General features: G+C 45.9%; 2 protein-coding genes and 1 long non-coding RNA gene across 11 annotated transcripts in view; 1 reads left to right on the forward strand and 2 right to left on the reverse strand.

The window, feature by feature from the left end:
* The first annotated feature begins 36,201 nt into the window (after positions 1-36,201).
* LOC134348185 (uncharacterized) lies at positions 36,202-49,185 on the forward strand. The gene is made up of 3 exons (XR_010018371.1): positions 36,202-37,123; positions 42,549-42,586; positions 47,742-49,185. It is a non-coding gene; the product is annotated as an uncharacterized LOC134348185 (long non-coding RNA).
* A 557-nt stretch (positions 49,186-49,742) lies between these two features.
* Positions 49,743-74,938, reverse strand: lacc1 (laccase (multicopper oxidoreductase) domain containing 1). Of its 5 annotated transcripts, none has more exons than XR_010018370.1 (8): positions 74,804-74,938; positions 70,466-71,085; positions 63,961-64,139; positions 62,622-62,787; positions 57,998-58,223; positions 56,698-56,887; positions 50,739-50,828; positions 49,743-50,037 (listed from the first exon to the last, which is right to left on the reverse strand). XR_010018370.1 is itself a non-coding variant. In XM_063051171.1 (7 exons), the coding sequence occupies exons 2-6, from the start codon at positions 71,028-71,030 to the stop codon at positions 56,707-56,709; spliced, it is 1,317 nt and encodes a 438-aa protein (XP_062907241.1). In that variant the 5' UTR covers positions 71,031-71,085; positions 74,804-74,938; the 3' UTR covers positions 49,743-50,828; positions 56,698-56,706. The 5 variants fall into 5 exon arrangements, 3 of the variants coding, with proteins under 3 accessions (XP_062907241.1, XP_062907243.1, XP_062907242.1); XR_010018369.1 differs by having other exon boundaries at positions 50,614-50,828; XM_063051171.1 differs by having other exon boundaries at positions 49,743-50,828.
* A 25,421-nt stretch (positions 74,939-100,359) lies between these two features.
* Positions 100,360-144,179, reverse strand: part of enox1 (ecto-NOX disulfide-thiol exchanger 1) — a 364,527-nt gene continuing 320,707 nt past the window's right edge. For all 5 annotated transcript variants that reach the window (XM_063051175.1, XM_063051176.1, XM_063051178.1 and 2 more), the window contains 3 exons: positions 121,060-121,150; positions 102,636-102,721; positions 100,360-100,750 (listed from right to left, as the gene is read on the reverse strand). In XM_063051175.1, coding sequence (XP_062907245.1) covers positions 100,613-100,750; positions 102,636-102,721; positions 121,060-121,150 — 315 coding nt within the window. In that variant the 3' untranslated portion in view covers positions 100,360-100,612. The remainder of the gene's footprint in view (positions 100,751-102,635; positions 102,722-121,059; positions 121,151-144,179) is intronic.

Here is a 144,179-nt window from a genome sequence, read left to right on the forward strand (position 1 = left end):
CTGGCCCCAACCAGCCTTGGCGCCTCTTATTTATTTGTTTGTCTGTTTGTTTATTTATTTATTTTTGTTCGTTTATTTATTTCGTGATACGGCATGGAGTAGGTCTTTGCAGTTCTTCAAGCAATGCCACCCAGCAACCCCATGACCTCAATTAACCCTAACCTATTTAACCCTAGCCTAGTGACGGGACAATTTACAATGACTAATTAACCTATGCGGTAGGTCCTTGGACTCCTTGGGACTGTGGGAGGAGCCGGAAAAAACCCATGTATTCCATAGGGTGGACTGCTTACAGAGGACAACTCAGAACTCCGACCCACATAGAGTGGATGCGAAGAGGACGTTTGTTATGGGGGGGGGGATTTTAGGAGCAGAGGGCACAGCCTCCAAATAGAGGGACATCCATTTAGAATAGAGACGAGGAGGAATTTATTTAGCCAGAGGGTGGTGAATTCGTTGCCACAGAGAACTGTGGAGGTCATTTCATTGGGTATATTTAAAATGGAGGTTGAAATGTTCTTGATTGCAATGGCACTAAAGGTTACAGGGAGAAATCAGGGGAATGGTGTCGAGAGGGATAATGAATCTGCGATGATGGAATGGTGGAGCAGACTTGATGCAGCATTTGGCTTAATTCTGCTTCTATGTCTTTTGGTCTAAGCTTGGGCTATTTCATAAGTATGTTGCTTCTTTACAGAATTTAAACCTCTCTGCAGTTTTTCAATATTGCCTTTCACAATGTTTGTGACTGGACTAGCGGATGAACTAAATCAGCCAAAGCTGTTGAGCATGCAAGATCTGCCATCCAAACGTGTGCATGAGACCACTGTGTCAATGGAAACGGCAGCCAAGAAAGCTGGAGAATACTGTCTGCCACAACAGAGGGGAATGGCTGCGATCCACAGTGACGCAAGTATAGCAAAATGCAACGCCACTGGAGCAAGTCTGAAGTGGTCTGGCTGAGACCAGTTCAGTTGGCTCTTATGAAGTTCCAAAGACTTTCAACTACCACAGCCTTATGAGTTTAAAACAGCTGAGTGGTTGTTGTGAAAAATATTGTCTCACCTTGACAGCTTACAGATCCAAGGCTTGCAATAAATTTCAGATTAAAGGCCAAAACAAATAACACAAGGAATTACAGGAGGCATTTCGAAACAACAGGCCTGCAGAGTGTGGTGGTGCATTTGGGAACTGGGTGGACACAACAAAGACAGATGTTCAAGTACAGCTGCACAGAGTTGGGGCGAACTATGAAAAGAGGCCTGGTGGGCTGGCCAGGACAGCTCTGTCTGAACTGGAAGCATGCCCTGAGTGCTGATTTTTTTCAAAGTTGGATAAATCTGACATATGCCAACCGCAAAGCCCGAGAGATTCTGCAGGTACTGGAAATCCAATGAGAACAGATGAAAGCCAGTTTGTTACAAGCTTAGAGCCATCACCTCTGCCCTGAAGGCTGAGTGGAGAAGTTTGAAGAGAAGGAGGTGCTTAAGACTCTGAATTAGAGTAAGAGGGCCACAACAATGAAACAATAGATGCTGGGAACCTGGCATAAAGGCAGACAGCACTAGGAACACTGAAGAGCTCAGGTAAGATATGAAAGTGAGCAGATGAGAGCTATACAAAATCAGAGTATAGGCGTTAGGTATTATCTGCGTTTGGCGTGTGGCCAAGTGGTTAAGGCGTTGGTCTGGTGATCTGAAGGTCGCTAGTTCAAGCCTCAGCTGAGGCAGCGTGTTGTGTCCCTGAGCAAGGCACTTAACCACACGTTGCTTTGCGACGACACCAGTGCCAAGCTGTATGGGTCCTAGTGCCCTTCCCTTGGACAACATCGCTGTCGTGAAGAGGGGAACTGCCGGTCTCCTATACAACCTTGCCCAGGCCTGCACCCTGGAAACCTTCCGAGACGCAAATCCATGGTCTCACAAGACTAACAGATGCCTAGATTATCTGCACAAGGCTTGCACGTGAAGATCAAGTGTACTTACAAAAATAAATCTTGCCCATGCATAATTGAATGTGGACAAACAAAGCCACCAGTACCCTACCATTCATGTACACACAAAGATCTCTGCTCTACACAAATATGCACAGTGGAGGAAGTCCTCAGCACAACCATGGATAAGTGCTAATGAAAGATTTACTGAGGTATAACCAAAATATTTGCTAAGAGCAGAGCAGAGCGGAATTAAAAGGTTCTGATTTCAGAAGAAGTGTTCGGGCAATGAGTTAAATAGAATGCAAACTGACTGTGCATTCTTGTCCAAGACGAAACACTGGACTTTGGCTTGAAGGTTTAATGCCAGTGGCTTGCAGTAGGTGAAGGGACAAAGCAGAGCCTGAAAATGTAGCTGAGCCAAGGTCAGTGGGGCAGTGTCCTCAGGAATCCTTCCCAATCCTGCCATGGTGCTTGTTGTAGTTCTCACAAAGGATGTGATGTGGATCCTGAGTGAGGAGCAACAACTAAATGGGATGAATCCAAGAAACCTTGAGGTTCTCCTGGTTCATGATGATACCGTGGATGAACGTACATTGACACCTGATGCCTTGGATACTTGTGCATGTCTTGTGAGAGCTGACAGTCAAAAGAGACCCATTGTGTACACGTCTCACCAGGGCAATGATGCACAAGTGGATAAAGTCTGGAATCAAGAAATAACATCAATATCTATCACCTTGGTAATAGGTTTAAACTCAGATCAAAAATTCAGATGGATCAGAGAAGTAAATACCATGGCTATGAGAAGAGGTCAGAGTTCATGTATCCTGTGGGGAATCACCCTCATCCTGACAGCCCAACACCACCCCACCAAGTCTCAGATGCATGAGTGAGGCATCACCAAAAAGACTTGCTGATTACAGCTGCCAAATGTGCTACCTCTACTACCGAGAGAAACTAAGAGCTTAGTAACATCACCCACTGCAGACTCTCCTTCAAGTCACGCATCACGCTGACTTGATGCTCCTTTATCAGATGTCTGGGGTCTAAGTCCCGGAGCTGCACTGCGGAAGTACCGCCACTAAGACAGCTGGCTTGCATCACCTTCTCAAGGGCAACTAGGGATGGGCAGCGATGCCTGAAATGAATCAATTAAAAAAAGCCAAGTGATATCGGGTCTGGATCTAGTGGCAGCATCAAAGATGGAGAGATGGGTATCCCACCATACATCTTGACCAGCACCGAGCAGAAGAACATGTGATTTCTGCCTCGTGTCTGTCATAGAGAGCCCCTTATCTGGAAGTGGAAGTAGGGACTTTTTCGCAAGTGTTGGAGATCCTGAAGCAGAACCTTGCATAGGGCATTTTGAAGGGGATTGATGAACAGAAACTGAAAGGGTATACAGATGAGAGTATAGCAGCGGAACAGAACCCTCCCACATGGGAGCACGTGAGCAACATTGCAGCAATTGAGGTCAAAAAGTCAAAATGCCTCCTGCCGCAAGGGGGAAGATGGTTTGCACTGGAGACCGAGGATTCAGTCTGAAAGCTGTCTCCAGCTTTGCCTTTTGCCTTGAATCATTGGAGCACAAGGGCAGTATTTATGGTACTTTTAGGAACAAGACGCTGGAAACTGGTCTGTTGTCACTGTCAGGGATTTGTTCACAGAGGGCATCTTGCCAAGGAGTTTATCCAGCCTCTTTTATTAGGCATTGAATTGTGAATGGAATGTCAATCCAATGCTAATTTACAAGCTCACAAAAAGTTGTGATATTCAATAGCGTTACTAATGAAACCGGACTCCTTTGAAAGGCCACTCTTTCAGAGGGAGTGGGGGGGACGGGGTGATGACTGAAAAGTCAAATTAGGTTTCTCACCTTTAGCCTGTCTGCTGAGGCCTGCACACACTCAGGTGCATCCACACACACATAGACATGCTTATATGCACACAGACAGATGTACACAAAGATACGGACACACACATACAAGCATACTGACACATGTTTACAGCAAGATGGTGGCAGTGGCTTCTATGGGGTCAAGAAAAGGTGCTACTATTCTACTTAAATATGCGGATAACAATCGCAAGATCCTGCTATATGTCAAACACTCAAAGGACTGTAGGTCCACACCATCAGTGAGTTGCTTGCTGATGGAGATAACAAAGGAGCTGTGCGACGTACTGCTGCCTGAGTCGATGGAGGCTCACAGTCTAATAGCGAATGGTCATCATGGTTGCTTTTCCTGTGGTCACAAGACCACTTGGAACATTGTTCATTCAGTATGCCGCAAGTTCAATTCACTGACTTAACGGATGATAGCAGGGACAGGCCGCAGGGGAGCTCCGTCTCCTCAGTCGCAGCGGGGACTAGGCCTCAGGGGAGCTCCCTCTCCTCAGTCGCAGCGGGGACTAGGCCTCAGGGGAGCTCCCTCTCCTCAGTCGCAGCGGGGACTAGGCCTCAGGGGAGCTCCCTGTCCTCAGTCGTAGCGGGGACTAGGCTGCAGGGGAGCTCCCTCTCCTCAGTCGCAGCGGGGACTAGGCCTCAGGGGAGCTCCCTGTCCTCAGTCATAGCGGGGTCTAGGCCTGAAGCCATTTTGCCTGCTTGCAGCTGCTGGAGGAAGGAGAGCGGTGGGGCGGTCCCCTCCCGGGTTTTGCTTGACAGAAGACAAGCTCCGTTGTGGTTGACTGTAGATGTTTTGGCAGCACTCAATGGACTCTGGGCTCAAGCTGCAGGGTCACTCCACTGGGAGAGCCATCATGCTCTACCAGCGGTAGCGCAATGCTGTTGTGGTTGACTGAAGGGTTCAATTGGACTGAAGGGCCTGGATTATTTTTATACATATGTATTCATCTGGTTGTGTTTTTGCTAATTATTCTATATGTGCCTGTGTATGTAAGGACTGGACCTCAATGCCATGGTGTTGCTTAGTGACGCCGGGGCGGGTTGACAGATGATCGCAGTGGGCTGGAGGTGTCTGGATTATACACATGCGCATTCTGTGTTGTCGTACTTTACTGACATTCTATATGGGTCTGTTGACTTGTGTGAGGACTGGATATCAACACGCGGTGTCGTGGGGGGTGGGGGGGTGTTGGGACTCATTTATCCTGTGAATGGGTTCTTGTATGTGACTGTTGGTACTGTGTTTTGCACCTGGACTCCACAATACAGGTGTCCCCTGCTTTTCCAACGTTCGCTTTATGAAACCTCGCTGTTACAAAAGACCTACATTAGTTACCTGTTTTCGCTAACAGAAGGTGTTTCCACTGTTACCAAAAAGGCAGAGCATGATAAAAGGCAGCGCATGAAAAAACCCAGCACGTGCCCAGAGCAGCCAGGCTCCTTCCCTGGAACTGCATTCTAGCCAGCATTGCTTAAGCACGTACCTGTGAACATCTGTGCTTTATGTCGATTTATTTTAAGCATCCATTAGCAAGATGAGTTCTAAGGTATCGGAAAAGCCTAAAAGAACTCGTAAGGGTGTTATACTTAGGGTAAAACTATACATAATTAAGCGTTTTGACCGTGGTGAACGAAGTAAGGAAAAAGTGAGTTTGGCTTGTGGAAGTTGACGAAGATGATGTTGAAGAGGTTTTGGCATCCCATGACCAAGAACTGATAGATGAAGAGCTGATGCAATTGGAAGAGGAAAGGATAACAATCGAAACTGAACTCAGTAGCGTATGGACTGAAAGTGAAGTTGTCCAGGAACTGAACGTGAAGCAACTGCATGAGATTTTCGCTGCAATTATTTCAGAAAAGTACCACTTTAATTTTGAAAGGGTACGCCGGTTTAAGGCATATTTGCAAGATGGTTTGAATGTTTACAAAGAACTGTATGATAGAAAAATGAGCGAGGCTAAGCAGTCAAGCATACTGTCGTTTTTCAAACATTCCACATCAGCCACAGCAGACGACGAAACTTGACCTTCGACATCAAGGCAGGCAGATATAGAAGAAGATGACCTGCCTGCCCTAATGGAAACAAACGATGAGATGACACCCCAGTGGTCCCCAACCTCCGATACTTTGCCGTGAAGAATGCAGAGGTGCAGTGGTGCAGCGGTAGCCGGGAGGCACCCAGCACATCTTTAAGAGAAAAGCCGAAATAAACAAACTAATTAATTAGGTGCCACCCGGCACGTAAATGTCGGCCCAGATCAGAGGCGATGCAATCGGCAATCGTGTCTGATCTGGGCCGACATTTACGTGCTGGGTGGCACGTAATTAATTAGCTTGTTTATTTCGGCTTTTTTCTTAAAGATGTGTTGGGTGTGTCCTGGCTACCGCTGTACCCCTGCATTCTTCGCAGATCGGTATCGGTCACTGCCCGGAGGGTGGGGCCACTGCACCACCCCAACCTCCAACGACTCAGCCTAACACACCATCATCAGTGTGCTCGGCGCTGTCTTCCCAATTCCGGTAAGTGATACTACACTGTACATACATTATTTCCACTTTATATCGGCTGTGTATTTTTACGTGTTATTTGGTATGATTTGGCAGCTTCATAGCTTAAAGGTTACTGGAGAGAGTGCTTCTGCTGAGAGCGCATGCGTGAGATTTTTGCCGTGGTGGACAGTGCGGCAATTATTGTAGAAAAGTATTTCTACTTTATATCGGCTGTGTATTTATCATATCATTCCTGCTTTTACTATATGTTACTGCTATTTTAGGTTTTATGTGTTATTTGGCATGATTTGGTAGGTTATTTTCTGGGTCTGCGAATGCTCACAAATTTTTCCCATATAAATAAATGGTAATTGCTTCTTCACTTTATGACATTCCGGCTTACGAACCGTTTCATAGGAACGCTCTACCTTCGGATGGCGGGGGAAACCTATAATGTTGTCTTGTCTGGCTGTATTCATGGGTATCCGTGTCTGGTCGAATCACAATTAAACTTGAATTGAATTCACACTAGCACACGTATACATACACACACACACACACACACACACACACACATACGCATGCACACACACACACGCATGCACACACACACACACCCACATACACACACACACCCACATACACACGCAAACACACACACATACACGTGTGCACACACACCACACATGCATACACACACATATGCACACGCACACACAATAACGCACACACACACACACACACAGAAATGTGTGCATACACACAGTTACCCAACAGCTGCTATTGGAATCAGAACAGAAACAAATTAACTACCACTGACAGATGACATGAATTTTATTATTTGCAGTAGCAGTACAGGGCGAAGCCTATAACTCACAAACGTAAGTAACTATTGCAAAGACAAGGAGCAGTAGGGCAGTGTTGATGGGAAGCCTGGTGGTGAAGGGCAGAATCTGTCTGGAATCAGTGACTACAGCTCTCCGGGCTGATGAGCCCCCTGCCTGGTGGTGGTAATGAAAAGAGGGCATGACTCAGACGGTGAGAGTCCTTAGTGATGGGTGCCACCTATTGGAGACGGCTCGGGGTTGGGGAAGGTTGTGTCCATGGTGGAACTGCTGAAGTCTGTAACCTTTGTGATCCTGTGTACTGGAGGTTTCCCACCAGTCAGAGTGCCCCTTGGAAGAAATTTGTGTGTATTTGGTGACACATCGAGTCTCCTCAAACCCCAACAAAATGGAGCCTCTGGAAGCACTTGATTACAGCAGATGTGAGTGGCACTGGGTAACAGTCATTGAGGCAGCTCGTCCTGCTTGTCTTGGGCACCAGGATGATCCCAAAGCTCAGAATGCTGCAGCGAGAGGTTGAAGATGTCCATGAATACTCCAGTCAGTTGGCTGGCACAGGGTTTCAATACACACCACTGGGGCCTGACACCTTGCAAAGGTTCACCCTCTTGAAAGTTGTTCTGACATTGGCCTCCGAGACAGAGATCACAGGGTTACGGAAGTCCTGATGATTTGCACTAGTGTGGTTTAATTCTCCCTTTCAAAGCATGCATGAAACGCACTGAACACACACACTCACATGCACACTCACACACACACACTTACTCACATACACAGAAACACTCATGTACACAGACACACACACCCACACACTCACACACACAATCACACACACTCACACTCACTCACACAAACATGCACACACTCTCACACACAGACTCACATGCACACTCACACACACACTCACACACATTCACACACACTCGCGCGCGCACACACACACACACACACGTACACACACTCACACAATCATACACACACTCACATACGCGCACACTCACACACAGACACGCACACTCACACACAGACACACACACTCACACACAGACACACATGCATACAGACACACACACTCACATACACACACATGTACACACTGTCAAGTACCCCGTGATGGGAATAAAGAACCAGCAGAGATGGAAAACACTTTGGAGTCCAGTATTGCTATAAACTAATAATATTTATTAGTAACTACACAATACAGTAGTATAAATGTAGATAAATCAAACTGATTAGCAATGATTATATATATATATATATGAGTATATCAGTAAGTGTGGAAATATATGTATGAAAAACCAAGCTTCTTTAAGTCTAGGGGTGAAAAGATACAGTTTTACGATGATGAGTAAAGTTCAGTTCAGTTCAGTTCATGGTATTGAGTAGTGATGGAGAGAGAGAGGGAGTAGTGATGGAGAGAGAGAGAGGGAGAGATTTGAGTCTTCAGGTGAGCTGATGCCGTTGATCTTCTCGTTGTCCTCCGAAATCCTTTAAAAGTCACCGACTGTGACTTTAACAAAGGGGACCGGTTTTCTGTGGTGGAGCTATCACCCAGGCGAGGGTGGACATGTGGACAACTCCCCACCAGTCAACCCCTTTCCTTTTCACTGCAAGAGCGACTGATCAATCCGCCTGATCGATCCTCCAAAACACTCTTTTCCTGCAGGCACAACAATGCTCATTCAGTGTCCAAAACATGTCTCTAAGGTCTATATCATCTCTCCTCCTATTTATCTCACTGTACTGGATACCAGCTGTCATTCAAATAACTCCTCCTTCCTCTCTCTGTGTAAGAAGATCACAAGCAGGTGAATGTCCTAGGGAAGTATCAACACGCTGCCAGAAAAATCATAACATCAATTGTCCATTAAATAACGCCGCCTTCTGTCACCATAGCAACTTACGAGCTGGTCGGTGCTATCTCTCTCTCCAACTCAGCAGAAATCCAAAAGTTACTTCCAGTGCCTTAAGGTGACAGTCCAAAAGTTAGTCTTCGTCTCTCGCTATCTTTTAAAAACAAGTTGTTGGTGTTAAATAACTCTCTCTCTCTCTTTTCAAAAGCACAGTTAATAGGGGTAAACGAGTACAGTTCATAGGGATAATTCAGGACACACACACACTCACACACACACTCTCTCACACACACTGTCTTGTACACTTACACACACACTCACACACACATGCTCACACACACACAATCATACACACTCACATACGCACAGACTCACACTCACACACACACTCTCAAATACACACTCACACACACAAACACTCACACACACACTCACACACACTCATACACACATTAACACACACACACAAACACACACGCACATGCTCATACACACTCACATACATACGGACTCAAGCTCACACACACTCTCACATACAGACACACACACACAAACATACAGGCACACACTCTCTCTCACACACACACACACACACACACACACACACACACTCATGCACACTCACATTCACACATGGTGAAGGCAGAAGGGAACCAAGATGAACGCCATGACAACGTAACAGTTAGCATGACACTAGCACTGCTTGGAGAGTTCTGGAGTGCCGAATTCAATTCCGATACTGTTTGTTTTTAGTTTGTAGTAGATTTCCTCTGGGTGGTCTGGTTTCCTCTCACAGGCCGAAGACATACCAGTTGGTAGGTAAAGTGTCCCATGATTAAGACTCGGTTAATTCGGGGGTTGGGGGGTGTTGTACAGGACTATGTGATTTGTCGGTCTGGGTTAACTTAGGGGAGGGGATGGTGTGATTTGTCGGTCTGGGTTAACTCAGGGGAGGGGATGGTGTGATTTGACGGTTTGGGTTAACTCGGGGTTGTACAGGATGGTGTGACTTGTTGATCTGGGTTAACTTGGTGGGGTGTACAGAACGGTGTGACTAGTCAGCCCAGGAGGCCTTAGTGTTGTATCTGTAAGTACGAGAAATGGGTTGGAACTGGTGATATCCAAGTTGTTCATGTAGATCAAGTGGCCAGCACTGGAGACGTACCAAGCCTGGGTGTTGGTCCAATCAATCTTGAGATGCATCTCTTTATTTACAGATTTTTACAAACTCCACAAAGGGAGTTTGTTGAACACTCACTATCTGTAGTGCAGTTCGGATTGTGGGGAACGGGCAGGAATGAGGAACCAGACCTGTTGTGATGAAGACCACCTGCTGCATTCATTCTTTGGGAGAAGGCACAGAGAGAGGTAAAATATTATCAGGATTTCTGCAGATGAATGAGTGTGGCTGCTGGTTGGGGGAAGACATGCAGCGGGAACAGGTCTGCATGTCAGCATTATTAAGACCTGGAACAACAGGGAAAAAATTGCAGAGAAGCACAGGCGCAGTTGGAATCCATGCTGTTCCCGTAGCAACCTGTTCTATCTGGAGGAAATGAGTGAAGTTTAAAGAGAACATGGTCGGGGTGAGAATGAGTTCAGCCAAGTGGAGGAAGGGAACGGTAAGAGGCAAGTGGAGCCGATGCTGCTCGGGGCCAGGTGTGTGGGAAAAGATGCAACACAACGAGTCTCAGTCAGAGGTCACAGGAGTCAGACACCAACATTACGGGCCATCAATTCTTCTCCACATCTATTTGCTTTTAGGGATTTCATTAAAGTTTTACTCAGTTTTGGAGATTTCATTAAAGTTTTACGGGGAGTACAAACAAATCCTATCAATACTCAAGTAGCTTTCTCAACTCTTCATACCGGTGGCCGGATGATGTCCTGTAAGATGCAGGAAGAGTGCGTTTACCCAGTTACAACCAGCACCATTCCCTTCATAACTGTATGAGAAATAGACTCAGGAGTCAGCTGCTTGGAGCCCTCCTTCTTGCTTCTCCATTTATTAAGTATGACTGACCTTTCACCTCCATATCAGTCTCCCGCACTAACTCTTCATTCCTTGATTCCCTCAGTATCGAATAAGCTCGCAGCACGCTCGGGTAAAGAATTCAAAAGGATCAATGCCTTCCAGAGAATAATCATTCTGTTTATTCCTCCCGCATATAGCTATCATCATTGATACGGTCCTGACCAGCAGTTCCTAATGGCAGTGAGTTCTCGTCTAACCACCTTCTGAGAATAGAAGTGGTGCCTGAGAGATTCCTTCTCAGCTCTGTCCTGAATGGCCAACCACTTACTTTGAGGGTTCTGGATACATCACACAAGGGAATCATCAACTGCATATCCAGCTCCAAAGAATTATGTATATTCCAAGAAGATCACCTTCCATCCTTCTAAACTCCAGAGAAATAGGACCAGCTGAGAATCTCTCCTCATATGGTGAACTCTTCAATCAATCCATTGCTGCATGCCCTCGATCAAGGATAGTCTTGCTAAGTGAAAGAAACCATCCCTGGACACAATATTTTCAGTGTGGTTTCACCAGGGTCCCATATGATTTGAACAAAACACCTCTGCTCTTGTACTCAAAGCCCTCTTGCAATGAAGATTTCCTCTTCCAAATGTTTGTGTGTACTTTATTTGTATTCTGGCGCTAGAATGGAAGGCGTAAAGCACCTGGCATGCAGCTACCTGTCCTCAGGTTTCCCTCGGGAATTGTTTGTGAACTTTCCCAACAACTGAAAGAAAAACATGGAAACAGTAATCCGAGCACGAGGAGCAGGTAGCAAGGCTTATACTGCGGGAAGGTGAAGTGAGAGAGCTATGATGCTGCTGGCTTATTACCGACAGTAAAGGACAAGTTATTGCCACTTCTCCTCTTCACAAGTTTCACATTTGCAGACCGCATGAGCAGACTAGTGCATGCTGCTGGGTTTGACATTTCCTCTGATACACACTAGACTAACTTGACATCACAAGGAGATATTCCGGAATATTAGTAAAGCTAAAATAGTCCAGATTTTTTAACTCTCTGATTAAGGCGAGCCACCAGCATGGAGGGCTTCTGTGAGCAGAGGGCTGGCTTAAGGGTACCGACCCTATACCTGAGTCTGTCAGCATGGAACTGCCAGGTGCTTCCACCTGAGGCAGCAGCTGGGGCTGTTGCAGGGCTTTCGTTGCTGTTTCCGTCCCTGGTGTGCCTTCCCTACTTCCACCCCGATCCCAAATTTGACAGACAGCACACTTTGTTGTTTGATGGCGTGTGAAGAATTTATTGAGAGCGTTCTCATTATATTGGAGCAGCCCCACCCTGGGATTAAGGCATTAGATGACATCATGTTTCTTTGTGGACTTGTTTTTACTGAAGGAGGGCGTGCCCACAGTTCACTGAGCAATTTCAATACCAGCCAGAAGGAATCAGCCCACTTTGATTCATTTTCGTTCAGGACAAGGCCAGGACAGCATCTATTACCCAGATCTGACTGTCCTTGATAAGAGCCATTTCAGGCTGAAAGACCCTCATTATCAACACCTCCAGGACCCAGTTCCATTCCCAATTCCATTTCAGGCTGAAAGACCCTCATTATCAACACCTCCAGAACCCCAGTTCCATTCGCAGTTCCATTTCAGGCTGCACATCACCATGGTCTCATTCAACCAACCCAGTCCCCGGCCAGTGCAGGAGTCTTCTTTGTCCAAAGGAAAGCTGTGATCTTGGTCCCTGGATTGACGACTGTGGACTCAACCAAATCACCATTAAGAACAATTATCTTTTCCCCTTGATGGACTCCAAGTGGCCCAAAATCTTTACCAAACAGGATCTACGGAGCAAGTACGACCTGATCTGCCTTAGTCAGGGTGGAAGACAGTGTTCGGAACACCTACCAGCCACTATAATACTTGGTGATGCCTTTCGGACTTTCCGCCAGTTCAGCCGTTTTCCAAGCCTTCATCGATGAGATCCGCGGAGACATGTTACACAGGTCTGTGTTTGTCTACCTCAACAACATCCTCATCTTCTCCACGGACCCAGAAGACCACATCTGTCATGTCTGTTTAGCCCTTCAGTGTCTCTTCAAAAACCAACTATACTGCAAGTTAGAAAAATGCCAGTTCCACACCCCAGTCATTTCTATCCTGGGTTACATCCTTTCACCCCAAGGTATAATAACCAGGGACAGAGAGAAAGTGTGCACTGTCATTGAATGGCCCCGAATGCACTCCTCAAACAGCTACAGTGCTTCTTGGGGTTCTCCAGCTTCCACTGCCATCTCATCAGAGACTACAGCCAAATGGCCTCTCCTCTCTCCTACCTCACAGATAATCTGATCTGCTCCCGTGGAGCACGCTTTCAAGGAGCTCAATAGATGTTTCACCACTCTCGCACTCTCTGTCATCCAAACTCCTCTGGATCATTTGTGGTAGATAAGGACGCCTATCATTCCATCCTTGTCCTGATCACCTGGAGACTTGAGAACCAGGTTTGTCAGGCCCTACAGCACAAGCCTGCTCCAGCCAATACACTTGACAATGGCATGTGCCTGCGGTGGCTGTGCACTCTGAGGCACTCCTGTGGGTCCACTCCTCGCCCCTCTCTGACCATCCAGGTGTACGATGGAGTCTGGATCTTCTCCAATGCCAGTTCTAGTCGACCACCACGACCACAGATGCATGTCAATTTGTCACTGCTTTCTGGCGATGGGCCCAATCCAATTCCTCCAACCAGCACCCCTCTGGGCTGCTGTGGCCCCTACTGATCCCTCAAAACCCGTGGTCCCACATCACCATGGATTTCATCGTGGGTTTGCTACCTTCCGATGGGGCTACGGTGATCATGACAGCGGTGGGCCAGTTCATTGGTCTCCCGAAATCAGCCTCTGAGACGGCGGACCTGGTTCTCCAACATGTAGTATGCCCCCACTGTTTCCCTCAGGACACTGTGTCAGATCACGGACCACAATTTGTCTCCTGCTTCTGGTGAGTCCTTGGCTCCTCACCTGCACCTCTAAGTTTGTCCTCTAGCTAACATTGCAGACCAAAAGTCAGCTAGAAAGAATGAATCAGCAAGTGGAGAAGGTTCTGAGATGCTTCGCTGCCTCTAACCATTCCACACAGAAGAAGTATCTTCTCTAAGTCAAACTGTCCCTCAGTCTGTCTACACACCTCTTCTGCCATGGGTATATCACCCTTTGAAGTGCTTCATGGTTACCACCTCCCCTTGTTCCCCACAGAGGAACCAACAGCGGAGGCCCGATCTACCAGAGCCCGAGCTAACTGCTGCCGGAGTGCTTGGAAAGGGGCACAGAGGGCCATCCTAGCTGCCAACTGCTCCTACTGCCATCAGCACCCAGACAGAGTATTGTGGCCTGGGGACCATGTCTGGCTGTCCACCTGAGATCTGCCCCTGGCACCGACTTCCACAAGTTTTTGCCCCTGTTCATCCATCCCTTTAAGATTACCCATCCCATCAACCCAGTCACTTACCATCTGCAGCTGCCACTGTCCCTTAGGATCACACCTTCCTTCCATATGTCCTGCCTCAAGCCAGTTGTCCACGGACCACTCAACCCACCTGAGGCTGAACCTCCAGAACCTGGGATGGTGGAAGGTGATACAGTGTACACTGTTCATCAGTTAATGGATTCTCCTCATCGTGGATGAGGTGTGCAGTACCTAGTTGACTGGGAAGGTTATGGCCTAGAGGAGAAGTCTTTGGTGCCATCCAGTTAAATCTTGGATCCATTGTTCATCGAGGAGTTCCATCCAGATTGTCCTGGGCCATTGGTGGTCGGCCACAGAGGTAGTTGTAAGTGTCCTATCAGGCTAAGATTGCAGTGAAACCCTATGAAGAGCTGGTGGTTTATGGCAGGAAGCCTTCTATTTTTCCATTCTGGATTGGTCTGGGTGTGAAAGGCAGGAGAATGGAGTTGGGAGAGAAATGGATTAGCCATGATGAAATGGTGGAGCAGACTTGACGGACCAAATGACCAAATTCTTCTCCAATGTTTTAGGGTCTTACTCTATCATGGCACTATTAGATAAAGGTAAAACCTAGACTATGAGATAAAGGTAAGGCTTAGACTATTAGATAAAGGTAAGGCCCAGACCATGAGATAAGGGTAAGGCCCAGACCATGAGATAAGGGTAAGGCCCAGACCATGAGATAAGGGTAAGGCCCAGACCATGAGATAAAGGTAAGGCCCAGACTCCTTCTGAGGTGGAGTTGCACACTGCACGGTTGCTGGGAATATTCTCTATGCCATTCAGGAATAATGCCACAGTTCCCCAGGGATTTTAGCTCAGTGTCTGATTCCCATATTTTTTTTCTTCCCATCTGATTTTTCTGGGATCTGTGTGATTTCACTGGTTCTGAAGACAAATTTAAATCTATGAGGATGTTGCCAGGATACGAAGACCTGAGTTGTAGGGAGAGGTTGAGCAGGCTAGAGCTCTATTCCGCAGAGAAAGAGGAGTGACATTATAGAGGGGCATAGATAGGATGAACGCTCACAATCTTTTCCCCAAAGATAGGGAATCAGGAACTAGAGGGCAAAGGGTTAAGGTGAGAGAAAAGGGAGATATTTAATAGGAGCCTCAAGAGCAATCTTTCCACGCAGGGAGTGGCCAGAATTGTCAGGCCTGCACATACAGGCTCCTCACAGTCTCGATCCAGTTAACAGGAGCCACCTGTTACTCATTTCTAACTCCTCACCTGCAGCCTATTTAAACCCAGCTCCCAGCCACAGTCCCCGTTCACCCATCGAACCAGCCAGCCTCAATCAGTCACTCCTAGCCTTCAGTTACATCATTGCCTGTGAGATCAGTATCTGTTCTCTCTTGCTTTGTGGCCTCCCATGGCTTGTTATTTTACAGTTCATCATTAAAGTCATCACTCACTGCTGAATTGTCTTGGCTGCTCTGCTTTGGGGTCTAGCCTCCACTATATTTCCTGACAAGAATGTGGAATGAGCTGTCAGAGGAAGTGGCTGAGATCCATACAATAACAGTAACTTAGTTGGCCACTTGAATAGGAAAGGTTGGAGAGACATGGGACAAATGGGGCTAGGTTAGATGGGCATCTTGTTTGGCATAGACTGGCACGTATTTCCTTTATTACTCTAAGTAAGAGTTGGCCAAATACTCTGGGACCGGAGTACTGTTGGTCTGGTTTTACAACAAGCTCTCTTTTTCATTTATCCAGCTTCTATTTCTTCTCAAGACAGCACAGGGTAACAATCTGATTGGTTGACCAGATACACAAGAGATTCTGCAGAAGCTGGAAATCCAGAGAACACACACAAGATGCTGAGGAACTCAGCAGTTAAGGCAGCATCCATGGAAATGAATAAACAGTCAACGTTTCAGCTGAGACATAGTTGACATTTTAGGCAGATTCCCTTCTTTAGGATTGGAAAGGAAGGGAGGATGCTGCCTGACCTGTTCAGTGCCTCCAGCATCTTGTGTGTGTTGATTAGATGATCAGCCTGCCTACGTCCTGTCACCGCAGGTTCCTTATAATGACACTGTATTGAAAGGCAACACATGCTCTCACTCTAATCACTCAATCCTTCATTGCAGCTTGACCCCACGTGTGGCATCTGATGGAGATGTGCCATCATCTGCACTGAACGGCACACAGTGACCTCTAAAATCAGGTGTGTTTTACTTGCCTCTGCTGATAATGCATATTTAATTGACACTCTGCAATTGATTACTCAATGGGAAAAATTATGTAATCGGAATGATTTAACTATACTTGAATCTGAATTTGAGTAATGACAGGTTAGGAAACTGTCCGTGTCTGCAAACTGCACAAAAATCTCCTTTAAAATATTGTGCACATATCCTTGAAGGATTACAGTATTTACCAAACAGTCCATCACACAGCTGGACAAAGAACTTGATAAATGTGCACAAACAAGGCTGTCTATACACAAGCAAATGTTACATTCTAAAGTAGCTGATGCAGCAAAGCACTGTCACAGCCGCTGTTTTGGAAATTGCAAAGACTCTTTGCTTGCAAGAGACTTCCTGGAACTGCTTACTGGCTGGATCTCATCCAAGTGTCCGACAGGCATGTACAGTGAAATCCAAAGGACTTATCTTGGCAAAACAGTGTGGAGGTTATGAAGCTGGGCTTGTGCTGTAGACGTGGAAAGTGGGGCAGCTGTTGGGTCTTTACAAGTGAACTGACGGGCCCCAGCACAGTAGATAAAGAAGCTGGCTCAGCCTTTGTAACTGGTGTGGGCTGCTGTACGTATCTCTCAGGGGGCAGCTGAACATATTTCCACTAATCCCCTGTCTACTTTCTCAGTGCACCACCCTGCTAACTTTGATGTCGTAAATATTCATTACATTTAAATATACTATGGTATTCGGCATGCATTGGTTCATCGTCATTCACTCTTCTCCCCACTCTCCAAAACACTGCACTTCAGAACCCAATCCTGGCATCATCAGGAAATGTCCATCAAGCCCTGCGCCACTCCTTGGGACCTCCAACCACCCCAGACCCCCATCCCAACCTTTCTCCGAGCCCATGTTCCCAATCCTTTGATTCCTTCACAAAACTATCCTGTGTGTGGCATCAATTTCTGATAAGCTTTAAGTGAAGTATCCTGACAGCTATTGGAAATCATTCAAATGGTTACTTCCAGAACCACTTGCACTGCATTTGGCCAGCATTACGTCGTCTAGAAGTTCACCCCCAACTAAATGTGCTGTTTTTCTGTGCGACTGTGGACCCTGCATTAGCCTGCAAAATTTTGTTCCACTGAGGTCAATGGAATGAATTTTAGAAGCAGAACCCAAGACAGAACATATAGTTATTTGGAGAATTTATTTCTGCTTCATGATGTAAAGGAGTAGAATAAATCTGTAGGGACATACTTTAATAAATCTGGTTTGGTTGTCCCTGATTAACTCATGAATTTTCTAAAGCTCTCTCATTACACTACAGATTCTACTGTTGGTTCACAACTGGAGTTGGATTAACAGATTACGGGTACATGGTTTATCCTTCTCTACATTGATAATGACATTTCTGAGTTCCTCATGTAATTTGATTAAATTAAACTGTATCAGTTTGCTTTCCGACTTCAATTAACTAGAGATCAGGGTCTGGAAACTGAGCAGAAACAGGCCACTCAGCTCCTCGGACTGGCGTCGTTATACAACACAATCAGGGCTGGTTGGCCTCAGTTCCGCATTCCTGCTATTTCCCACAACCCTGGGCTCCCCTATACAATATTTCTTTGCTTTGCTTTGAGTATACTCAATGACTCTAACTCCATAGCTCTCTGGAATAGAGAACTTGGAAAAAGACACATCATCTGAGAAAGGAAATTCCTCCTAATCTCAGTCTGAAATGAAGTCTTCCTTTTCTCGGAATCTATGTCTCCTTGTCCAGAAGAAGCATTTTATCAATATTGACCTTGTCAAATCCCAACCCTTCAGAATCTTACCTGTTTCAATCAGATCAACTTTCACTGTTCTGAGCTCTAATGAACGTGAGCCCAACCTGCTGAACAATCCCTCCTCAGGAACCCCATGAACTCCAAGAACAGCCCTTCCTGAGGGCAGAACTACAGCTAACATGCTAGGTGTAGCCTTATGGATGCCCTGTCTAGCTGCAGCAACACTTCCCTTATCCTTGTTTTTAGTTCCCTCCCCCCTCCCCACCCCCCAGCAGCTTTTCCTTCCAGTCTTCATTGCTGCACCACCATTCTAACTTTGCATTTCAAGTATAGCTGGGCCCCCAGTACTGCAGCTTCCTGCTTTTCCATTCTTCCTGCCAAAGCTCACCAGTCACAGTTCCCCAACATGGCACGTCATCTGATAGAACTTTGCCAACTGGCTCAACCTCTTTGCAGACTCTGAATTCCTCACAACTTCTCCCACCTATCGTTGTACCATCATTACATTTGGCTGCCATATACTCAGTCTCTCCATCCTGCTGAGGAATATTCATTGTTAAAGCTTATTTATCTTAGAGATACAGTGTGGAATAGGTTCTACTGGTCCTTTGAGCCATGCCACCCAGCAACTCCTGATTTACCCCGAGCCTTATCACAGGACAATTTACAATGACCAATTAACCTACCAACCTGTACGTCTTTGGACTGTCTTTGAAGGAAACCTGAGCACCCGGAGGAAACCCATTCATTGCACGGGAAGAAAGTAGAAACTCCTTACAGAGGACACCGGGATAGAACTCTGAACTCTGGTGCCCCGAGCTGTAATAGTGTCACGCTAACTGCTGGGCTATTATGCCACCTAATCAAGCCTCCGCACTGATTACTCAGCAGCCCACTGGTACACATGGCCAATCTCAAAACAGCCTATTTATTTGCTCTCTGTTTTCTGTTTGTTAATCAGTCCCCTATCCTTGTCTGTTCCATTGGCCTTAAATTGTCTAATAACAATTTAAATGATACCTTATCAAGTGCTATTTTGGAAATCCAAATACACAACATCTACCAGTCCCCCTTTGTCCACCCTCAGACAAGTTTATCAAGTATGATCTCCCCTACACAAAATCACATTTGCTTTGCTTAATCATATGAAGATTTTCTGAGCATTTTGCTGCTGCTCCCTTGCTGAAGGATTCCAGCAGCTCCCAATTGCAAAAGAGCCGACTGACTGGACTATAGTTTCTTGGTTTCAGTCTCTCTCTTTTCCTGAACGGGGCACTATGTCTGAAGTGTTCCGTATGGCTGCGGCTTTTCCAGAATCTGAGGAATTTTGGAAAATGACAAATAATGCTAATGTTAATTTGTGCTGTTTCATTTGAACTCTTCTATTAACCCTTCCATGACAACTTGTGACACTTCTTCCAAATTGTGCTTTAATATGCCCTGGACTAGCCACAAGCTGAGGCAAAGGGATTCCCTGTTTCCTATCAGAGTGGCCCCCAGCCTTCTCAATGTGATATTTCTGTTGTTATATTGCCTGTCACTGATTTCTTTACGTTATTATTCACTCCATTCACATTTAACTTTACTCCTCCTTGTTATTGTTTTTTCTAAATTTTGTCTTGCCAACCTATAAATCAGTTGCATGTTAATTTGTTTATAATGGAACTTTATTGCTGCTGGGAAAATTAGGATTACTCCATAGAAGCTCAGATCAAAAACAAAATCTGAAAATGCATCCTCTATCTACAATCTTGTTTTATTTTCAAGTTCAGATCAAATGTACGGATGGGTTTTGGGGTGCAAGTTCAGAGCTCCCAGACAGTGGCAAAGCAAGTAGTCAGGGTAGTAAGGACGGTGTTTGGCATGCTAGTCTTCATTGGTCAGGGCACTGAGATATAACAGTTATGTTGCAGCTATATAAAACATCGGTTAGGCCACTGATGAAGCATTCTGTGCACTTCTGGTTGCCACACTGGATCCGGAAAGGACATGAGGCCTTTGGAGATGGTGCAGAAGAGGACATTAGCAATAAGCAGAGACTGAATAAATTTAGATTATGTTCTCTGGAGCACTGGAGGCTGAGGGACGACTTTGATGGAAATTTATGAAAATATGTGAGGCATAGATAGGGGAGGTGGTCAAAGCCCTTTTTGTCCATGATGGAAATGTCAGATGCCAGAGGGTAGAGGTTAAAGTTGAGAGGATGAAAGTTTAAAGGAGGTCTGCTAGGCAAGTTTTTCTTTACACACAGAGTGTTAGGTGCCTGGAATGAGGGGAGCAGGTGGAAGTAGATATTATGGCAAAGTTTAAGAGAGTTTTAGACAGTTACCTGTACAGTGAGGAAGTAGAGGGAGATGGAAGTAGCAGGTAGATCTGATTTGTTACACAGACATCTTGTGAACACACACAATCTCTGTGAATGAAGGACTGGTTCCCGTGCTGTACTGTGCTATATTCTATGTTCCAACTGATTTAGGTTGTCATTAATCATGGGTGTAGCAGTTAGCGTAACATTATAAATGCGATGTGGGTTCAGTTCCCACTGCTGTCTGTAAGGGGTTTGTATGTTCTCCCTGTGACCGTGCTCACCCATCTCTCCACAGTCACTGGAAGAGATTCAATATGTGATTGCCTGGCAGATGAATCAGTTAGGAACAATATGTCGTGCAAATATATTCCATGAATTGTTGATACATGGGATGTGGCAGAAAAAAAATTTCCAAATAAGGACTAAAAGACAAAAAGCTTCAAACAATTTCCATTTATCTGGTGTTGGAATCTGAACACAATTTTAGCTTTTGCTCCTTTTCAATGTGCTTTGCGAAAAGACAAAAAAAAATTCTCATGCTCATTATGTGCTTCAGAGACAGGAAACTCAGCACAGTATAATCAGATGTAGCAGCAGAGGTCTTAGGAAGCCCTAAAAATAGACTGTGTGTGAGTCAGTGCAACCACTCAATTTCACCTGGCCCCTTGATGAGCCCCCACACAGTCTCCTTACACTGCTGGGCTCTGACCTTCCCCAACCTTGCTGATAAAACAGGACTCACAAACAGGCAATTTTCCTTAATTACTTCTGTACTGTACAGTGGATGTGCACTTGCAATTATGGATTAAAGTAGACCAAACATTAATATAGGTTATCACCACATGCCTGGTTACAATGTGCTGTTTTTAGGAAGCTTTGGGAATAAGAGTTGGCTTCGTGAATTGCAATAAAAGGGTTAGACAAAACACTCCTGAGATCACAAAAGCAGATCATCACCGATAGAGGCCACATTAACACGAAGCTTTCTCACATATATTAAATGATTCATGCGTCTACTCAGATTTAATCTTCCCTATTTGGCCATACTGTCATTATGATGATAGTGCCCTTTATAAAAATCTGCGGACCCAAAACATGCTTGAACTGTGCCGGGAAGTTGCTTTTACTGAACACTTTGATGCCGTGATGAGTTTCTACTCTGACTGCCTCTGCAGTGAACTTCTAGCTTTAGTCTCATCCAGAAACAAACATGAAAAAAGTAAACAGAGAAAAGGCCGATGGTTCACCAGTGGAAAATGGGAACGCTGCCAGGAGTGCTCCTCATGTCTCTACTCCCAGAGGAAACCTACATTTACCATACTTAGCCTGTGTCTGCAGGGGAAACTGACTATAAGCTCCAACTACTTACTAAAGATTGCTCCTTCCTTCGGGTGAAAATTCACAACCTTGAAGCAGCTGGTGGATTTCCTCCAGATTATCACTTTTTCATCATAGAGTCACACAGTATGACAGTATTATGGTCCATCTCATCCAAAATTCCCATCTAAGCAAGTCCCATTTGCCTGTATTTGGCTATATCCTCTAAACCCTGTCCTATCCATGTATCTGCCCAAGTGAAACGGTGTCCTGGGGGACTAGTTTTGTGTCTTTTATCACTCACTGTCCCTCATTAGTTGTCCCCTGAGTTCAGTAGTTTGCTGAGACACTGGCAAAGGGGATTAGCATTGAAAGGCATAGACATGATGAGTTGAATGGGATGCTTTGGTGCTGTGGAGTCATAGAGCAAGACAGGCCCTTTTGCACAACTGACCCGTGCTGGCTGCGTGCAGTTCTATGACTCTATTTTGGAGGGCAGCTGGTGGATTCCAGATCAATTACAGCCACGTTTGGTAAGGATGATAAATTTCCTTTACTACAGTCCTAGTGAAAGAGACAGTGTTTAAATGGCAATGTGGTGGGTTCATGGTCACCATTACTGATAGCAGCTTGTCAATCCCAGATTTATTTATCGAGTTTAATAGCTGTCTTGGTGGGATTTCAACCCACAGATCAATAGTCCTGGCCATTATGTAATACCTGTTGTCACACTCTCGCAAACAAATGCAGTTGCCAACTCCCTGATGTTGTTGGGTCTCTTCCATTATCAATAAGCAATAAACAGCCAGGGGGTAAACTGCAAACTTGTTTTGTAGCTGGTGAAGCAGAATTGAAGCTTTAGTCACCCTGGTAAAGAAGAAAACATGACAGCTAGATTGTACACAGTAAGTTTCCACCACTAGTAGACAGCCTAGTGCAGTTGTTAAACCTGTTCCCACTGCACCATAGATATTCCCTTTGTCCTGTCATTCGCTCCTGCCACCTTCTCTGTCAGTTAAAATCACCTTGTTTATCTCTCTCTTCTAGTCCTGATGGAGGGCTCCGATCTGAAACCTGACCTCTATTTCTCATTTCCCTTAGACGCTGCCTGAGCCGCTGAGTGTTCCCCATGCCCCCTACTTTTATTTCAGATCTTCAGCATCTGCAGAATTTTTTTTAATTTTCAGTACAGTTGGTGATACTGAACTATCAGTCACGGCCTTTGACTAACAAGCTGGAACTGTGAGTACAAAATCCACCAAATCTAAGGACCAAAACAAACTAGCCAAGCTATATGCAATTATCTTCATATCCAACAACCATCACAACCTGTTTGATTCATTCTGTCTGGTACCATCAACTGGCTGAGCACACAGCATATATAAGAGCATCCTCCTGCTCCTCGATTCATTCCTCTGCTTTGCTCAGTACGCAGTATGTGTGTGAGGACATTCACCCCACTGAGGGAATGACTTATCCACAGATTCACAAGGATAGTGAAGGGGGAACAATAATTATTGTGTCTGGGAGCCCTCTGATTAAAAAGAGCCGATAAAGAGTTTGGGTTTTGGGAACATTGAATAAAAGTTGAATATTGACCAGGCTACTCTGACAGAAAGAGTTCTTTTTCCAGAAGTCCCAATAATAAGTCAGAGGCAGGACTGCCCGAAAGACAACAGTGAGCATTTCCTCATTACTGCTGAGATATCACCTGGGATCACACAGGCTAATCTTGGGAGCAGGACTTCGATATTTCAGAGAGTACTACCAAGTTTCACGCAACAGATCCACACAGCTTTGACATTCTCCTCTGCGGCTCTTTCAAATGGAATGAGACACACCTATATTAATCGGACTGTCTATTTCAATCAAATCAAATCAAGTTTAATTATCATTCAACCATACATAAACACAGTGAACGAGACAGTGTTCCTCTGGGGCCAAGATGCAAAACATTCAAAATAGTGAGTAACATTCAAAACAGTGAGTAACATAATTCATAACTCATACTGAGCCAAGAAGCATATTCACTCAAAAAAATCGTATATATAATGCAAGACCCTGAGCCAATAATGTCCGGCAATTGATGTTCAGTCTCCCGGCACTACGCAGACACACACAATCCAGCCTGTCATTCCACTGCTCAAACACAGGAGGGTAGCACTGACGGGAGAGGCCAGGCCCAGCCGAGAGCAGTTGTGATGCTGTAATGTTGGTCTGCAGCAGCAGGCAAGCCCAAGGTTTGAGGCCTAGTCTTGGCTCCAATCGAGGCCACACAGCTTCCATGTCATCTGTCGAACCACCAGACAAGAATAACAAACCTGTGGTACTTACATTACTGCTGTCCAACAGAGTCTTGTGATCGCAAGTGAAATATTTGAGACAATCTCCCACATTTATACTACACTCCAGCCTTGTGTACCAACTTCAATGAAGCAGGCAGCAACATGGTCTGCAGCCAGTTCAGCTCCTCTGAACCTAAATCAGCTGCTCTAACATCTCGTGGGCTCCTCTGACAGCCTGGCCAACTCCTTTCCCAACATCCCAAACAGCTCCTTTCCCACCATCCTGACCTCCCAACCTCCTGACCTGCACCTTTCCCGACATCCCAACCTGTTCCTATCCCAATATCTTAACCAGCTCCTTTCCTAACCTCCCGACCTGCCAACCAGCTCCTTTCCCAACATCCTGACCTCCCTACCTGTTCCTTTCCCAACATCCCAACCTCCCAACCAGACCCTTTCCCAACATCCCAACGTCCCGACATCTCGACCAGCTCCTTTCCCAACATCCCAACCAGCTCCTTCCCCCACATCCCGACATCCCAACCTGCTCCTTTTCCAACATCTCAACATCCCAACCAGCTCCTTTCCCGACATCCCAACATTCTGACATCCCAACCTGCTCCTTTTCCAACATCCCAATATCCCAACCTCCTCCTTTCTCGACCTCCCGACCTGCACCTTTCCTGACATCCTGACATCTTGACCAGCTCCTTTCCCAACATCCCAACCAGCTCCTTTCCCTGCATCCCAACATCCCAACCAGCTCCTTTCCCGACATCCCAACAGCCCGACCTCCCAACCTGCTCCTATTCCCAACATCCCAACATCCCGACCTCCTGACCAGCTCCTTTCCCAACCTCCCAAACTGCTCCTATCCCGACATCCTGACCAGTTCCTTCCCAACATCCCGACATCCCGATTGGCTCCTTCCCCAGTATCCTGGCAGGATCTTTGTCTGACAAAACCTCAGCTGGCTCCACAGCTGGCATCAGTCCAGCTGCTCTGATCCACAAGCAGCTCACTGATGGAGTAGCCCTACTGTACCTGAAGCTCTTGGAGCAGAATTGTACTTGGATCGTAAAACCAAATTTTACAAAGAAAGGTACACCTTTGATTGGCTCCCGAGAAGCCGCTGTGTTCACACGCGCCTCCATCTTACCAGAAGGTATTGCCATCTTACTGAAGAATGATGTGAGTGGTCAGCAGGAACAAAGACATTTCCATTATTACTGACAGCTTGCCAAAGTTTGAAAAAGCCACTGATGAAAGAGAAACAGTTGTGTATGATCAGTGGATGCCTCACAATACACAATATGCAATCTAGTGGAGCCACATCCGCAGAGATTTAGGTTCAATCCTGGCGTTTGGTGCTGTCTCCGTAGAGTTTGTGAGTTCTCTCTGTGACTGTCTGGGTTTCCCTCAGACGCTCTCATGTCCCAAATACACGTGGGTTGTGAGGTTGGTCGGCTGTTGTAAGTTGCTGCTGGAGTTGGTGGATGGTGGAGTCCGTGGGGAAGTTGATGGGAATATAGGAGAGAATAGGTTGCAGGGAAGAAGGGATTGTGAAGACGTATTGACAACTGGCAGAGGTTTTATGCTCCAAACAGACTAACTTATAAGAAATAGGACGACATTAACTTCAGTCTAAAACTTAGTTGTCAATGGGTAACTTCACACTTTGTGGAGATTTTGGACACTTGTGAGGGAGTGCAGTTATTTGAACAGACAGGGTAATCAGCTGAACTCATCAGATGATTATGAGCTGAATTGGAAAGTGAGCAACAAGAGCAATCACAGCAGTGACTTGATTGTTTTCATACGTGCTCAGCAGGTGTGAGTAGGAAACAGCAGATGGAATCTGGAAAAGCAAAGGAAGCAATACACCAGGACAGTGAAGCTCCCTTGCCTTTGTTCTGGAAATGCTTCATTTTAATGGACTTATTCACTTCCCATTTGAAAATCACTACTAAATCTATTTCCACTGTCTCTTCAACCTCATTCTTACCAGGTAGACCATTGGACAACTAAATCTGTACCACGTAGAGAGAAAAGTTCTTCAAAGAGGGCGAAATTAAGAATGACAGAAAGGAGAGAGATTAATTGTCCTAACCTCCTTGTGGTGCTAGTTTTGTTTAGTTTTTATTATTTACAGTACAGTCCATGTCCCACAGTGCTTGACCCTTCCAGCAATAACAAAAATTTCTCCATCTATATCCATCATGATTTTCAATTCCTCTCATATTTCCTCACAGCCCCTCAGTGGCAAAAGGACAACTCCAGCTTCGTCAGTCTAGAACTAAATTCCCTCACACTGAGAATTATTTTGATAACTCTCTTCTGCTGCCCTTTCTGTTAGCACACATTTCCCGAGTTTGAGTGAACATAGATCAGTAAGGCACAGGAACAGGCCCTTTGTCCCTCGATGTTGTACGGAACTACTTGAACCAACGATTAAACTCCTAACTAACCTAATCCCTTCTGCGTCCACAATGTCCACATCCCTCCATTCTCTGCACATTCATCTGCCTATCTAAGAGCCTCTATTTTATCTGCCTCCACCACCTCCCCAGACAGCACCTTCTGGGCATCTTCACTCTTGGTGTAAAAGCCTTATCCCTCTCACTTAAATGCATTTTGACATGGGGAAGGGATCCCAGCTGTCTACTGGAGCTATGAATCTTACAGATTCATACCAGGATTTCCTTCAGCCTCTGCTGCTGTAGAGAAAACATGTCTCATTTTTCCAATCTCTCCTCATTGCACGTCCTCTAATTTAGACAGCTTCCTGGTAAACCTCTTCTGCACCTTCTCCAAATCCTCCACATCCTTCCCATAATGGGGTGACCAGAAATGAATGCATTGCTCCAGATGCAGCCTAGCCAAAGATTTATAAAGTTGTAACTTAACTTCCTGAGTCTAAAGAGGAATTAAGACCAGGTCAGATTAGACCTGAAATGATATCTGTGATTCCAGCTGTTCTTTAGAAATGTTGACATTTCAACCCATGCCCCTTCCTCCAATAACTGGAATCATGTTTTGCTTACTGTATGCGTACAGGTCCGTGACTTACTGCCTGTCACACAGCAATGAAGGTCCTCGATCTCTGGTGTTGTTCAGGGCTTCCTTCACTGTGCTACTAGCTTCTTCTACTGTCAGCCGTGCAAGTCTTGGGTAAAGACGCAGAAATATTGTTGCATTCAGATGCAGAAGGATTCTTCATTGCTGTATAACAGTTCTGTTTGACTCGTCAGGGTTGTTAGCCCTGAGCTGAACCCCTGAACCTGGAGAATCAGTGGACAACTCTTATTATGGCCTCTACCCTTTGACTTGTTTGGCATGGGTGACCCTACCAAGGGCCAAAGCATAAAGCCCTGACTGCAGGCAACATAGTTCTCTGGGTTATTGAGACACGCAAGCCTCCAAACCACGACAAGGTCTGGGTCCTCTTGGAGGACAGGTCCATGAGCTGCCACCTTTTAACCATTAGGTGGCACTGTGGAGCAGTAGGTTGAGTGCCTGAGACATATGTTCGATCCTGACCTCGGGTGCTCTCTGTGCCTAGTTTGCATATTCTCTCTGTAACTTCATAGATTTCCTTCCCACATCCCACATGTGATGATAGGTTAACTGGGCTCTGTAACCGCACCCCCCCCCCCGCCCCTGGTGTAGGTGAGTGGTGCAGGAATTGACAGGAAAGTAGTGAAACCAAAATTGATTAGTGTAAGGTAAGTGTAAATCACAAATGAGAGATGCATGGTTGGTTGGTGGCAGGTACAGACTCAGTGGGCTGAATGGCCTCTATCCATGATGTATGAGTGTGGATATAGGGGTGGGCACATTGCTGTTATCACAGAACCCACAGTCCTCCACCCATCTGCATCATTTTTTTGTTTTGCTGTGCCAGTAGTTCCTGCCTGAAGATCAAGGGTAGACCTGTGGGAAAGATTCCTCCACAAGGCTCAAATTTTCCCTCTGCCTGTCACGGCAAGTTGTTGTTTCAGCCAGGCCCCCAGTGACTCTGCTGTGCAGGTGCTCAAGTTCCAGCCTGGGGAATGTTGCTGATAACAACACACTGAGTTCCTCCCTCACTCTGTGGTGTAAAAGGCACCACTCACTTCCAGACTAGATGGTGGTTTCTGAGTGCCCTGACCTCAGCATAACCTTGTCTGGACAAATAGGCAATAATGGAGAGGAGCTGTACTTGAGTCATCCTGTTATAGAAGTGGCAACTGCTCTGTCCAAGGCTGCAGGAAACCAGAGTTGTGAAATAGCCCAGTCTATTGTGGAATCCAGCCTCCTTTCTATCTCTACGTTGCTGCCTCAGGAAGCAGCCAACATAGTCGAGTCCCCTCCCACCACATTCTGTCTTTTACCCCCTTACATTGAGTAGAAGGTTCAAAAGCTTCTGAACATATACCATGGGGCTCAGGGACAGCTTCTGTCCTGTTGTTAGAAGACTCTCAGATGGATGGTTTGTGCAATAAAGATGCACTTTTGATCCCTCAGTGGCCACTTTATTGGATGCCTCCTGTACCTACAAAGTACCGCTGACTGCACGTTCACGTTCATGGTCTTCTGCAGCATCCACTTCAAGGGCCGCCGTGTTGCTGCTCTTCTGTACACCGCTCTGTAATGCGTGTTTGTTTGAGTTACTGTCACCTTCCAGTCAGCCTGAACCAGTCTGGCCATTCTCCTCTGACCTCTCTCATTAACAGGGCGTTTTCACCCACAGAATTGCCACTCACTCGATGTTTATCATTTCTCCCACCAGTCTGTAAACTCCAGAGGCTGTGCATTGGAAATTCCACATTCAATGGTATGACTGCACCCACGTCTCTACAGCTATGAGGCAGCACCTCTAGCAGTTGTGCTACTGTCCTGTCACCTGCTCTATTTCCACACTGCATGGATTCCACCACATTAACTCCCTCACGCAAATGATGAGTTGATGTGCTCTTGTAAACAGAACGATAAAAATTTGCTGGAACGAAATTTCTGACATGGTTCTGCTGCTGTTGGAGACTGTGATCTACATTTTGTTGGTGTGTTTACAGGCTGGCGTTTTGCTATCTTGGAGCAAAACGTGTGGCCTGAAAGCCAGTTAGTCTGGAGATGAGGCGCGAGCCCATGATCATCTCCATTTCTCACCGATTTCACCAATGAAAGCATCGAGGATGATTGAAGTCATCAAGGCGAGTGGGTGTTCGACCAGCCTCTCGTTCGCTGCTGCCGGGTCTGCGTGGGACAGTCTCTCCCTCTCCCTTGCTGTTGAATCCTGGGTCTTGGGCAAGGTTTAATTAGTGTGGTTTGTGGATGAGACTCTGTAGTTCATGTTATGATGTGTTTCTGGTTTCTGGTTGCGCCTTTTTTGTTGCTATTTTGGGCAATTTTGAACCGGGATGGCCTGCAGATGACAAACACTGAGCTGAACTGGATATGCCTGGATCTCTTTGTGTTTCTTATGCTGTGTTTTTCACTCTTTCGTTGCCATTTGCACAATGCTTTTTTTGCGCATGGGGGGGGTGTCTTGATGCTTTCTTTAATGGGGTCCATGGTTTTCTTTGTTTTGTGGCTGTCTGAGGAGAAGACGAATGTCAGGGTTGTATCCATACTTTGATAATAAATGGACTTTGAATCTTTGAGGTACAGAAGCCCGAAGTCCCACAGCACCAGGTTCAAGAACAGTTATTTCCCTTAAACCATTTGGTACTTGAACCAAGCAGTGCTGCTCTAGGCATTACAATTTAGTAACAGTATGACCACTTTGCTCTAAAATAAACATTTTCTGTTGCAATTGTTTTATTGTAAAAATTGTGCTTTTCTTTATGTCTTCTTGTGAATGCTGCTTATATGATGCTATATGCCGGTGATGGGGCCGCAGCTAAGTTTTTCATTACACTTGTGCTTTTGATAGTAAACTCCACTTGGACTCCATGACACTGGATTGCCAAATGGACACACTGGAGAAGGAAATCTACTGGCCAGCCTTTTCAGGGGTCCAGTCCCACCAAATTCAGGGGCAACCTGGGATGGAGAATAAGTGTCTGAGGCACCCATATCTCAGAACCTGCTGTCTTGCCTACTGAGTTGTAGTGGTAACCTCCCAGACGTCATGATATCCTATGGCTCCTAACTGTGCATTCTTAGAGTAAACCAGTCCATTTACTAGAAATGGGGACTGTCCTACCAGCCTTGAGTCTTCAATAAGCATAAAAGATTGCAGATTGAGATTTGAAGGAATATCAATAACGTCTTACAAACCCCCTAAACATCCGGGAACTGTCCAGTATGACTGCAGGTGAACAAAAAGACTGCAACTTTTTCAAGGTCTCTATAGGCCCACTTAATAAATTATTTAAAATAATAAGATTCTGACTACAAATGGGGATTTCCAGTTGCAGCCCTTTGTCAATCAACTGATTGGGATGGTTCTGCAAGTATTGTTTATCTCAGCACAATGTACCCATTGACCTAGGGTCTGCAGTTATGGTCAGTCTGCAATGCACTGGGGAGTTTTCTCATCTCTGTGAGGCCAGATTGAACCTGTCCTGGGAATCCAGGCACGGTGTGTGACTGAATCAGTGCAGCTGCATCATAAATGGCTGAAGTCCTCCACCTTCAGGCCACAAATAGCTCAGCCAAGACAAAGAATAACACTGCCGAGCAAAGTTATTATGCTCTGCGAGAAACATAACATTATAGCGTCAGCAAAAACATCATAACATCTGCACAAGAACAGATGTGTCTCATGACTTGAGGCTTTTTCTTTGGGAGGGTTTTCAATAGATAGAAACCTGATTGGCTATACAGGAAGAGAAAATATCACAGAGGCCAGCCTTCCCTGTTTTTGAGACAAGTTTTTTTATTGTGGCTTTGACTCTCTCACGCAACACACCATTGTTTCAAACCGCAATGGCTGCTCTATTTCTTGCCTCACTCCTCTTCCCTTCTCCTTCCAGTCTCACAAAGGGCTCACTCTGGTGACCAACCATGGGCAGTACAGGGCTGGCTGTCCAGCACACCTGGGTCAGCTTACTTTGAACCAAACCCCCTAACGTCATAAACTCCTCAGAACCTAGGCTCACACCACTGATAGATACCAAAGGACTGGGCTGGGCATGGCTCCAGCCAATCCATAACAAGGGGCTATCTTGGGGATGGACAGACATACAGATCCCTTGGTGTCCCTGACTGGGCTCTGGGTGGGCAGTTCTCCTCCCGGCAACACAGCCCAGAATCGACACCTATGCCCTTGGATTCAAACATGAATACCAATGCTGCATTTGTGGGTTTATCACACGGAAATGCAGATCTAACCTGCACTTGGGGACAGAATGCATATCCTCTGATCAAGGTGGGCCTGGTGAAATTATGGGGACATCAGAGTTTTCCCCTCCAGTGCTTCCTTTCACAAAGGATACTTTATTCCTAACGGTTGTCCAATACAGAGCTTAGAAAGATAGAGCACAGAACCAGACCCTTCAGCCCATTAAGTCCATGCTGGGCATCAACCACAGTAATCCTGCACTAACCCCACTGTATTCTCAACATATTCCCATTAAACACCCACCTACACACTAGGGGCAATCTGTGCTGTCCAATTAACTCACCCATCATACCTTTGGGGTACAGGTGGAAAACGGGGCACCCAGGGGAGCCCACATAGTCATGGGGAGAACATGTAATCTCCACACAGTCAGAGTGAACAGAATTGGTTTAATATCATCAGTGAAAAGCTTATTCTGCATACTGCTCATACAAGACCACCATTACACAGTGCACTGGGGTAGGCAGCACAAGGTAAACAATGACAAGAGTAACAGCTGCAGAGAAAGTGCTGTGCAGGTAAATTATAAAGTGCAAGGCTGTAACAAGATAGATTGCGAAGCTCAAAGTTCGCTTCATCGTACTAGGGAATCACTCAGTAGTCTTAAAAGAGCAGGGTCGAATCTGTCCTTGAGCCTGGTTTCTGCCTGATGGGAGGGGGTCTTTGATTATGCTGGCTGTTTTACCGAGGCAGTGGGGAGTTAGACAGAGTCCGTGGGGGGCTGGATTAGGATTGACGATTGCGGATAAGGAGTTCAGGAATGAACCTGTTCCATTCGTTCCTTGAGGGTGCCATGCCGGAGTGTCCAGTGGTGGGGAGGGTGAAGGGTGATATTTCCCACAGAGCCCCTGCAGTGATCGCACACGGCTCCAGTGCGTCCACCAGCACGTGGTCCTCACCGTAGAGTTGGCAGCATTGTGACATGGGTGGCTCCATGAACTGAGAGACCAGGTTCCGGGCAGACTGGAGGGCGTCTCTCATTGAACTGACGAACTTCCAGCGGAAATCGGGCCTTGCCTCAGTGCGTGTCGCTAGGACCATCCTATAGAGCAGGGACTCCTGTGTTCCAGGGTGTCTAAGGGCTTAATATAAGAGGAGTGCCTGAAGTCTCTGGACCTGTACTCAGTGAAGGTCAGAAGGTTGAGGGGGTTATCTGATTGCGGCCTGCTGAATACTGGATTGAGTGAATGTGACAAGGAGGGCACAGCTTCAGAATATTTATTGGTTTAGTGACACAGTGCAGAGCAGGTTCATCCAGCCCTTCAAACTACACCGTCCCAGCAACCACCAATGCACACGATTTACCCTAACCTAATTGTGGGACAATTTACAATGACCAATTAACTTACCCAGTGCACCTTTGGACTGTGGGAGGAAATTGGAGCTCCCGGGGAAAACCCACACATTCCATGGGGAAGGACATAAAGGCTCCTCACAGAACAATGCCAGAATTGAACCCTGAACTCTGGAACATCCCAGGTTACAACAGCATCGCGCTAACCGTGGCGCTCTACTACAGGGATGTTCCTTTAGAACAGCGATGAGAAGTTTCCTCAACCAGCGTGTGCTAAATCTGTGGAATTCATTACCACAGGGGTTCTGGAGAGGCCAAATCATTTGATGTGTTTAAGGCAGTAATTGATAGGTGCTTGATTGGTAAGGGACAGGTGAGAGAATGGGATTAAGAAACTATCTTATCTAGGCTTGAATGTTGGAGCATATTTCAAGGTGAGAATGGCCTGATTCTACCTCTATATCTTAATGTCTTGGTTACCCATCAGCTCCAACAAAGATTCTGCATCCTTTCTCGAAAGTTCCCAGCAAACACACAGGCCTCAAGGTGGTGGGCAGCACTTGCCTTTGAAACCACTGACTGATTATACTGGTCAAAGTTGATTGTCTGCAGTGATGTGTCTATGAGGCACAGGCAGAGCAACACAGCCCAGCTAAATGGAATCCTGCAAGGCAACAGGGCCAAACCCATCCTTTACACCAGAGACAGGTAGAGCCTCAGCATTTGGTGTTTGTGTACCTTGGTCTATGAGTTTGAGCCACCGCACGCAAGATTGTCCCCCCTCTCTCTCTCTCACTGGGGATTTGTATATGGCATCACTAGGGTCAGGGCCCATTCTGGACCTCCAGATGAATAGGGAAATGGTATGGGTGAATGCTGTGGTGCACGACCTACGGCAACAATGAGTATGTCTCCTTCCTGATGTCTCAGCTTTCTCCCTGCAAATGAAAGGGCTTGCCACTCCCACATTCCCAGTTTCTGCTCCCTCTCGGCTATTCACAGACATCCCACCCTGCAAAAACTCATTTCAGGGAGGTAGCACCCCCGCCTCTCGCAACTCCATTTCCCCCCACTCCCGGTCGATCTCCAAGGGTGTATGTAATACTTCGTTTAGTGATTTTGTCTAATCTGTAAACCAAGTTGGGTATATGCAGAAAATGTGACATTAAAATATGTGCTTATTCTATTACAACTTTAAGCAAGTCTACAGGGAGTTTGGCGTCATCATGTAGGATATCAATAGAGTGGCTCCTTAGCAGCCAGCCAGCTAGTTTAAATAACGTTAGCTACGCTAATGAACAAATGACACCTGTTAAACTCACCTCAACATGTCTTTTACATTTTCACTCACCGTGGGCAACAGAAAAGTCACTGTTGCAAACAGTGCAGTGAGCAACTATGTCATTATTTTTGAGGTCAACTGTAAAGCCCGCCCACAGAGAAAACTGATAGGTCTACTTAGCATGAAGGGAGATCAATCAGGATGCTCGCTCTTGCTCTCCCTCTCAAAAAAATTGATTTCCGGGATATTGTATATAATTTCCAGGCATTAGGGAGCTGCTATCGATATGCGGGAGACTCCTGGAGCTTCTGGGAGAGGTGGGATGTCCATATTCACTGCAGACTGCCCCAGCTCTTTTTCCCACAGCACCTTCAGGCAAATAGATGTTTACACAGAAGTGAACAGTCAGTTGGACCAACTGCAAAGAACAAGGCCCCTTCTCTGCAACTGACACCAGTCTGAAGCCGACTGTCTATGACTGATGAACCATTAACACTGCTTCTCTCTTTGCTGATGCTGCCTGACCTGCTGAATATTTTCAGTCAGAGTCATAAACCAATACAGCATGGATACAGACTCCTCAGCCAAGCACTCCCTGCGACCATGGTGCCTGTAAGCACATACGGAAAGGCCACACGGATTTGGTGTTCAAAATAATGGGTGATTTATCAAAAAAACTGGTGTGTACCAGGAGACAAGTCAAAGCTGATCTACCTGTGCATGAATTTGGTACAAATTTTACATTCTCAGATGATGAGGGTGTTGGCCTGAAAGAATGACAATCAGTGAACAGGAATGGAGGAGGACATTTTGTGAGACTGTCCTTGCAGCTTCCATCTTGTGAACTGTTTGAACTGATTTCTTGTTCTGGGATAATTTAATCAGAGCCATTGAATGTGGACACAAGGAGTTTTCTGCTAATGACCTGCTAAACCTGAGACCATTCTCAGAGAAATAACAATTTATTATATAAAGTGGCAGGCTTGCAGGAGGAGCAATCTGTGATCTTATTAGGCTCACTGTCTGGGTCACCTAGTTTGATTGATTTGAATCAGTCAGAGTTTAAAAGAACAAAAAGCACGAGGCTGAGTGCAAAGGCCACAACACAATATTGGTTGTAGCCCTGGAGCAGAGCCAATAAGGTGATGGCCCAGGTTGATCTGGTGACCTCAAGTCAATGAGATGGAAATACTACATTTGAACGGATAAGGTGTGCTTAAAAAGTAAGGACCCTCGAATGCAAGGGAGTGACAACTCTCCAGCGACCAACCATCATGGATATGGATGACCCCCATGGCAGACACGTGGAGATTAGACTGGGAGTATAAGAAACAGCTTTCCTGGGTGATACCTTTTCTCTTCATTGACTGTTTATAGAGGGTCCGTGAAACCTCATGGGTGTGCACACAGGTAGCTAGTTTGTGAACCCAGGTGCTTTTTAGTTGAGACAATAAAAGTATTTATCAGTGGATATAGATTCTCTCTGTGCCTGACTGATCGTTATTACTAAAGGGTAATCCTTGTAACAAGATTACCAGTAAAACTACATTTTCATATCAGAATGGTGGCTACAGGAAGACTTAGTTATGTAACAGGCCAGGTCCTGATTTCAGAAAAAAATGATTGTCCACAGTTCTAACAATGAATCCAATTTTCTATCACAACATTGGGTGCATGCAATAATTTACCCAGTGAAATTCCTGAAACTTGGGTGTCGGCACTGTGCCATTCCATGCCTCTACATTGTCAGTGATTACTATTACCATATTAGCATAATCCATATCCATATTGATTAGTTATTAGCCCTGCAACAGTATCCACCCAGCTTGTCACAATGGCGGGGGGGGGGGGGGGGAGGCATTGGGAGCAAGGGTGGACCCAAATGCAAGACACACCTTGTGAGGTTACTTAGATTTAGTTTATTGTTCAATACCAGGAGAGCAAGGCAGGAGCAGGAAATAGTGAACTGGACAAGGACTGAGGACTATGACTAGGCTGGGACCAAGGGTCTGGGCTTGGACTCGGAATCGGCTCCCAGAACTAGAGGAGACATGAAGAGGCTAGGGTATGGACTCCGAGCCTGATATTGGGCAAGGACCCAGTACCTGGGTCTTGCCTTGGGCTCGGACCCCAGAACCAGGCAAGGACATGACATGGGCGAGGGAGAGGAGGAACATGGGAACACAGAGCCTCGGTCTCGGGAGAGCAGGTACACGGAACCATGGACACATACGCAGAACACAGAGTCGGGACCCCTCCTTGGGTACAGGACATAAGGGTGGGACTCACACACAGAACAGAGAGCCGGGACCCCTCCTTGGGTACAGGACATAGGGCCGGGACTCATGACCCCCCCCCCGCGGGGCAACGGCAGGACGGCTTGACTTACCCCGCAGAGGTGAGGACAAGACAAGACAAGACCAACACAAATGAACACCAGACAGTACCTATCTAGCTCCAGTGATGGAACTAGACTGAAGTGCAGGCAGGGGCTGCAGACGAGGGCTAGAGGCGAGAGGGGCAGAGAAGGGATTCAGACAGGGGGGTAAGACAGGAATCACAGACCGCCAGGGCCGGGACTTGACTCGGAACTTGGAACAGTAGACAGCGGTTCTTGATTCCCTCCGGCAGGTTACCTGATGGACCCACCTCGGTGAGGAAACTTTGCAGGCTCTCTTTGGCGGGGTAACTGGACAGGGTTGCTCCGGTGAGGAAAGACGAATTACCGGCACTCGCTTCGGCGGAGACTAGGCTTGCTCTGGCCAGATGACATCGGCACACCGTACCTTTGGTGACTTTGCAGACGCTTTCGCCCTGAACAGCTGAAAGCCGGAGACTATAAACTACAGGTTCAGCCGAGAGTAAGTTGCCTCTAATCGCCAAGGCCGAGGGACACGGGGAAACTGGGAACCAAAGGGAAACAGGGAGTCAATGGTCCGGATCATAACATAAACAAAGTAAATTTAAAGAGACCCTGATCCGGACCATGACACAGCTAGCCCATATCCCCCCATTGTCTATCGAACTGCCTGCTAAATGACACTACTGTACCTGTCTCAGGTACCTCTTCTAGCGGCTCATTCCACATCCTCGTCACCCTTTGCATAAAAAAGTTGCTCCTCAGGTCCTTTTACAATCTTTCCCTTCTTGCCCTAAACCTATGCCCTGGGGATCAGAGTGTTCCTCTCCCTATTGTCTATGTCTCTCCTTATAAAGACTGAGCCGGGGAGTTTCTCCCGATAACTCAGGCCCTCGAGAATGTTCTGTTCTGATTCTCATGCGTGACTGAGACTGTTAAACCCCCTTACAATGATGCAGACAGAGGAAGGTACAGGAGTCTTGGTATCTTCCACTCTCTTTCAGAAAGACGAGCAGTTCCTGCCTCTTCAACCATAACTAACAGCGCCTTTCAAATAGTTACTAATTTCCAACATAAGTGTTAAAATTAAAGTTTCTCCCCCTGAAAAAGACAACGTTTAACCAGCTTAGAGAATGGCAATTAACCTCTCATTAATCAGTGAGGGGCAGAACAGGAGAATTGGTTCAGGTTCAGGGTTGAATTTCTTCTTAGAGAAAAATCAGTCAGTATAGTTAAACATTGTCAGTTCCACGAGAGCAACCCCTTGTGGATTTTTGCAGGAGTTTGCGTTGTCACTGTTTTGTTTCATTCCAAAGGAAACCGTTCGACTCCTCCAGTGCTTGAGACATCTTTTCCTATTTTGAAGACGATTCCACCTGCTCCTTATAAAATGACACAGCACAGAAATTGGACCTTCAGCCCTCTGAGTGTTGACTATCAAACCCCATTTAAATGAATCCCATTTTACTCTCCACACATTCCCATCAGCTCCCCCAGATTCTACCACTCACCTATGGACTGGGGGGTGTTTACAGTGATCAGTTAACCTAGCAACCTGCATGTCTTTGGGATATGGGAGGAAGCTCGGGCCGAGGGCGACTGTACAAGCTCCACACAGAAAGGACCAGAGGCCAGGATTGAAGCTGGGCCCTGGAGCCACGAGACAGTGGGTCAGTCAGATATTTCTTCTTGTGCTTCCCCAGGTGTCAGGAATTATATCATCCTATACGGGTGGCAGGTTGGAGCTAAGTCTCTACCAAAGGAGGTGTAAAGCACTCCTGGGGCAAGGTGTAGCCCCTGCTTAGACCCCCACTCATCAGGGTCACGTGAAACCACAGGAGTTGGTGGTGGATAGTCATACGAGTGGCCGGTGCACGTCACAAGTCCCAGTTATACCACCACAGACACCAGGCACAGAATCTTTGTAGAGTATTGATGGCTGGGGTCACCGGTCTTGTAAAGACACTGCCCAGAAGGTGATAATGACAAATCACTTCTGTGGTTTTGCCAAGAATAATCATGGTTATGGAAAGACCATAGTTGCCTACGTTATACGACAGGGCACATAACAAACGTACTATAAGAGAGCAAGGTCTCTGAATGGAATTTGGGTGTACTGGGTCAGTTCAGGGCCCATCAAGTGGACCAGTTTAGAGGGTGTAAGATAACCGAATTTCAAGCTGTAAACTTCTCCCTCACAGCTCTTAAGACTTTTCCTTTATCACCACTGTTTTTCTCTGCCTGACCCACTGAGTATTTCTATCATCTGGTTTAATTTCATATTTCCATATTTGCAGTTTTTAGATTTTCATTTTCCATTGTATTCTTTTCCACTTGTGTTCTGGGAACTCCAGCCCTGAAGAGCTCTTCTCCGCTCTCTGCTATTTGTGCCATCCTATCATGGAAATCCCCTTTGCCCTGCCCGTACTTCCAGTCAACTTCTCTGCAGCTTTAAATGGCGTTATTTATAAAATTCATTTTTCCCACTTCTGCTTCAGCCCGAAACTCAATGTTTCTCTCTCCCCACAGATGCTGTGTGGCCTGATACATTTTCCAGCATTTTCTGCTTTGCTTCAGATTTCCAGCAGCTGCAACTTTTAGCTTAACCTCACATTTTTCACTGCCTGGAGAGGAGGCAGATGTTGCCCCAGTGTAGGAGGGTACTGCCTCGACTGAAGGACTTTCGGGAAGGGGAGAGAGACTGAATAGCTGGGCCTGGAGAGGAGGATCTGAGGGGAACCTGAATGAGATATATGAGATTATGATAAGTCTAAATCTTTTTTTCCCTCGGTATCAAAAAGAAGAGCTTTAGGGTGAGAGGAAGAAAACTGAAGGGATCTGAGGGAGACATTTTTATATGGATTGGTTCATTTCTGCCAGAGGAGTGGTGGTGGAATCGGATACAATCACTACATTTCGGGGGCATTTAGACAGACATTTAAAAAAAAGGTGGTCCTAATGTGGACAAATGGGAATAGTGTAGATTGACAAAAAGGTTGCCATGGGTGTGGTGGGCAGAATGGCCTTCTCTGGTGCTAAATAACTCTGATAGGTTATCCTCTTCTAAAGTCATCTGGAGTTTTTCCTCAAAGCAACTGTCAGGCTCTTGAACCAGAGGGGTAAATGTCACTCAACTTCACTCACCTCATCACTGAACTGCTCCCACAACCTATGGACTCATTTTCAAGGACTCTCCATCTCATGGTTTTCATATTTATTGATAATTTATTTATCATTATTATTATTCTTTGGTTTTTTTTTTCCTTTTGCATTTGCACCAATGTTTTTTCCCCATTGGTTCTTTGCCCGTCTTGTGTGGAGATTTTCATTGATTCTATTGTGTTTCTTTGTATTTACTGTGAATGCCCACAGGAAAATTAATCTCAGGGTAGTATATGGTGATGTATATGCACTTTGATAAAAAGTTTACTTTGAACTTTGAAAATCTGTAGCTCGTGTAGTTCTGATACAAAACCCCAAAGTGCTAGAGCCACTTCAGAGGGCCAGGAGGTAATATGCAGAAAAGTAAAGGGTTTACTTTTCAAATTATGATGTTCAATTGGAATCCACACAGGATTACACGAGGTCAGTGGAAATGACACCAGGATTCTTACAGAATTTTATGGAATTTGGTTCCTTTGGAGAACTCCTGATTAAGGGCAGAGGTAAATGTAAAATCAAGACAATGGCAGACACTGGCAATTGAGAGGAAACAGAAAATGTTGGAAATATCAGTGGGTCAGGCAGCATCTGTGGTAAGAGAACTAGAATTAATGTTTCATGTTCAGCACACTCCCCCCACCCCCCAAATTACAACTGTGAATCAGATATAAAACTGGTTTAAATTTTTGATAAGGTGGAGGGAGGGATAGACAGACAGGAGAAAGGGAATATTTGTGATAGGGTGGGGCAGGTGGAAATATTATGAGTCGGGTCCTTGTGTTCACACCGCAGGAGGGAGGAGCCACATTTTTACCAAGAAGGGAAGGGGCCCGGCCATGGGCAGCCTGGCTCTGCTGCCATCATCCTGGTCACAATATAGGGCGCAGTGCATCATAAGTTTTCAGCAATCTGCATTGTCAATGACTGGGTGTGGTAAAACTTCACTGGTGGATAGGGAAGCCAGTAACGATGTACCAGAGGAGATGGTCTCAGTGTAAAGGGTCTACCACTGAGGACCAGGAACAGAAGATTCTGGTGAATCTTTGGTTCAGATGCTAAGTATACTAAAGGCAGGTATTTATGGAATTAAGGGATGTGGGTGTCAATGCAAGAAAGTGGTGTTATGGTAGAAAATTAGCCGTGACCTCATTAAATGATGAAGCAGGACCAAGGGGCTAAATGGCCTACTCTCATGCCAGGATGAGGCCACCCTTGGGTGGGGAGGCAACACCTTATATTCTGTCTGGGTCCTCTCCAACCTGATGGCGTGAATATTCATTTCTTCTCCCAGTTAACAGTTTTTCTCCTACCCCCCCTTCTCTATTACCTACTCTGACCTTTCACCTCTCCTGCCTATTACCTCCTCCTATGGCCCCCCTTCCTCTCCCTTCAGATTCTTTTTTTCCCAGCCCTTGACTTTTCCCACCCACCTGGCTTCACCTCTCACCTTCCAGCTAGCCTCCTCCTTCCCCCACCCCACCTTTTTATGCTGGCATGCCCCTTCCTTCTCAGTCCCGAAGAAGGATCTCGGCTGGAAATGTCAACTCTTTACTATTTTCCACAGATGCTGCCCGACTTGAAGACTTCCCCCAGCATTTTGCGTGTTGTTTTCTAATTTGCCATTTTATTTTCATTCCTTTCCTGTACGAATCTCTTTGGAAATTAGGTTGACAAACTAATATATGTACACACACACACACACGCACTCTAAAGGAAAAAGAAAACTCAGAGGCGTGTGATGAACTTTGATGAGTTAACATCATGTATTGAACGGTCATTACCGAGAGAACGGGGCTGCTTATTAGATATGGTACAATACTGACATCTAGAGGCAGGATTAGTATTTGCAGCGGCAGCTTTGTTTATTAGTACTATTCGGGAAAGCGCGATGCAGTGACGCTAAGAACATAGAAATCTACAGCACGTTACAGGCCCTTCAGCCCACAATGTTGTGCTGACCATATAACCTACTCTAGAGACTGCCTAGATCTTTCCTATTTTTCTAAGTTCTATGTACCTATTAAAAGACCCTATTGTATCTGCCTCTACCACCTTCACCGGCAGTGCATTCCATGCACCCACCACTGTGTGTGTGAAAAACTTACCTCTGACATCCCCCTTGTACCTACTTCCAAGCACCTTAAAACTATGCCCCCTCGTGTTAGCCATTTCAGCCCTGAGAAAAAGCCTCTGGTTATACACATGATCAACGCCTCTCATCGTCTTATACACCTCTATCAGGTCACCTCTCATCCTCCATCCCTCCAAGGAAAAAAGGCCAAATTCACTCAACCTATTTTCATAAGGTACTCCTTCCAATCCAGGCAACATCCTTCTAAATCTCCTCTGAACTGTCCCTATAGTTTCCACATCCTTCCTGTACTGAGGTGACCGGAACTGAACATAATACTCTAAGTGGGGTCTGACCAGGGTCCTGTAAGGCTGTAACATTACCTCTCAGCTCTTGAACTCAATCCCATGGTGGTGAAGGCCAACACACCATATGCCTTCTTAACAACGCTGTCAACCTGCACAGCAGCCTTGAGTGGCCTATGGCCACTGACCTGAAGATCTCTCTGAGATTAGTTTTAAGTTAATATTGCATATCACTGTGAATAAATCTCCCAACTTTGTGTTATTTGAAAATATTATTGTAAAAATGCACAAAATCCAAGCTAATGTATGTCATATAAAAACCAGAGAACTCAGAAACAGAAAGGCAACTTGAAGTTTTTTCCAGTTACATCCATTTTATTTCTGTGCAGGACTAGCCGAACTATCATCGAGGTTCAGCGTGGAAAGGGTGAGCAGTTTCAAATTCTTGGGTGTCACCATCTCTGGGAATCAATCCTGGGCCCACCATATTGATGCATTTGCAAAGGCAGCAGTAAGATTTCGTTAGAAGTTTGGGGAGACTTGGTACGTCACCAAAGCGACTCGCTAACTTCTACAGATGAGCTGTGAAGAGCAGTCCAACTGGTTGTTCCATCACTGTCTGGTACAGATCGGAAAAGGCTGCAGGAAGTTGTAAATTCCATCCTGGGCACCAGACCGTGCCCCCCCCCCCCATCAAGGTGGCACAGGAGCATGAGGACACACACTCAATGTTTCAGGAACAACTTCCTCCCCTCTGCCATCAGATTTCCGAATGAACAATGAACCCATGAACAGAAATTGTGTAACCAGGACCATCACTGGAATTTCAAGCAATGTCCTTCTGTCCTTTCACTCCGCTGCTTTGACTGATTCATTCAAACCACTTCACCCTTGCAGAGAAATGCCCAGTTCTCTTTTCACAGCCACAGTATGCCTGGCTGAGTGCATCCAGTATCTCCAGCTTCCATTCTTTGATCTAATGCGTGTTTTGTAGCTCCCATAGAGGTGGCCATCAAAAATGTCAGTACATGAGTTACTGGGAAAGTTTGGGCAGATCATGTCATTGTTCTTTGGAGCACAGGGGACTGAGGGATGACATGGTAAAGGTAGGAGTGGCATAGATAGGGCATGGTCATAGTCTTTCTCCCCCAGGGAAAGGCAATCAAGAACTAGATGGCATGGATTTAATTTGGTTGGGGGGGGGGGAAGAGAATTAATAGGAACCCAAGAGGTAACTTTTTCACACAGAGGGTGGTCCATAGGGAATGAGTTGCCAGAGACAGTGGTTGAGGTAGGTGTAATAACAACATTTAAAAGACATTTGGACAAGTACATGGATAGAAAAGACTCAGAGACATATGGACCAAATACGGACGTGGGACCAGCTTAGACGAGCATCTTGGTTGGTGTGGACAAGTTGGATTGAAAGACCTATTCCCATGCTCCGACCATAAACACCATCTTGTACCAACCAAGTTTATGGGAAAATAGAAACCCCAAAGCTTTGGGTAATAAATTAAAATAGCAGCACGTGACTGCCAAGGAAGTGAGTCATTACCACAGAAGAGCTTTGGTTCTGTCTTCACTAAGGAGGACATAAATAATCTTCCAGAAATAGTAAGGGACAGAGGGTCCAGTGAGATGGAGGAACTGAGTGAAATACATGTTAGTAGGGAAGTGGTGTTAGGTAAATTGAAGGGATTGAAGGCAGATAAATCCCCAGGGCCAGATGGTCTGCATCCTAGAGTGCTTAAGGAAGTAGCCCAAGAAATAGTGGATGCATTAGTGATAATTTTTCAAAACTCGTTAGATTCTGGACTAGTTCCTGAGGATTGGAGGGTGGCTAATGTAACCCCACTTTTTAAAAAAGGAGGGAGAGAGAAACCGGGGAATTATAGGCCGGTTAGCCTAACGTCGGTGGTGGGGAAACTGCTGGAGTCAGTTATCAAGGATGTGATAACAGCACATTTGGAAAGCGGTGAAATGATCGGACAAAGTCAGCATGGATTTGTGAAAGGAAAATCATGTCTGACGAATCTCATAGAATTTTTTGAGGATGTAACTAGTAGAGTGGATAGGGGAGAACCAGTGGATGTGGTATATTTGGATTTTCAAAAGGCTTTTGACAAGGTCCCACACAGGAGATTAGTGTGCAAACTTAAAGCACACGGTATTGGGGGTAAGGTATTGGTGTGGGTGGAGAATTGGTTAGCAGAGTTATAAAGAGTTGTACAAGGCCTTGGTGAGACCACACCTGGAGTATTGTGTGCAGTTTTGGTCCCCTAATCTGAGGAAAGACATCTTTGCCATAGAGGGAGTACAAAGAAGGTTCACCAGATTGATTCCTGGGATGGCAGGTCTTTCATATGAAGAAAGACTGGATGAACTGGGCTTGTACTCGTTGGAATTTAGAAGATTGAGGGGGGATCTGATTGAAACGTATAAGATCCTAAAGGGATTGGACAGGCTAGATGCGGGAAGATTGTTCCCGATGTTGGGGAGGTCCAGAACGAGGGGTCACAGTTTGAGGATAGAGGGGAAGCCTTTTAGGACCGAGATTAGGAAAAACTTCTTCACACAGAGAGTGGTGAATCTGTGGAATTCTCTGCCACAGCAAACTGTTGAGGCCAGTTCATTAGCTATGTTTAAAAGGAAGTTAGATATGGCCCTTGTGGCTACAGGGGTCAGGGGGTATGGAGGGAAGGCTGGGTTCTGAGTTGGATGATCAGCCATGATCATAATAAATGGTGGTGCAGGCTCGAAGGGCCGAATGGCCTACTCCTGCACCTATTTTCTATGTTTCTATGTTTCTATGAAATCGTCATGGGCATAAATATTGTCCGAGAAGTCTCAGTGCTAAACATGTCCCAGGGACAAGTAGTGGCTGCTCATACAATAAGTAGCCATAGAACATGGAATAGAACAGCACAGTACAGGCCCTTTGGCTCACAATGTTGTGCCAACCCTCAAACCCTGCCTCCCGTATAAGCCCCCACCTTAAATTCCTCCATATACTTGTCTAGTAGTCTCTTATCCTTCACGAGTGTATCTGCCTCCACCACTGACTCAGGCAGTGTATTCCACGCACCAACCACTCTGAGTAAAAAACCTTCCTCTAATATCCCCCTTGAACTCCCCACCCCTTACCTTAAAGCCATGTCCTCTTGTATTGAGCAGTGGTGCCCTGGGGAAGAGGCGCTGGCTGTCCACTCCATCTATTCCTCTTAATATCTTGTATACCTCTATTATGTCTCCTCTCATCCTCCTTCTTTCCAAAGAATAAAGCCCCAGCTCCCTTAATCTCTGATCATAATGCATACTCTCTAAACCAGGCAGCATCCTGATAAACCTCCTCTGTACCCTTTCCAATGCTTCCACATCCTTCCTATAGTGAGGCAACCAGAACTGGACACAGTACTCCAAGTGTGGCCTAACCAGAGTTTTATAGAGCTGCATCATTACATCGCGACTCTTAAACTCTATCCCTCGACTTATGAAAATTAACACCCCATAAACTTTCTTAATTATCCTATACACCTGTGAGGCAACTTTCAGGGATCTGTGGACATGTACCCCCAGATCCCTCTGCTCCTCCACACTACCAAGTATCCTGCCATTTACTTTGTACTCTGCCTTGGAGTTTGTCCCTCCAAAGTGTACCACCTCACACTTCTCCGGGTTGAACTCCATCTGCCACTTCTCAGTGCACTCCTGCATCCTATCAATGTCTCTCTTCAATCTTTGACAATCCTCTACACTATCTACAACACCACCAACCTTTGTGTCTTCTGCAAACTTGCCAACCCACCCTTCTACCCCCACATCCAGGTCATTAATAAAAATCACGAAAAGTAAAGGTCCCAGAACAGATCCTTATGGGACACCACTAGTCACAATCCTCCAATCTGAATGTACTCCCTCCACCACGACACTGTGCCTTCTGCAGGCAAGCCAATTCTGAATCCACCTAGATCCCATGCCTTCTGACTTTCTGAATAAGCCTACCGTGTGGAACCTTGTCAAATACCTTACTAAAATCCATATAGATCACATCCACTGCACTACCATCTATATGCCTGGTCACCTCCTCAAAGAACTCTATCAGGCTTGTTAGACACGATCTGCCCTTCACAAGGCCATGCTGACTGTCCCTGATCAGACCATGATTCTCTAAATGCCCAGAAATCCTATCTCTAAGAATCTTTTCCAACAGCTTTTTTCCCACCACAGATGCAAGGCTGACTGGTCTATAATTACCCGGACTATCCCTACTACCTTTTTTGAACAAGGGGACAACATTTGCCTCCCTCCAATCCTCCGGTACCATTCCCGTGGACAACAAGGACATAAAGATTCTAACCAGAGGCTCAGCAATCTCTTCTCTCGCCTTGTGGAGCAGCCTGGGGATATTCCGTCAGGCCCTGGGGACTTAACCGTCCTAATGTATTTTAACAACTCCAACACCTCCTCTCCCTTAATATCAACATGCTCCAGAACATCAACCTCACTCATATTGTCCTCACCATCATCAAGTTCCTACCTTCATTCCTGTCATCCTTTTTTTTCTTCACATAATTGAAGAATGCCTTGGGGTTTTCCTTTGCCCTACTCGCCAAGGCCTTCTCATGCTCCCTTCTTGCTCTTCTCAGTCCCTTCTTAAGCTCCTTTCTTGCTTCCCTATATTCCTCAATAGACCCATCTGATCCTTGCTTCCTAAAACTCATGTATGCTGCCTTCTTCCACCTGACTAGATTTTCCACCTCACTTGTCACCCATGGTTCCTTCATCCTACCATTCGTTATCTTCCTTTATCTTCATGAGCAAGATCAAGTTGCTGAAGGAACTCAGCAGGTCGGGCATCACCTACAGAGGGAACCAGGGAGTTGACGCCCATTTCATCTTGACTGCTCTCTCATTCTCAAGATCCACAAACAGGCCTGCCCTGATAGGGCCACTGTTCCTGCCCCTCATGCCACGACTACCTTGATACCCCCCTCTCCCACCAATCTCTTCCTATCCTTTGAACACTCCTTTCATTGCTTCAAATTCCAACATCTGCAGTCTCCCGTGCTTTCAGTCCCGAGCTTCATCTCAAGTTCACACCAGAATGGCACTTCCTGGAACAATTAGAGAGGGGAACTCAGAACATTGGAGCTCGATGCAGAATTGAATTTGGCTGGTACTCTTCCCGCTTATCGCACCTGTTCCACAAGCAGAGGTGCAAATCCTTTCACACTGCAGTCCTGATTGATAGAAAGGTATTAAAGATGCCGACCGACACTGTGGCAGATCTTCCCATTCTGGAAAGGACTCCTTGGTCAAGCAGTTCAGTCCCTCAGCAAGGAATACTGTTTTACAACTTAATGAGACTGCTTAATTAGTCAAAGCTAGTTAGACTTAATCAGAGAGGAATGATGGCTGGTGTGTTATGTGGACAGAGTCTCAAATTGCCCGGTGTTGTACTCCACATGTCCAATAACTAGTTGGTTGGGCAGTACAGTATTTACTGTGGAGTTAACATTGGCCAGATCATCAGAGTAATTGACTGGCCACCATTTTAATACTGCACCATTCTCTAACAGAGCTGTCAATGTATCATCATTTCCCCACACGACTGCGTCTGACACAGCCTAACTCAGAGTGGAGCGATGAGTCGAGGAAAAGAAAAGCAATTTGGACTGAGCTGGAGAGTTAAGGTCACCAGACCAGTGAGCGTGAAGGAGACTGAAGTGGGTCCTGTCTGAGGAGGTCCAGTTCTGCTCGGAACAGCCTTTTGGTTTATGTCACAAATCATGTCAGCAACATCCAGGATCACAGCAAGAATCTCACCCATGTGTACCATCTCATTATAGTGATGTCCAAAGATAATTCACTCCTGACATTGACACAGAACCAGACACTGTTACAGTCGTTGAACGGTGAAGGGGTGCAAGATCTGGAGCTCCAGGAGTGAGTACAACACTGAGGAGCTCGCTGAGGAAACCAGCCCACAGACCTGGCTGGGCACGGCTATGAAGATGTTCTGCATCTACAAATTTGTCATTGACACCACAGAGTCACAAATAACAAAGGGTACAGGAAGGAGAGTGCTTAGTGACCTGGTGTCATGACAACAACCGTTCCCTCTGTGTCAACAAAAGAGCTGTTCACTGACCTCAGGGTGAGGTGCACGTGCCCCGGTATCAATGGTGCTGAAGTGGAGAGGGCTGACAGCTTCGAGATCCTAGGAGTGAGCATCACCAAGAGCCTGTTCTCATCCAACCACGTTGATGCGATGCCAAGAGAATGCACCAGCAGCTCTACTTCCTCAGGAGGCTAAAGAAATTCCGCTGCCCCCTTTGACCCTCACCAACGTTCATTAATATGTCATAGAAAGAATCCTATCCAGATTGCAATACAGCTTGGTACGGCAACAGTTCTGTCCAAGACCACAAGCTCAGCATGTCTTCAGTGGACTCTGCACACTTCTCGCTGTCTCGGTAAAGCAGCCAAGGTAATCAAAGACTTTGGACATTCTCTCTTTTCCACCCTCCCGCCAGGCAGAAGATACAAAGTCTCAGAACACATACATAACACCAGACTCAAGGACAGCTTCTATCCCGCTACTATGATTACTGGACAGACATTTTGTACAATAAGATGGACACTCGACATCACGATCTAACTCATCAGGGCTCTGCACCTTTTCGTCTACAAGCACTGCACTGTAACTGTAGTTGTTATGCTTTATTGTGCAATGATAGTTTTATCTCAGTGCTCCATGTACAGATTTGATCTGTATACATGACATGATTGACTGAACAGTAAAGACAAGCTGTTCACTGAATCTTGGTACAGTACTTGCAAAAATCTTTGTCACGTATATAGCTAGAGTGCCGAAGACTTTTGCACAGTTCTGTAGTAACCTTATGTACTGCACTAAACTGATGTAGCAAAAAACAAATAAATTTCATGAATATGTGTGTGATAAACCCAATTCTGATATGGGTCTCTTTTGTAGACTGAGAGAGGGAGGGGAGCAGGAAGCACCAGAGAGACATTCTGTAATGATCAATAAACTAATTGATTGGAATCAAATGACTTTGCCTGGTGTCTCAGGGCTGGATCACCTACCCACCCGCACCCCAGGTACTCCTCTGCCACGTGCCCCACACCCCTCCTGTGGCACTCCACCCTTGCCATCCCCAACATCCTTTGCTCCACCAGATTTACAAACTGGCTCTCCCCTCCACATTGACTAATACAGCACTGTGAAAAAGTCTTAGGCACCCTAGCTACACGTACTGTACTGCACAGTACTGTGCATGTGACAATAACAAAACAATTCCAATTCGTTCTTTGCTGTTAGACTAAACTTCCTTGATTGAAGCCTGTAACCATTAGTACATACAATACTCACCTATAATACAATCAAAAATCCACCTTATGGTGTCGCCCATGGCAACGTTATTCTGATCGGCTGAGCCACCACCCAGTGGAATCTCAATAAGCCTGTAGGTAGCGATGGCAGAGTGCATCACCAGGATGTGAGCTCCTATTTTAGCTGGGTCTCGAGCAATCTCTCACGGAAAAGGGTGGAAATGAGACACAAGATGGTACGAGTGAATGCGCTCATTTTAATGGGGAAGGATGATCAGGTATGTGTTACAGCAATGGTCACTAACCAAAAATACTCAAACTGTAAAAAAAAGATCTTCTATAATATTAACACCTGTGCAAACATCCTGAATATGTTTTATAAACACGATTTTTAAAGTCCATTTACAACAGCTGAAGGCAGTTCCTGGGGAAGGACGATGAAAGACTAGGTACGATGTGTTGGCTGAATACATTCGTCTGTAGTAGCGCGACACAGTTGTCAACTTGGCAGATTAGATTCTGAAAAACAAATCTTCACTGTCACTTTTGGCCATGACAATCAACATGAGTGTCAAACCATCCTTGCAATTACCATCAAGGCCCTGGACATCAAATGTCTAGGAACTCAACTGGACCAATTACGTTTAACATAGCAATAAGTGCAGGTCAGAGGTCAAGCATCCTGCAGTGAGTGACTCGCCCCTACCACTCAAAGCCATCTACGTGGACAGAAGTCAGGAGTGTGATGGGACTCTACAAGGACAGAAGTCAGGAGTGTGATGGGACTCTACGTGGACAGGTCAGGAGTGTGATGGGACTCTACGTGGACAGGTCAGGAGTGTGATGGAACTCTACACCAGCCTGAATGGACGCAGTTCCAACAACACTCATACAGGCAAAGCAGCCCACTTAATTGACACCCCATACTCTACCCATTTATTCCCTCCATCTATAGCACACAGGAGTTTCAGAGCAAGCTACCTGCAAAATGCACTACACTTACTCCCCCAGGTTCTGCCAATAGCATCTCCCAAACCCACGACCTTTACCACCAAAGGCAAGGGCAGTAGGTGCAGGGGAACACCATCAACTCACTTGGACAAACAATAAATTGCCGTTTGTTCATTGTCACCGAGCCTAAATCCTGGAACTCCTTCCCAACACCAGGGTGGGAGCACCTTCCAGATGGGAGCTCATCACCACCTTCTCCAGGGCAATACCTTCAGACCTTGCTCGAGACATCATTCAGAACTGAGATCTCCGCACCCTCTTCAGCCACACGGGAAGTCCCGCAGTAGCCAATGTTGTTCCTAGATTTAAGGGAAATAGGAACAAATCAGGAAGTTATATGCCAGTGAGTGGTGGGGAAATTATTGAGAGCTTTAGGTACAGGATCTACTCATATCTAGATCTGTGCTGGGACCTCTGTTTGTTGTGTTACGTACCCCGTAACTGGGTTGCCAAACCAGCAGAAATGGATCACTCAGTTGGAGTCTGGAGTACTAGAACTAAGAAAGTTTTATTAAAGAAACAAGCAACACAGTAATCGAAAGGATAATAAATGCAACAGTTCAGCGATGATAAACACACATGTGCACAGAATTAAGATAACATCATCAATCAAGCTCTATCATTGTCTAGGGGTAAATGACCAAATTTCAAAATGACTCAAAGTTCAGTCCAGTTCAGTTCGCAGTAATCGTTGCCATGGCGATGGACAACGTGGGGGAAGAGAGAGATAGAACAGGAACAACTGATCATTCAGAACACTGTTTCACTCACAGACCGGCGAGATTGCTCACAAGCAACTTTTGGGCGGGTCCTTGGTGATGTCACCTGAGGTCACCGACTGTGACCCCTCCTCCAGATGCGGTCGATCCTCTGCAGTGAACCCGGCACCCAGGCAAGGGCGGACACACACCGGGTTCCCGCTGATCGTACCTTTCCACCCTGGTCATTGTCTGATACTTCTCACCCACTCGTGAGAGGCGCACCGCTTCCAGGGTCTCGTTACCTCGGGTGGCGTGTGTCCCTGTCTTAGCGAACCTGTCCCTTTTTATCCCCCTGCTGGGGTATCGCCTGTCCATCACTTCAAACAGTTCAGGGTTCAAAGGGGGAGCCGCTCCAGACAGCTCTCTCTCTCCCACGTCCCTTCATTACACATCTCCAGACGCTGCTCCATTGTTCCTCATCTCTCCTTCCCCTGAGGGCAGGTGGCAGACCAACTGCTGATGCCACTGATGCTAGCCCAGGCCAGCAAACATCTTAATTTTATGTGTATTCTCGTCACACTTCCCCCCTTTTAAGGATTTTTACAGGGAGGTAAAAATTACAAACATGAATACATTATTTGATACATACACAAATATACATCTTTATCAGCTATTTGGCTAACACAGCGAGTTTGAAGCTGTCAACACCTTGACAGACAGTCATCACATTTTCTGTTCCTTTTACACGTGTTATTAATAATCCCTTAGACCAGGCTCCAACTCAGCAAACTTCATAGTGGCCAAAAACACTGATGAATTGCGACCAATGTAACCTCTCATTTGGTTTTGTCCCGGACCACAATAACAAGGGTCGTCCCATTCCGGCTCAGTTTTCTCTCGCAAGGGCTTAGTAGGAGGGGGACGGGTATTGACCGCAGAGTTATTGCAAAACTTCCTGCAGTACCCCACCATCTCCAAGAGCCTTCTGAGGGCCCTCTTGTCTGTCGGGGTTGGGAGGTCAGCGATAGCCTGCACTGTAGCTTGCATCGCTGCCAGCTGCCCCTGTGTCACCACAATTCCCAGGTAAGTGACATTCGTGTGGCCAAATTCATTTTTTTCAAGGTTCACTATCAAACTGGCTTCAGACAGCCGTATTAAATTGCCAATACACACCTCTGTGTTCATCAGCCCTTTAGTCACTGAATTGCTCAAAAAATATGGGTGTTGTTTACTAGGCCGCCCTATTGTAAACGACATCACCCAACGTCCCAGTTCTTTGCATTTCCTCGGGACAATCACACCCACGGGCGCGAGTCGTTTAATTACTTCTGCTAAAGATTCGCTTTGTTCGGGGATTAAGGGAGAGACCTTATTAGTAGACCTGGCCAAAACAATAGCCTTCTCCCATCTGACCGATCCCATCCTAATCTTTTCAAAATGGTCTTTTTCTCTTATCAGGGGGCCCCTAGCCTCATTGATTTCCACGCTAACACCGACTAGGTTTGTTAGCATATCAAAAGCCGGTGACCGTCTCAGTTCGCGTCGGTCATGATCAATAACATTTTTTTTCCTGGGCAGCCGGTAAATCTCTTTCACGATTCCACCAACTGTTTCCTCCAGCACCGCAAAATGTCCACCGGGGGGTATCTCGTGGGCCATGTCAAAAACCCCATCCCCATAACTCTTTTTCACCACCCCCCATTCCTCATCTGCGGGTACTGTCCTTGATTTCCCTTTCTTCCTTAGCACTTCCTCATCCGCACAATAGCCTACTAGTTCCTTTGTTAAAGCTGTGTCAGAGAGAGCTGTCTCTGCAAAAACCATCAGCCCTTCGTCTCGCTCCTGCGTCTGCACAAATTCTTTCCCGGCTACTGCTACGTCCGTCCCAGCTCCCTCACTACCACTTGTCTCACTACCCTCTTTCTTTCCATTTTCTACCCCCTTCTCGTACAAGGTTGGCAGAAACGTTTCAGCCAAATTCACCATCGCGGGCCCGCGATGAACCCGCGAGTCCATGGGCGGGGCCTCAATGCCGGCAGGCTGACCCGTCAATCTCACGACTGGGAACACGATTCCTCCGGCGATGTCATTACCGAGCAAGACTTCCACGTCTTTCATCGGTAATTCGGACCTCACCCTGATCGTGACTAGTCCAGAGACCAGGTTGCTCTGTAAGTGTATCTGGTGCAAAGGGACTGACTCTGTCCCTTCCCCAACACCTTTGACCTCTACCTCCCCAGTCTGGGTCTCTGAGCTAAACTCTAATACACTCTTCAGTATTAGTGACTGACACGCTCCCGTGTCTCTCCAGATCCGCACTGGAACTGGTTTTAACCTCTCCTTCACTGACACCAGTCCGGCCGAGATAAACCTCTCGCACCCTTCCTGGACTTTTTCAGACCTGTCCTTCCCTAGCGGTTCGCTTAGCAGCTCGATACAGCCATTCAAAATTTCCGCTTTTCCTTTCCCCGTCTCCTTCCTTGGGGCAAAGCACCTGGACGCAAAGTGTCCGACTTTCCCACAATTATAACAGACGACCCCAGGAGACTTCCTACCAGACTGCTCCCGGTCTACCTTATCCTTTTCACTAGTCCCCGGCTTACTTTCTGACTTTTCCGGCGGACTCTCCCCGCCGTCCTGACTACCCTTCTGGTAGCCTTTACTCGGGGCAAACTTCATTTTATGCGTCAACGCACACTCATCCGCTAACTTAGCAGTTGCGGCTAACGTGGCTGCCTCTTTCTCATCGAGGTAGGGTCTCATACCCTCAGGGACACAACCTTTAAACTGCTCAATCAGGATCAGTTGTAGCAGTCTGTCATAATCCCCCTCTACCCCCTTTGAGGCACACCAACGCTCACAATATGTCTGCATCTCACGGGCAAACTCCAAATACGTGCGGTCCCACCGCTTCCTCGCATTCCGGAACCTCTGCCGGTATGCCTCCGGGACCAACTCATAAATCCTGAGGATGGCCTCCTTCACCACCTCATACTTTTGGGCATCTTCCGCGGATAAAGCGGAGTAAGCTTGTTGGGCTTTCCCTTTCAGTACACTCTGAAGTAACACAGCCCACTTATCCCTCGGCCATTCCTGACTTATAGCCACTTTTTCGAAGTGGAGAAAGTACCGATCCACCTCGGTATCGTCAAATGGGGGAACCAGCCTAACCTCCTGGGTCGCCCGGAACCCTCCACCTTGGTTCGGCACGAGCCCCTGCTCGGCCCTTATCTTTAACTTCTCCAGCTCAAATTCCCTTTCCCTCTGTTTCCCTCTCTCTTCTTGCTCCCATTGCCTCTCTTTCTCCTCTCTCTCTAACTGTCTGTCCCTCTCCTTCTCTTCTCTCTCCAACTATCTTTCTCTCTCTTTCTCTTTCTCCCACCTTTCTAACTGCTTCTCTTCGTGTTCTAACTGCCGTACCCGGAACTCGTGCTCGAGTCTCAGTTTTTCAAGCTGTACCTATACTGCGTCTTCAGCAGGTTTTTCAATAGATACCACCCCCAGCTCACTTTGGGGAAACACACCTTTAGATACATAGTGCTCTACAATAGCTCTGTGTATCTCCTCTCTCCTCATTGTCGACTTCACCTTAGCAAGATTCAACCGTTTGGCCACAGCTAACAATTCCGATTTCCTGGCATCCTCTAATGCCTCCAAGGTCGGCTCCTTTATAAATTCCTCAGCCTCCATTTCTGCTGTTTGTCTTTTCTTTCTTTCGGGAATTTTAACCCAATCAATTTACTCCGTCCCAAATTTAGCGTTCAAAATCGCGGACGAGAACCCCACTTATGTTACGTACCCCGTAACTGGGTTGCCAAACCAGCAGAAATGGATCACTCAGTTGGAGTCTGGAGTACTAGAACTAAGAAAGTTTTATTAAAGAAACAAGCAACACAGTAATCGAAAGGATAATAAATGCAACAGTTCAGCGATGATAAACACACATGCGCACAGAATTAAGATAACATCATCAATCAAGCTCTATCGTTGTCTAGGGGTAAATGACCAAATTTCAAAATGACTCAAAGTTCAGTCCAGTTCAGTTCGCAGTAATCGTTGCCATGGCGATGGACAACGTGGGGGAAGAGAGAGATAGAACAGGAACAACTGATCATTCAGAACACTGCTTCACTCACAGACCGGCGATATGGCTCACAAGCAACTTTTTGGGTGGGTCCTTGGTGATGTCACCTGAGGTCACCGACTGTGACCCCTCCTCCAGATGCGGTCGATCCTCTGCAGTGAACCCGGCACCCAGGCAAGGGCGGACACACACCGGGTTCCCGCTGATCGTACCTTTCCACCCTGGTCGTTGTCTGGTACTTCTCACCCACTCGTGAGAGGCGCACCGCTTCCAGGGTCTCGTTACCTCGGGTGGCGTGTATCCCTGTCTTAGCGAACCTGTCCCTTTTTATCCACCTGCTGGGGTATCGCCTGTCCATCACTTCAAACAGTTCAGGGTTCAAAGGGGGAGCCGCTCCAGACAGCTCTCTCTCTCCCACGTCCCTTCATTACACATCTCCAGACGCTGCTCCATTGTTCCTCATCTCTCCTTCCCCTGAGGGCAGGTGGCAGACCAACTGCTGATGCCACTGATGCTAACCCAGGCCAGCAAACATCTTAATTTTATGTGTATTCTCGTCACAGTTGTGATAATTAGAAATGACTTGGATGAAAATACAGCTGGGCTGATTAGCAAGTCTGCAGATGATACAAAACTGATGGGGTCACGTGTACCGAAGGAGGTTGAGAATGACTCAGCAAGATATAGACCACGTAGAAATACAGGCAAGTTTAATCTGAGAACGTACGACAGGGTTGCGCTTTTGAAGGTTTACTTGGAAAGTTGAAAGGTTTTTTGGAAGAGCAAAGTTCCAAATGGTAGGTTCCTTTGTAGAAATGATGCACAGAGGAGTCTTGGGCTTCACATCCATTGCTCCCTGATCGTGGCCACACAAAGAGATAGGATGTAAAGATGACGCAAGGCGTCGTTTCCTTCACTGGTCAGTGTTGAGTATAAAAGTTGGCAAGTCATATTGCAGTTGTATAAAGCTTTAGTTAGGCCACACCTGGAGTATTGTATGCATTTTTGTTTACTGTGTTAAAGAAAGGACAAGAGGGTGCATAAACGGTTCCCCAGAATATTGGGGAGAATAGAGAGAATTTGCTACAAGGAGAGGATAGATTGGACTTGCTTCTCCAGATTGCTGGAGACTGAGAGATCAACTGAATGAAGTTTGTAAAATTATGAGGTGCACAGATAGCTCTGCAGATATGATAGCAATGCCCGAGAGGTATTTAGACAGAAACATAGACAGACAGGGAATGGAGGGACGTGGACAATGTGCAAATAACTGCTCAAAGTGCACCATGGTTAGCACGGACACCGAGGGCCAAGAAGCCTATCCGACACTGCAGTGATACACGTTTCATCCTCCGTGCATATGAAACAAATGAAACCACTTACCTGTATGCATTACAGATGGCCTCTGACAGAGATAAAACCAATCTGAGTTCCAAAGTTGTTTCCATCTCGAATGTATGAGAACAACAAGTCAGGATGGCAGACAGTACAAAGTGTTGTCTTCCTGTCCCTGCTGCCCGCTGAGTCGTCACCAATGTTTTCTGGCAGAATCCCTGCACGTTCCAGCAAGACCCTTGAGACGGAGAAGGGAAGCATTGTACTTTACGTATCAACGATAAATCTGTAATGGGGTGGCAGCGAGGTGTAGTAAATACAGCCACTGACTCAGACCACAAGAGATCCCAGTTCAACTAAGATCCCCGGCCCGGTCAGCCTGGGGCTCCCGCCGTCTCCCCGCGACCCCGATCCCCGGCCCGGTCGGCGTGGGGCTCCCGCCATCTCCCTGCGACCCCGATCCCCGGCCCGGTCGGCGTGGGGCTCCCGCCGTCTCCCCGCGACCCCCATCACCGGCGCCGTCGGCGTGGGGCTCCTGCCGTCTCCCCGCGACCCCTATCCCCGGCACGGTCAGGGTGAGGTTTGCACCGTCTCCCCGTGACCCCGATCCCTGGTGCGGTCAGGGTGAGGTTTGCACTGTCTCCCCGTGACCCCGATCCCTGGCGCGGTCAGGGTGAGGTTTGCATCGTCTCCCCGTGACCCCGATCCCCGGCGCGGTCAGCGTGGGGTTCACACAGTCTCCCCGCGACCCCAGAGCGGTCAGCGTGGGGCTCCCGCCGTCTCCCCGCGACCCCAATCCCCGGCCCGCTCGGCGTGGGGCTCCCGCCATCTCCCCACGACCCCGATCCCCGGCCCGGTCGGCGTGGGGTTCCCGCCGTCTCCCCGCGACCCCAATCTCCGGCCCAGTCGGCGTGGGGCTCCCACCATCTCCCCGCGACCCTGATCCCCGGCGCGGTCAGGGTGAGGTTTGCACCATCTCCCCGTGACCCCGATCCCCGGCGTGGTCAGCGTGGGGTTCACACAGTCTCCCCGTGACCCCGATCCCCGGCGTGGTCAGCGTGGGGTTCACACACTCCTGTGACCCTGCTGGTCTCTCCAGTTGCTCCAGTTTCCCCAAGACATGTGGGTTGTTGGGTAAATTGCCCCTTGTGTGTTTAAGTGAGAGGTGGAACCTGGGGACAGAACTGATGAAAAGAAGAAGTATTTTTACAAATTGGCAGTTGAAGGCCAGCACACACTTGATGGGTCAAAGCACCTGTTTCTGTGTTGTAGGATTCTGTCTGGAACATGTCAGATGTGTTGCACTGACACGACTGCACCTGAACAACACTGAATGCTCTACACTCACCTGGTGGCTCGCCTGAGGTCAACGTGTGGCCGGGATGCACCGGGCTCCTCCACACACCGAGGGTCGATGGCTGCAAAATCTTGGGCGGCCTCCTGATGAAGCGTGAAGCAGCACGGCCCCACGGAGGGGCCCATTACCACCGACACGTCCTTCACACTGCTCCCAAACTCAGCTACCATCGTGTCGACCATCGCCGTGGCAATCCTCGCCAGCGTGCCCTTCCATCCTGGGGTGGGGGAGAGACAGTGAACACAGTGGAGATCAGTAATGTAGAATCTCATTAGGTGGGGCAGGGGGAGGGAGTGTGATACTTGGAGTTGGGTGAGTGGAGGGTAGGGTTGGTGTTGCTGAGAGGGGTGGGGAGAGTGGCCGAGGAGGGACCAGGCGATAGTGGAAGGAGTGACTGGAGGAGCAAAGAACCGGGAACGAAGCCCTGTCTTCCCCTGTCCGATGGGGGAAGGAGGGATGGCCATGGTGGAGGGAGAACAGAACCCTTTTGGAATATTGGAAAGATTATGTTCAGCTTTGGTCACCTTGCTCCAGGAAAGATGACATTGAGCTGGAAAGAGCGCAGACGGGATGTGCAAGGTTTCTGCCAGCACTTGAGACCCAGGATTTGAGTTGTATGGGGAGAGAGAGGGCAAGTTGGGACTTTTCTCATTGTACTGAAGGGGAATGAGAAGTGACCTTGGAGCACGGGTTCCCAACCTTTTTAATGCCATGGACCCCAGAGTAGGAACCCGTTTTAGAGAGATGAATAAAATCATGAGGGACAGAGACAGGGTGAATGTACTGTAAGTAGTCTTTTTCCCGCATTTGGGGAATCTAAAATTCGAAGACTCAGATTTAGTGAGAGGAGAGATTGAACTGGAGCCCGTGATCAACTCTTTCACCAAGAGGATAGTCAACATGTGGGACGAGCTGCCATAGGGACTGGCTGAGGCAGATCCATTTACAGGGCACTCGGACAGGTGGATGATGAGAAAGGGTACAGGGACACAGACCAAATGGGATCAGCTCAGGTGGGAATCTTGGTCAACATGGACCAGTTGGGCCAGAGGTCTTGTTTCTATGCAAGTTTTGTACCCTCCTGCAAACCTGCTTTGAAAAATAAACCCCGAAGAACAGGAGTCATCCTACAGATTTCGGGAAGTTTTATTCCTAGAATCAGTTCAACAGAGTTTGGGGTTTCATTATGTTCATCAGTGTCAGACAGAGGAATGCCAAGAAGTTGGCTGCATGCTCCAGTGAGGTACAAACTAAAGGTGGGGGGAGGATGGTAGAGACGCAATGGCATCCTGATGCATAAACCTCCCTGGACACTCATTCCCAACTGGGAAGGCACTAGTCGGTGCATTGCACACTGCTTTGCTGACTCATTCCACTGAACTCAGTCTGCTGTCTGAAGGCAGAAATGCTCCGCACATTCCAAACAATCATCTACTCCACTGAGTCGAAGAGCGGGGACGATCTGCAGCATTTGTACAGACGCTGCTGAGACAGCACCTGCAGTATCCTGTTTAGTTTAGGTCACCATGTTACAGGAAAGATATTATTAAACAGGGGAGAGTATAGAGAAGATTTAGGAGGATGTTGCCAGGATTCATGAGCCTGACTTACAGAGGGAGGCTGGGCAGGTTAGGGCTTTATTTCTTGAAAAGTAGACTGAGGGATATCTTTATTATCTTCATGTGCTGTGTCTGTGACTATGATTGTTCTTGGCAAGTTTTTCTACAGAAGTGGTTTGCCATCATCTTCTTCAGGGCAGTGTCTTTACAAGATGGGTGATGCCAGCCATTATCAGCACTTTTCAGAGGTTGTCCACCTGGTGTCAGTGGTCACATCACCAGGACCTGTGGTATGCACCAGCTGCTTGTACGACCATCCACCATGGTCCTGATCAGGGGGGTGGGGGGGGGGCTACGCAGGTGCCACACCTAGCCTCAGGGTGACCTGCAGGCTAGCAGAGTGCCTCACACCTCCTTTGGAAGAGATGCATCTCCGACCACCCAAGATAACTTCATGGAGATGTTTAGAATCATGACGGGCATAGATAGGGTGAAAGTACATTGTATTTTCCCCAGGGAAAATCTATAGTTTGAGGGAGGGAGGGAAGTTGGTTGGTTGGTTACGTTATTAATCCCAAAGGAAATTACAGTGCCATGGTAGCATTACAAGTGCACAGATATACAAATATTAGAAGACAAGTAAGAAGGAATAAAAAATAAGTTACTTCAGTCTAACAGGAGGGGTCATCACTTCCCCAGCTGTAGGTTGATTCATTATAAAGGCTAACGGCTGAGGGTAAGAATGACCTCACATAATGCTCTTTGGAGCTGCGCAGTTGTCTTAGTCTATTACAAAAAGTGCTCCTCTGTTTAGCCAAGGTGGTATACAGAGAGTGAGAAACATTTTCCAGATTTGCCAGGGTTTTCTGTCCGGTGCTTTGTTCTACCACAGCCTCCAGTGTGTCCAGTTTGACTCCTATAACACAGCCAGCCTTTCTAATCAGTTTATTAAGCCTGTTGGCGTAAATGGAATTAGCTGCCAGTGGTCCAGCCAGGTTCCTTAACAACATTTAAAAGGCACTGCACGGGGATGCGGTTAGGAAGGGTTTGAGGGAATATTGGCCAATCACAGGCAAATGGAACTGGCTTGCTGGGCACCACAATTAGTATGGACAGGTGGCTCAAAACGCCTATTTACAGCCTGTATGTCTTCATGACTTAAATCACCAAAATAGCTTTGTTATGCCCATGTTCCTTCTTGCAAAAGTTGTTTACAATTTTTGTTTAATTTATGTTTTTCTTGAAAATGCTGCCAAGATGATGATATGATGCTGCTGCAGGTACGAATTCTATCGCACCTGTGCATACTTACGCTTGCATGCATGACAATAAATTCAACTTACTTGACTTTGAACCAGGAAGTGGGAGTAACCCGCTGGCATGTACACAATCGGCCAAATGCCCTCTCCTGTGCCACACACTTTATCAGCTTTTTCAACAAACTATCAGGTGAAACTATTTTAACAGGGACCACCACTTCCGCTCTCCTCCCTCCAAGAAAGCAATAATGCAACAATTGGGCTTACTTTCCATTAAGTATAACAACTGCTCAGTGACTCTCAATAATCCAACTTGGTGAATCCTCAGGGAGGGCCATTAGAAAGGTGGGGTGGGGGGAATGGCACTGTGCAAACCTTGAGCTGTGCAGCCAGCACCTGCTGCTAGAACCGACGAAGGTAGAGCAAGAATGGAGCATCACTTGGGGGGGAATTTAAATCATCCATTTTAACAGGAAAGATAAAAAATGAAAAAATGCAGAGCTCTAAAATATAGAGGGATCAGATGTCTGGATCAAATTAGATACAGCAATTAGAAAACCTAACAAAAGTTATCATTCACTACAGCTGTAGAGCTGCTGCAAGACCATGTCTGGAGTACTGCGTCCAGTGTTGATCTCCTTATCCAAGGAAGGATGTTACTGCATTTAAAGCAGTTCCCAGTTTATCAGAATACCTGGAATGGGGAAAAGTCAGACAGGCTAAGCTTCTATCGACAGTCATTAGAAGAGAAGGGATCCTCAGGGGTTTTCAAAGGATGGATGTAGAGAGGATGTTTCCTCTTGTGCGAGAATCTAGATCTAGAGGTTCCTGACTAAGAACAAGGGCTTGCTCTTTTACAAAGTTGAAGCAGTTTTTTTGTCTTGAGAACGAGGCTCTTTGGAACTCTCTGAAAGGGTGTTGGAAGGATCTTGGGACATTTTACACTGGTTTATGATTGTCACACATACTAAAGTACAGTGAAAAACTTTTCGTTCCATGCTGTCCATACAGATCATAATTCAACTGAGCAAGGAAAAATAACAAATAGAATAAAGTGAGAGTTTTAGAATCAGTGCAGTGTCTGTACACAATAGTGCAAGGTTACAACGAGGTAGATTGAGAGATCATCAGTCCATCTTATCATACTAGGGGAGTGTTTGATAGACTTATAACAATGAGATAGAAGCTGTCCTTGAACCAAGTGGCCCAGTGTGAGGGGGGGGGAAGGGTGGAAGGGTGGTGGGTGGGGTCGTTGTTTATATCAGCTGCGTTACCAAAGCAGTGAAACGTGTAGATAAGAGTCCATGGGGAGGAGCTTAGCCTTCCTGATGTGCTGGCTACGTCACCACTCTCTACAGTTCCTGTGTTGATTTGAGCAGAGTAGTTGCCATACCAAACTGTGATGCATCTCGACAGGATGTTTTTTGTGGAACAGCTAGAGAAATTTTTGTGAGTCAAAGGCACCACATCAAATTTATTTAGCCTCCTGAGGCAGCAGAGGTTCTGCTGAGCTTTTCTGATCATGGCCTCTACATGGTTGGGCCACGACAAGGTTGTTGTCACAGCACCGTGTCACAGACTCCCCATCACGTTTCTAGTCGGGGCAGAGGGGAGAAAGGCTGAGGTTATAATCCTATCAGTCATACGCCTTGAGAAATTCTGGTGGAGAAAGGAGTCACTGGGTTGGGTGCGGGGTGCAAACCAGTCGGGTTACAATCATATCCATGTTAATAGTAGAGCAGGGTTGAGGGACGAGTGATCCATCCGGAAATAAATGGGAAACAGGTCTAACATTACCTGCGTGCGCAGCTCCGCACACTTGTTGGACGGGATCTGCAAACAGGAGAGGGATGCAGTCTGCTCCTGGCGCTGCTATGGTGATGCCTTTCCGGTTGGTCACAATTCCATCGTAGCTCTGGGGTTCACTCTTCCCAATGGTCCAGATGGTGTTGCCATGGCTCACCTGCACCGGAGCATTCACAGACAAACGTAACCACAGAAAACAACTCACCATTTCCCAAACACGTATGCAATGCACTGCTGATAATAGGAACTCTAACACATTGCAGGACATATCAATACAGAGCTGCGTCTGGCTTACTTGGGCTTTGTTATTGCTTTGATAAAATTGATCTGCCTTCACTTTAATCAACCTACTAGATTTTTTTTTACCTCATGGGACCTGTTATATTTGATTTATTGGGACTAAAGTAGGTGCAATAAAGGGTCCCAGAGCTGACTTGTTGGTCTTGCCTTGGGCCACCTGCACCCTCATCTTGAAGACACCAATCGCTTTGAATAAGGTTTCAGTCACTGGCCCTAACTTCTTACACGCCATAATGCACACACAACGTGTCTGGTAACATTTTCATCAAGTGTTCGGATGTTCCAGAGGTACGATGCTGCTCAACTTCCAGCAAGAAGCGCATTATCCTTGTTCTAGCTTTTATCGGTGAGGCCTCTCGGCCCATGCCGAACATGCTGATGGGTTGTTTCCACTTCCCTATTTCCAGTCTGTTGTAACTGTGTTTAAAATGCAGCAAGGGTTTCTGTCTTCACTATCCTTCCGGGCAGCGAGTTCTGGTGGGGACTGAAGACACACAAAATAGAAATGGGGGCGGGGGGTATTTTATTCCTCACAACTGATCCGCTCTTCAATGGTGATCCTCAATCTTGTCTACTTCCTCGCACAGTCCCCCGATTTCCCCAAGGGAACAAAAGTTGATCCATCACCACACTGGATGTACTCAGTGACCGAGTGTCCTGGATAGCTGCCTCATATCTCCTGTGAGCCAGGTTAAATCTCAACCTTCACTGCTGTCTGCGTGACTGTGACTGTGTGGCACTCCACCCGGGCTCTCCAATTTCGCCCCTCAAGCCGAAGACGTGCGGTTAATAGGCTGCTGTAAATGGCCCCTACTGAGTGGAAAAATCTGGGGGGAGTTGTTGGGCATGTGGGGATGAGTGTAAATGGTAGACGATGAACTGAAGGGCTGTTTCACTGATGTCTGACTCTATAAAGAGGAAAACTAGTCGAAATGCTCATCTGTTAACACTAGTTTTCCACCCTTGTTTACACGAGTACTAAGAGAGCACATTGATTAGCAGCCCAGGAAGGTAAAGGTAAATATCTTACCTTGGCGAGGTAGAAGGTCTGTGCATTAAAGCCTGCGTTCTGGGCCAAGCGCTGGATATTTTCATTTACCACAGCCACTGGGTCCCTTCGCTTCAAGCTGCTGAAGAGGTTTAAGGAGCTCATGCCCGGTAAGTAAGATATGCCACCATTTCGGGTGGTGAAGCCATGTAGAAATAAATCTGTTTAATTAAAAAAATACTTTTGGAAACATAATGCCAGGTTACAAACACCCCTCTTATAAACACTCTGCACACACAATTAAGCTCATACAAACTGAAATGAGAGCCAGTCTTAGGAAAGAAAACCTGTTGACAGGTAACCTCTCCACAGTAAAGAGAGACTGTTGCCTCTTAAGATTACAGCCTGCCAATTTCACGGCAGGAAGCCACTTCAGAGAGCTGCTTTGGAAATTGACAAGCTATCACTTCCACTGATACTTGTGTACTGATATTCTACGAAACAAATGTAATATCCTCTGTTAACTCAAGCCCAATGAAACCAGCCTTTGAAAGTGGGTTATACTGATTCTGTACATTGCAACCAGGCAAAGGAAGACACTAAATAAATGCTATTAACAGGCAGTCATCAATACCATTCATTACAGTAGTGTGGAGGTAGGGTTACTGTTTCAAGTGATCTTATGTACTTTGTGGCTCAAGGACAGTTGTGAAAATGGAACCCATTTGTAACCCAGGGATGGCTTGTAATACATACCTGAACCATATCATTACTCTCAAGTGAAAAACGTTAGGGTGAAGCTGGATTCTGAAATGCCTAGTATTTATAGTCGCAGAGCACAGAAGCAGAGCCTCAGCCCTCTATGGCTCCTGACGGATGGCACGTACAGTCTATACTAACTCTGCTATCATCTCTGCAACTGAACATAAGCTGCAAGTATAACAAGCAATCAGGAGGGCAAACAGTATGTTAGCCTTCACTGCAAGAGGGTTTGAGTGAAGGACTAAAGAAAATCTGACTGCAATCATGAGGTCACATCTACAATATTGTGTAATTGTGTTTTCTGTACCTAAAGGACCTTCTGTACCTACTGTTCTGTAGACCAGGGGTTCCCAACCATTTTTATGCCACGGACCCCTACCATTAACCGAGGGGTCTGCACACCCCAGGTGGGGAGTGCAAAGAAAATTCCTGTTTCCTGAAATGACGGCTTCATCTTTCGACCCAATGATAGACTCAACAATACTCTTGTAAAAAATATTATTTAAGATTTTTTTCCAGAGAATGCTGCTCATCTGATGCTGCTGCAAGGTTTTCATTTCACTTGTGCACACAAGCATCTCAAAGGATCAAAGTACATTTATTATCAAATTATGTATGCAGTATACAACCCTGAGATTGTCTTCCTACGGATATCTGACAATGAACTGAACTTTCTGGAGAGATCGATCAGGTGATGTTTTGTATCTGTGGAATTTAGAAGAACACTTTGAAAGTGACCAGCCCCTATTCATACCTCTTTAGTAAAATTAAGTGAAAGATATGGTGCCTTGTCAAAATATGACTGTGGAAGATAAATGCTTGTGGTGTAGGAAGAAACAATGGCATGGAGAAATGATTGGCTGGCCAACAGGGACAAACATAGAGCTTTAGCTCATTGGCAAAATGCAATGAATGTCACAGGGATTAGTTCCAGGGCCTCACCTTATCATGGTTTATGCATGTGACCTGGATGAAGGAAATTATGTTAAGTTTGCCTGTTCAACAAGGTTGGTAAAACAAGAGAACACAGGATGTAAAAAAATACAACTGGAAGTTCTGTAAGCACGCAGCAGGTCAGGGAGTGCATGTGGAGGGAGAAGCAGTCTATCACCCTTCTTCAGAACTGGAATGGGGGAAGGACAAGAAAGGAGAGCAGTGGAGAGAACAAAGGGAATATCTGTGACCTGGTGTTGACCACGGTTGTCCAAGTAACCGCGCAGTGCTGTTTCTCAATGCTCCCTACAGAAGACCAAAGGCACAGATTAGAGTGGGATTGGGATGGAGAATTAAAGGAACAGGCAACTGAAAAGATCACCCTCACAGATTGAATGTAGGTGTTCTGGAAAACTGTCACCCAATCTGTGTTTTCTGCTCCAAAGTAGAAGAGATCACATTGTGAAATTGAGTTCAGTATAGTAAATTGGGAAAAAATGCCATTATTTTGGTCACCAGATCAACAGAAAGATGTGCTGGCCCTGAAAAGGGTCACAAGAACAATCCAAGGAATGAAAGAGTGAAGGTATGAAGAATATTTGATGGCTCTGGCCCTGTACTCGATGGAGTCAGAAAGATGAGGAGATATTTCACTGAAACCTTCAGATACTAAAAGGCCTGAATAGAGTGGAAGGAATGCTTCCATTAGTAGGAGAGTCTAGGATCAGAGGGTACAGCATCAGAATAAAGAGATGTCCCAGATGGAGGTCGATCTGTGGAATTCATTGCCATAGAGGGCTGTGGAGCTCAAGTCATTCAGCATATTTAACAGGGATTGAGCGGTTCTTGATTGGGTGGGGGTAAAGTTTTATGGGGAGAAAGTGGGCAAATGGGCTCGAGAAAAGAAAATAAATCAGCCATGATTGAATTGTGGAGCAGATCAGATGGGCCGAATGGCCAATTTCTTCTTTTATATATTATGGTCTTAAGAACAGATGAATTACCGCTTCAACTGGAAGCAATGCTGGGGTGTCTGACTGATGAGAATAGGAGAGATGAAATAAGAGACACTCATTGCTTGTGGTGGCATGGGAAAATGTCACAAGCAGCCAGGATGATCTCCACATTTGCTCATTTATTTGATCACTTTTCAGGATCTGGGCTTCAAGGCCAGGCTCTATTGCCCACGTCTAAATGCTGTTGAGAAGCTGGTGGTGAAGCACCTTCCTAAACCAATGCTGTTTTTCTGCAGGACGTTTCAAGATCGAGAGGCAACTTCATCGAAACACCCAACATCTTGAGGGGTGCTGACAGCGTGGCTATAGAGAGGATGCTTCATTTCCTGGGAAGACCAGAACAAGGGTCACTGTTTAAAAATAAAGGGCTGCCAACTTAAGACACTTGACGTGAAACCTCCTCTCTCAGATCATTAGTCTTTGGAACTCCCTTCCCTAAAGAGTTGAGCATAAAAAGTCCTTGAATAATTTAAAGTGAGGAGATGAAAAATTACCAGAGAACATTAAACGAGGTGCTGAGGTCACAATCAGATCAGCAGTGACTTCCTTGAATGATGGAGCAGGTTCAAGGGACTGAATGGGCTATCCAAACTCTAATTTATACTTGAAAACTGAAGTAGACCCAGAAATCTCAGCCGAACTGACACTACCCAATCACGTGCTGCATGAATAATGTAAATTATTGATTACATGCAAATAATAATCAAACCGCTCATTGAAAAACATTAAATCCTGATGGGTTTTTAGTTTTCTTGTGCATGGGAGTTGGATTTGGCAGGCGCTGCGGGAATTTATTGAGAGGGTGGGCACTCAGAGGATAATTCCCCAGGCCAGGAATCTAGAAAAAGGAGGTGGGGTCTCAGGATAAGCTGGGAATGATGAGGAATTTCTTTTCTAAGGCCAGTAATGTTCTGGAATTGTGGGAGGCGAAGCGGAGATGAGTTCTTGGAGTATGGATGAGCTAAGGGAGCAGGCAGGAAAGTGCAGTTAAGGCCTTGATCCGGCCAGGACCTGTAGATTAACTGGAACAGAGTAATGAGCTAAACGGACTGGGGCCCCCACTTCTTATTTCATTGTCATGCATCACCATGAGGTCTCTGCTCACTTCTGCAATTAGGAAAGTTTGCTTCTTTACCAGTCTGGGAACATGGGGCTGCTTTAACAGTACTGAGCCTTGATCATTGTTCAAGACAAATGAAATATGAACCAAGGTTTGTAATTTACTCACCACTATTACTTTAGAAGACAAAATTAATCACAATTCAATAAATAACATCTAAAAGCATTTGTTTCAATACTTCATATGTATAAAGCTCAGAAGGGGAATTGAGATAAATCGATCTTGCTTCCCACTGTCACTCTAATATTTATAAGCTGCATTCTACCTGCACTTCCTTCAAGAGGACCACAACCTTGCCGTGGTTTGGAGGCTTGCGTGCTCAATGACCCAGAGAGCTATGTTGGCTGGAGTCAGGGCTTTGTGCTTTGGCTCTTGGTAGGGTCACCCATGACAAACAGGTCAAAGGGTAGAGGTCAGACTCAGAGTGGTCCACCACTCTGTTTGGGGGTTCAGCTCAGAGCTAACAATCTTGACTAGTAAAATAAAACTGATACTGAAACAGCAATGAAGAATCTTTCTATATCTGAGTGCGATGGTATTCCTGAAACTCCACCCAGGACGTGCACCACTGACAGTAGTGAAAATTGAGAGGAAGCTACTGACATGATGAAGGAAGCCCTGAACACTGCCAGAGATAGAGAGCTTGGTTGCTGCCCTAAATGCCAGTGGCATAATGGGGAGTAATAAGAATAATTCTGCCAGCACTTACTGATTTGCAATGGAAACAGTCTGGCTAGCACAGCCCGCCGTAATAATACTCTTACTTGTTGATTCTGGCTTGCAACTTCATCGACAAGGCACGAATCGGGAGTGCAATGGAACTTGCCTGGATGAGTACAGCTCCAATAACACTCAAGAAGCTCAAGGTCATCCAGCCCATGTGACCGACACCCTATCCACTCATCCCCTCTAGCACCAGTGCTCAGTGAACCAGCTACAAAATACTTGCGCAGAATACTCCAACAGCGCCTCCCAAACCCATAACAACCGACAACAACCGCAGGGCTTCGGAAACACCAGCATCTACAGCTTCCCTCTATTCTGACTTGGGAATATATCACCAGCCCCTCACTAGGTCTACAACCTGGACCTTGCTCCTCATCAGCACTCTGTGCCTGAAACACCACAGCATCTCACTCCCACCTTCCCAAAGGTTTTTGGAGAATGGCTGATGTGCCTGCTGGGATCCTCTCTCGTGGGTTGACAAAGACTCCGTGCCCTGAAGACAAGCAGCCCCAGACATCTCACCAGCTTGTCAAATGCTGGAGCATCAGTTTATAAACCTGTCAGACTCCCAGGGCTGATGAGGGAAGTCACGTACCCCCTTGCCCACAGTTTGCCCTCTCAGACTAGCCCGCAGGTATATCCCAATACCCCCCATCTGTGACTAGATCAATGGCAATCAACCATCTAGCATCACCTAAATAAAGGCTCCAGGTTGTCAGATAGCCATCAGTTTTAAAGGGTATCTGACTGGGTTCACAGACAAGCCTAATTTTGTACGCCATTCATCACCAGTGCAATAGCCACTGGTTCTACCACATCCATGTGTAACAACATGGAAAATCTATTTCCTGCAATGCCAGACCTGTGGGTGTCACAGTACATGCGAAACCAATCTCAGAACGGAAGGCTCCCCTCAGCATCACTTCGTGTTGTCAGGATCTCAACTCCACTATATGTAACTGATACAGATGCCCCAGCACACCACCGCATAGAAGATTGTACTGGCGACAACAGAGTGGTAGAACATGTGAAGGAGAGGCCTGCATACTCCAAAGGACCTCAGTCTCCTCAGGAAGTAGAGGCAACTCTGGCCCTTCTTGTACACAACCTCTGTGTTGGTACTTCACTCAAGTCTGTCATCCAGGTGCACCCCCAGGTACTTGTAGGTCTTCACTACATTCACGCCCTCACCAACAATAGTAACAAGGAGCAGAGCAGGCTTGGCCTTCCTAAAGTCCATAACCATCTCCTTTGTCTTACTGATGTTGAGCTGCAGATGATTCAGCTTGCACCATTTGACAAAGTCCTCCACCAGGGCCCTGTGTTCATCCTCCCGTCCTCCCTTTATACACCCAATTATTGCTGAGTCACCAGGGAATTTCTGCAGATGACATGACTCAGTGTTGTGTCTAAAGTCTGAGGTATACAGGGTAAACAGGAAGGGAGCCGATACAGTCCCCAGTGCTGCTTATAGCCATGTCTGACACACAGCTCTGAAGCTGCACAAACTGTGGTCTGCCAGTCAGGTAGTCCATTATCCAGGATACAATGGATGTGCCAATCTGTATTGAATGGAGCTTCTCCCCCTGCAATGAGGGCTGTATGGTATTGAAGACACTTGAGAAATCAAAAAACATGATCCTCACAGTACTGCCCTGCTTATCCAAATGAGAGTAGCTTTCTACCGATTTGGAAATCTTACTGTTTTAGTAACTGGTTTACTAAGTGGGCTTCCAGTTCCCACACTCCCTACACACTCACAGAGGCCTTGTTTCCCCACTCTCTCTAAATTTACTGGGTTCACTGGAAAATGTGTCATATCAGTTTGTAACATTTGGAAGAAGTGAATTAAATGCGCATTGGTGTATGAGTGGCAAAAGCATCCAATGGTCCAGGAAATCTACCACATGACAAGAACACACCATCACCTGGCACTGAAACATGTCTCAGCAATTCCGTTCCAACACCTTGTTTTTATTATAAAGCATACCTGATATCAGCAGAGACTTGAGAACCACAAGTGGCCCCATGGTTCCTTCCAGCTGTGCCATGAACTTCCCGATGTCCCTCCTGATGGCATTAGCTTGCTGACAGGCGAGAGTGTGCTCCCCAATGGAAGGAGCAGGCAACGGCAATTTTACCTCTCCTTTGCCGTCCATCACAAACGTCTCAAATGAAAATTTGTAAACCATGGTAAAAAGCTGCTCAATATAAAGTTCCAGTGTGCTTTTCCTCTCAGCAGACACGACGGCCTTAATGATACCAAGACTCTCTTGATCAATCTTCCGCTTGATAGAGTACAGGATGGCAGCGAAGCTGCTTTCTACCAAGACCTCTAGGCTTCTCTTTGGCACAGCCACCTCCCTTGTGAATTGGCACAAGCAGTCCTTGATGTCAGTGTCTGCAATATTTGGATCCTTCTGGCTGGATACCAAGAACACCTGTGTCCGTGACGACAGACCGTGCTCGCTCATTACTCCCACTGCTTGATAGAACCACTTGCGAAGGCAATCATAGGGAACGTCAGAGAAGTCAACCAGCACCACATCTACCATCCTGGCCAAGTGCCACAACAGGTGTTATAAGCCACTTCTTCAAAAGGCCAGGAGCCTAGGCAAGAGGGGAGGAAGAACACAATCTTAAATTCCACCGTTTGCTGAATGAATCACAATTAATATGCAGGCCCAGTGAAACCGCGGCATACTATAAATGGGGTTACTCTATTCTTTCAGGAAAACTGTTTCCAATTTCAAGCAACAGAGAGCAGCAGATTAAATCACCGCTAAAAGAATGCAATGCTGATGAGGGGCGAGATGGTGAACTTTTCCTCCAGTGGAACAATGCCCAGTTAGGGCAGGAAGTCCACACCAGCCCAAGTCCCAGAGGCAGGTTTGTAATCAAGCTGTACGTAGAACCAAAATAACACACACAAAATGGTGGAGTCAGGTAGTACCTATGGAGGGAAATAAACAGTCGACCCTTCATCAGGACTCCCTCTGATGCCCCCCTCTCCCAACTGTCCATTTTCCTCTCCAATCCTTTTCAACCTATCCCAGCTTCTCACTTTATTCCCCTTCTCACCCACCTTCCCCCTTCACCTGGTTTCACCCATCATCTACCAGCTTGTACTCTTTCTCCTGCACCCACCACCTTATTCTGGCTTCTGCCTCCTTTCTTTCCAATCCTGATGAAGGGCTTGGCCTGAAAGGTCAACTGCTCATTCTTCAGAACTCCAAAACTACAGGCTGCTTAGCCTCTCTTGGTAGTGCAACTCTCTTATCCCAGGAACTGGCCTGATGAATCTCCTTTGGACTGCCTCCATATCCTTTCTTAGGTAAGGAAACCAAAAACAGTGACTGTATTCCAGGCATGGCCTCACAAACACCTTGTACAACTGTAACAAAACTTCCTGACTTGTGAACTCTAACTCCTTTGCAATAAAGGCCAATATGCCATTTGCCCCATGACTACTGGTTGGACCTGCCTACTAGCTTTTAGAGATTTATACACTAGCTTGCATCCTCTCTTCATTCAAATCTCATCCCTCATTTACCTGAAATCTAAGCCTCATCTACGTTAATATAGTGTTTAGCGGAATGGTATCCCAGCTTGGGGCGTCAGAGTTCAATTCCAACATCATTTGCAAGGAGTTTGTACGTGCTCACCGTGAAGTGTGTGGGTTTCCTCTGGGGGCTCTGGTTTCCGCCCACAGCCTAAAGATGTACCAGCTGGTAGGCTAATTGGTCGTTGTAAGTTGTCCCATCAGTAGGCAAGGGTTGAACTGGTGAATTGGCAGTGGTGTGGCTCTGCACTGTGAATAAACCAATCGACCCCAATGCGAAAGGGATTGAGCAATATGGAGAAATATGGGAACGGAGTACGATTGATCTGAATGGTGGAGCAGGGCCACAGCTCTAAACAACATCCTCCCACTCCTGTTTCCTACATCCTTTCCCAGTCCAAGACGGGCGTTAGTGGCCTGATAAAAGAAAGATAAACGAAAAGATGTTCCCCGAAAAAGATGTTCCTTAAGAGGGAAATGTTTCTGCTTTGCACCAGCCTACCTATGACATTGACTTCAATCAGATCCAAATCCCTCAATGGAGGAATGCCAGAGTAAACCATTCTTTAACCATTAAATCAGGAAGCTCTTTTTGTGTTTAAAACATTATAAGACTGTAGGGCATAGGAGCAGAATTAGGCCATTTGGCCCATCGCGTTTGCTCCATTTCATCATGGCTGATCCAATTTCCCTCTCAGCTCCATTGTACTACCTTCTCCCCATAACCTTTGACACCCTTACTAATCAGGAACAGATCAACTTCCGCTTTAAATACACCCAATCACTTGGCCTCAACAGCTGTCTGTGGTAATGAATTCCACAAACTCACAACCCTCCCTGACTAGGGAAGTTCCTCTTCATCTCTGTTCTAATGGGACGTCCTTCTAATGGGCCTCAGCAAACATCCTCTCCACATCCACTCTACCTAGGCCTTCCAACATTCAAAAGGGCTTCAATGAGACGCACCCTTGTTCTTCTAAACTCCAACGAGTAAAGGCCAAGAGCCTCATACGTTAACCCTTTCATTCCTGGGATCATTCTCATGACCCTCCTCTATACCCTCTCCAATGCCAGCACATTCTTTCTTAGACAAGGGACCCAGAACTCCTCTCAAAAATCCACGTGTGGTTTGACCAGTGCCTCAAAGACTCAGTATTACATAATAGATTTTGTATTTTATTCTTTTGAAAATGAATGCTAACATTGTATTTGCCTTCCTTATCACTACCTCAAGTAGCAAGTTAACCTTTGGGGGATCCTGCAGGACAACTCCCAAGTCTCTTTATGCAACTGAGTTCTGACTCACTGGAAAACAGACTACATCGTTATTCCTTCTACCAAAGTGCATGACCATACACTTCCCTACACTATATTCCATCTGCCACTTCTTTGCCCATTTTCCTAAACTGTCGAAGTCCTTCTGCAGACTCCCTGCTTCCTCAACACTACCTGCCCCTCCACCTATTTGTATCGTGTGGAAATTTAGATATGAAGACATCAATTATGTCATCTAAATCATTGACATATAATGTAAAAAGCAGTTCCAACAACAACTCCCGTGGAACACCATCCATCACTGGCAGCCAATCAAAAAAGGCCCCCTTTATTCTCAGTCTTTGCCTCCTGCCAGTCAGTCTATCCATGCTAGTACATTTTCAATAATACCACAGGCTGTGTTTTTGTTCAGCACCCTCATGTGAAGCACCTTGCTAAAGGCCTTCTGAAAATCCATGTAAACAACATCTACCAACTCTCCATTGTCTATCCTGTCTGTTATTTCCTAAATGAATTCCAACAGATTAGTCAGGCAAGATTTCCCCTATGTTTGGCAATGATGTTGATTATCTATTGTGCTCCTTTCACATTACTCCAAGAAACTCTAGCCATCACTCTTCTGCTGTCATCCCTGCTAGTGTTCCCTTCCAATCAATTTTGGCCAGCTCCTCTCTCATGCCTCTGTAATTCCCTTTACTCCACTCTAATACTGATATATTTGATTTTAGCTTCACCTTCTCAAACTGCAGGGTGAATTCTGCTATATTATGATCACTAAGGGCTACTTTTCCTTAAGCTCCCAAATCAAATCTGGTTCATTACACAACACCTAATCCAGAATTGCCTTTTCTGTAGTGGCTCAACCACAAGCTGCTCTAAGAAGGGATCTTATAGGCATTCCACAAATTCCTACTCTTGGGATCCATTATAGCATGAACTGAAGCTTCCTCCTACATATTGTACAAGCTGTACCTATATCCTCGGGACAGTTCCCAACTAGTAGATCTGAAGCCAACTTAAATCCAAGTTCTAGAGAATGGATAAAATAAGCAAGTGGAACTAGACCATGAAGGCAGAGCCTTTTTCAAACCACTCATAGCTGGTTTGCTAGGCTACAAGAAAGACTTCCTTAAGCACTGGGGCAGATTAAAAAACAAGTTTCCTCCAGTAGTGTCTCAACCAAACTAAAGGGAGCCAAACGCCATCTCTAGCACTTCTGCAGTCCCAGGACATCTCCAGTTTTAACTTTCTTCCACTTTGGGCAGATTTTCCTAAATTTGGCAATGACGTTGATTCGGGGCAGGAAGGTCGGAGCATTAGGTATTCAGCGCCCAGAATGTGTCCCTCTTCGTTACACGCTTCACGCAGTAACATTGAGTAAAGGTGAGGTGGGCGCCCCAGGGAGACAAGAGCCAACTGTCCCCCCACCCCCCCCCCCGCATTCCGCGCACTGAGCCAGAGTCTCCTGCTGTCCCCAGCGCCCCCACTCACCAGCTCGATTCTACAGAGTCCCGGCTCCCGGTCTTGCGGGTTCAGAGGGCGGTAAGAGTCGGAGTCTGGGACCCGATGCTCGTATACATACAGTCTTAGCGGCGTACACACCAAGCAGCTTCCGGACCAAAGCCCCTCCCATCAGCCGGTGGGGACAGGGTTTAGGGCGCGGCTCCTCCCATCGTGGGATGGACTTCTGCGGGGGTCAGAGTTCAAAGTAGCTTATTATTAAGGTACATAAATGTCACCATGTACAACTCTGAGATTCATTTATTTGCGGGCATACATCAAGAAACACAATAAAATAAGTTGAAGACTGCACCCAAGGGAACGGACGAACAGTGTGCAAATACAAAAGGAAAAACAAATAATAAGACTAAATAAATAAGCAATAAATATCGAGAGCATGAGATGAAGAGTCCTGGGAAATGAATCCATAGGTTGTGAGAACAGTTCAGCGAGGGGGCGAGTGAAGTTATCCCCTCTGGTTCAGGAGGGGTAATAACTGTTCCTGAACCTGCTGGTGTGGGTCCCGAGGTTCCTGATGGTAGCAGTGAGCAGAGAGCGTGGCCTGGATTATGTAGTTAATATGCCAGTGATCTTGTAAATATGTTGTTGATTAAACATTCTGTGTTTGTTTAAATAATTCATTATGGGTTAATGTGAAAATAAGTGAATTGACACGTCATAACGCAACACATGATACGTGCGCCTCGCTTAAAGTAGAAAGTACGTGATTCACCTCCCGATGTGGGTTGTTTATGAGTCAATTGTGGCTGCAATTTGGGGAAAGAGTAGTAAAATGCAGATAATAAATTTTATCACCCCTGTAAAAGGTTAATACCTGATATGTTGGAAAGTGGGTGGAAATGGGAAAAGTGCGGTTACAGTATATGGTTTGGGGATTTTAATACTCAGTACTATGAGATTGTAGTGAATCAAATGGGAACAGAACAGCGGTGGAAGACTTCCTGGAAGAAAACTGTTTGGTGTGCTTGAATGATGGTAGGAGTACATGGATAAATCTATTTAACACTGTTTTGGCTATGGACCTTACTCTGGTATCTGAGAACATAGCGAAGGTGTGAAACTGGAAAGTGTGTAATGATACAACAGTGGGGAGTGATCATTTCCCCATTATCTGTACAATGGGAATAGATGAGTATCAGGGGAAATGTTCTCATATACCCAGATGGAATTTCAAAAAGGCAAATTGGGATGTATTTGATGAATTGTGTGAAAGTAGATTTCCTGATTATTTGGTTTTGGAGGATGTCGAGTTATAGTACCTTGTGCTCTGCTCTCAACTCGGTAGCTAAGGAATCAATTCCCAGATCATTGGGAGGTAATCGAAGGAGAGATGCTCCTGGTGGGTGGATGTATGTAAAAGAGCTGTGAAGGAGCAGAATAAAGCTTGAGGAAAGACAGAGAGTGCACACGGTATTGGGGGTAAGGTATTGGTGTGGGTGGAGAATTGGTTAGCAGACAGGAAGCAAAGAGTGGGAATAAACGGGACCTTTTCAGAATGGCAGGCGGTGACTAGTGGGGTACCGCAAGGCTCAGTGCTGGGACCCCAGTTGTTTACAATATATATTAATGACTTGGATGAGGGAATTAAATGCAGCATCTCCAAGTTTGCGGATGACACGAAGCTGGTTGGCAGTGTTAGCAGTGAGGAGGATGCTAAGAGGATGCAGGGTGACTTGGATAGGTTGGGTGAGTGGGCAAACTCATGGCAGATGCAATTTAATGTGGATAAATGTGAAGTTATCCACTTTGGTGGCAAAAATAGGAAAACAGATTATTATCTGAATCGTGGCCGATTAGGAAAAGGGGAGGTGCAACAAGACCTGGGTGTCATTATACACCAGTCATTGAAAGTGGGCATGCAGGTACAGCATGCGATGAAAAAGGCGAATGGTATGCTGGCATTTATAGCGAGAGGATTCGAGTACAGGAGCAGGGAGGTACTACTGCAGTTGTACAAGGCCTTGGTGAGACCACACCTGGAGTATTGTGGGCAGTTTTGGTCCCCTAATCTGAGGAAAGACATCCTTGCCATAGAGGGAGTACAAAGAAGGTTCACCAGATTGATTCCTGGGATGGCAGGACTTTCATATGAAGAAAGACTGGATGAACTGGGCTTGTACTCGTTGGAATTTAGAAGATTGAGGGGGGATCTGATTGAAACGTATAAGATCCTAAAGGGATTGGACAGGCTAGATGCAGGAAGATTGTTCCCGATGTTGGGGAAGTCCAGAACGAGGGGTCACAGTTTGAGGATAGAGGGGAAGCCTTTTAGGACCGAGATTAGGAAAAACTTCTTCACACAGAGAGTGGTGAATCTGTGGAATTCTCTGCCACAGCAAACTGTTGAGGCCAGTTCATTGGCTATGTTTAAGAGGGAGTTAGATATGGCCCTTGTGGCTACAGGGGTCAGGGGGTATGGAGGGAAGGCTGGGGCGGGGTTCTGAGTTGGATGATCAGCCATGATCATAATAAATGGCGGTGCAGGCTCGAAGGGCCGAATGGCCTGCTCCTGCACCTATTTTCTATGTTTCTATGTTTCTATGTTACACCTGTTCATCTTTCAATCAATATAAAATAGCACAAGCTATCGTTAGAAAAGTAGTGAGAAGGGCAAAGAAAGTATATTGGAAGACATACTGAGATAGTATTGAGAAAGAGATCCAGCTAGGGCCATCTTGGACAATGTCTCCCATCCATTGCATAATGTACTGGGTGGGCACAGGAGTACATTCAGCTAGAGACTCATTCCACCGAGATGCAACACTGAGCGTCATAGGAAGTCATTCCTGCCTGTGGCCATTAAACTTTACAACTCCTCCCTTGGAGGGTCAGACACCCTGAGCCAATAGGCTGGTCCTGGATTTATTTCCTGGCATAATTTACGTATTACTATTTAATTATTTATGGTGCAACTGTAACAAAAAACAATTTCCCCTGGGATCAATAAGTATGACTATGATACAGAAAGTGGGCGGACTTAGAAAGCTTAATGCATTACCAGTTTTGTATGGTGGGGAGAAAGTTGCAGTTAATGACTGAAAAAGCAGATTAATTCACAAAAGCATATGTCAGTGTATATTGTTAATCCCATTTATGTAACGAAGAGAGGTTTTACAGAGGAACAGTTTTGGCAAACAATCCTCAGATTGCCAAGGAAAGAGAATGTTCCAGTTCCGGCTTGGAAGTTGAATTTACATTGTCTGAGATTAAGTGTGCTATTAACGGTGCTGGTCAGACATCTCCTGGGAAAGATGATATTTGTTATAACATGGCAGAAACGGGTGAAGTACCTTTACATTTGCGTAGGTTACAGTTAACATTGGTTTACTGGGTTAACACAAAGCTGGTCATCCAATATTGACAACATTAGTAGAGTGTTGGAAGCACTGTATTCATAAGGTCTTCAGTTCTGGGTGGATAGGAAATAAATGGGCACAAAATCCTGGGTAATTTAATGTGGAATATGGTCCCAGTGTCCCCCTTTCTGTCACTTCACTATAGTTTTCCCTTGGCCTGTGGCTGATTTGGGCCTTCAGGAAAAGATCAAGATGAGGAGTGCTTGTTTATCAGTGGCACAGGAAGTTCAGCGATATAGGCAAGGCAGATCGTATGGATTCTTGCAAATCTACACAGATAGTTCAAAGAACACAGTAATAGGTCATTCAGGTGTTTCTGTTTCTGGGTCAAGGTTTCAGGTGACTATCAAGAAAAGATTATTAGACAAAGTATCAGTATTCACATCTGAGATGGTTGCTATTGTTTCAGCCTTGGAATGGGTCGCCGAAGTACACCCAGTACTGCTGTATTCTGATTCATTCTCAGTCTTGACATTTATTAAAATGGGTACTTCAAAACATGTAAGCCAGACATTCTTCTTGTGGTTGGACAACATCTGTTCAGGCTGCAGCGTCTAGGCCTGTGTGTGCATTTCATATGGGTTCCTGCCTGTGTTTGGGTTGAAGGAAATGAGGTGGCAGACATTCTTGCCAAACATTCACTTATAATTAAATATAGAAATGTAGTGGTGCCTTTGCATAAGGGGGAGGTGAAAGCCATAATTAAAAAGTCTATTCAATCACATGCAACAAAGTTGGGATAAGGAAAAGAAAGGATGTATTGATATAAAATGGAATTCAACTGGGAGATGGGTATAAAAGGAGAGAAGTTATACTTACACATTTATGTATTATACATACTAAGTTAAATAATTCTCTGTTCAGAATTAATATGTGTGGTACTAGCATCTGTAGGGAATGCATTTGTCAAGAAATGGTTCACCATATGTTGTTTGAATGCATTTCCTATGAGGTGTAAAGGAAACATCTAATTGCTGAGTTGAGATCTGTGGGACAGGCAGTTTAACATGGAAAGTCTATTAGGATACCACTGGCGTCAGAATATATATAGCTGCACATTGACTTTCTGAAACACATTACACTCTTTGATATTACTTGAGTATTTTTGGGTATAATTCCTGTCTCAAAAAGAAAGGAGACAGAAAAACAGAGGATTTGTGGGACAATATTGTGGATGAGGAAACCAAGAGGAGAGATCAGATCATGAAGGGACCAGTAGAAGGATTAATAAGAGAATACTCAAGTGAACTAAATACACCTTCCCAAGATCAGGATGCACAAACTAGAGAGAAAAACAGACGAAAATGAGAAAAAGAAAGTTGAGAAGGAGAGGAGATAGAGAGAGACAATGTGAGTGATAATGAGAAAGGTGTGAAAGAGAGAAGGAACGTGAGAAAGGGAAGAGAAAGAGATCGGAGTAGACCCAGAAAGAAAAGCCGAGAGAAGGAGAAGAAAGATGTCCAGAGCAGTCAGAACCACTTGCTGCAGTCTCAGGGTCAACTCCTACAACCACCACGGAGGGGCCCCAAACCCTGGCGCTTTCACCTGCCAAGCAGAGTTATCTCCCTTGTCAGGAAAGATGTTCTCCCACAAGAGTGAGAAATCCTCCACGGCGATTGAATCTTTAGGCCTGAATCGGACGATTTAAAAGTTACTGTGCTGCTTCAGTTTGTATATAGTAGTTGTGTTATATAATATGCTGTGTACATAGTTGAGATGCACTCTCTATCGAGTTGGAGTTTCTAGCTCAGCATGGAGGAGTGTTGTGTATTTAATATTTCAGTAATCTTGTATATATGTTATTGATTAAGTATTCTTTGTTTAAATAATTTATTACAGGTTATATCTAAAAATAAGTGAATTGTATCTGTCATGACACTACCAACTGATATGTGCGTGCCTTGCTTAAAGTAAAAGCAAAGAACACAACTTATCTCCTGACTCTCTTGTTTTCCTTTCAATTAGCTGTAATGTTTTGTAATTACAAAAGATAGCAATGTGGGTGGTGGGGGTCTTTGATGGAAGCTGCTTTCCTGCAACGTTGTTCCACGTAAATCCGCTCGATGGTGGGGAGGGCTTTACTCGTGATGGACTGGGCTGTATCCACTGCTTTTTGTAGGATTTTCTGTTCAAGGATATTGGTGTTTCCGTACCAGGCTGTGATATAGCCAGTCAATATACTCTTCACTACACACCTACAGAAGTTTGTCAAAGTTTTTGATGTCACGCTAAATCTTTGCAAACATCTAGGGAAGTAGAGGTGCTACCATGCTTTCTTCGTAATGGCACTTGTGTGCTGGGAACAGGACACGTCCTCCGGAATGATAACTCTGAGGAATGGTGGGAAGTGGGACACACAAAATCCCCTCTCCCTGACTATGACCATCCACACAGTATGATCACAAGTCACACGCCTATCCTCAGCCACTCATACTGATCTCTCCTTCATTCCCCTAAATACTCCCCCTCAGCTGCACCCTGACATTCTCCCCATCTTCCTACCTTTTACCCCTTCCCCTAAACTGCCTCCTCAACACCCCCCTTCCTCCTCCTTCACCCCTGCTGCTCTCGTTTTCTGTGTAAGGTGGTCCGTCGCATACAGTGACTGGCCCTCCAATTGGCCTGTCCCTTGCCCCTGCCATGTCACCCAAGTCTTCTCCCAGGAGCCTCAGGAGAATCACCCTTCCTCCTGGGACTGTCTGTTGCAGGCAGACTGGGGAGTGGGAGACTCCCACATATCCAGTAATAACAGGAACGCCAAGCTTAGGGGCTGAACCCTCCAGCACTCCATCAATGCTCCTGGCTTCCCTTTCTTTGTGCCCAGTGTGGCCCAGGTCCAGCTCCCTGCTTACAGCAAGCATCACCACCCTCACCCCCCAAGCCCACCACAGTTCTAACCTCCCCTGCCTCATCCTGTACAATTCCTGCCAACGTTGTTATCCCTTTAGAAGGACTGTTAAGCGGTACTCGTCATACCATAATGTCCAGAAAACTATTCACCTGAACTCAGTGACTGAGCCTGCAGAGCAGCCCTGGGCAAAACTTTCCTAATGCCTCGTTCTTGATAGTGACCACTGGAGCTGAATTTCTCAGCCTGCCCGGCATGGTAGCAGGTTTCAGTGAGAGCTCTCATTTCTTTCTGAAGTCAAGAGAACAATGTCCCAGTCTACGCAGTCTCTCATCAAAGGGGAATCCCTCGTCTCCCTGGAACTAATCTATTGCTGCATTCCCGCTAAGCAAGTCCATCCTCCTTTGGTGAAGGAGACCAAAACTATTCATGATACTCTAGTGCACACTCACCAAGGCTCTGTGTAATATCACACCCATTCATAATACTCTAGTGCACACTCACCAAGGCTCTGTGTAATATCACACCCATTCACAATACTCTAGTGCACACCCACCAAGGCTCTGTGTAATATCACACCTATTCACAATACTCTCGTGCACACTCACCAAGGCTCTGTGTAATATCACACCTATTCACAATACTCTCGTGCACACTCACCAAGGCTCTGTGTAATATCACACCTATTCACAATACTCTAGTGCACACTCACCAAGGCTCTGTGTAATATCACACCTATTCACAATACTCTAGTGCACACTCACCAAGGCTCTGTGTAATATCACACCTATTCACAATACTCTAGTGCACACTCGCCAAGGCTCTGTGTAATATCACACCTATTCATAATACTCTAGTGCACACTCGCCAAGGCTCTGTGTAATATCACACCTATTCATAATACTCTAGTGCACACTCGCCAAGGCTCTGTGTAATATCACACCTATTCATAATACTCTAGTGCACACTCGCCAAGGCTCTGTGTAATATCACACCTATTCATAATACTCTAGTGCACACTCGCCAAGGCTCTGTGTAATATCACAACTATTCATAATACTCTCGTGCACACTTGCCAAGGCTCTGTGTAATATCACAACTATTCACAATACTCTCGTGCACACTCACCAAGGCTCTGTGTAATATCACAACTATTCACAATACTCTCGTGCACACCCACCAAGGCTCTGTGTAATATCACACCTATTCATAATACTCTAGTGCACACTCGCCAAGGCTCTGTGTAATATCACAACTATTCACAATACTCTCGTGCACACCCGCCAAGGCTCTGTGTAATATCACACCTATTCATAATACTCTAGTGCACACTCGCCAAGGCTCTGTGTAATATCACACCTATTCATAATACTCTAGTGCACACTCGCCAAGGCTCTGTGTAATATCACACCTATTCATAATACTCTAGTGCACACTCGCCAAGGCTCTGTGTAATATCACACCTATTCATAATACTCTAGTGCACACTCGCCAAGGCTCTGTGTAATATCACACCTATTCATAATACTCTAGTGCACACTCGCCAAGGCTCTGTGTAATATCACACCTATTCATAATACTCTAGTGCACACTCGCCAAGGCTCTGTGTAATATCACAACTATTCATAATACTCTCGTGCACACTTGCCAAGGCTCTGTGTAATATCACAACTATTCACAATACTCTCGTGCACACTCACCAAGGCTCTGTGTAATATCACAACTATTCACAATACTCTCGTGCACACCCACCAAGGCTCTGTGTAATATCACACCTATTCATAATACTCTAGTGCACACTCGCCAAGGCTCTGTGTAATATCACAACTATTCACAATACTCTCGTGCACACCCACCAAGGCTCTGTGTAATATCACACCTATTCATAATACTCTAGTGCACACTCGCCAAGGCTCTGTGTAATATCACAACTATTCACAATACTCTCGTGCAGTGGTCCCCAAACACCGGGGCGCAAAGCATGCGCTACCGGGCCGCAAGGAAACGATATGATTTGGCGATAGGAGACAGCTGCACCTTTCCTCATTCCCTGTCACACCCACTGTTGAGCTTGAACGCACGCGAGGTCATTACCCGTGCGTCATCCATGTCAGCGTGGGAAGGAGATCAACTCCTCGAGCTTGCAAATGACGGCGGGCTGAAAAGTCTGTTTGACATAACATCTCTGCCGGCATTCTGGATCAAAGTCAAGGCTGAATATCCTGAGACAGCCACAAAAGCACTGAAAACGTTGCTTCCATTTCCAGCATATCTCTGCAATGAATGCAACGAAAACTGAATTGCGGAATAGACTGAACATAAGGAACCCCCACTGAGTATCGCTGTCTCCCATCACCCCTCGATGGCACCATCTTGTTGCAGGGAAACAAGCCCAGGGCTCCCACTGATTCAGCGATATTGGTGTGTTGCAATGATTTTATATGTTCATACGGGGAAAATATGTGCTGTGTGTTTAATATCCAAACGTTACTTAAAATGTTATGTGCTATTGACTTATAGGTGACTTATATAACCATATAACAATTACAGCACGGAAACAGGCCATCTCTGCCCTTCATGTCCATGCCGAACGCTACTCTCACCTAGTCCCACCAACCTGCCCTCAGCCCATAACCCTCCATTCCTTTCCTGTCCATATATTTATCCAATCTTTCTTTATATGATAATCTTGAACCTGCCTCTATCACTTCCACTGAAAGTTCATTCAACACTTACTTCAAGCTCCCCTGTCCTCCCCTGATAATTGACATCACTATATTCATGCGAGGAAAATATGCGCTGTTTAATATTAAATTCGTTAGATAAACCCTTTTAGAAATGAAATTGAGTGTATTAGCCATTTATCACCTATATTCCAGTCGTGATTAACACCCCCCCCCGGTATAGAATCGCCAAAAACGATTTGTAGAAAAAAAATCGGCACGTACACACATGCGCAAGTCATGCATGTGCACTGGTGCCCGCGCAAGGCTTCATGGTCATTGTAGTCTTTCTCGGGGTAAACGCAACATATTTGATTGCTACTCTTGTCCGTTTGCAACCCTACCATGCCCCCCCCCGCCCCCGGATCGGCCGGTCCGCAAGGATATTGTCAATAATAAGCCGGTTTGCATTGCAAAAAGGGTTGGGGACCCCCGCACTAGTGCACACTCACCAAAGCTCTGTATAATATCACAACTATTCACAATACTCTCATGCACACTCACCAAGGCTCTGTATAATTGCAGTAAGGCATCTTTCAACCAGATTCAGATGAGCTTATTGTCGTATTCATCCGGGTACAATCAAATTCTTTGTTTGCATGTGTTATATACCCCTAGGGTTCATATTTTCTGTGGACTGTCACTTTAAAATGCTAGGAGAATGAGACTGACTTTTGGACACTGTTTGAGCTGTTCCAGAGAGAGAGAGAGAGAGAGATTAATTGATGGACAATCAATGTTATGGTTTCCCTGCAGCTTGTTTTGAATATACAAGGACATACAGACACACAGTTAGAGTCAAGATGGATTCGGTCAATGGAAGACACCAGTGAGTCGGTCGCTGTTTTAAACTTTCAGTAACCCAAAGGGGATGAGTTGAGATCAATCCTGAGTATTGGTTAATGACTCTCACAAGTTTTCTGCAACTAGAACAAGTTTGCAGGAAGAGAAAAGAGGAGAGACAGGTTTGAAACAGAAGAAACCTAGTGACAAAGAGATGACTGGACTCTCTCTCTAAGGAGCCCGTGAGGGTGAGTTTGTTTCCATTCGACTACAAAAGTGTGATTGTCACTTAGTTAATCCACAGGAGTGGGTTCTCTGGTGAGGGAAAACCTTTGTGATTACCACGTGTGCAATTACCCTTTGTCTGGGTGTGGTAGTTCACTGAAGAAAGGCACCCCCGTGTTAAATCACTGTTGGAGTTACTTGGTATGTCGTGGAACTGGATAAGTGGCTATCACGTTGTGTGTTTGAGGTAACCTTGAGGAATCTACCAGTGTGTCGACCTTGCCTGGGTGGTATTTCCCTTGAAGAGGGTCCCCTTTGTGATAAACTACTGTTGGTGATAATCCATACGTGGATTCTGTTGGAGTATCCTGTGGCCACCACTTTGAGATGTCCCGTCGCAGAATTCGGGTGTGGTACTATTTGTGTTGAAAGGACATTCGTTGAAGATCACTGTCGGTGATATTTCGTGTGTGGAGTGGAACAACTTCGGAGATAAAACCTACTGCTATTATCTTGTATCGCTGCCATGGAATCTGTGGAATATTAACATAATTGCCTTCTCACAACATTCGCCTTTGGATTACAAACATCTTACATTAATTAACCCGTGCATCTGAACTAAACTTTTCTTACCTACCATTGTAAGACTGTGTCACTTACCACCTAAGCTTGAAGAAGTTTGGGTTTTGTATTTACGCACCTATATATGCATTAACTCTGCTAACCTGTTTGATTTATCTGGTTTTATATTACTGTATTATGTAGTTACTAATAAAATAGTTAGTTAACAGCAAAACCAGACTCCAGGTGTGTTCCATTTCTGCTGGTTCTTTTAACCCGTTACGGGGTGCATAACGGCATGATGTTCAGAGTAGGCACGATACATGTGACGATACATGTGACGATACATGTGACGATACATGGTGACGATACATGTGACGATACATGTGACGATACATGGTGACGATACATGTGACGATACATGTGACGATACATGGTGACGATACATGTGACGATACATGGTGACGATACATGGTGATGATACATGGTGACGATACATGGTGATGATACATATGACAAGGGCAAGACAAGAGAATGATGCAGAAAGAGATACTAAAGTGACAAGAACAGTGTCACTGAGAGAGTGAGAGAGCTAATATTCATATTGGCTCATTCCGTATTGGTTCTCTCATCACAGCACCAACGTAGCACTGGGTTTCAGCTGGAAGCGTCGCACATTACAACTGGAATTTGCACATTTTCCCTGAATTACCCCTATGAACTGTGCTTTTGGAAAGAGAAAGAGAGTTATTTAACACCAACATCTTGTTTTTAAGAGAGAGAGACAGATGAAGACAGCTTTGGATGATGTTATGGGTTTTCTGCAGCATGTTTACATTTTTACAAGGACACTGGTTTCAGCTCCTGTATTCTTACAGAGAGAGAGGGGAGGAGCTGGTTGATGGGCAGCTAGTATTCGGCACGGTGAGATAAATAGAAGGTCAGATGATAAATGGACAGACACTGGGTTTTGGACACTGAATGAGCTTTGTTGTGCCCACAGAAAAAGTGGGTTTTGGACGATCGATCAGGTGGATCAGTCAGTGGCTCTCGCAGTGTGAACAGGATGTGACTGGTGGTGAGTTATTTGTGTGTCCAACCCTCGCCTGGGTTGATAATTCCACCACAGAAGAACGGTCCCTTTTGTTGTGGTCACAGTCGGTGACTTCTAAAGGATTTTGGAGGACAACGGGAAGATCAACGGTGTCAGCTTACCTGAAGACTCAAACCTCTCTCTCTCTCTCCATCACTACTCAACTCAATATCACGAACTGAACTGAACTTTACTGATCATCATAAGACTATCTATTTACCCCTAGACTTGAAGAAGTTTGGTTTTCATATATTTCCACATTTAATATATAATCATTGCTAACCTGTTTGATTTATCTACATTTATATTACTGTATTGCGTAGTTGCTAATAAATACCATTAGTTAATAGCAATACTGGACTCCAAAGTGTTTTTTCTGCTGGTTGTTTAACCTGTCACGGGGAACGTGATACCTGTGACTGCCTGAGATCCCTCTGAATGCTCCATTTTCCTCTCACATGCGAAGGCATTTAGGTTGGTGGGTTAACTGGCAGCTGTAAATTACCCCGCATACTACTGCAGTTGTACAAGGCCTTGGTGAGACCACACCTGGAGTATTGTGTGCAGTTTTGGTCCCCTAATCTGAGGAAAGACATCCTTGCCTTAGAGGAAGTACAAAGAAGGTTCACCAGATTGATTCCTGGGATGGCAGGACTTTCATATGAAGGAAGACTGGATGAACTGGGCTTGTACTCGTTGGAATTTAGAAGATTGAGGGGGGATCTGATTGAAACGTATAAGATCCTAAAGGGATTGGACAGGCTAGATGCAGGAAGATTGTTCCCGATGTTGGGGAAGTCCAGAACGAGGGGCCACAGTTTGAGGATAGAGGGGAAGCCTTTTAGGACCGAGATTAGGAAAAACTTCTTCACACAGAGAGTGGTGAATCTGTGGAATTCTCTGCCACAGCAAACAGTTGAGGCCGGTTCATTGGCTATATTTAAGAGGGAGTTAGATATGGCCCTTGTGGCTACGGGGGTCAGGGGGTATGGAGGGAAGGCTGGGGCGGGGTTCTGAGTTGGATGATCAGCCATGATCATAATAAATGGCGGTGCAGGCTCGAAGGGCCGAATGGCCTACTCCTGCACCTATTTTCTATGTTTCTATGTTTCTATATGCAGGTGAGAGGTAGAATCTGGAAATGAGGGGAGAATTAGTGTAAATGGGTGGTAGATGACATATTGGTGGATACACATTGTGTCAAAAGGACAGGCAGGTAGGTGGGGTGGCTCTAGAGTTTAAAAATGAACTCAAGTCATTAGAAAAAGTGACATAGGATCAGAAGGTGTAGAATCGTTGTGGGTTGAGCTAAGAAACTGCAAGAGTACAAAGACCCTGATTGGAGTTATATAGAGATCTCCGAACAGTAGAAAAGATGTGGTCTACACATTACAACAGGAGGTAGATAATGTATGTCAATATGACAATGTTATGACAGTCATGGGTGATTTCAATATGCAGCTAGATTGGGAAAATCAGGTTGGTGCTGGATCCCAAGGAGGGAAATTTGTAGAATTCCTCCAAGATGGCTTTTTAGAGCAGCTCGTACTTGAGCCCACTAGGGAATCAGCTATTATCAATTGGGAGCTGTGCAATGAACTGGAATTGATTAGAGAGCTTAAGGTAAAGGAACCCTTAGGGGCCAGTGATAATAATGATAGAATTCACCCTGAAATTTGAGAAGGAGAAGCTAAAGTCTGATGTATCAGTAATAGAGTGGAGTAGAGGGAATTACAGAGTGATGAGAGAGGAGCTGGCCAAAGTTGATTGGAAGGGGACACTAGCAGGGATGATGGCAGAGCAGCAATGGCTGCAGTTTCTGGGAGCAAGTCAGAAGGTGCAGGACAGATACATCCCAAAGAATAAATATTCTTAAGGCAGGATCATGTCACCATGGTTGACAAGAAACATCAAGTCACATAAAAGCCAAAGAGAGGGCATATAATAGAGCAAAAATTAGTGGGAAGTTAGAGGATTGGGAACCTTTTAAACACCAAAAGAAGGCACTAAAAATTCATAAAGAAAGAAAAGATGGAATATGAAGGTAAGTGAGTCAATAATATTGAAGAAGATACCAAAAGTTTCTTCAGATATATACAGTGTAAAAGAGAAGCAAGACTAAATATTGGACCGCTGGAAAATGATACTGGAGAGATACTAATGAGGGACAATGAAATAGCGATAAACTGAATAAGTATTTTGCATCAGCCTTCACTGTGGCAGAATGCCAGAAATTCGAGAGTGTCGGGACAGAAGTGAGTGTAGTTGCTATTAGTAAGGAGAAGGTGTTTTGGAAACTGAAAGGTCCAGACATCCCACCTCTCCCGGAGTCTCCCGCATATTGATAGTGGCTCCCTGACACCCAGAAATTATATACAATATCCCGGAAATAGATTTTTTGAAGAGGGAGAGGGAGAGCGAGCATCCTGATTGGTTTCTCTTCATGCTAAGAGTGGTCCCCAACCACCGGGCCACGAGGAAACAATATGATTTGGCGATATGAAATGATATGAGTCATTTGCACCTTTCCTCATTCCCTGTCACGCACTGTTGAACTTGAACGCACGTGAGGTCATCAGTAACCCAAGACGTGCAAAGGAATGGGTCCGTGACCCATTTGTGAATGTCCCCGGTGAATCATCCATGTCAGCGCGGGAAGAAGATCAACTCCTCGAGCTTGCAAATGACGATGGGCTGAAAAGTATGTTTGACATAACATCTCTGCCGACATTCTGGATCAAGGTCAAGGCTGAATATCCTGAGATAGCCTCGGAAGCACTGAAAACGTTGCTTCCATTTCCAACCTATCTCCGTGAAGCGGAGTTTTCTGCAATGAATGCAATGAAAACTAAATTGCGGAATAGACTGGACATAAGGAACCCCCTTCGAGTATCGCTGCCTCCCATCACCCCTCGATAGGACCGTCTTGTTGCAGGAAAACAAGCCCAGGGCGCCCACTGATTCAGCAATATTGGTGTTTGCAATGATTTTATATGTTCATACGAGGAAATATGCGCTGTGTGTTTAATATGCGCTGTGTTACTTAAAATGTTATGATGCAATTGACTTATCACCTATATTCTGGTTGTGATTAACACCCCACCCCCAATCGGCCCGTCCGCAAGAATATTGTCAATATTAAACTGGTCTGCGGTGCAAAAACGATTGTGGACCCCTGCTAAGTAGACCTATCAGTTTTCTCTGTGGGCGGGCTTTACAGTCGACCTCAAAAATAATGACAGTGTTGCTCACTGCACTGTTTGCAACAGTGACTTTTCTATTGCCCATGGTGGGTTAAAATGTAAAAGACATGTTGAGGTGAGTTTAACAGGTGTCATTTGTTCATTAGCAAAGCTAACATTTAAACTAGCTGGCTGGCTGCTAAGGAGCTACACTATTGATGTCCTACTTGATGAAGCCAAACTCCCCGTAGACTTGCTTAACGTTGTAATAGAATAAACATGATAATATAATATAAGCACATATTTTAATGTCACATTTTCTGCATATACCCAGCTTGGTTTACAGATAAGACAAAATCACTAAACAAGGTATTACATACACCCTTGGAGGTCAACCGTGGCGGGGGGAGGGATATGGGGTTGCGGGGGGAGGGGGGTGCTACCTCCCTGAAATGAGTTTTTGCAGGGTGGGATGTCTGAAGGTCTGAAGGTAGATAAGTCACCTGGATCAGATGGTGTACACCCCAGGGATCTGAAAGGGGTGGCTGAAGAGATTGTGGAGGCATTAGTAATGATCTTTCAAGAATCAATGGATTCTGGCATGGTTTCAGAGGACTGGAAATTGCAAATGTCACTCCACTTTTCAAGAAGGGAGGGAGGCGGAAGAAAGGAAATTATAGGCCGGTTTGTCTGACCTCAGTGATTGGGAAGGTGTTGGAGTCGAATACTAAGGACATGGTTTGAGGGTACTTGGAGGCGCATGATAAAATAGGCTAAAATCAGCATGGTTTCCTTAATGTAAAATCTTTCCTGACAAATCTGTTGGAATTCTTTGAGGAAATAACAAGCAGGATAGACAAGGGATGTTATGTACTTGGATTTTCAGAAGGCCTTTGCCAAGGTGCCAATCATGCGGCTGCTTAAGAGCCTATGGTATTACAGGAAAGATACTATTGTGTATAAAGCAGTGGCTGATTGGCAGGAGACAAATAGTGGGAATGAAGGGAGCCTTTTCTGGCTGGCTGCTGGTGACTAGTGGTGTTCCACAGGGGTCTGTGTTGGGACTGCTCCTTTTTACATTATATGTCAGTGATTTAGATGACAAAATTGATGGTGGTGTGGCCAAGTTTGTGGATGATACAACGATAGGTGGAGGGACAGGTAGTGTTGAGGAAGGAGAGAGGCTACAGAGGACTTAGACAATTAGGAGAATGGGCAAAGAAGTTGCAGATGGAATATAGTGTCGGGAAGTGTATGGTCATACACTTTGGTAGAAGAAATCAAAGCATAGACTATTTTCTAAATGGAGAGAAAATTCAAAAATCTGAGGTACAAAGGGACTTAGGAATCCTTGTGCAGGATTCCCTAAAGGTTAGTTTGCAGGTTGAGTCTGTGGTGAGGAAGGTAAAGGCAATGTTAGCATTCATTTCAAGAGGACTACAATATAAGAGCAAGGATGGAATGTTGAGATTTTATAAAGCACTGGTGAGGCCTCACTTGGAGTATTGTGAACAGTTTTGGGCTCCTTATCTTAGAAAGGATGTGCTGAAACTGGAGAGGGTTCAAAGGAGGTTCACAAAAATGAATCCAGGATTGAAAGGCATTTGATGGCTCTGTTCCTGTATTCACTGGAATTCAGCAGAATGAGGAGTGATTTCATTGAAACCTATTGAATGATGCAAGGCCTCAATAGACTGGATGTGGAGAGAATGTTTCCTATGTTGGGGGGGCGGTACGTCTAAGATCAGAGGACACAGCCTCAGCAGAGAGGGACGCCCATTTAGAACGGAGGTGATGAGGAATTTCTTTAGCTAGTAAGTAGAGAATCTGTGGAATTCTTTACCACAGGCAGTTGTGGAGGCCAAATTATTGGGTGTATTTAAGGCAGAGGCTGATAGATTCTTGATTAGTCAGGGCAAGAAGAGATACAGGGAGAAGGCAGGAGATTGGGGCTGAGAGGGAAATAGATCAGTCATGATGAAATGGTGGAGCAGACTAGATGGGCCAAATGGCCTAATTCTGCTCCTATATCTTATGGTATTGTAACCAGCACAGTCTTCATGAGCTGAAAACCCTGTATCTGTGCTGTAACTTTTAAATCCTACTCTGGGCCTGTAATTACTGCTGAAGCCTGTGGTAAACACAAACGTGCTGAGTTGGAAGAAGTCAGGTTCCTTGTGTTTGAATGTGTTGCAGGCCTTTATTGAAAGAAGCTTCTTATCCTTATTTTATAAATTAATTAAAGTACTTAAAGTATCTTTAAGTGAGTTTAATATTTACATTTTCTTCTCAATCATTCTTATAGCAAAATATAAAAGATAAGTTTTCTTAAATATTTATATCCTCTGGAACTGTTTTTAAATGCCATCAAAGCAAGCTGTTAGGGGGCCATCAGTGCATCTTGAAGGTGTTAACTCAGGCTATGTCCACACTACGCCGGATAATTTTGAAAACAAAGCTTTTTCTCTTTGTTTTGACCCTCCGTCCACATTGAAATGACGTTTTCATCCCCCAAAAATGGAGCTTTTCTAAAACGCTCTCCAGAGTGTGTAAATTTGAAAACGATTGTTGCACGTTGTAGTGCAGATGGGGTAAATGGAGAGATTTAAAAACGCTGTCATGACAACACCACAACAACAATGCTTTTTCTGCTTCTGCTTGGTACTGCGCAAGCACTGCCGGACGGCTGTGATAACGCGCAGTGTGAACGGCGTGAGAGTTAAATTGTAAAGTGAGCTTTTTTGACTAGATCCCCAAAATTGATTTGATTGAGTCTATCTTTAAAAATATTAATGTCTGAAATACCGCACAGGTCTGGCAGCAGAAGATTCCACTCTCCTGTTGATCTTGGGTAGAGGACGGCTTCATGCGTGTGTTGTTTACTTTATTGTCTACGTTAATAGCTTGTTTGGAGTTAAACATCTCCCTCCACGTTCTCCACTGCTTTGCGGACTTTGTAGTCGTTTGTAACTCGCAGAACTTTTTACTGTTGGACTTCGGCCACATTCCACCGTGATACAACACTTGGCGGCACGGGAGGTCGTTCCTGCCTGTGGCCATCGTGCAGCTCCTCCCGTGGAGGGTCAGACACCCTGAGCCAATAGACTGGTCCTGGACTTATTTTCCATCTGGCATAGTTTGTATTTTGTTGTTTGATTGTTGGGGTTTCTTGTATGGCTATATTTATGCTCTATTCTTGGTTGGTGCGGCTGTAACGAAACTAAATTTCCCTTGGGATTAATAAAGTATATCTATCTGTCTATCTATCTAAACAGCTCGACTTCATTGTCTGTCTAAATGAAGAAGTCTGGTCTGCTTTTTCCAGTGGAGGTTTTCTTTGTATTCCTCGAAGACATTGTTGAAAACTGTCATTCGCTGTTGTTGTCGGTACTCTAGTTTTTGACCAATGGAAATAGAATAACGCCACCCTGGAAACGTAAATATTATACCGTTTCCTCTTCGCTTGATTTCTGTAGATGTGTCTGTGCATGCCCAGTAGGAGGAGATTCGCCCAAATATCCGTTTTAATATGGACAAAGATATTTTGAAAAACGCCTGGTGTGGATGCCTGTCATTTTTACTCGAAACCGGCGTTTTCAAAATTATCCGGTCCGGTGTGGACGTAGCCTCAGGGTCCAGGGGCTGCCAGGGGGCCCAGGCTGCATCTAGATCAATGGCCCAGAGTCTAAATACTGAGTGCTGTAATGAGTGTGTGTGGGCAGGGGAGGGGGTGCTGACTGGTTCTACCTCATTCCAGTCTGCTAATCTTGCTCTTGCTCTCTCTCCCTTTCCTCCTCTCTTCTCCCTCCCTCTATCTCCTCCCTCTCATTCCCTCTCTGCCTTCCCCCTCCCCCTCCCTCCTCCCCCTCACTCTCCTTCTCCCCCTCTCTCCTTCCCCCTCTTTCTTTCCTCCCTCTCTTCCTGTCCTTCTCCCTCTCCCTCCCTCTATCTCCTCCATCTCATTCCCCCTCCGCCTTCCCCCTCTCCACCTACCCCCCTCTGCCTTCCCTCTCCGCCTTCCCCCTCGGCCTTCCTCCTCTCCACCTTCCCCCTCACCCTCCCCCTCTCCCCTCTCTCCTCCCCCTCCCTCACTCTCCTTCCCCCTCTCTCCTTCCCCCTCTTTCTTTCCCCCCTCTCCTTTTCCCTCTCTTCCTGTCCTTCTCCCTCTCCCTCCCTCTTTCAAATGCAGTCCATGAAGACCTTCCTGTTCATCCTGAGGGTCAGCTCTCATTGGGAGTCTCTCATTTAACACCTATCAAAAACAGGAGGCCTTGGGTTTAAGATGAGAGGAAGGAGATTTCAAGGGGATCTTACGGGTACATTTTGTTTTACACAGAATGCAGTTGATTTCTGGAACACATTGGCAGAGGAGTTGGTGGAAAAATGCGATCACTATATTTAAAAGAAATGTCAGGCACTTATCTAGAAGGCTGGTGGTCCTAATGCAGGCCAGTGGGATTGGCGTAGATTGTGGTGGTGCGTGGGTTGGTTTGTGTGATGTATTATCTATGACTCTACTTATTCTGATCAAATATTCCGTCTGCTTCTCTCTCCATGCAGGCTGCCTGACCAAAGAGGAAATTAAACCCAAACCATATCATTTCAGATCTCCCCCTCCCCCTCCCACTTTCTAATCTCTTACTACCTCTTCTTTCAGTTAGTCCTGATGAAGGGTTTTGGTCCGAAACGTCGACTGTACCTTTTCCTATAGATGCTGCCTGGCCTGCTGCGTTCCACCAGCATTTTGTGTGTGTTGCGCACATCTCATCAAGCTGGACAATGTCAAACTGAGAGGAATAACCCCACTCCAGGTCAGAGGGATGGCGTGGGACGTTCAGTTACAGCTGAGCCAAGATCAAGATTTGAATAGCTCTGACTCAGCAGAAAGCAGTTGATTGGGCAATCGAGGTCAGGTGACCAAGCAGTTTGATTGGGCAATCAAAAATTGAAAAGCTTAAACAAATAAAAAGAGGGGTAGCTCAAGCAGAGTGGCCAGTGAAGGAGTGGAGCTTTGAGGCTTTGGCTCGAGAGGCTTCGGAGAGCAGAGGCTGAGGACGAGCTTGCTCCCAGCGAGGTAAGGCCGGGTAAATTCCTTTAATTAATTTAATTAACTTAGGAGTTGGTAATGGAGGCAGTAGATAGAGCAGTCCAGTGCTCCGATTGTAAGATGTGGGAAGTCAGGGATGGCACAACTCTCTCTGATGACTACCCCTGCAAAAGGTGCATCCAGCTGCAGCTCCTGTTAAACCGAGTTAGGGAACTGGAGCTGGAGCTGGATGAACTTTGGATCATTCAGGAGGCAGAGGCAGTAATAGATTGGAGTTTCAGGGAGAAAGTCACCCCTAAAAGTCAGGAGACAGGTAACTGGGTGACTGTCAGGAGAGGGAAGGGGAATAGACAGAAAGAGCAGAGCACCCCTGTGGCCGTTCCTATCAACAATACAGTGGCATGCAAAAGTTTGGGCACTCCTGGTCAAAATTTCTGTTACTGTGAATAGCTAAGCAAGTAAAAGATGACCTGATTTCCAAAAGGCATAAAGTTTAAAGATGACAGATTTCTTTAATGTTTTAAGCAACATTACTTTTTTATTTCCATCTTTTACAGTTTCAAAATAACAAAAAAGGAAAAGGGCCTGAAGCAAAAGTTTGGGCACCCTGCATGGTCAGTACTTAGTAACACCCCCTTTGGCAAGTATCACAGCTTGTAAACGCTTTCTGTAGCCAGCTAAGAGTCTTTCAATTCTCGTTTGGGGGATTTTCGCCCATTCTTCCTTGCAAAAGGCTTCCAGTTCTGTAAGATTCTTGGACCCTCTTGCATGCACTGCTCTTTTGAGGTCTATCCACAGATTCTCGATGATGTTTAGGTCAGGGGACTGTGAGGGCCATGGCAAAACCTTCAGCTTGCACCTCTTAAGGTAGAGCATTGTGGATTTTGAGGTGTGTTTAGGATCATTATCCTGTTGTAGAAGCCATTCTCTTTTCATCTTCAGCTTTTTCACAGACGGTGTGATGTTTGCTTCCAGAATTTGCTGGTATTTAATTGAATTCATTCTTCCCTCTACCAGTGAAATGTTCCCTATGCCACTGGCTGCAACTCAAGCCCAAAGCATGATCGATCCACCCCCGTGCTTAACAGTTGGAGAGGGGTTCTTTTCATGATATTCTGCACCCTTTTTTCTCCAAACATACCTTTGCTCATTGCAGCCAAAAAGTTCTATTTTAAATTCATCAGTCCACAGGACTTGTTTCCAAAATGCAACAGGCTTGTTTAGATGTTCCTTTGCAAACTTCTGATGCTGAATTTTGTGGTGAGGACACAGGAAGGGTTTTCGTCTGATAACTCTTCCATGAAGGTCATATTTGTGCAGGTGTCGCTGCACAGTAGAACAGTGCACCATCACTCCAGAGTCTGCTAAATCTTCCTGAAGGTCTTTTGCAGTCAAATGGGGTTTTGATTTGCCTTTGTAGCAATCCTACGAGCAGTTCTCTTGGAAAATTTTCTTGGTCTTCCAGACCTCAACTTGACCTCCACCATTCCTGTTAACTGCCATTTCTTAATTACATTACGAACTGAGGAAACGGCTACCTGAAAACGCTTTGCTATCTTCTTATATCCTTCTCCTGCTTTGTGGGCATCAATTATTTTAATTTTCAGAGTGCTAGGCAGCTGCTTAGAGGAGCCCATGGCTACTGATTGTTGGGACAAGGTTTGAGGAGTCAGGGTATTTATAAAGCTTTGAAATTTGCATCACCTGGCCTTTCCTAATGATGATTGTGAATAAGCCATAGCCCTCACAAGCTATTTAAGGTCTGAGACCTTGGTAAAAGTTATCTGAGAGCTCAAATCTCTTGTGGTGCCCAAACTTTTGCATGGTGCTCCATTCCGTTTTTTCACTCTAAAATGGTACAAAACAAAAATAATACATTAATCTTGCTTTAAATGTTAAAAAAGAATGTTTCCTCTTTAACTTTATGACTTTTGGAGATCAGTTCATCTTCTACTGACTTAACTATTCACAGTAACAGAAATTTTGACCAGGGTGCCCAAACTTTTGCATGCCACTGTAAGTATACCGTTTTGGATACTGTTGGTGGGGACGACCTACCAGGGACAAGTTGTAGTGGTCGCGTATCTGACACCGAGCTTGGAATGACTTACCAGGGATGGTGGTGGAGGCTAAAACAGGGGTATTTAAGAGCCTCTTGGACAGGCACATGGATGAAAGAAAAAAAGAGGGTTACGGGTTAGTGTGGGAACTCTTTCACCCTCAGAGGTTTGTGTAGGTTCACTCCTCAAGTATGGTCAAGGTAATGTTTTAAATGCTGATGGCTTTAAAAATAAAAGGGTTCAATTCCCCTCACCACCCCCCACACCAAATATACACAGCTAAACATGTAGAGCATTTCAAAGTCTTCATTCATCATTGCTTTGTTCACGAATCAATACGCAGCATCCCTTCCCAGCAAGCACACAGGTACGAGGAGATAGATCCATGCCTGGTCCCTCCATGTTGGGGCTGTGATCCAGGAAGCTCATCAATGGAGGTATTTAGGTTTCTGGGCAGAATCAGCCTGTCTCAAGGATTGTTCTACAGGTGCATTATGGAAGGTATTCTGACTGGTTGCATTTCAGCCTGGTACCTTAGCTGAACTACAGAGAGGGTAAACACTGCCCAGTCCATCACATATCCTGACGGGTGTGAATGAGATATGTAGACTTGGTCCATGCCCATGTAAACCTGGCCATTAGAATTATGACCATGTTGGATCACATTCTCCATCACACTTCTATCGTTGGAGGAACAACACCTCATAAACCATCTGGGTAGTCTCCAGCCCCTTGGTATGAACATAGAATTCACCAACTTCCGGTAATTCCCTCCCTTCCCCTATCCCTATTTCACTCTGCCCCCTCCCCCAGCTGCCTATCACCTCCCTCATGGTTCCACCTCCTTCTACTACCCATTGTGTTTTCCCCTATTCCTTCTTCACCTTTCCTGTCTATCACCTCCCTGCTTCCCCTCCTCTACCTCTTTATCTTTCCCCTTACTGGTTTTTCACCTGGAACCTACCAGCCTTCTCCTTCTCACCCTCCCCTCACCTTCTTTATAGGGCCTCTGCCCCTTCCCTCTATGGTCCTGACGAAGGGTTCTAGCCCGAAATGTTGACTGATCGTTTCCACGGATGCTGCCCGACCTGCTGAGTTCCTCCAGCGTGTTGTGAGTGACACTTCTATTGTGCGTCACTACAGACGTGCAACATTGTGTTCTCCCCTCCCCAATGAAGTAGCAGGCTGCAGTAGAAGGAAGTGTAGACCACATCAAACACACGGATCAACTAATGAGAGTTGCAGTCAGCTGACTCCCGCTTGTGATTTTATGTTCTGCCATGCTCTTGCATGAAGGCCCACTCACATCACTAGCCCATCACCGTTCAAGATTGTCATGAGTGCCCAGCCTCCGGGGTCTGTATTCAGTGTGTCAGATAAAATCCCAATCATACAGCTCCCTCTGCGCTTCTCCCCGCTAAACGCTACTGATGTGCCCTCTGTGGTTTGCTTCAGTCTGCCCTCGCATTTGTCTGTCACGTCCTGTCACCCTGCAGCCGATTGTCTTGTCTTTGCTCTCTCCCACGGCCCATTCCTGCTCCTGGTTTGCTGAGCTGCTACTCTTTCCCATACCTTTGGGTTTGTTGAAACTAGTGACTGTGACTTTTGGGCTGGTGGGTGCACGGGATTTCAAGTTGGAGACATCCCAGCCACTAGAACATCTACTGGAGACAATGTACTCACTCACCCCCACAGCTGCCCGCTTCCTCTGCACCCAACACGGTTCACACTTGCTCTGCTTGTTCCTCTCAGCCTGTTCGTGCTTCACCCTCCCCGAACCTTGGCTCGTCAAACTGCACATCTTCACATGTTGCCGTCACCTCCTGCCCCCTCCTCCTCGCGTCCGATTACGGCTGCGCACTCCCTGGTTAGGTGTCCATTCCCGCTCCTGGTTCGCCCGACGTGGTCCGTTAGACCACCATCCTTTCAGTTTCACTGTACTGTTCATCTTTCAGGGTGCACTTGAACCCCACCCTGCCATCTCCCATTCTGGTCCTCCTGGGACGTACCCTGCTGTCTTCCTGAGGGCCACCCTACCGGGCCTGTACCCAGTCAGGATCACCCTGCAGCCCATGTACCCTTCCACCCTCTGGCCATTGTGTGCCCGTGGTGGTCCGCTCTCCCTGCTCAGCCTGCTCTTGCAGCACACTGCCTGGGGTGCTGGGGTGTCAGTCACCTGCTTCCCACTTCCAGTCACCCCACTCACCCTGCATCCAATTACTAACAGACTCCCCTACTCCCAAGTGGCCTGCTTCCTTGCTGTAAGACATCAGTACATTCAGATAGAAGATAAACTTTTGCCTCCAGTGAATCGAATCCAGCTGAAGTTGTTTTCTACATCTCCCCTGAGAGCTCAAAAGAAAACCCTCTTCTGCGCTTCTCCTATCAGATATCCCCTTCTCCAGCCCTTACCATTCAATTTCCCAGCTCTTTACTTCACCCTCGTCCCAGTTTCATCTACCACTTTGTACCTCTTTCTCCCCTCCCCAATCTGACTTCTCCCCTTCCTTTCCAGTCCTGATGAAGGGTTTTAGTCCCAAACGTCGACTGTACTCTTTTCCATAGATGCTGCCTGTCCTGCTGAGTTCCTCCAGCATTTTGTGTGTGTTGCTCAGATTTCCAGCATCTGCAGATTTTCTCTTGTCCGAGAGATATCAAACTGTCCAGAAAACTGCCAGGCTGGAAATTCTTCCAAAGCTACGCCACCAGGTAAAAGGTTACAATGTAAACTTGCAGAAAAATAATTTATTTCCAAATTACACGAGTAATACTTCTCCATCCATGTGATGGGCAGACTTGATGGTCAAAGCTGTAGAGGAGGAATAGAAGGAATGCTCAAACATTCATTTGCACCATTTCAATATTAAGGAACTCAAAGCTGATTTAAGTTCTGCAGACAAATGGGATAAAGAAAATTTCTGGATCATTTCGACTGGGCATTCCTGGAGTGAGTCTCCTTGTGACAAAGACATGATTTATAGTCGGGGTCCACAGGATGGCTGGCACAGTGCAGGCTGGGTGAAGATATGCCAACAGCTACTGTCGGCTAGTCCCAGCACTGGACCCCTACCAGACACTTCATGTACTCATCTCCCTCCATGGGTCCACTGACCACCTGCCACCTCTCCCCCCACATCCGGCTCAGCCCTCACCTCACCCAAATGGGTACACCAGCCCAATTTGATTCTCCCTCCCCTCCTCACCACTGAGGGCCTGATCAGTGTCGAAGGTGTTTAAGTGCGGGGTTATCCCAGTGCAGGGTTCCAGTATACGGCCAGAGCAGCTGCTCCCAGCCGGCGGGGTGCATCAGAAAGGAAGGCACTGGCCCAGGCTGGCCCATGAACTCCTGCTGCTGCTCCAGAGGGGAAGGTTCAAAGCTTCTGGCTCACATAGAGAGCTGCTTCGTCACAACAAAGTTGAACTGCTTACTGGGAGATCAAAGTTCAGTCTTCTGCATGGCGATCTCGATCCCACTTCCCTGCTTCCCCCCCACCTTTCCCCCCTCCATCCAAGCCCCATGTCTATTCCAATATCATTGTGATATTACCTCACAGATTTCAGTTTCTTCCATCTTTATTCCCCATCGTTCATTGATAAGCCCACCCCTCCAGTAGCACCCCCTCCTACCTGACCAACCCCTCCCCACGTTCTCTGCCTTTCCCTTCCCTCTTCATGGTTTAAAGCCCAAAGTCTGTGGAACGAAGGTCACCATATTCTACTCGTCAGGCACCAGAGTACGGTGAGGTTACCGGCTGCCGGAGACATGGTAGGAGTAGCAATTAGACCTCAGGTCCAGGCAGCATTTAATCCATAATCGTACAATCTCACGCTTGATGCATAAACCTGAATGAAATCTGAAATCCATGGGGTTTTGTTTTTCTTCGTGGTGCACCATTTCAGGTCATTGGCTGACACACTTAATTCCTTCAAAACCACAGAACTTCCATTTTTTCTCCAGCGTGGCGCCAACACCAGTGAACTCCTGCTTGAACATGTTTGGCAGTTGGAGGAGAAGCGTCTCGATTTCCCCTGAAGATATCTGCAGAGCAACATGCACAGCGTGAGATTAAAGTCTGCTGCCCAGGAGTTAGTCCCGCACTCGACTTCCAATGGTAAATAAAATACACAAAGTCCTTCTGAACCTGACTTCATTCCGCACACCAGACACTTCCCCATTACACACTTAAGATGCAACCTCTGGGCCACCTGTTCTGAGGCACTGCAAGTTGTCAACACTGCATCGGGTAGGGTCAAAAACGGGCTGTGTAGCCAAAGATTCTACCTGAGCTGACTGCCTGGGGTTATGTCAGGGCCTGTGTGACCCTAGAGAAGGAGCATGTGGTATCCAGGGCTTTATTGGGAGCGGTCTGGCACTGGTGAATATCAGAGGAGCTTGAATGTGTTCTGTTTAGAGATAATTTGATGCTATTGGTTGTCAATAGTCTGAATCATGAATGCTGTAGTTTTATAATGATGTGACACTGTAATCACAGATTAAACCTCCTTTGGATAAGGGAAAAAAGGAAAAAAAAAAGCCATTGGTGGAAGGATCTGAGGAAACAAATTGAAGCAATTCCTTCTCGGAAAAGCAGGGAAATTTATATAGAAAAATACAGTTAGTGGAGGATAGTTACTCAAAATATGCCCGCAAATGATCTGTCACGTATATTCGAAAGCATTGCAGGCTTGAGAGGCACAGAAACTGCTTCCAGACACAGTGACAGTGAAATGCCCAAGACAGGGATCAACTCAGAACTGTTTGCCCCAGAGAGGCAGGGTTAACTCCTGACTGACTACTCCATCCACACCAAACAAAAAAAAACAGCACGGGCAATGACAACTGATAACCGTCTGCTTCTCAGCTCCTGGAAGCAAACACAGATCACGGACAGGCCCAATTTCTCCGGCTGGGGAGGCAGGTCATGTAGAAGGTGAGATGGATAGGTGCCACCCTCCTGCATAACTCATGGGGGTGCCCTGGGTGACAAGCCCTTAGTCGGAGGAAAGGCAACGGCAGTGGACCCTCCGATAGCTGGATTGTGCCAGAGACTCCTTGCTTGGTGCTCTCTTTTGCTGAGTGTGCTCCTTTGGAGTTCCTGGAGTGCTGACAGACTCACTGATCCCCATATCTGGTGCTGTGCTCGTGGAGATAGCACTGCCAATGTGTGTGTAGTCAGGCAATGCTGGGATGCTGCTCCCAACCCGAGCCCATGTATGTTTCTGCAGGGAAAAGCACTGCTGTGGGAATGGGGTACTTCCACCCTGTGCCCACCCAGAGTGAGCAGCTCTCCTGCTGGAACCACCTCTTTATTCCAGGAAATGGTGCTTCCTCACTTGGATTGCCCCAGTATATCACCGTCCATATACCCACCCACCACTCACACTGGGGGCGGCCTCCAGTGGCCAATTACCCTGTCAACCCCCACATCTATGGGCGTGGAAGGCAACCAGTGCACCTGGGTCACAGGGAGAAAATGCAAACTGCACGTACCCAAGAAGAGGATTGAATTACGGTCTCTGGAGCTGTCGGGCAGGGACGGGGACTATGCACATCACAGTGCCACCCCCTTACATTTCATCTCTGACATAGATAATGAAAATAGAAATGAAAGCAAACACAGAAAATGCAAAGCATATTCCACAAGGAAGCTGAAAATAATTTCTTAAAGGAAAAAAAAGAGTATTGAATGGAGATAAAGATGGCTGCTAAATCCTGCCAACAGATGTTGATGCTGGGGCAGGTTGTTTAGAGTGCTCTCCATCAAGAGCTTGTCAAATCACTGAGCCCTCCCCACTATAATGTAATCATGAGGTTGATTGGATCACCAGGAATGAAGTGGTTAACCCCCAGCCCCGAGTGGTTAACTAATTCCCTCCCCCACCCCCAGCCCTGTATTCCAGAAGCACAAAGTCGTCTGCATTACCTTGGCATCCAGTCGCTGCAGGTAGGACCACAGGTATTCGATGTTAGCTCCAAACGGGTGCACATGAAGGAATGCTGATATGATACCTGACCACAAAAAAATACATTTATTGAATGTTGACTGTTGGGTAAAGCGAGCTCCATTGACATGGCCTGGTTAAGGGCTTCTGGGCAAAGGGATACTCAGGCCAAGGGTTGAAGTAAAATGACAGTTATTACCAGGCCCAGGGTTTCAGGAACCCAAAGTGCTTCCTTATGGAAACTGCTGGAGATGTGTGTGTCAGGGGTATGGTTAGTGTGATTTATGACAACAGGGTTTAGGGAAGAGTTATCTGTCCCATTGCTCCTTTCCCCTTTGCCATGGTGATACTTATTCTACAGTACATACACAATGCCCTTCAACAGGCGAGGTGATGGACCTCCAGGCCCATTCACTGCCCTTTCAATCCGTGAACTCCACATCACTCCACATCTTCCAGTCAGCATTTCCCAACTTCCCTCTGCATCTTTTTCCACTTAAGAGTGTGAACACACACAGTCTTGTCCCCAGGGCTGGGGAATCAAGAAGAGGTCAGGGTTTTAAGGTGAGAGGGGAGAGAGTTGATAGGAAACTGAAGGGCAACTTTTTCACCTGGGGGCACACACTGGCCGAGAAGGTAGAGCAGCAAAATTGATGGCATACACAGACAGGTATGTTCCATGGATAAGAAAGGTTTGGTTGGATATGGGCCAAATGCAGGCAATTGGGACCAGCATCAACAGGAATCTTGATTGGCATGGACTAGATGGGCTGAAGAGCCTGCTTCTGCATTGTATGTCTCTGTGACTCTCTCTACCCGGATCGTGTGTCTTCTGAAACTGTCACCCCTCACTTACACCATCAAAGCTACTTATAACAACCATTACAATTGATGCAAATCTTTTTTTAAATACGTAACTCATGAAAACATTTGGAAAATTTTAAGCAGCAATGAGATAATTATAATGAAACTTGGATCACTAGGATAAGTGGGGCTGACTCCTGCCCAGTGTGATTGGCGAGAGGCTGGGGATCCTCGTAAGATTTGATACCGCCTCTGGATTCCACCGAGGTCCAGGGCAGGATTTTGGTGCCAGGTATGATAAGTAACATACGCTCCCCTCCTTCCATCCCCCACCCCCACATCACGGGCTGACAGCTCCCTCTGACGCAGCAACAACAGTTAGTGAGATTCACCCTGTGACGCCAACACCCATGTTCTCAGGTAGTCCCACCCGAGGGCATCCGTGTCCTGTGTACAGCCAGTAGCTTATTGCTGATTAATTGAGTGGCGGGAGTCCAGCTTTCAGTCTTCATGGGCTTCCCTTCGCAATTGTTGCCTACTTCCACAGAAAGCTCTCTGCTTGCTTCCAACTAACGTCTTCCATGAGGTTTAAGAAGACCTCTTCAACTCGGCAGTTACTTGTCTGATAATCTAGCAGGGGTGTGAAATTTTTAACATCTGTGTGGGGTCAGATTCCTACATCTGAATTCGAGTGTGTCTGTATTACAGAGTACAGGGTAAATGTCACACACTCACACGCAGAATCAGAGCAGGGGCAGCAATCAGGCCCACTGAGCTTCCCCACTGGTTCATACAATCATGGCTAATCTACGCTTCTCTTCTGTAGCAGTTCCTCCTAACCCCAAACACTCTGATCTTTACAACATAAATAACCTCTTTAAATACCCTCAGTGATGTAGTCTCTGCTACCCCCAGGCCTTATACTGTAACTCAAGACTCTCCATTTTTACCCTGTTGTTGCCCCACGGGGATTGTGCCTCGTTCTCTTCAATTCTGCAGAATACAGATCAGGATTGTTCAGCCACTCAGAGTGCATAGTAAATTTGGTGAATCTCTTTCCATTGCTACAATAGCCCTTTCTAAAACTATGCTCAGACATCCCACCTCTCCCAGAAGTTCCGGGAGTCTCCCGCATATTAATAGTGGCTCCCTGATGCCCGCAAATTATGGACAATATCCCGGAAATCAATTTTTTTGAGAGCGAGCGAGCAAGAGAGCGAGAGAGAGCAAGCGAGCACGCGAGACAGCGCGCCCTGGCAGAGTGTTCCAAAAACAGAAAATATAAAACATACGTCACCCCAGACTACCCTGAAGTGTGTCCCTGCCTAATAGGGGTCAAAAATAATGACAGTGTTGCTCGCTGCACTGTTTGCAACAGTGACTTTTCTATTGCCCATGGTGGGTTAAAACTGTAAAAGACATGTTGAAGTGAGTTTAACAGGTGTCATTCATTCATTAGCATAGCTAACGTTATTTAAACTAGCTGGCTAGCTGCTAAGGAGCTACTCTATTACAGACATCCCACCTCTCCCGGAAGTTCTGGGAGTCTCCTGCAAATTGACGGTGCTACCTCCCTGAAATGAGTTTTTGCAGGGTGGGATGTCTGGATGCTCAGTCCTCCAGGTGTGACCTCCTGCAACAATTCTTCTCTATTTCTCAACTCCAACCCTGTCGCAGTAAAAGCCAGCAAAGCGATTGCCTGCTTGAAGACTTGCCTCATCTGATTGCTAACGTTGTGTGGCACGCTACCACTCCTGACTGAAGCCCTCCCTTGGCACAGCAGCAGCCAGTAATTATTACCCGCCTACCTTCGTGTGTTATCAGGAGCACTCTTCTCTCGGGTTCAGTTTGATAAGGTTACTGCACTGAAAGATTAACATACGCGTCCCAAAAGATAGCCAACATGGACGTGACGCAGCAGAGTGACTGCTGGTGACGCTCCCTCCTTAAGGAGTGAGATTATTTACTGTGAAGTGACCAAGCATCACCCCGTTCAGAGCCCCGTAGATAACGGGGTGGTTCGTCTCCTCAGCTGGTGAGCCCGAGATACCATTCAGCCGAGGCTGGTTGGGGGTCAGTACTGAAAGGCCGAGATTGAGTGGACATGGAGAGGATGTTTCTGTTAGTGGGAGAGTCGAGGATCTGAGGGCACAGCCTCAGAATAACAAGATGGTGCTGAGCTGTGTCGTGGCTCAGATTTAGATGCTTTTTCGGTTTTGAGATCAGCGCGGGAGGTTAGGGGTCAGGTTAGGAGTTAGGGTCAGGGGTGAGGGGGAGTTAGAGGTCAGCGGCAGTAAGTGAAGAGTTCAAGCTCAGGTCAGGGTGCTCTGTGGACAAACGTCAGTGATCTCGGAGGTAGGCACTGACCATACCTCCAGCTGCTGCTCCCAGGTCCCAGGATTAAAGACCATGCTGGCTGCTAGTCCCAGGTACTGGTGGAAGTCACAACGGCCAGTGACTCCCCCTCACCCCTCTGGCGAATCCTGAGGTTGATGCCCAGTCAGTGCAGAAATCCGGAGGTCAAAGCTGAAGGTCGAAGTCAAGAGGGCAGCAAGTCAGGAGTATAGCCTGAAGATCAGAGGCAAAGGTAGAGGCTCAAAGGAGTCACGTGGACCCGAGTCACCAAGATCAGAGGTCTATGTGGGTCTGGAAGTCGAGACCTGAAAGTCACACCCCTGATTGGCGAGTCCTGGGGTGACATCTGAAGTTGGAGACACAATATCTGAGAGTCTGGGGTCAAGGATTGGAGCCCAGAGATGGATGTTCTGGGGTTGAAGCCCAGAGGCGCCCTCTCGTGGGGTTGGAGCTCTGTGTGTGTGTGTGTGTGTGTGTGTGTGTGTGTGTGTGTGTGGTGGGGGGAAGGGATTGTTGTCTGGTTTTTGTTGTTGTTTGTGTTCTGCTGAATACCGCAGGCACGCTATGTCGGTGCTGGAATGTGTGGTGACATTTGTGGGCTGCTTCCAGCACATCCTCAGGTTGTGTTGGTTGTTAACACAAGCAACACATTTCACCATCTGTTTTGCTGTGCATGTGATAAATAAGTGAGTGCGAATCAGAGATGAGGTGGAATTCATTGCCACAGGGGACTGTGGATAGCAAATCATTGGATAAGGGGGTTAAAGATCACGGGAGAAGGGAGAAGGCAGGACAATGGGGTTGAAAGGAATAATCATCCATGAATGAATCGTGGAGCAGACTTGATAGCCCAATGGCCTAATTCTGCTCCTATACTCTGTGGCCTGAAATGTTGCCTGTTTATTGCCCTTCATAGGTTGAGTTGCACCATAAGACATAGAAGCAGAATTAGGCCATTTGATCTGCTCTGCCATTCCATCATGGTTGATAACATTCTCTTGCCTTCTCCCCATAACCTTTGATGCCCAGACTAATCAAGAAGCTATCAATCTCCGCCTTAAATATACTCAATGATTTGGCCTCTGCAGCTGTCTGTGGCAAAGAATTCCACAGATCCACCATTCTCTAGAAAATGAAATTTCACTTCATCTCTCTTTTCAATGGATGTCTCTCTATTCTGAGATTGTGCTCTCTGGTCCTACACTATTTACCATCTGCCACGTCTTTGCCCATTTTCCCAATCTGTCTCAGTCCTTCTGTAGCCTCTCTGCTTCCTCAATACTACCTGCCCCTCCACCTATCTTTGTACCATCCACAAACCTGGCCACAAAAAGTCAACAATTTTGTCATCCAAATTATTGACATGCATCATTAAAAAGGCAGTGCCTACACTGAGCCCTGCCGAAAATCACTAGTCAATGGCAGCCAATCAGATAAGGTCCCCTTTATTTGCACTCTTTGTCTCCTAGTATTAAGCCAGTTTCTATCCATGCAGCCTCATTTGGAACACATTGTCAAAGGCCTTCCGAAAATCCAAGCAAACAACTTTCACTGACTAATCTTTGTAAATTGTGCCTGTTATTTTCTTGAAGAATTCTAACAGATTTATCAGGCAAGATTTTCCCTCGAGGAAACCACGCTGACTTTTGCCTACTTTATCACATGCCTCCAAGTACCCGAAAACCTCATCCTTTATAATGGACACTAACATTTTCCCAACCACTGAGGTCAGACTAACTGGCCTATAATTTCCTTTCTTATGCCTCTCTCCATTCATAAATAGTGGAATGACATTTGCAATTTTCCAGTCCTCTGGATCACTCCAGCATCTAGTGATTCCTGAAAGATCTTTGAAATGCCCCCACAATCTCTTCAGCCACCTCTTTCAGAACCCTGGGGTGTAGTCCATCTCGTCCAGGTGACTTACTTACCTCCAGACCTTTCAGCAGCCAAAGCATCTCCTCCTTAGTAACACTCACTTCTGCCCCCGCCGACTTGGAGTGTCAGTACCTCCAGCTGAACTCTGTCTTTTTGAGTGTTTCCCCCTAGCTGTCAGTCTGTGGTTTTGTATTGCCGTGCGCTCCTGTCCCCACTCCTGCTCTACTCTGGTCCCTGTATTACCGAGTACTCCGTCTCTCACCTGTTTCCCATTATTACCTGTACTGCTGCCACCTGTTTCTCATTGTGCGTGGATCCACCTATCATCTGCCTCTCTGTTTATTGCTCAGTGTATCTCAGTCCTGTGCTTTCACCTGGGTTTTGCTAGATTGCGCCAGTGAGTTTTTCTGAGCCTTTCCAGCATTCATATCTAAATTCTGTCCTTCTGAGTACTGACCATGCCTGTTTGCTGACCCCAATTTTGCCTGCTTATCTTGATTGTTTTGGTTTTTGACTCCGCCTGTTTCCTGAATCTGATTTTTGGATTTCTCTGGAACTTTTGATCTCTGCCTGAACTTTGATGCTGACTTTGTTGCCCTGCTGGATTTGTTACTCAATAAATATCACAGTGTGCATAGTACTTGGTCTGCGATTGGGTCCCTGCTCCAGTGTCCTGACAGTACAACATGGCCAGAATGGATCAGCAGACCCCGGTTGTCTGAGAGGTGCCCTGGAACAACAGGGAGTGACACCAGAACCAGCTGGACTCTGTGTTCAGGGCAGTGGAGTCGCTTTCTGCCGCTGAAGCCAATCTTGTGGCCCAGACTCAGTCACTCCAGCTGTCCCAGCATGCCTATCAATATTCTGCGACTGCATCTACTGCCCCACCCTCTGTGTTCTCGCTTACTCCTCCCGTCCAAGAGCCCCATCTGCCTCCTCCAGAAAGGTACTCAGGTGAGCCCAGTACCTGCCGCTCTTTTCTCTCCTAGTGCACTCTCATTTTTGAATTACAACCAACAACATTCTGACTGATCGAGCCAAGGTAGCCTATGTCGTCACCCAACTGTCCGGTCAGGCGAGAGAATGGGGAACAGCCATCTGGGAGGCAGGCTCACCTTTCTGCTTCAGTTTTCAGTTACTTTCTGAGAAGAGAAAAGCATTTGATTGCTCCAAACATGGGAGAGAGGCTGCCTGTGAAATGCTGCACATGCACCAGGGGCACAGATCTGAGATATTGAGGCCCTGGTTAAGAGAAATAAGGAGGGGCCTAACAGGTATAGGCAGGTACAAACAAACAAGGTGTTTATGGAGTGCAAGAAATATAAGAGAACACTTAAGAAAGAAATCGGGAAGGTGTAAAGAAGGCACGAGTTTGCCCTAGCAGACAAGGTGAAGGAGAATCCTAAGGGATTCTACAGATATGTTAAGAGCACAAGGGACAAAGTTGGTCCTGTGGAAGATCAGAATAGTAATCCATGCATAGAACCAAAAGAGATGTGGGAGATCTTAAATGAATGTTTTGCATTTGTGTTTACTCAGGAGACTGGCACAGAGTCCATAGAAGTGAGGCAAAGTGGGCCCGACACAGATTACAGAGGAAGAGGAGCTTGCTGTCTTGAGGCAAATCAGGCTGGACAATCCCTGGGGGTTGATAAGCTGCTCCTTGTGGGAGGCAAATGTAGAAATTGGCAGCCCTAGCAGAGATATTTAAATAATCCGTAGCAACAGGCGAGGTACTGGAAGATTGGAGGATAGCTAAAGTTATTCCACTCTAAAAATAAACTAGGAAACTATAGGGTGGTGAACCTGACCTTGATAGTGGAAGGTATCCTAAGGGACTGGATTAATGAGTATTTGGATAGATGAGGACTGATTAAGGATAGTCAGCATAGCTTTGAGTGTGGTACATCATGTCTAACCAATCTTTCAGAGCTTTTCAAGGAAGTTACCAGTAAAGCTGATGAAGACAAGACAGTGGATGTTGTCTACATGGATTTTAGCAAGGCATTTGACAAGATCCCGCATGGGAGGTTGGTCAAGAAAACTCAGTTGCTTAGCACTCAAGATGAGGCAGTAAATTGGTTTGGACCCTGGCTTTGTGAGAGAAGACAGAGAGTGGTAACCATAGATGGATGTCTCTCTGACTGGAGGCTCATGTCTGGTGGAGGGCCGCAGGGATTGGTGCTGGGACTGTTGTTGTCTGTCATCTATATCAATGACTTGGATGATAATGTGGTTAACTGGATCAGCAAATTTGCAGATGACACCAAGATTGGGGTGTAGTGGACAGCAAGGAAGACTATCATGGGTTGCAGAGAGATCTGCGTCAGCTGGAAAAATGGGCTGAAAAATGGCAGATGGAATTTAATGCAGACAGGTGTGAGGTGTTGCACTTTGGGAGGACTAATCAGGGTAGGTCTTACACAGTGAGTGGTAGGGCACTAAGGATTATGGTACAACAAAGAGAATCTGGGAATACAGGTCAGTAAAACGTTGAAAGAGGTGTCACAGGTAGATAAGGCCATAAAGAAACTTTTGGCACATTGGTCATCATCAAACAAAATATTGAGCACAAGAGATAGGACGTTATGTTGAAGTTGTATAAGACGTTAGTGAGGTTTAATTTGGAGTATTGTTTGCTGTTTTGGTCACCTACCTACAGGAAACATGTAAATAAAGTTGAAAGAGTACAGAGAAAATTTACAAGGATATTGCTGAGAACCAGAGTTATAAAGATTGAATAGGTTAGGAGTTTATTCTTCAAAATGTAGAAGATTGAAAGGAGATTTGATGGAGGTATACTGAATTATGAGGGGTATAGATAGGGTAAATGCAAGCAGGCTTTTTCCACTGAGGTTGGGTGGGACTACAACTAGAGGTCATGGGGTAATAGTGAGATGAGTAAAGCTTAAGGGGAACATGAGTCATGAGAGTGTGGAATGTGCTGCCAGCGTAAATTGTGGATACGATTCTGATTTCAATGTCTAAGAGAAGATTGGATAGGTACATGGATAGTAGGGGTATGGAGGGCTGTGATCCAAATGCAGGTCAATAGGAGTAGGGAATTTAAATGGTTCAGCACAGACTAGATTGGCCAAAGAGGCTGTTTCTGTACTCTACTATTCTACGACAATGACTATATTTTGCTATGTTATATGCCTTCTCTTTTCCTTTTATGCTGACTTTGATTTCCTTTGGCAGCCGCATCCTCCCTTTAGAATACTTCTTCACCTTTGGGCTATATCTATCCTGCACCTTCCAAATGGCCTCCAGAAACTCCAACTATTTCTGGTTTGCTGTTATCCCTGCTAGTGTCCACTGCCAATCAACTTTGGCCAGCTCTCCTCTCATGCTTCTGTAATTCCCTTTACTCCACTGATACACCTGACTTTTATCCTCTCCCTCTCAAACTGCAGAGTGAATTTTATCATATTGTGATCACTGTCTCTTTACCTTAAAGTTCCTTTACTTTAAGCTCCTTAATCAAATCTGATTCATTACACAACACCCAGTCCAGAATTGCCTTTCCCCTAGTGGGCTCAACCACAAGCTGCTCTAAAAAGCACCCCCTCCATAGGCACTCTACAAATTCCTTCTCTTGGGATCCAGCACCAACCTGATTTTCCTTGTTTACCTGTATATTGAAATCCCCCATGACTGCCATGCCTTCTCTATCTCCCATCGTAATTTGTATCCCACATCCAAGCTACTGTCCCAGTGCCTGAATGAAGTTCAAGTTTAATCATCATTCAACCATTCATGAATGCAGCCGACCAAAATAGTTCCTCCATGGCTAGGGTGTGAATCATACATAGCACAAGGCGCACACACAGCACATTCAAGATAGCAAGCGAAGATACATTTGTAACTCCCATCAGGGTCTTTTTACCTTTGCAGTTTCTTAACCCTACCCACAAGGATTCTACACCTTCTAATCCTATGTCACCTCTTTCTAATGATTTGATTTTTACCATCAGAGCCACCTCACTCCATCTGGCTATCTGCCTGCCTGTCCTTTCAATACAATGTCTATCCTCCCAACTGATCTTTTAGCCATGACTCGTAATGCCTACAACATCGTACCTGCCAATATCTAATTGTGCTACAAGATCTTTTACCTTATTCTGAATACTACATCCATTCAAATATAACACCTTCTGTCCTGTATTCATCTCTCTTATTGATTTCTGCCCCAATTTTACACTTCATTCATCCCACTAACTGCAATTTTGCCTTATCCTCTGCCTGTCCTTCCTCACAGTTTCATTGCACACTACATCTACATGTATATCAACTGTCCGGTCCTTAGCCTGATCATTCTGGTTCCCATACCCCTGCCAAATTTATTCAACCCCTCCCCAGCAGCTCCAGTAAATTTGCCCACAAGGATATTGGTTTCAAATGGGTTTAGGTGTAACCCATCCCTTTTTTACAGGTCATACTTAACCCTGAAGAGATCCCGATGATCCAGAAATCTGAAATCGAGCCCGCTGCACCATATCCTCAGCTTTGTATTTATTTGCCAAATTATTATATCTTTACCCCCATTGGTGCATGGCACAGACAGCACTCCAGGATGTCCTGCTTTTCAGCTTTCTACCTAACTCCCTATATTCTCTCTTCAGGACCTCTTCCCTGTGTCATTGGTACTATTATATATACCATGAATTCTGGCTGCTGACTCTCCCCCTTTAGAATGATGTGGACTCCATCAAGGACAACGCTGACCCTGCCTGCCACCGAGGAGGCAAAATACCATCCTGGTGTTTCTTTCACATCCACAGAATCTCCTGTCTGCTCCTCTAACTATGGAATCCCCCATCAGTACTACACTCCTCTTCTCCCCACTTCCCTTCTGAGCCAAGGAACCGGTTGCTGTGGGCCCCCCTCCCAGAGTATCCGAAGCAGTATGCCTGTGATTGATGGGTACAGTCACGAGGAGAGGATCTGAAGCAGTACGCCTGTGATTGACGGGTACGGTCACAGGGAGAGGATCTGAAGCAGTACGCCTGTGATTGACGGGTACGGTCACAGGGAGAGGATCTGAAGCAGTACGCCTGTGATTGACGGGTACGGTCACAGGGAGAGGATCTGAAGCAGTACGCCTGTGATTGACGGGTACGGTCACAGGGAGAGGATCTGAAGCAGTACGCCTGTGATTGATGGGTACGGTCACGGGGAAAGGATCCAGAGCAGTCCACCTGTGATTGACGGGTACAGTCACAGGGAGAGGATCTGAAGCAGTATGCCTGTGATTGACGGGTACAGTCACAGGGAGAGGATCTGAAGCAGTATGCCTGTGATTGATGGGTACAGTCACGGGGAGAGGATCTGGAGCGGTACGCCTGTGATTGACAGGTAAGGTCACGGGGAGAGGGTCCGGAGCAGTATGCCTATTGTTGACGGGTATAATCACAGGGGTACTCCTCTGTACTGGTTGCCTATTCCTTTTCTCTCTCCTGACAGTCACCCAGGTATCTGCTTTCTGCAACTTGGGGTAGTTACCTCCCTGCAGCTCCTGTCGCCTCCTCATTCTCCTGTATGACCTGAAGCTCATCGAGCTGCAGCTCCAGTTCCCTAACATGGTCTCTAAGGAGCTGCAGCTTGAAGCACTTCATGCAGATGTAGTTATCAGGGAGACTGGAGGACTCCAGGAGTTCCCATACCTCACACAAAGGACATACCACTATCTCTGGTCCCTTTCTCAGCCTAATATTTATGTACTAATAGACAAAGTAAGAAAAAAAACTTACAAGAAACTTACTTAGACCCTTTGCCTGTGCCTGTTGAGCTAAAGCTGGACCACTCTACCACTGGCCCACTCCAACAACATCCGCTCTGCTTATACCTCTCCTTCTTATTGGTTCAAATAAACTTACTCCTAAAGAGACTTGCAGTTTTCAAGTGGCTCCCACTATGCAAGATGTCACTCTCTCATTTAGTATTTCAAGCAAGGACTCACTCCCGATGAGACTTGCAATTTTCAAATGACTCCCGCGCTGCAAGATGTTGCTCTCTCTCCGGGTGAGAGCTACTGGGTTTACTTTCCTCAGGACTTTGAAGGGTCCAATGAAACGGGGTGCTAACTTTCTGGATTGCACTTAGAGAGGCAAATCATGAGGGAACAGAAGGCTGTAATGTGGGTCCATGCCTTCTCTTTTGGTTTGCCTTGGTCTCTGCTTTCCGGGTAGAGTCCAGCAAGATCTCTCTTGCCCTAATCCACTCTTGCTTGCAGGGTTGGATGAGATGTTCGGCTTCAGGGATCGCATCCTCAGCCTCTTGTCCCGGAAAGAGAAGCAGAGGATAACCAAACTGGCACTGGAACCCAATGCTGTGAGGTGTGGTGGGTGACCTCTGTCCATGTCAAATGGTCACACCACTCATCAGGTCTTTCTGAGGCCAGGCATCTCAGGGTACGTTCCAAATCTTGGTTGGTCTGCCGCCTGGCTGTTGGACTGTGAGTGAAATCCAGAGGAAAGGCTTGCTGTTGCCCCTATGAATTTACAGAACACCAACCAGAAATGTGATGTGCATTGTGGACCACAATATGAGACAATGTCCACTGGGAGTCTGTGGATAATGAAGACCAGGACCAGGACAATTTTGGCCATCCACACCACAGACAGTAGCTTCTCCAAGGCAGTGAATTTGCAGGCTTTCGAAAACTGATCGACAGCTACCATGATGACTGACTTCTCCTTGGACGGCAGAAGACCCATGCCAAAATCCATGCAGATGTGCGCCCAAGGTCTTTCTGGAACCAGTAGGGGGTAGAGGAGCCCTTGAGGTCAGGTATGTGGCTTCCTGTTCCAGACGCACACCTCGCATGCCTGAACGTACTGCTGAACTTCTTTCATCATTCTGGGCCACCAATACCTCCTCTTGATAAACCTGAGGGTCCTGGCAACCCTGGGTGTGCAGTCATTTTCGAAGAATGTCCCATTGGAATACCGAGGGCCAGATGGAAATTTGGATGAACAGCAGACCTGGATAACTCTTCTTCGGAATCTCCCCTTGTGCTTTGTCCTTGTGGACAAGTGCTTCATACCCAAACAAATTGGTGCTACCATCCCTTGCATGGAGTAAGATGGTGGTAGAGTGTTCCTCTGTTCATCAAACTGATGGGACAGGGCATCTGGATTCTGGTTCTTCAACCTCAATTGATAGGTCAGGATGAATTCAAAACGGTTAAAGAACAAAGCTCACCTGGCCTGCCTGCAATTCAGCCTCTTGGCCTCCTGAATATAAGCCAGGTTCTTGTGGTCATTTCATACGATGAAAGGATTCTTGGCCCCTCCCAGCCAGTTACAACATTCCTCCAAAGCTAACTTAACCACAAAAAGCTCCTGATTGTCAATGTCATAGTTCCTCTCTGCCGGGGATAGCCGCCTGGGGAAGAATACACATGAGTGCAGTTTACTGTCCGAAGGTGGTCATTGAGACAAGACGGCACCCACTCTGATGTCTGAGCTGTCCACTTCCATGATGAAGGGAAGGTCCCTGTTAGGAGAAACTAAGTTGGGAGCTGTTGTGAACTACTATTTAATTTCTACTAAAGCAGCCTCCACTTCAATAATCCAGACAAAAGGGCCTGTGAATTTCTAAGTCAGCGCTGTCAGTGGATCTGCCACTGAGCTGAAGTTCATGATGAACTTCTGGTAGGAGTTTTCAAACCCCAGGAATTCACTGGACTTGTTTGATACTGGATGGTGGTGGCTAGTCTCTGATAACCTGAGTCTTGGTAGGATCCATCTTGAGATTGTCATTGGAGATGATGAAATATAAAAATGAAACAGTCGTCATGTTTGGACTTCTCCAAATTGACATAGAAGTCTCTTTAAAATCTCAATGAATTGAGTGAAATGCTCCTCCTTGGACTTTGAGAAGATTAGGATATCCTCTAAGCAGACAAAGGTTTACTTATGGAGAGCATCCCGGAGCACGTTGTTTACAAAGGCTTAGAAAATGGCTGGAGCATTTGCAAGACTGAAGGGCATAACCAGGTACTCGATGGTGCCCTGTTGGTGTATTGAATGCCATCTTCCACTCATTGCCTTCCCCGATACGGACCAAATTGTATGCACTCTGTAAGTCTAGTTTTGTGAATATCCTCACCCCTTGGAGCATCTTGAAAGCCGTATTCATGAGTGGAAAGGGGTAGATATTTTCCCTATAATCCCCTACAATCAATGCACGGCCAAAGGCTCCCATCTTTCTTTGTTACGAAGAAGAAGTCTGTGCTGCCGGTGAGGTGCAGGGCTGAATGAAGACCGATGGCAAGAGCTTCCTTTATATACTCCTCCACTGCTGTTCTCTCTGGGCCTGAGAGTGCGTACAATTGACTCCGCAGGGGACAAGTACCAGGCAGCAGGTCTATAGCACTGTTGTAGGGTCATGCAGTGGAAGAGCTGAGGCCTTTCTCTTGCTAAAGACCTCCTCCAAGTCCTTGCAGACGGAAGGGATTCTGACCGGTTTGGGTGATGGGTGATTTGACAGACCTCAGAGTTCACTCCATACGCTCACGAAGTTTACTGTCAGAAACAGTCGCCAAATCAGAGCCCAAGTCCCTATCTCAGGCAACAGCAGCAAAGCATTACAGAGGGTTCTGGCCTCCCTGGGAATAGGCTTCAAGGATCGGTGTAAAGAAGTCTTTCCCTTCCTTGAGACCTGGCGGCTAGATTCCATAAGCTTAGCGGCAAGTTTCCCAGACTGCTCGGGCATCTCCTTGGTCCTCTCCTGAGCTATAGATTCCCTCTGTCTAGTCAGGACTGTGCAACTAGACTGTGTCAGAAATCGCACAGTCCCATTGGCTGGAACCAGCTTGTCCACTCCTGAGGACTGGACTAGGTCTCCAGAAGGTCTCGGGTTCTCTTGCACTGAAGGCTGCCCCCTTATTGGTTGTTGGTCACGGGAGAGTCTGGGTGTCAGAACACCACGCCACTAACAAACCCTCTTACAATGATGGACCAAGCCTTTGTTCTCCCTTCCCTCCAGTCCACAGATGGGTTCTGCTGGGACAGCCCGGGGTACCCGAGGATCAGGGGTATGACTGGAGAGCCAATAATGTAGAAACTAATGTCCCCTGTCCTCGTCTGCAAAACCACGGTCTGTTGCCGGATCTGCCTGGAACCTAGCGGGCTGCCATCCAAGACAGTTGCGGGCATGGACTGGCTCAGTCGTACTGTGACGAGAGTCCTTGACGAGGATGATTTGGACCCAAATCCCAGGGTATCCGAAGCAAGGTTTGAGACACGTTATCAAACTGGATCTGAGCACAAAACAAACGCTAGGTGATATCACTAGTAGGCTTACGGTTGAGCACCAAACCACAGTTTGGGTGTTCCTTAAATACTCGATTCTTGGCACCCAAAACATGATTATCAATTAGCGGGGCCATCCTGAACCCTTAAAGGGGCTGCGACAGCAACCTGTACTCCGGGGAGTTTGAGCATCTAAATCCTGGAAGCTGGTGTGGTTGGGGGGGGGGCGTCCCATTACAGTTGTGTTAAAAAGCCCCTAATTTGATACTATCTCACTAGTGGAAATACATCAACTCTAACCTGTCTTGGCTTATTAATCCATCACACTAAGGTCCAGCCCTGCTGTACAATGGAACTCGCTGCTGACTGTGGACAAAGATAGGATCAAGTGGCTGAAGCCAACATCCCTGATAACTCCACTTTCCCCACCAACTCTTCTCCAAATTAAAGGGTAACTCCAGCAATCATTGACAAATAAATCAGCAATTATTGACAAATAAATCAGCATTTTCTTTGTTTCATTTTCTTTCTACCCTTTTGTTTAATTGGTAAAAATTTAGGTGACAAGGGCAGTTTGACCAACAGTAGGTTCTATATCGGGCATCCAGTTCCCACAATGACTCTACACTATTTAACTTGATGTTCAGATTGCAACAGATGGTGATATCCACGTTTATATTCCAGTGGAGGAGTTAGCCAAAGCAGAAAGGATAATTTTAAACATGACTAAAATCATGGTTTTATCTAAGCTCTCCAACTTGATGTTAGATTAATCCCAGACATTGGAGGACATGCAGACAGGTTGGGATTTACATCACTGCTCTGACCTGACCTCACTATACATCCCAAAGAGGAAGAAGTATTCTGAAGGAAAGATGACACAACCATGGCTAACAAGAGAGTGAAAACCAACATAAAAACCAAAGAGAGGGATAAAATTGAGCAAAAATTAGTGGGAAGTTAAGAGGATTAGGAAGCTTTTAAAAACCAACAGAAGGCAACTAAAAAATCATTAAGAAGGTAAAGATGGAATACGAAAGTAAGCTAGCCAGTAATATTAAAGAGAATACCAAAAGTTTCTTCAGATACATAAAGTGTAAAAGAGATGTAAGAGTCGATATCAGACTGCTGGAAAACGATGCTGGAGAGCTAGTAACGGGGGACAAGGAAATGGTGGATAAAGTGAGTAAGTATTTTGCATCGGTCTTCACTGTGAAGACACTAGGACTTTCTGGTGTCAGGGACCATGGAGTGTGTGAAGTTACCATAACTGAAGAGAATGTTCTTGTGAAGCTGAAAGGTCTGAAGGTAGATAAGTCACCTGGACCAGATGGTGTACACCTCAGAGATCTGAAAGAGGTGGCTGAAGAGATTGTGGAGGCATTAGTAATGATTTTTCAAGAATCACTAGATTCCAGAAAGGTTCTGGAAGACTGAATAATTGCAAATGTCACTCCACTCTTCAAGAAGGGAAAGAGGCAGAAGAAAGGAAACTATCACCCAGTTAATCAGACCATAGTGGTTGGGAAGATGTTGGAGTTGATTGTTAAGGTTGAGATCTCTGGCACCTTGGAGGCACATGATAAAATAGGCCATAGTCAGCATAGTTTCCTCAAGAGAAAATTCTTTGAAGAAATAACAAGCAGGTTGGACAAAGGAGAATCAGTTGATGTTGTGTACTTGGATTTTCAGGAGGTCTTTGACAAGGTGCCACACGTGAGGCTGCTTAACAAGCTACGAGCCCATGGTATTACAGGAAAGTTTCTAGTATGGATAAAATAGTGGCTGGCAGCAGACAAGAGTGAGAATAAAGGGAACCTTTTCTGGTTGACTGCCAGTGACTAATTGGGTTCAACAGGGGTCTGTGTTGGGACCGATTCTTTTTACATTATATGTCAATAATTTGGATTGATTGCAAAGTTTGCAGACGATATGAAGATAGGTGGAGGGACAGGTAGTTTTGAGGAAGTAGAGAGGCTGCAGAAGGACTCAAACAGATTAGGAGAATGGGCAAAGAAGTGGCAGATGGAATACAGTGTCGGGAAGTGTATGGTCATGCTCTCTGTAGAAGAAATGAAAGGGTTGACTATTTTCTAAATGGAGAAAATATACAACAAACTGAGATGCAAAGGGACTTAGGAGTCCTTGTGCAGGATTCCCTAAAGGTTAATTTGCAGGTTGAATCTGTGGTGAGGAAGGCAAATGCAATGTCCGTATTAATTTCAAGAGGGCTGGAATATAAAAGCAAGGACGTAATGTTGAAGCTTCATAAAGCACTGGTGACACCTCACTTAGACTATTGTGAGCAGGTTTGGTCCCCTTATCTTAGAGAGGATGTGCTGACATTGGAGATGGTTCAAAGGAGGTTCACAAAAATGATTCCAGGTTTGAAAGGCTTGTCATATAAACACCGTTTGATCGCTCTGGGCCTGTATTCACCAGAATTCAGAAGAATGAGGGGTGACCTCATCGAAACCTATTGAATGGTGAAAGGCCTTGATACAGTGGATGTGGAGAGGATGTTTCCTCTGGTGGGAGAGTCTAAGACCAGAGGACACAGCTTCAGGATAGATGGGTGTCACTTTAGAACAGAGATGAGAGGAATTTCTTTAGCCAGAGGATGGTGAATCTGTGGAATTCTTTGGCACAGGCAGCTGTCTGTATATATGTATATGTCTTTAGTATTTATGAATATTATACAAGTCTTTATATATATTTCAGGCAGAGGTTGATAGATTTTTAATTGGTCAGGGTATGATCGGATATAGGGAGAAGGCAGGAGAGGAAGATTGGATCAGCCATGATGAAATGATGGAGCAGATGCGATGGGCCAAATGGCCTAATTCTGCTCCTATATCTTATAGTCTTATCAGGCCTTGACTCAGCATCCTCTCCCAGCGTTGCCCGCCCTGGCCATACCTGCACTATCAAAAGTTTAGTTCTCTGAATCACCCAGGAGATCGCAAAAGCGTCAGATCATTCAGTCGGTTCAAAAATACCTTCTTAAAAGGGGAAACTGCAGGCTGCAGGTTGTAGTGACTGCAGTTCAGAAGAAGTATCTGGTAGTTTTGTAAGCTATCTGCAAAACATCGCCATTGGTCACTGGCGCCATCTTTCATAGAACTGTCCAGTGCATGAATAGGACCATCAGCCCATAGCCTTCCTGTGCCAAATTAACCTAAATCCCTTCTGCCTCCTGCCTGTATGTGAACCATACCCCTTCACTCCCTGCATATTCATGTGTCTATCTAATCACCTCCAAAACACCAATATTGCATTTGCTTCCATCACCACATCTGGCAGCCCATTCCACGACCTATCACCTTCTGTGTAAAAAAAAAGCTTGCCCCTTTTAAACTTTCTCCCTCTCACCTTAAATACTTGTATTTGTTGGTCAGAGCTGAAAAGTTATGAAGCATAATGGTTCTGGTCAGTTACTGGGAAGGGTCAAAGCCATTGATACCACAACTTTTTTATATCAAACTGCAAATTGTTAGCTCTTGAGAAACAACTTGTCTAAAAGCCACATAAAGTTTTAGCACTGCACTACGTGGAAAGTACACTGAAAAAATATAGACACAAGAGATTCCACAGACACTGGAAATCTTAAGCAACACACTTAAAATGCTGTAGGAACTCAGCAGGTCCAGTCCTGAAGAAGGGTCTTGGCCAGAAATGTCTCCTCCATATATGCTGCCAGACCTGCTGAGTTTCTCCACAATTTTGAATGTATTCATTAACAAAAGACAGTCTCCCGTGTCTCCTCTCAATGGAGACAATCTGTGTGGCCTTGGGTGTGAACTGTTTGCAGTCCCACGCTCCTCAAGTCTCCCTGTTTCTCACATGTACACTCAGTTTCATTTCCCATCCAACCCCTGATGGACACTAACTGAACAGAGAGTGGCCATGCACCCAATGCACCTAGCTGGCAGGGCGCCCACCAATCAATCACAATTTTATTAAATCTTGAGGGCTTTTGTTCTGAAATTCCATTCACAGCTTCTGGGACAAAGGTAAAGGTTTGCAGAAGGCTTTGCACTGAGGAACGGAACACGAACTCAAGACCAATTTGAGAATGCAATTGGCAGTAAAAGCCAGGATACAGTACCCACTAATAAAGCTTCTTTCTCTGACTTGAGGGATTGAGTGGCAGCATCTCCCTCGCTGGTCCTCCGGCTCTGGGTGAATGCATTCGACTTCTGCACAGGAAACACAAAGCAGAATCATGGGAGTAACAGGAGCCTCTGACAAGCCAAAGACACATTTTATTATCTATGTGATTACAAGCAATTATTCTCTACTAATGTTGGCGTGTGGCCAAGTGGTTAAGGCATTCGTCTAGTGATCTGAAGGTCGCTAGTTCGAGCCTTGGCCGAGGCAGTGTGTTGTGTCCTTGAGCAAGGCACTTAACCACACATTGCTCTGCGATGACACCCACACAAGCTGTATGGATCCTAATGCCTTTTCCTTGGACAACATTGGTGGCGTGGAGAGAGGAGACCTGCAGCATAGGCAACTGCCGGTCTTCCATACAACCTTGCCCAGGCCTGCGCCCTGGAAAACCTTCCAAGGTGCAAATTCATGGTCTCACGAGACTAACAGATGCCTATAAAATTCTTTACTAATTACACTCATTCCCTCAAGGGAAACTGTTGAAGGTTAAAACATTAAATAAATCATAATGGACTTGAAAAAATCGTGTTCCTCTTTTACCTTTTTGCTGTCAGGAGGTGTGACAGTGTACTCGTTTCATTACTGCACTACAGCCAAAGGTCTGGACCATTAGTTCAGACTTGAAAGCAAATCACACAAGAGCACAAGAAATAGGAGAAGCCCCTTAAGCCTGCCCTGCCATTCAGTATCATTGTGGCACATCTACGCTGGCCTCAACTCCTCTCCTGCATCAGTTCCTCATATCCCTCAGTTCCCGATTCCTCTTTAAGTACCAGCAATGATCACAGAATCAGGTTTAATATCACTGGCATATGTCATGAAATTTGTTGTTTTGCAGCAGCAGTACATCACAATACATAATAAAAAATACAAATGACAATAAGATATATATAATTAAATAAGTAGTGCATAAAGAGAGCAAAAAAAAAGAGGTAGTGTACATGGGTCCACGGTCCATTCAGTAACTTAATGAAGTTGTTCCTGAATCATTGAGGGTGAGTCTTTGGGCTCCTGTACCTCCTCCTTCAAGGTAGCAATGAGAAAATGGCATGTCCTGGGTGATGGAGGCCATTAACGATCGATGCCACGTTTCTGAGGCATCGCCTTATGAAGATGCCCTCAGTGGTGGGGAGGCTAGTGCCATGATGGAGCTGGTTGAGTTTGCAACCTGTGCGGTGGCCCCTCCTGATTCTGCCCCCAGCAAGGGAGGCTCCGAGTATGGTTTTGCATAAGTCACCAGACCAAATAATTAAGGCGACTCGGCTCAGCAACAAGTCTGTTCAAAGACGAAAAGATGAAATGTCTGATAATGTGGAAGACACATTGTGCAACGTACTTAGGACAACAGAATTTGTCCTGCAGTTAGATGAGTCAATATTGCCAGGCAACAAATCTTTGCTTCTTGGTTATGTTCACTTTATAAAAAATGAAAGCATGGTCCAAGAGTTGTTATTTGCAAGGGGGCTAGAAACAGACATGAAGAAGGAGTCAATATTTTGGGTTGCTGAGCAATTTTTCAAAGAGAAGGACATTAATTTCACCAACATTCTTGCTTGTGAAACAGACGGGCCACCATTGATGACAGAACACCACCGTGGGGTTATTACTTCTTTATAAAAAGCTGTACCTAATATATTTACCATTAACCATGTAATTCACAGACAACATTTTATTGAAGAAAACCATATAAACCATTAAATATACAGTGGTAAAAAAAAAATCAGGTCCCATGCTCTCAGTTCTTGACTATTTTGAGAACCTTGTGCTGAGAACGATGAACAGTTTGAATGCCTCCTGTAGCACACAGAAGTCAGGTGGCTCTCAAAAGGAAAATGCCTGAGATGTTTTTATACACTTTTTCAAACTGTGATAAAATTCTTTGAACCCTCAAATGCTTCAAGCAGTAATCAACTCAAGAATATTAGCCATTACATTGCTTATTTGTCAGAATTATTCACGAAGCTTACTGAAATCAGTCTTCAATTGCATAAAAATGACATGAATCTTATCAAAAGTCCAATCAGTCATCTCCACATTTCCTTCAAGTTAACCCCATGTAAGTGCAACATTGGCTATCGTAACCTTTTCCAATTTCTCAGCCTCTCTGAGTTGGAAAGGAAAGAAAGAATACCAGATGATGATCTTCAAGTATACTGTGCCCATCTGGCTGAATGCATAAAAACATGTCAGAGATTTCAGAACCTTCTCTTGATCAAAATTCCAAATCGGGTAATAAATCAATTCTGAACACTTTGTCAAGAAATGTCACTTTGAGGAAGCTTGACCCAAACACAGAGCAGTGGAAACAATTTAGCAATAAACTGCAAAATAACAAGCCAGAAGGGGCCACAAAACAAGAAGGAACAGATACTCAACATGATAAGGCAACAAGGTAACTGAAGGCTGGGAGCAACTGGTTGAGGCTGGCTGGTTTGTGTGAGTGAACAAGGGCTGTGGATGAGAGCAGGGTTTAAATAGGCTGCAGGTGAGGAGTTGGAAACGAGTGGCAGGTGACCCCTGTTAGCTGGGTGCTGGATGGATACAGGGAGGAGGCTTCATTTGAAGGCCTGACAGGAAACCCTTCCCCTATGGCCAGCCCAACAAACCAGGACGATCTAGAAGGTAACAGTGGAAACTCTGATGAGCGATGGATCCAAGATGTAACTGGATGGCACCAAAGATCCCTCGTCTGGGTCATGCTCTTTCCAGTCAATCAGTTTCTGCGCACAACGTCCACGACAACGTGGATCCATCAACCGGCAAACGGTGTACACTGGACCACCTTCCACCATCCTTGGTTCCAGAGGTGAGTTGAGTGGTCCATGGACAATGGGCTTGAGGCAGGACATGTGGAAGGAACGCGTGATCCTGAGAGATGGTGGCAGTTTGAAACAGTGACTGGATTGATGCCATGGTTATTCTCTTGAAAGGAACAATGAACTGAGGCGAGAGCTTGCAGGAGTCAGTGAGCTGGGACAGAACTTGGGTGAATAGCCAGACATGGTCCCCAGGCTGGAGTAGTCTGGCTGGGTGCTGACAGTGGTTAGCCTGGAGGCAGTAGGCTCGGCTGGCAGCTCGAATGGCCCTCGTGCTCTCTTCTGAGCATCCCTGCAGCAAACCATGGCCCTGGCAGACGAGACCGCCACTGCTGGCTTCTCTGTGGGGAACCACAGGGGTTGGTAGCAATGAAACACCTCAAAAGATGACATACTCGTGCTAAAGGATGTGTGTAGTTTGTGGGACAGTTCAATCCAGAGCAGATACTTCTTCCATGTGGAATGTTTAGAGGTGGTGAAGCATCTCAGAAACTTCTCCACATGCAGATTGTCTCTTTCTGAGTGGCCATGGAGGCAAACTACATGTCGGAGAACCAAGTCCACTGTCTCAGTGGCGGATGGAAGTTTGGGGAGAGCAATGACGTGGGCTGCCTTGGAGGACTGGTCCAACACTGTCGTGATCACCATGGCCTGATCAAAAAGTGGCGAGCCTGTGATGAAATCCACGGTGATGTGGGACTACAGGGTCAAGGGATCAGCAAGGAACCAAGAGGGCTGCTGGGTGGAGTGTTTGGACTGGGCACGTACAGGGCAGGCAGCAACGGACTGATGTGAACTTGTGATTATGGTGAGGCACCAGAACCGGCATTGCAGAAAGTCCAGAGTCCATCTTGGGCCTGGATGGCCAGAGAGAGGTGAGAAGAGGGCCCACTCAGTGCCTCAGAGTATATAGATGCTGGCACGTACACATGGTCGGCAGGCGTGTCATTTGGAGCAGGCTCGTGCTGTAGGGCCTAGCGGATCTGGTTCTCGAAATACCAGGTGATCGGAGAGAGGACCTGGGAGGATGGGTCAAAGGTCAATCCCTGTTTCAGCCGGGTCACGACAGGGCAATTGCCTTAGTGTCTTTGGAACCGAGGCAGTAGGAGATGGCGAAATGGAATTGCTCCTAGGAGAGGACCCAGTGAGCCTGACCTGGGTTGAGTTGGTGGGTCTGTTGTCTGGATATGAGGTTCTGGTGGTCAGTCCAGATCAGGAAGGGCTTGATGATTCCCATCAGCCGATGTCCCCATTCCTCCAAGGCCCATTTAATGATGAGTCGCTCTCTGTCTCCTACTCCATAATGGCGCTACGTAGAGTTAAATTTAAACTGTGTAGAGAAGACACAGGGGTGTGCCTTCCCACTTGGTCCTCGGTGGGAGAGGATAGCCCTGGAAATGTCAGATGTGCCCATGCCCACCACAAAAGGTCCAGAGGAGTTTGGATGAATGGGAGAGTGGTGGAGCTCCTTGAAAGTTTGGTCCATGGCAACAGGCCAGGTTATACACGAGGTGGGTGATATGGTGAGGGAGGTGGGAGGAGAGGCGATTTGGCTGTAGTTTCAGATGAAACAGTGGGAGAAGCTGGAGAACCCCAAGAAGTTCTGTAGCTGTTTGAGGAGCGCAGTCGGGGCCATTCAATAATGGTGTGCACAATCTATGGGCCCATGGTTATGCGTTGGGGTGAAAGGGCGTGACCCAGGAAGGAAATGACTGGGGTGTAGAACTGGCATTTCTCTAACTTGCAGTAGAGTTGGTTTTTGACGAGACACTGAAGGACTGAATGGTCATGACAGTTTGGTCTTGGGGGTCCGTGGAGAAGATGAGGATGTTGTTGAGGCAGACAAACACAGACCTGTGTAACATGTCTCAGAGGTTCTCATCGATGAAGGCTTGGTAAACGGCTGAACTGGTGGAAAGTCTGAAAGGCATCACCAAGTATTCATAGTGGCCAGTGGGTGTTATGAACATCGTCTTCCACTCATCTCCCTGGCGGATGAGGATCACTCTGTAGATCCAGTTTAATGAATATGGGCTGTCCAAAGGAGAGAGACTAACAGTTCTTAATGGTGATTTTGTTGGTTCCACATTAGTGAATGCAGGGGTGAAGACTCCTATTGTTCTTTCTGACAAAGAAGAATCCTACACCAGTGAGGGCCTGTGATGGTCAAGTAAAGAGGTGCTGTAGCATTTCGGCGATCTAGTCGTTCATGGCTTGGGTCTCAGGACTGGAGATGGAGAACACGACCTCGAGGAGTGGGGGCCAGGTGGGGGTTGATTGTGTTGTGTGTTGTCTGTGACACTGGCTTCCCTTTTACTGAAGGCAATGGTCAAGTCACGGTATTCCTATGGGATTTGGTGAGGTCGAGAGTTTCCTCCGTCTCCATGGATTTACGGGGTGAAGTCAGCTGAGGATGCAGGCAGGTGGGTCCCCACCCTGGCAGTGAACCGGATGGCCAGCTGAACTGGGGAGAGCCAGGGGGAACCCAAGACGAGAGGAGTGTTGGGTGGGTCGATCAGGAGCACTTTGATGCTCATCTGCACAGGTTGTGTGCATGCTCTGACCATCACAGACCCCAGGGATGTCCATCAGTGGCTCTGATACACAACGGATAAGACAGAGGCTTAGTAGCGAGTCCAAGCTGCACGCACAGAGTCCGGTCCAGAAAGTTGGCTACAGTGCCGGAATCCACCAGAGCCTCCTGTGTGTGCAGAGCTGTCGGGGTGTAGGGGAGGGCAGGGACAGTGCTTCGGGCTATCGAGCTGGAACGGGAGGTTGGGGGTCGGCTTGCCAGGTGGAAGGCTCCTTGTCTCTAGCCAGTGGTGCCATTTTCCCAGTAGGCATACAAGTTGTTCCTCCACTGTCGCTCACACTCTTCGGGGGTTAAGGGAGCTCTCCCTAACTGCATGGGCTCTGGACGTGTTGATAATGAGGGTCCTTGAGCCTGAAATAGAACTGGGGTTCTGGAGGTGTTGATAATGAGGGTTCTGCAGCCTGAAATGGAACTGGGTTTCTGGCTGATGATTTTGTGGGTTGTTCTACCAGACGCTTGTCAATTTGGATGGCCAGAGTGATGAAGATTTTGAGGTCCGTGGGGATCTCTTGGGCAGACAACTTGTCTCTCAAGTGCTCTGAGAGGCTGTGAGGGTATTGGGCCAGCAGTGCGTCAGCATTCCAGCTGCACTCCACCGCGACAGTCCTAAATTCCGCGGTGTAATCCAGCACCGAGCGTGAGCCTTGACGCCTGTGAAATATTCGATCCGCTGCCCCGGATGCTCGGAAACCCGGCGCATCTTAGCGGTGAATTCCGCATAGTTATTGCAAGTTGTGGTTTTATTGTTCCAGTTAAGGGCAGGCCAGGTCAGAGCTCACCCAGTCAACAGCGAGATGATGAAGGTAAGCTTGTCTCAGCCTGTAACATACAGAGATGGCCGGAGATCAGCGCACTGCGTCAGGGAGTTGTGGCATTGGGATGCGTATGAGCACTGGGATCCGGGATCAGAGGGAGGAGGTTGACCGTCGCGAGGTTGCTGTATCCAGACAGAGAGTTGGAAGAGAGTGGCAAGCATATGGTTTCCTGCTGCTTCTGCATCGTGTACTCAAATCGATGGATGACTTAGATTAGGGAAGCATATGCTGCTGTGTTAACCATTGGTTCTCTCATCCCGTCGGGAAATGTAGAGAGGCTTGGCCCAAACTCAGAGCAGTGGAGATAATTCAGTAGCCAGTGATAACTTTAATAAACTGCTAAATTAGAAGCACAAGGAGCCACAGAACAAAAGAGAAAAGGTATTTAACCCGACAAGGCAACAAAATAATTGAAGGCTAGGAACAACTGGTTGAGGCTGGCTGGTTTGCATGAGTAAACAAGGACGTGGATGAGTGCTGGGCTTAAATAGGCTGCAGGTGATTAAGTTGGGAATGATGGCAGGTTACTCCTGTTAGCTGGGTGGAGACTGGGAGGAGTCTGCCTGTGCAGCCCTGACACCCTTGTAATGAGCAATTAACGGGAAGGATGGAGGAAGAACTGATCTCGCTACAAAGGCTTTGAACTGAAGCTGAGGTTCATGAAATCTTATCAAGACTTTTTGTTGCAGCAAGAAATCTCTGAAATCTTCGGAACTGTGGAAAAAGGACAAAGTTGTGTATTGCCTTTCCAACATCATGTTGTGTGGAGCACGGTTTCAGTGCAATTGCCCAACATCTTTTAAAACAACAAAACCGACTGCAAATTACTGAACGTGGGGATCTGAGACTCCTGAGTGACATTCAGTCTGATGTTGAGAAGCTGATCTCACTGCACCAAGCCCACCCATCTCATTGAGAGGTGAAAAGCGATGAAGTAGTGAATAGTTGGGCTACTAATGTATGCTCTAAAATTGTGGATGAAAATTGTTTTATGTAATTAAATTAAGAAATAATTTTATTTGTAGCTATAAATAGATTTCAATAATTTCTGCAATTATTTGTCACTTTTTTGAATTTGCAGTTCCTATTTTCTTTCACTGTGCATGGGAAATCATATTTCTTTATATTTTTTATGTAATGGCTGGAAAGAGGGGAGATGGATGTTGGGGAATGTGTTCTGGATACCAAGGGGGCAGTAACACAAAAGATTTTGGGAAGCAGTGAGTGAGAATACTCTTCACGGTACATCTGTAGAAATTTGTGGGAGTCTTTGGTGACATATCAAGTCTCTTCAAACTTCTAATGAAATACAGCCATTGTCATGCCATCTTTGTAATTACATCAATATGTTGGGCCCGGGATAGATCTTCAGAGATGTTGATACCCAGTAACTTGAAACTTCTCACCCTTTCCACTGCTAATCCCTCAATGAAGACTGGCCTGCATTCCCTTGACTTTCCCTTCCTGAAGCCCACAAGCAATTCCTTGACGTAAAGTGCAAGGTTGTTGTTTCTTCAGCCTCTTTGCTAAAGAATTCCAGAGGTTCACGACCTTCTGGGAATCTTGTAAACCAATTAGAAAAACCTTATATATCTAATGCCGAAACTATACAAGTCTGTTTGGCCATTTGTGATAGGACAACTGTCTCTTGCCAGGAATTCACCAGGTGAATCTCTTCATTGCTTCCAAAGTTCATTTATCCTTTCTCAAATAAGGGTATAAGAACTGTGCCCAGCACTCCAGTTGCAGTCTCAACAACACCCTGTACAAGTATATAACACTGCCCTATTTCTCAGCTGCAGCTTCTAGACAATAAAGATCAGCGTGCCATTGACTGCATCCATCGGCTTACTTTTTATTCTCATGTACACGAACACCTCAATCTTAAACCAGAGGAAATCTGCAGACACTGGAAATCCAAAGCAACACACACAAAATACTGGAGGAACTCAGCAGGCCAGGCAGTATCTATGGAAAAGAGTACAGTCGACGTTTCGGGCCGAGACCCTTCAGCAGGACTGAAGGACAGGGGAAACCTCAATCTCCCCAGACTCGAGTTCTCTGAATCTAACTGCAGCAGCTGGGGAATTTGAACTCAGGTAACTAAATAAAAATCTGGACTCAGAACAAACAGCAGTAGAGCACAGGCAAAGGCCCTTCGGCAGATGTCCGTGCCAAACTTGACGGCAACCTAAACAAAACCTATATGCCTGCATGTGGTCCATTTTCCTCTTCTCATGAGCCTATCTAACTGTCTCTTTCGTATCTGCTTACACCACTTCCTCTGGCAGTGTATTTCAAACACCTGTAGAAAAAAAACTTTTCCCATACATCTGCTTTAAACTTCCCCCTCCTCACCTCAAAGCTACAGCCTCTGGTATCTGACATTTCAAATGGGAAGCCAACTCTGACTATCCACGCGATCTATATCTCACCTTAGTATTCTGTATATAATTCTATATAAAGTAGTGCCAGTAATCTACTGGATTGCTGTTGAAACTCACCAAAGTTGCTAATACTCTCCAGGGAGTAAATGTGATGTTCTTCCCTAGTCTGCACTACATAGTACTCCAGACTCACCAATCTGCATCCCCAGGTTGGGGATTAATTAAGGTGGACTATACACACTGGCCTCAACAGCAATGTACTTATCTCGTGAGTGAATAACTGGGAAAAAATAACATGCAGTGAGCGGCCAGGCAAATTCAGGCTCTGTGTGCTATTGCAGAACTGAACAGTAGGGGTCAGTGTCTACTCAGCAATGAGCCACTGAACCCAACAATGGAGAGACACTTGAAAAGTCACTACACACTTTTCCACGCAGTTAGCCACTTTCATTGGCAGTGCATACAAAGACAGCAGCCCTCTTTGAGGCAACAAGATCTTAGGGCACAGTGGAGTGACGGAACAAAGGAGCATGTGAGGGCAGGGGAGGAGTGGGGCAGAATAGGCAAACTCCACCCAGACAGTGCTGGAGGTCAGGATCGAACCTCTGTCAGTGGATCTGCCAGGGGGTGGTGCTGACCACTTTGCCGTGGTAACATAGAAACATAGAAACATAGAAAATAGGTGCAGGAGTAGGCCATTCGGCCCTTCGAGCCTGCACCGCCATTTATTATGATCATGGCTGATCATCTCTATAATTCCCCGGTTTCTCTCTCCCTCCTTTTTTAAAAAGAGGGGTTACATTAGCCACTCTCCAATCCTCAGGAACTAGTCCAGAATCTAACGAGTTTTGAAAAATTATCACTAATGCATCCACTATTTCTTGGGCTACTTCCTTAAGCACTCTGGGATGCAGACCATCTGGCCCTGGGGATTTATCTGCCTTTAATCCCTTCAATTTACCTAACACCACTTCCCTACTAACATGTATTTCGCTCAGTTCCTCCATCTCACTGGACCCTCTGTCCCCTACTATTTCTGGAAGATTATTTATGTCCTCCTTAGTGAAGACAGAACCAAAGTAATTATTCAATTGGTCTGCCATGTCCTTGCTCCCCATAATCAATTCACCTGTTTCTGTCTGCAGGGGACCTACATTTGTTTTACCAGTCTTTTCCTTTTTACATATCTATAAAAGCCTTTACAGTCAGTTTTTATGTTCCCTGCCAGTTTTCTCTCATAATCTTTTTTCCCCTTCCTAATTAAGCCCTTTGTCCTCCTCTGCTGAACTGTGAATTTCTCCCAGTCCTCAGGTGAGCCACTTTTTCTGGCTAATTTGTACGCTTTTTCTTTGGAATTGATACTATCCCTAATTTCTCTTGTCAGCCACGGGTGCACTACCTTCCTTGATTTATTCTTTTGCCAAACTGGGATGAACAATTGTTCTAGTTCATCCATGCAACCTTTAAATGCTTGCCATTGCGTATCCACCGTCAAAGCTTTAAGTGTCATTTGCCAGTCTATCTTAGCTATTTCATGTCTCATACCTTCAAAGTTACCCCTCTTTAAGTTCAGAACCTTTGTACCACCCTCCAAGGTTGCTCCAAGAACTTCACACACAGAGCCAGCCCATCCTCAGCTGCCAGTCAACGTCAAGGCCTACACTTTTGATTAATCCCAGTCAATGCAAACAATGGTTCATCTTATTAAGTGTTGATCTCCTCTGGGAGGTTAACTCCACTCTGTTCAGTTAAATGAGAGTGTGAAACTGTTTTCCAAGTAGAATTTATGACCAACCTCTTTCCCCACATAATCTGTACATAAATGTTTAAACACATAGGATATAGATGTCAGGGGTAAGCTAATGCCTGTGATCAAATGGACTTTGGAAAAGCACCTATTTGAGATTCTTGTACACATTGTAATAAAAGCATCCACTGAGAAAGGTTCTCCTAAAACTCAAGGTCTCTTCGCAGGTTTATTGGAGAATGGCCACCTTCATATCAACTCTGCCTGGCTTAGAGGGCTGTGCATGAGGGAGTATAGGTTCATGTCCCGCTGTGGGGCTGCAGCATTGGCTCAGTTAATACCTCTAGTTCAATCAGTGCAGTATCAAGTGTGCATGCTCTTGCTGAGGGAGCACCCCTTTAGGGTGAGGCTTCAACCTGAGGCCCTCTGTTCCCTCGAGTGGAAACAGGAGATACTGTAACATTGCTTGCACAGCAAGCACAGTTGTAAGTTGCATGTCAATCAGTTAATTTAGCGGGATCTCTCCATGCATGTTTATCAGTGGGCTTCTTTCATTCCACCTATAATGTCATTCCTCAGAAGGCTAAGAAAGTTCAGCATGTCCCTGAGGACTCTTATCAGTTTTTCTAGGTGGACCTTTGAAAACCTCCTGCCCCGATCTATCGCAGCTTGGTATGACAACTGCTGTGCCCAAGACGGCACGGAGTTGCAGAGAGTTCTGAACGTAACCTTCCCGTCTCCGCTGATGCCTTTTTCTGCCTCGGGAAAGCAACTGTAAAGAAGGCATGACAGTGGCTATATTTTATTAGGGGTTTGAGGAGGGTTGGTTTGCACCAAAGACACTCACAAATTTCTACAGATGTACCATGGAGAGCATTTTAACTGGCTGCATCACTGTCTGGTGTGGGGGCGACTGCACGGGACCGAAATAAGCCGCAGAGATTTGTAAACTTAGTCAGCTCCTTCATGGGCACCAGCCCCTGTAGTGTCCAGGACATCTTCAAGGAGCGATGCCTCAAAAAGGTGGCACCTATCCTCAGGGACCCCCATCACCCAGGGCGTGCCCCCTTCTCATTGCTACCATCAGGAAGGAGGTACAGAAGCCTGAAGGCACACACTCAGTGGTTCAGGTCCCCTCCGCCATCCAATTTCTGAATGGACATTGAACCCCTGAACACTACCTCACTACTTTTTTATTTGGGGCAATCTCTGTTCTCCCCTCTCTTGTCGAGTAGGAAAAATACAAAAACTTGTGAAACATAGAACCCGTCTCAAGGACAATGTCTATCCTGCTGTTATCAGACTCTGGAACCCATATGCAATAAAAGATGAACTCTTGAATTCTTCCCTCCAGTCTATCTGCACTTCATTTGTCTTTTGCACTGCCCTTTCTCTGGAGCTGAAACACTCTATTCTGCATTCTGTTTACCTGGAATGATTTGTCTGGATGGAAAGCTGAACAAAAGCTTTTCACTGTATCTCAGTACAAGTGACCATAATAAACCGATTCCAATACCAATTGATGAGAAAGTGCAATCACAAACAAGAGAAAATCTGCAGACGCAGGAAATCCGAGCCACACACACAAAATGCTGGAGGAACTCAGCAGGCCAGGCAGCATCTGTGGAAAAGAGTGCAGTCGACGTTTCGGGCTGAAACGTCGACTAGAAAGTGCTGTGGAATTTCCAGAGGTTGTGAAACTTATTTTCTTTCCACTGGAGCCCAGCTCCCTCAGGAGTGAAGCATCCATGCTGAAAATGAAACTTACAACCCTCCCCTTCCCAGCTGATTCACTTTCTCATCTGCAAGTTCAAGCAGCCCCTTATTGCTGCCTCCAAACCTCCTTTGATAACAACTGATTTTTCTGCACAGTATTCTGACTAGCAAAATACACACACACCTCCCACAAAATTGCCCTGGAAAGGGAGATGACTGCCCAATCAATCTCATCACTGCTACAGCTAATAAAGAACACTCAGAGGATAAACCTCTGGTTGTTTAAAATGTGCAACCACAGCTCCAGCCACTGCTTCCCAAAGGCATCTTTGTCCTTGCTCCTCTCCGGAAATTATTGGTGCAAATTGTTTACCTTGCCCTGGGAACGGCAGGTTACCAGTGTAATTTCCCAGCATCCATTGTTCCCAAGGGGGAGCGCAGTCAGAAAGAAAGTGGAACAGCTGCTGGAACAAATGCCCATGTGTGGTTGATGGCTGGTATGTACTCAAACCTGTTTCTGTGTTGTGTATCTCCCAAGAGTAACTAATCCAATCCTAGCTCAATAATCCCCTTCACAGCAGCTCCGTCACCTCACCACTAACGTGCCTTCGTTCAGCAGGGTGAGTGAAGCAGGATTCTTGATGCTTCGTCCAGGGCCAGGAGACACACCTCACTCAAGAGTGGAGACACAACGCTTCAAGCAGAGGCACACACTGCTGTCTGTACAGGCCGAGTGTGCTCACGTGGCTGATAGAGAGGCCCTCGGAACTGGTCACCTTCTACAACCTTCGCTATCCTTAGTCAATAAAACCACAGGGGGTGCGGTGGGAGGATGTCTCTGGAGAAAGTGCAGGGGGACCTCGGGGCCATTCTCCCACAGCACTCGACATATTACGGTACCAAAACAGGTCACAGTGTGAAGTAATGTGTTTGGTTAAAATCCCAGAGCAACAGTAAGTTCACTTTCCTCCATCAGGGAGATTTCGTTACGGCTTTGCACCTTCTTGTCTATCTGCACCACACCTGCTCTGTAACTGCTACACTCTATTCTGCAATCTCTTATCATTTTTCCCTTGTACTGTCTCCACATACTTATCTTTTGAAGTGATCTGTATAGAAAACTTACAAAACTAACTTTCAATACGTTCAATGATGAACCAATTCATTGATGTTGTATCCTTGACCTCAACACCACTCCACCCGTCAAATTATCTGTCAGTGACTTCAGCTTGCAACACCAAACTCCAGTCCAGCTTCCCCTAAAAGTTTTAAACAATATAACATCATCAAAAGCCCAGTGGGTCCGGCAGCCCCTGTTGTGAGAGAAAAACATTTGGTGAAGGCCGTTGACCTGCAGTGTTAACTCTCTCTCTCTCTTTCCACAAGTGCTATCTGACCTGCAGAGTGGGTCCAGCATTTCCTGCTTCAGCTTTCAGATCACCAGCTTCAGACATTGTCAGTCTTTTAACTGTGTTGTAGCAGGGAAGGATCCTAAGTACACAAGGGAAGTGTGGAAAACTGGGACAATGTACAAAGCTCTTTGAAGGAATAGTGCACATCCATGAGGAACTACTAACATAGCGGGAGCAGTCATTCACCCCCTCCATTCAACAAGTTCATGGTTGATCTTTCATCTTGGAGCCACTTTCCTGCACTAAACCCAAATCCTTCTTTCCTTAATATCCACATTTCCATGAATCTCTGTTCTGGATCTCCTCCATGAACACGTCTCCACAGTCCTCTTGGGTAGAGAATATCAAGCTCTACTGGGCCTCTGAATGAAGGAGTTTCTTCTCATCTCTGTATGAAGTTGGTCTCTTACATTGAGGCAGTGACCTCTAGCTTTAGACTCAGCCAAGGGAAGAGACATCCTTCCAGCAGTACCTGGTCAAGCTCTATGAGAATTCGGTCTTTTACAAGAGATTGCCACTCATTTTCTTTTCTGAACTCCAGACAGTAGAGACCAAGTCTGAATAATCTCTCTCAGTTGGACTATGTCCCATTCCAGAAATCGATCTGGTGAACCTGCATTGTAATCCTCTATATACAGGTATACAGGCGGGAGGAGAAGATGGCGATGCGATGCCTCTCCGGTCATGATATCTGTTATCTGCCAAGTAAGAGGCCATGCACAATTCTGATTTGATGGAGGCATACGTGAGAGCAGACTTCTGAAATGCCTGTTTCTCTGCCGCCACTACTGTGTGATCCGAAATCTCCGGAGGGGAGGGCCCCAAGTCCTCGGCTTTGCTTGTTGCCAGGCGGCCGGGGCGGGGTTGAAGCGCTCGGCAGAGATGGTGCTCAGTGCTCGGTGTCGGAGGGCTGGTTGGAGGCTCGAAGTTTTCGGACGGACTCAGGGTTGCACTGTGGTCGGGTGCTTCCAGGATGCTGCATCGGCAAGCTTGCGGCGCTGGAAGCTCATGGCAGGGACAGTTTCTCCCTTCTACCATCTGAGTGAGATGATGGGGCCATCGGGACTTTAAGATTTTTTTTTACCGTGCCCATGGTCAAATTACGGTATTGCTTTGCACTGTTGTAACTATATGTCATAATTATGTGGTTTTTGTCAGTTTTAGTCTTGGTTTGTCTTGTGTTTCTGTGATATCATTCTGGAGGAACGTTGTATCATTTCTTAATGCATGCATTACTAAATGACAATAAATGAGGACTGCGTGTTCTCATAATCTAATCTAATCTAATCTTTTCCTAGGCAGGACGATCAGATCGTACACAAGATTCCAGGACCAACCTCAGCATGGCATTCTACAATTACAGTTTTTTATAGATATATATATATACACACACACATACCCACATACCTATGTATTTATGTAATTATAGTAATCCAGTCCTCATATCCTCTTGCAATAAAGGTCAACATTCCAGTTGCCTTCTTAATTGCTTGCTGAGGTCACGTGGTATCGGCTAAGGATTTCTGTACAAGGACATCCGCTCTTCATGAACACTAACACTAACGCAAGGCAGCGATTATATTTTGTTAGGAATTTGAGGAGATTTGGTTTGTCACCTAAAGCATTGGAAAACTTCTACAGATGTATCCTGGAGAGCATACTGACTGGCTGCATCACCATCTATATGGGTGGGGGGGGGGGGGCAACTGCTCAAGATCGAAGTAAGATGCAAAAGGTTGTAAAATTAGTGATCTTTAAGGGGTGGTGCCTTAGGAAGGTCCCAACCATCCAGGACTTGCCCCCTTCTCACTGTTACCATCAGGTAGGAGGTACAGAAGCCTGAAGCACACATTCAGCGATTCAGTAACAGCTTCTTCCTCTCAGCCATCTGATTTCTAATTGGACATCGATCACTACCTCTCCAATAGGTATATTTAATGTCAGAGAAATGTAAACAATATACACCCTGAAATTCTTTTTCTTCACAATCATCCACGAAAACAGAGGAGTGTCCCAAAGAATGAATGACAGTTAAACATTAGAACCCCAAAGCCCCCCCAGCTCCCCCTCCCATGCATAAGCAACGATCCCCCCTCCCCCACAAGCAATAAAAGCATTTGCACCCCCACTGAGCACTCAAGTGTGCAGCAAAGCATCAGTAAAGACACAGACTTGCAGTACCCCAAAGACTACCCATTAACCCGGTATTCAACATACTACAGACTCTCTCTCTCTCTCCCTAATAAGGGCAAAAGAGGCATCCCCATTTCACTGTTTATTGTTCCTGTTTTTGCACCACCTATTTAACTATTTAGTACACATATATACTTACTGTAATTCCATTTTTTCCTATATTTATCATGTATCACATTGAACTGCTGCCACTAAGTTAATAAATTTCACGACACATGCTGATGATATTAAACCTGATTCTGATTCTGACCCGTGTCAGCATGCTGCTAAGAGAGCTTTGCAGCACCAAAGATCAGGGTTCAATCTTGACCTCAGATGCTATCAGTGTGTGAGATTTCCATGTTCTCCCTGTGACCGTGTAGGTTTCTTTCCTGGGTGCTCTGGTTTCCCCCCACATCCCAGTGATGTGCGGTTTAATTGGTTAATTGCCCCAAATGTGTGGGTGGGCAATGGAATCTGAAGGGATTTGATGGGAATGTACGGGAAAAGGGTTTCAGCAGAAATTAGGGAATTGGAGGGCTCTCCATTCCAACATAGACTTGATGGCCCCATTCTTTTTTGAAAGGAAATGTGGGAATAAACTATATTTTAAAAAAATCTTCTTTTTCCTCAGCCAAACTAAATGAACGTGCAACTATTCCAACTATATTCCATCAATCATGCTCTTGCCCTTTCTGTCAGTCTATCTCTATCCCCTCTCTCACTACCACCTGGCTCTGTATCATCAGCAAATCCTGTTACATTTCACCCAAATTGCAGTGACGGGCCGTGAACAACTGGGGCCCCAGCACCCCATTTCTCGCGCCTGCCCCCCACAGAGATAAATGGGTTGAACAGCCTACAATAACTTCCCAACACAGTTACAAATACTGTGTTTGTACTTGTTTTGTTTGAAGAGTTACTTTAAACATAGACATGCAATAAGATGACCTGCTGCCACATGAGTCAGCCTCTTTACACAGGGCGCACTGAATACTTCAATCCTACAAATGCCACATGCACCTTCTGATGAAATGTTCCGGATTATCCGCGTGAGGCCACATTCCGTGGGGAAGATGGAGTGATGATATAAGTATCTTCCTCCCTCACAGATGCTGCTCATCCCAGTAAATTCCTCCTGCAGATTGTTGCTTCACTGGTAATAAGATTGGTGACAGAACACCAGAAGGGAGCTATTGCTATCATTAATCCCTCAGCACATGGGAGCAGTTTGTGGATTCCAAATCCTTTTATTGACCAAGATTAAATTTGTAATAAAAACAAGAGATGCTGGAAGTACTCAGTGGTCTGAAAGGAGACTGCAGATCCCGTAGATTAAATCTGTGATTACATAGAAACATAGAAAATAGGTGCAGGAGTAGACCATTCGGCCCTTCGAGCATGCACCGCCATCTATTATGATCATGGCTGATCATCCAACTCAGAACCCCGCCCCAGCCTTCCCTCCATACCCCCTGACCCCCGTAGCCACAAGGGCCATATCTAGCTCCCTCTGAAATATAGCCAATGAACTGGCCTCAACTGTTTCCTGTGGCAGAGAATTCCACAGATTCACCACTCTCTGTGTGAAGAAGTTTTTCCTAATCTCGGTCCTAAAAGGCTTCCCCTCTATCCTCAAACTGTGACCCCTCGTTCTGGACTTCCCCAACATCGGGAACAATCTTCCTGCATCTAGCCTGTCCAATCCCTTTAGGATTTTATACGTTTCAATCAGATCCCCCCTCAATCTTCTAAATTCCAACGAGTACAAGCCCAGTTCATCCAGTCTTTCTTCATATGAAAGTCCTGCCATCTCAGGAATCAATCTGGTGAACCTTCTTTGTACTCCCTCTATGGCAAGGATGTCTTTCCTCAGATTAGGGGACCAAAACTGCACACAATACTCCAGGTGTGGTCTCACCAAGGCCTTGTACAACTGCAGTAGTACCTCCCTGCTCCTGTACTCGAATCCGCTCGCTATAAATGCCAGCATACCATTCGCCTTTTTCATCGCCTGCTGTACCTGCATGCCCACTTTCAATGACTGGTGTATAATGACACCCAGGTCTCATTGCACCTCCCCTTTTCCTAATTGGCCACCATTCAGATAATAATCTGTTTTCCTATTTTTGCCACCAAAGTGGATAACTTCACATTTATCCACATTAAATTGCATCTGCCATGAATTTGCCCACTCACCCAACCTATCCAATTCACCCTGCATCCTCTTAGCATCCTCCTCACAGCTAACACTGCCACCCAGCTTCGTGTCATCCGCAAACTTGGAGATGCTGCATTTAATTCCCTCATCCAAGTCATTAATATATATTGTAAACAACTGGGGTCCCAGCACTGAGCCTTGCGGTACCCCACTAGTCACCGCCTGCCATTCTGAAAAGGTCCCGTTTATTCCCACTCTTTGCTTCCTGTCTGCTAACCAATTTTCCACCCACACCAATACCTTACCCCCAATACCGTGTGCTTTAAGTTTGCACACTAATCTCCTGTGTGGGACCTTGTCAAAAGCCTTTTGAAAATCCAAATATACCACATCCACTGGTTCTCCCCTATCCACTCTACTAGTTACATCCTCAAAAAATTCTATGAGATTCGTCAGGCATGATTTTCCTTTCACAAATCCATGCTGACTTTGTCCGATCATTTCACTGCTTTCCAAATGTGCTGTTATCACATCCTTGATAACTGACTCCAGCAGTTTCCCCACCACCGATGTTAGGCTAACCAGTCTATAATTCCCCCGTTTCTCTCTCCCTCCTTTTTTAAAAAGTGGGGTTACATTAGCCACCCTCCAATCCTCAGGAACTAGTCCAGAATCTAACGAGTTTTGAAAAATTATCACTAATTCATCCACTATTTCTTGGGCTACTTCCTTAAGCACTCTGGGATGCAGACCATCTGGCCCTGGGGATTTATCTGCCTTCAATCCCTTCAATTTACCTAACACCACTTCCCTACTAACATGTATTTCGCTCAGTTCCTCCATCTCACTGGACCCTCTGTCCCCCACTATTTCTGGAAGATTATTTATGTCCTCCTTAGTGAAGACAGAACCAAAGTAATTATTCAATTGGTCTGCCATGTTCTTGCTCCCCATAATCAATTCACCTGTTTCTGTCTGCAGGGGACCTACATTTGTTTTACCAGTCTTTTCCTTTTTACATATCTATAAAAGCTTTTACAGTCCGTTTTTATGTTCCCTGCCAGTTTTCTCTCATAATCTTTTTTCCCCTTCCTAACTAAGCCCTTTGTCCTCCTCTGCTGAACTCTGAATTTTCTCCCAGATTCATATTTGATTCATATAACTCAGTGGTGATTATTTCCTAGATTTGTTTGCCCAAATAATAGAGTAACTTATCTTCTTAAAATGCAAATGTAATTTTGCTTTCAGACTTGGGCTCTATTTTCAGTAATAAAACAACCATTAACTGTATTTAATACAGAAAGGAGATGAAGACAATTTATATTCTACTGAAGACCAATGTAACTGGGACGGACAAGAAAATTGTGGGCAAATTTTGACCGTGTGAACAACAGATGCTATTGAAAAGCATTCACAATGTAAATCTCTGTGAATGATAGTTAGCGCTAGATAATTTTAAGATTCTAGACCTTTATGCAATTGAGAGAATTAGATACTGGATGGGTAGAGTCTTGAATCATTGAGAGGAATGGGATGGTTATTTGCTTTTGTCTTCACAATGAAAGCACATCCGAGGAACCTAATGTCCAAATGCATGATTTGCAAAAGTCAAGTAAGCAGGTACTGAGAGTAATTGGGAAAGCTAACTGACCATGAATGTTTATTGTTAAGGAAACTGAATAGAAATGTAGTGATGATTTGCTTCTAGTTTGGTGTGACCACATCTTGAGCTAAATGTACTGTATTGGAAGGAGTTCCCAGAGGGTTTATTTGACTGATATCTGGAATGGGTGATTGGCTTGTCAGGGAAAGGTAGGGCACTTTGGGATTTCAACCACCCAACAGTGAAAGGAACAACTCAAACATATTGGATAGTGAGGACTCTTGAAAGAGTGGAGTTGTCTTCTCTGTTGGAGAAGCTAAAAACTGGGGGTCAATGTTTAAAGATTAAAAACCAGGGAAAATTTTTCTCTCAGAGGGTCACAGGTCTTGTGGGACATAAATTATTCTTAAAGTATAGGGAGAAGCCTGGGTTTGGAATGTTACTTGCTTCAGTCACTTATTGGAGGAATTTTCAGAGACTTAGAGGAAATTGTACAGTGATACTGACACTGAAGAAAGCCATTCTGCCCATTTGGGCTATGCCAACCCTTTGTATAGTACTTGTTAGTCTCATCCATAGAAACTTAGAACTGGAGTAAAATATGTGTGGGAGTTGATTATCAGGCCCTTGAAGGCTGTCCGCCATTGACCAGAATCGTGGCTGATCCTCTCTCTCAATATGATATTTCTGCTCTCTCCCTATAGGCCTTGATGCCTCTTGTGTGCAGAAATATATTCATCTCCTTGTTAAGTGCATTCAGTGAATTATCCTCCACCTCCTTCTGTTGTATAAAATTCCATAGGGGCACCAGATCTGAGAGAAGAAATTGCTCCTCATCTCAAATGCTTTACTCTGCAGCCTTACCAGCTCTATGGACAGCAACTGAAACCAACCAATCAAAGGGAGAATGTGCAAACTCTACACAAACAGCACTGGAGGCTCTGCCTATCATTCTAGGCCACTGCCCCAGCCAGGGAAAAATCCTCCACACATTTCAATCTATCAAGCCCTTTCAGAATTTTATACATTTCACTGAATCTCATTTCATTCTTCCAGACTCTGGTCTGGTGATCGGCTCAGTCCCTACTAATACAACTGCCCCCAGTTGCATGAAATTGTCTGGTATAATGTGGCTGCACTAACCATTGAAAACATTCCACATCTCTTCTGAGATAACAGTACAGTTCAACAGAAGACAACAGCAGGAGTTTCACTATAATGGTAACCACGTTCTTCACACAGATGGTGGTGGGCAAGCTGCGGAAGACGTGGTCCAGGTGTGCATATTTACAGTGTTTCAAAGACAGGTACTTGGATAGGAAAGGTTTTGAGGATTATTGGCCATTTGCAAGCAAATGGGACTAGTTTTCATAGGTACTGTAGTTGGTGTGGACGAGTTGGGTGAAATTATGATCTTGAAAAGCATTGGCTCGTTTGGGTTTGCTTGGTGCTGGTCTGCAAGGTTAAGCAGCCGAAGGGCAGGGTCTGTAGAGAAGGTCACCAACTAGGGTTCAGATTGAGAGTAAAACAGTTGTGAGTGACACACAGGGATCTGTGTGTCCTAAACAATGCCAAGAATGAAAAAGGATCTAGAGTTTTCCCAGCTTACATGATGAATAAACTCTTCTCGGGCTTCCAGCTGGGTACAGGTATCATTTGTAACTGATGTTTCAATGGCAAACTCTGCCATCTTCATCAGGGATGATGCCTGGGCATGTCTAGCCCTAGTGTCCATCCTACCTGATTGGCTAGTCCTCATCCAATCAGGTTTTTGCTCTCCCACCTTGTTTGCAATTGAATTCCAGTTCTTACTTAGAGCGAGACCTTTGTCTTTGTTAAAATTATTTTCCTCTAGTTTTATTTCGATGGCTTCCTTCACTGTAGAGTCTCCACGAGGAAATAGAACAATTACACACGACGTTCCTACAGAGTGGCTACAAGGTGACCATCCAGAAACCCGTAAGGAAGCTCAAATCTCAGCTTATGTCGGTCAAGGATGACCTGGGACTCAGGACGGCTAGCGTTTACAGGATTTCCTGTGAATGTGAAGCAGTGCATATCGGCCAGGATGGGATGCACGGTGGAAACCCGCATCAAGGAGCACAGGATGTGGATCTTTTTGGGTTATCCAGAGAAATCGGCAGTAGCAGAACATTGCATTTGCAATGGCCATAGGATTGACTTCAACGGCACAAAACTACTGTGTCACACACTGGCCTTTGGGACCACCTGGTGAAGGAAGCTATTGAAATAGAATTAGAGGAAAAGAATTTTAACAAAAACAAAGGTCTCACTCTAAGTAAGAACTAGAATTCCATTATAAACAAGGTGGGAGAGCAGAAACCTGACTGGATGAGGACTAACCAATCAGAAGGGATTGATGACCGGGGTGGGGGGGCACGGGGGTGGGTGGTATAAATGCCACCGAACCAGACATGCCCGAGCATTATCCCTGATGAAGAGGGCAGAGTTTGTCATCGAAATGTTGGTTAAAATCGATGCCTGTACCAGGCTGGAAGCCCAAGAAGAGTTTGTTATGCCAAGAATGTTTTTCATTTGCTTGTTCCAATTTATGCTGTGATACAAGATCTCTGACAACTGAGGCTGTGTGTGGAATGCAAAGTCCTGGCAGAGAAGGGAATGACCTCCTGCAAGTTCTGATGGAAGTGTGGAGTAGAGGGTGACAAAGGCTGTTGGGTCCAAGGGGTACCTGTCACTCAACAGCAGTAGTTAATGGCCAGGACCTAAAGTGGCTCCTTTGTTAAACATGATATTGTTCTGCAGTGAACTCTGATCACCTCTTTCTGATGATTCCAAAATCCCAACGCACTGGCATCTGCTGCACAGAGTGAGTGGAAACCAACCAGGGCCCCATTGATAACCATTACCTTCAAACTCAACAGGACTTCAGTTCCATGCCCTCATTAAACTGATGGGCCCATTTCACAAACAGTTTTTAAACCTATCAGGTCATTGGGAAATTTACTAAACTGCCTTGCAACATTAAAGAAATAACAATTTGGAGTATTACCAGGAATAACATTCAATAACCAAACCAATCTGCAAGTCCAGCACTTCCAAAGTCCATTAAGGCTGTTTTTACTCATCCACAGCTCAGCAGACTCAGCCAACATTAACAGGGTATTTAATACAGAACATTATTTTTATTTTTTGTTAACTTGTTCACCAGTTGTGGGTGTTACTGGTAAGGGCAGCATTAACTTAGCATCTTCATTGCCCTTGGAAAGATGGCCCGTTTGAGATTCAACAATGTTACCGCGCTGCGTCATCCACCACTGACACTGCGGACATGACTGTTGACCAGAACGTCAACTGGACCAGCGACACACATACACAACAATGAAGCCCCGTGGAGAGGGAACTCACCTCCTGCCACCCTGAAGCCTTTACCCCACCTGCCAGGTACAGACCAGGAGACTGATGGAATACTCTCACTTGACTGGATGAATGTACAAATATTTGTAGATTCAACAGTGCCCGTCCACACCCTAAATGGTACACCTTCCACCCTCTGCCATTTGTAACATCTGCACGAATCTCCTCAACAACTTTCCAAGGCTCCTTTGTGCACAAATCCAGAATCTGTGACCTCTAGCAGAAAGACAAGGGCAG

This window comes from Mobula hypostoma, chromosome 6 (assembly GCF_963921235.1).
Source record: "Mobula hypostoma chromosome 6, sMobHyp1.1, whole genome shotgun sequence".
Classification (NCBI taxonomy): Eukaryota; Metazoa; Chordata; class Chondrichthyes; order Myliobatiformes; family Myliobatidae; genus Mobula; species Mobula hypostoma.

Bases quoted from the DNA above. Each gene is read 5' to 3' on its own strand.
- lacc1 (XM_063051171.1), bottom strand. From the start codon at position 71,030: ATGGTAGATGTGGTGCTGGTTGACTTCTCTGACGTTCCCTATGATTGC. The intron at 64,140-70,465 runs GTATGCTTTATA...TTAATTAAACAG, and splicing joins CAAGTCTCTGCTGATATCAG to ATTTATTTCTACATGGCTTC. The intron at 56,888-57,997 runs GTGAGTGTAGAG...CTCCGTCTCAAG, and splicing joins GACCTCAGGCGAGCCACCAG to GGTCTTGCTGGAACGTGCAG.